Source organism: Euleptes europaea, chromosome 5, assembly GCF_029931775.1.
Source record: "Euleptes europaea isolate rEulEur1 chromosome 5, rEulEur1.hap1, whole genome shotgun sequence".
NCBI lineage: Eukaryota > Metazoa > Chordata > Lepidosauria > Squamata > Sphaerodactylidae > Euleptes > Euleptes europaea.
In genome coordinates, this window is record NC_079316.1 from 55,411,062 (window position 1) to 55,555,240 (window position 144,179).

General features: G+C 42.8%; 3 protein-coding genes across 6 annotated transcripts in view; 1 reads left to right on the top strand and 2 right to left on the bottom strand.

Annotated features, from left to right (window-relative positions):
* Positions 1–2,737: 2,737 nt before the first annotated feature.
* NT5C2 (5'-nucleotidase, cytosolic II) lies at positions 2,738–69,695 on the bottom strand. Of its 3 annotated transcripts, XM_056849338.1 has the most exons (18): positions 45,085–45,155; positions 34,888–34,947; positions 22,836–22,953; positions 20,213–20,302; positions 20,031–20,126; positions 19,166–19,257; positions 18,938–18,995; positions 18,091–18,184; positions 16,045–16,098; positions 13,256–13,339; positions 11,177–11,218; positions 10,233–10,340; positions 8,463–8,529; positions 7,072–7,242; positions 6,469–6,520; positions 6,154–6,214; positions 4,765–4,941; positions 2,738–3,004 (listed from the first exon to the last, which is right to left on the bottom strand). In XM_056849338.1, the coding sequence occupies exons 5-18, from the start codon at positions 20,036–20,038 to the stop codon at positions 2,759–2,761; spliced, it is 1,314 nt and encodes a 437-aa protein (XP_056705316.1). In that variant the 5' UTR covers positions 20,039–20,126; positions 20,213–20,302; positions 22,836–22,953; positions 34,888–34,947; positions 45,085–45,155; the 3' UTR covers positions 2,738–2,758. The 3 variants fall into 3 exon arrangements, with proteins under 3 accessions (XP_056705316.1, XP_056705314.1, XP_056705315.1); XM_056849336.1 differs by lacking the exons at positions 20,213–20,302; positions 34,888–34,947 and adding an exon at positions 69,594–69,695 and having other exon boundaries at positions 45,085–45,158; XM_056849337.1 differs by lacking the exon at positions 20,213–20,302.
* Positions 69,696–103,955: 34,260 nt separating this feature from the next.
* INA (internexin neuronal intermediate filament protein alpha) lies at positions 103,956–113,214 on the top strand. The gene is made up of 3 exons (XM_056849905.1): positions 103,956–104,978; positions 111,025–111,149; positions 112,857–113,214. Exons 1-3 carry the CDS (start codon positions 103,956–103,958, stop codon positions 113,170–113,172), a joined length of 1,464 nt encoding a protein of 487 aa, XP_056705883.1. The 3' UTR covers positions 113,173–113,214.
* An 8,999-nt stretch (positions 113,215–122,213) lies between these two features.
* PCGF6 (polycomb group ring finger 6) overlaps positions 122,214–144,179 on the bottom strand; it is a 49,050-nt gene continuing 27,084 nt past the window's right edge. For both annotated transcript variants that reach the window (XM_056849811.1, XM_056849810.1), the window contains 7 exons: positions 143,599–143,654; positions 142,453–142,512; positions 140,821–140,929; positions 137,407–137,434; positions 131,738–131,836; positions 127,429–127,515; positions 122,214–122,311 (listed from right to left, as the gene is read on the bottom strand). In XM_056849811.1, the coding sequence (XP_056705789.1) occupies positions 122,255–122,311; positions 127,429–127,515; positions 131,738–131,836; positions 137,407–137,434; positions 140,821–140,929; positions 142,453–142,512; positions 143,599–143,654 (496 nt within the window). In that variant the 3' untranslated portion in view covers positions 122,214–122,254. The remainder of the gene's footprint in view (positions 122,312–127,428; positions 127,516–131,737; positions 131,837–137,406; positions 137,435–140,820; positions 140,930–142,452; positions 142,513–143,598; positions 143,655–144,179) is intronic.

A 144,179-nucleotide genomic window follows, 5' to 3' on the forward strand; every position in this document is an offset into this window, starting at 1 on the left:
CAACCCTTCTCAGTTCTCTCCCAGTACCAGCTCTTCTAACTCCCATTATTTTTTTTCATTTGTATTGTGCACACTAGCAGAGTTCACTTTTTTCTTTCTGGCAAAGAGGAAAGGAAGAGCTGCTCCCAAATGCCAGCGCGCACACTGTATTGCTCTGAGTTTTCAGTGGTCACTGCAATTCTCTGTTCCTTGTACACTTGATTAGTCTTTCCCTTTTACAGAATCCATTGTCAGCTAACAACCCCCCCCCCCATTATGAGGAGGAAAAAGTCAGAAACTGTATCAGGCAACTATTTGTCTTTTGTCCTTTGAACAGTAGAAATGCTTCTTTAAGTCACCACTTCCCCAAAATAAATTGAATTTCAGCTAATAACACTTTTGCTTGGGGGGGGGGGATTTCTTTTCACAAAATCTGTCCCTTTGACAAGATTTAAGCTAAACTTTTCCAATAAAGTACAAACTTTGACTTCAGCAGAGCAACAAGACAGGAAATTGCCTCCTCTGGTTATAAGGAGAATTCAGTTTGGAGAATAGTTGTACTGCCATGCTGGCCTTTTCAGAGGGGTGTATGTGAGGTGGGACTGTACTATTTGTTTGCAACAGGGGTCTCCAACCTTTTGGAGCCTGGGGGCACCTTTGGAATTCTGACAAAGGGTGGGAGAGGTGGAACCATAAAATACCTGCTGTCGTAGGTGGCCACTGCATAGCACTATATAAGAAAAATGAATATTAGAACACATCCATTTTAAAATACTCATTTCAGTTCCACCTCCAAGAAATCTAATTCTCTCCCCCTTCCCTGATCTCTTCAATCTGCTTTACAACTTTGGAGCGAAATACATCCATTAAATAGCCATACTATTAGAGTAAGAACTGCGTATCAGTTGTGTGTATACCACATGACAAATAAGCAAATTGTCACTCTTAAGTGACTTGTTTCCTTGACCCAGAAGTGTCCTCAACCGTCTGAAAGCTACTGCCTTGTAAGACATCATGACACCACTAGTGCCCCCCAATAGTTTATGCTCAGTCAGGCAACAAACCCCACGCAAGAACTGTTCCAATACAAACCTATTATCTATGGAAGACCCATCCACAAACATTTTCTCTACCTTAGCTACACATTTTGGGCTACTCTAGGAAGCAGCAATATTCTTACAAATGAGTGCCATTCAAATTCCCATTTTTCAAACTCATGAAACTGATATTCCAGCAGCTCTTGACTAACCTCAAGAATGGACTAGACCAGCTTAACCTCCATCCCCTAAAAACTATAATTATGAATGTTTCATCCCATTAATAAAGCCTCTCTCCTTGTATATATCCTTCATTAGCCACACATTACAATATAGTGATGGATGTACTCCTCTTCAACATCTTTTAGTGACCCATCATTGCACTTTGCTATGAAACCTCATGATTTATTAATTTGCAGATCTACCACAGCAGCATCAAGATTGTCCTGCCAATTTGCAGTTTAATGTACTTTAATAAGGGAAGAAAATTACAGTTAGCGGATTCAAACTAAAGATCAAATATCTTAAAATAGGGCATCTTTTTCTATCTTCTATACCTGAATGGCACAGTATGATATGGGATGAACTGCACCCCAGGAAACAGTATATACTGCCTGCTTGCACAAAGATGGAAGCAGGCTCTCCTTGCAGTACAGGATAATCCAGAGGAAACATGTGCCTTTTAACCTAACAGACTGAACTCGTGGACGAGATAACATACCAGGCTCTGAGACCCACGTATAAACAAGACAAATGTTGAGGGCCTTCAATTACTCTCATTCTTGGAATGGAGGTAAAAAGCGGCCCTAGCAAGGACATCCCAGAGAAAGCCACTGCTCCCTCTTTGTCCAGACTTCTGGACCCTGCATTTCCATTTGCTAGGATTCCACATCAGAGATTAGAGTGGCTGCCAGCTGACCTGTAGAAGCTTACAGGATATTCCTTCCAGTTCACAGCATTACAACAGTAAGGCCAGGAGAGGTGGTGCAGACAATTCTTTCCTCTCCATAAACGGTTTGGGGTTTTTTACAAGTGTAACATGTACTGCTGTTTAGGAGTCTCTTGCCAGAATACAAGCACATGGCATAAGGACCCATTTTGGAAGGTCCTAGAACACATGCACCACATGCCAGAGATGGAGATAATATAAGCTTTGAAATCTCAGCAGGCAAACTAGCTATATAACAATAAAAAGTATTTAGCATGATAGCTTTTTAAAACCACCAAATACAGAAAAAGACCAGAAGCAGAACCCCACTATAATGAGGTTAGAGAATAAACCATTTCAAAAACCAAGTTGTGCTTGACAGGGGTGGAGTCAGCCCTGGAATTACTGCCTTTCCCATGCATCCGGTATTAGGATACATCTTTGTCCTAAGATTGAGGATCAAAAGGTACCAGCTCCTGTGATGAACTGATACTGGAATCCTGGGGGTCCTGCAGGACCCACAGCAGCCTCACTGCAATAAATGCAAACCATCCCCTAGGAGGCAGTTTTAACTAAATGCGCCAGTAGAAGGGGCAGAACACACAGGCATCCCCATGTTCTACAGGTAGAGCAGTGCCACCTGTGTCTGGTCCTACCTTCTCCAGTACAAATTTGTGGACATCTGGAATACATCTGCTGATTAGTGTTAATTTTGTTACCATCCCTAACCCTAATCACAGGCCTCTGAAGTGGGAGTCTGTTCCTGTCAATCACTGCTCCAGCCATACTGTGTGGTGTTGTCCAAATGTCTTCCCTATTCTTCCTCCTCTTCCTCTTCCTCCTCCTCCTCTTCATCATCATCCTCATCGTGGCAATGTGTGATCTCTTGGGGAGCTTGAGGGAAGAGATTAGGAGGTTTGATCTCACTAACAGATCGGGTCAACTGGTGCCGTTTGTCAGAATCTTTGAAATCCCCTGAAGTGCGGTTGCGAGTGGCCATTGGTGATTCTGTCTCGTTGATGTCCACATGAGTGTGCTCCACAGTTGACTCATGTGGCATCTGCAGAGAGAGGCAAGGGGAAGTATATAATGATTAGTGAACTGAATTGGTGGTTTTGACATTTGCAGATGCCAGCCATCATGCGTGATAGTTACCCCTTCTGCTAAGCCAATAGCCTACAGAAGCTTCTTCATCTCAAACCACTCCATATGGCCTGGACTAATAAAACTCAGGATGCAAGGAAAGGAAGACCAAACTACTAACAGATTACATGCTGGAGCTTTTCATGCAGGACAAACTGGCCCATCACTGCCAGTAGTCAGAAAACAAAATCAATTAGTATCATAGAAGGTGGCACTGATATTGGCCTTGAACAGTCTAATGATGGGGGTATGTCTAATCAACCCCACTCTCCCCGCACTACTAAAAAAAAAGAAAACCTTTATCTGATCATATTGAATCCACGTGACTGCTAGTAGGTCTTGGCATGCCATGGAAATAATTTAAGAAAGGGACTGTGGGCCTGGTTAAGATGGAAGGACTGTGGGCCTGGTTAAGAGGGAAGGGCAGGAATGGGCCACCTGTCTTCCGCAGTCAGCTCTTTAAAATTAAGATTTAATCACCTCCCCCAAGCCTATGCCTTCCACCACACAAAAAGAATTAATATTCCTCAGGATTTAGAAATAATTGCCTCTACTACCCTCCTGATCCTGCTCACACCAACCAATTTTCCAATCTATACATTTGCAAGATGTGCCCCACGACACGGATTTAAAAAATCCAACAAAGGGTCTGCACACAGCTAGGATAGAAGTTTCTGTAGCATGGGGAAATCCAAGGTTTTCATACAATAAGATGATTAAAATGATACAGAGCCTCCACACAGTACAAGTGATTCGCACATGCAAAATAAATAAATTCAGGAGGATTCCATGCAATAATGTGCTAGTGATGGACACCAGGAACAGGTGTGATGCTAGATAGAGCCAGCTGCTGTTCATGCCCCCCCTCCATGCCAGCTTCTCCTCACATTTTGCCACACCAGCAGGCATACAAGGAGAAGGAAGACTGGGTGGGTGAGCAGCCAAAGAGAAACAACCAGCCTAGTAGGCGGGCAACTCAGCTGCAACAAGAGAATGGAAAGGGGTGTCACATAGAGGAAGGGAGAGAAAGTGGGACCAGCGTGAAGGGAGGCAGTGGAGGATTTCCCCTCCTTTAGGAGTTCTCCTCTTGCATCTTCGTAGTATGCAAGATACCATGTCAACTGCCACATTATTATTGGAAAAATACTTATGCTGCTGCTTCTACATACAAAGCAGCTCACAAAAATATAAAATACATTAAAAAGCATAACCACCATAGAGTAATCAGAACCCAAACAAATAAAGACATAGCCCCCAAACACCCAATGCTCATAAAAAAAAAACTATTCTAGTTATGCTCACTGGTATCAAAAGAGCTCAATCACCAGGGCTAGCCTCCAATGGCCCACTGAAATAAAAAGCTTTACACCATTTTCTTTCAGATGGCAAGCAATCCTGTACAAGAAGAAGCAGTCCTTCAACCATATTGGCCCGAGGTCATTAAGGACTTTTAAGGGGTGATGACTCTCTCTAATGTTGTCTATCACATAGAATATTCACCTGTTAGGTTGGGGAATGCCCATTAACTCTGGCTTCTTTGAACACTTCTAACTTATGGTTATCGAATGCATGGAGGGTCTGCTTCATGGATCTGGATGGATGGCTTGTTCAGGGTTCAGGCATATCAAATGGGGTTACTATCAATCTAGAGTACGGTTCCATTAATTTTGGACTCACCAGTACATGGGCAGCTCTGAAGAGATAACTGAAGGGGTAATATAGGAGGTTGATGAAAGATGCTGCATAAAGGTCTGCGTAGCGCATCACCTGACTGGCAAACAGCGTCTGTCGGGAGCCGCTCCGGAAAAGGCTTCCCATCATTCCATAGCACATGTCCATATCATGAGTCACTTTCTACAATCAGAGGGCAAAAGTTAGAGGCATATGCCTTGATTTAGCAATTCCCTGAGTGAGTGAGAACTCCCTTTTCTGCAAGGGCTTCCCCCACAGACTTCAATGAAGCAGCAGCTCCATCAACAAGACCTACTGAGAAACAGGAGCAGCTAGGTCAGGTGGAGCAACTCAGGCTGCTCCTGGCAACACAGGTCTATCATCCATCTAGGATCCTAGCCCCAAGTTAGGCTATATTTATTTGCTTTATTTATATCCCGCCTTTCTCCCCAGTGGGGACCCAGAGTGGCTTACATCATTCTCCTCGCCTCCACTTTATCATCACAACAACCTGGCAAAGTAGGTTAGGCTGAGCTTGTGTGACTGGCCCAAGGTCACCCAGCCAAGCTTCCATGGCAGAGTGGGGGATTCGAACCTGGGTTTCCCAAATCCTAGTTCAACACTTTAACCACTATACCACACTGGCTCTATCCTGTGCTGCAGGAGTGACAAGGTAAGGTTTAACCCATTCTGTGTATGGTGGTATATGTATTCTGAATTAGGGTTTCCATTACAGCCAGTGTACAGTTGACAGAATGGGGGACGTGGCCTTCTGGTTTCATTTGCAAGCAGTCTCATTCGGTAATAACTGAAACTTCCTAATAGTTTTCAAGGGCTGGCCCACATAAAACGCTTTGGAGTTACAGAAGCACGGCCAGACCAGTCTAACCTAGGAGGGGAGCTAATTTCTGCTCCAAATGCAATTGAAAGAATGCAGTCTTGCAATGGTAGTTATTTGACCTTCTAACAATAGTAGCAGCTGTAGCCTGGGGAACTAATGGAAAAATTAGGCTATGAGTGACATCTTCCACTGGGGGGTTCTACTAGACAGCAGGATCTGGAATACAACTGCTATCGCTATGGTAAACTGCCTTTTAGCATAGTTAGGATCCACTCGCTGCATGTAAAGAAGCAGGCTCTCGTCTACACTTGCTTATGCCAAAATGACATGTTGTTAGCCTCTAAATTATCACAAAAATCCAGTTTATTTTAGCAATAACTGCAGAAACCATTTCCATACACTGAGGTTCCCCACATATATAATAAAATGCTACAAAATATTAACACTTTTCCTTAGAACTTTAGCAAAACTACTTCTGAGGTAAAGTATCCTGCAGCAGTGTCATGGTAAAGGAATCTAGCAAGGGGCAAAAAAAAAATTCCGTCCATCAGTACCTTAATACGCCTCTGGATGGAACTGATGTCAGGGCGCTCATTGCTGCTACTGTCCAAATGTCTAAGTGAAACAGAAAAAATTAATTACTGTTGAGCATACTGAAGAGAAATGCCAGATGGCTTGAGAGAGGAAACACCTCTTTAGAAAGGCTACTTGTATGGGCAGTCACTAGGTTAGACCCAAAGATGTGGTTCTCTCCTACCACACCCACCCTTTTCCCTTTTGACAGGGTACAGCTGCTCATAAGACAACAAGAATCCAACCCTTAGCTGGATCACTGGGTTACATTCTGGGGAAAACATTCAAATACTTACTTGTATAGCTCTGCTAAGAAGATGTCTAGACTCTGAAGCTCTTCAAAAAGGGCTGGATGACAAAAGTAATAGCACACCATTACAATGGAAATCAACTAAGGCATCGAGAGAGATGCATATCCCTCTGCTGTTGGTTTATGAAGCAATTCTGCACAGTATATCTCAGTAAAACTAATTCGACAACTAAAATAATAGAACTGCTGATAAAGACTTTCATTGCCACTTTATGAGTGGTGGTAGCAGCCATAAAGCAAAAAAGCTATTTCTATTCCATAGCAGAAAAACAAGCCAGCCTTTTATAAATTGTTGGGGGAGGCTAGTAGATCTAGGACTTTGGATTGGGATAAGTAGCCTGAGTGACATACGTCAGCAATAGCAGTAACATGATTGGCAGAAGGCGTTTATGGAACCCAAAATACTACCTCAGCTCAAAGAAAAGAAAAATGTACAATAATCTGTAGCAGTCCCACCAGCTTAGATCTGTCAAAAGACTCTCTTCATCTCTTAAAGTATACAATTAACCAACAGGAAAGCAAGTGTTTTCCCAGCTGGCCTACATCAATTGCTAGTGAGAGTCTGGGATCGAGACAGCTCATTACTTACAGCTTTTGTCTGTCCAGACATGAAGCTCCTGTGCCAGTTCTGGAATCACTAGGAAGGTCCTCCAACCCTGACGTTTCTTGGACTTCAGAATATCTCCAAAGATGTGATCTCCAATGTATAAAATGTCTTTGCCTTTGGCCCCCAGAAGATCACAGATCGTATCAGAGGAGCCTGAGAGGGAAGAAGGAAGGTAGAATCAATAACTGTAAGTAAGAAAAGGCATCTCCCACCAGACTATTACAGCAATGTTACTGTAATGCAAATTAAGTTTTAATGTAAAGAGAAATAGAAATTTTGTAAAAGCTTCCACTCTTAGCATGCTCTGGCAGTTCTGCTTCCTAAACAGAGGGACTACAGATGCAGCGCTGCTTTAAAACAATTTTGCACACTCAGATAATCTAGTACAACACACACACATACTCTGACCTCATAAGTTGCTACAATACATACATGTAAAGGACAAGTACAACGCATGGCATGTTCTACTGAGTGCCACACTCCAACACAAAAGAGTCTCATTTGAGAGCTCATCTGTGGTTCTCTCAAAGATACCATGTACCTTGAATGATCTCTGCAGACTAGAATGGAGTCCCTGGGGTTACACCCAGCACAAGAGTTGTCATTCAGAAGAGCAAAGCTCCCATTTACAGATAAATGTGAAAATCTTCAAAAGTTGTGGGGGGGTTAAATTGCCCCCAAACAGATGAGTGCATAGACAATGTAACCCTACTATGAACAGGTAGGGGAGAAGCCAACTGAACGGAGCTGCTGAAGACCTCAGTGCTGACACCAGCCCCGTCGCTACCTCTCCTCTGCAATCAGGCAGGAGACAAGGGGTGAGAGCTGCTTCTGCTCTCCTCCCCCCCCCCCCCGCTGCCAGTCCTGCCACTGTTGTCTCTCTTCTGCAAGCAGGAGAGGAGAAGGAGTTGAACCTCCACTGCTGAGGCAGTAGCACTCCAGCCAGGCAGGGAGGAGTGGGAACTACCACTATTCACCCCCTCTACTACTGCCGCCAACCCTGCCCTCTCCTCTGCAAGCAAGCAGCAGAAGCCACTGCCAGAGGTAAAAACAGTTCATTCATTGTATTGCCTTACTGGGGGATAGCCATAGGACATCATAAAGAGCTCCTGCGCTTTAAAAGTGACCATTACACCACCGAGACTGCAAACTCAGAAGACCTGAGGTATGCTAAGAGTAGTTACTGTACCCTGGCAAACTATGCTAGAAAAAAATGTCTCCACCGAGATACATCTAATAAATTTTTTTGAAGATGGAGCTCTTTCCTCCCACAGAAAATCTTCAGAAAATAAAAAGCCCAAGCGAAAGAGATAAAAGGCCTAAAATCTTTGTCCCACTCATGATAAGAACCAAAATTCTTATTTCCACTTTACCCCCAGAGTAGACAATGCCATGCTGCAGGGGACCAGTGTAGGTACCAATCTTCAGCTTGCCAGTAACCTGCAGAAAAAGAGACACTAATTTCAGTGAAAACCTAGATTCCTCCTGCTCAAACACCTGATACAAAATTACTTTTATTTGATAAAACAGGGACCAGTAGAAAAACTTGGCTCACATGCAAAATCACGCCGTGATATGAGGGTTTGCTTTACTATATCATCTTGGGCTTCCACACAAGGTTGATCTCCCTTTCACTGGCAACAGAGCCGCCACAGTTTTTCTCCATGCTTTCTCCTTCTGTGTGCCATTTCTCTCCCCTTCCCCGGCCAGGGTCTTAACCAGGTTTTTTTAATTATTATTAGAAGTAGGTGTATTGGTATAGTGTTGTAATCAATTCAGTGTGATGTAAGTGCTGTGAGAATACTGAGAGATTAGAATATATTAAATTTAAAATAAAATGCAAGAGCAGTTAAGCTGCTCTGGCAAGAGCACATTCTCTACAGCCCCCTTGCAAAGCATCCGATGTTACAGAGGCCAGCACAAACCTATGCATCCATAGTTACCGGAAAAGTGGTGGTAGTTGCCTGGCCAACAATCTGGTGTTAGATGACTCTGCCCACTTGCCAGGCTTTAGATTAGAATTTAGTTGAAGGAGAAAAAATTACTGATACCACAGCTTCAGCTAAATTCATAGGAGTCAGGCTCCCAATGAAGCACATTCCCAAATCACTAAAATATTGGGAGCAATCCTAAGCAGGCCTACTTGGAAGTCAGTCCCATTTTATTCAATACTGCTTACTCTCAGGAAAGTGTTCTTAGGATTGCAGCCATTATCAGGCACTGTGGCTTATGTTGCATCCCCAGTGAAATAACCAGCTGAGCAGCAGGAGTAACAGAACTGATCTAAATGCAATGCTGTTTTCTTAGGTTGTAATGGCAATATTGTTGCTGTCCTTAATTTAGTTCCTTTCAGAGCATTCAGTTGAAATACTTAATGCTGTAGTTTTAATTTGAATTTCAATCAAGTAACCCAAAGCTATCTACAAACATATCTAGATCAAAGTAGTCGATGAATATAAAAAAATATAGAATTCAACATTCATGCTTTATTTATCTAGATATTTATGTCCCACTTTTCTCTCCAATGGGACTCAACATGGTTTATAACATTGCTCTCCCTTCCTCCATTTATCCTTGCAGCAACAGTGGTAGAACAGTTCCACTGACCTGAGGGCACTGCTCTGTCCTGTCCTCTGAGATATCTAGGCACCAGTGGCTGTCTGAGTCTCCACCTGACACCATGCCATTCTCCAAGCTTTCCTGACCCTTGGAGGGGTTCTCTCCCCCTCTTTCGGTACCATTATCACCAGCTGGCTCTTGTAGGAATTACCTGCTGAGAGAACCAGTGCTCCTGGCTTCCCTCCCTTGGGTTGTCGAACTCTATGGCATTCTACCCTACTGAGGTCACTTCCCTCCCCAAACCTTGCCCTCCCAAGTCTCCACCCCCAAATCTCAAGGAATTTTCCAACTTGGAGCTGGCAACTCTAAGGGGAACTGATCTCTGTTATTGGGAGATCTGCTGTGATTCCAGGAGATCTCCATGCCCTACCTGGAGGCTGTCAACCCTGGAAGGAGACAAAGAAGCTGAAAAAGGGAAAAGGCTACGGGGGCTTTCTGAAAAAGAGGAAATTGTGGGGAAGGGGGCAATGAAGTCTGTCCCTGCAAGTCTTTGCTGGTCTCCACTTGTTCCACATAATACTCACAGTGTCCACCTGCCTCAAGACTGTACCTTCCCCAAAGAAGAGAGGCTTGCGTGCATCCACAAGGATGAGGTCAAAGTATGACTGCCAGGGCCGATGAGAGCTGCCAGGCTGCAAAAGATCAAACAGAATCATCCCTCATTTTACCCTCAAGTCATACACATTTTATAATGATTGCTGATGAGTTTACTTTGGTATTGGCTAAGTCCAGTACTGCGGCACAGCACAGTAATCACATAGCCATCACAAGAAAGGTGGATGTCAATTACTGAGCCATCAACTTGCCACGCAAGGCACCATATAGCAGATCTACCTTACCTATATTTGCCAGAACTGACAACAAACATTCGACAAATATTCCTGGGGGGGGAGGTGTCAGTGGGGCCTCATGAATAGTATGTAGAGCAAAGTGGGGATTTGCAGGAGGAGAGGCAATCTGGCAGAAACTGCTCCCTCCGGTGTCAGAAGTACCCTTCTGCTGCCAGAAATAGATAGTAAGATGAATGAATCCCTCTGAGTAGACGGCAGTAAGATCTCAGGAGTTCTTATTTCTTATTGGGGGATCAGTCCAGTGATCCTTTAGAACCTGCTATACCAGGCATTCAAAAACAGACTTTAATTACTACTCATACGGTTTACTGAATTATTGTATAATTTTAAGTGTTTGTGTTTTATTGAATTATTTTATTATTTTAGATGTTTTTAACTGTTCAAATGTTTTAATGTGTGCCGCCCTGGAGACCCTGAATGGGTGGAAAGGTGGCATAAAATGTTTTAAATAAGTATCACCAGTTCTGCAATAACAATCCTAAAGCAGCTGAGATCATATCTCAGTCTGCATTTTGCAAACTAAATTAATTAGCATGCTTATCCTCCCTAGGAAAGATATGTATGCAGCTAAAGCATATATTACTAAAACAGTACTAATCAACAACTCTATCACCCACCTTTGGTCCATGTGGAAAATCCATCAGGTAAGTCATTATTTTCTGAAAGGCAAATTAAAGATGGTATTTTATATTACAGGTATCTACAGCTTTCAAGACAGATTTCTCAAATTCCACCACGTTATCGATAGAACAATGCTTTCTGAATAGAGCAGCCACCCCATGAATTAAATATGAACAGAAACTTTACAACAGACTTCAAATAGGAAAATCTAGAATAGACTCTATGTGTCTATCAACAATGATCTATCAACACCCTGTATTACTACTATAATGTTAGCCAAAGGATTTCAGTCTCACAGGGTAAAGCAGAACCAAAATAAAACAAGGTCCAGTGGCACCTTAAACACTAACAGCATTTATTTCAATATGAGCTCTCATGAGTCACAGCCCACTGTCAGATAGATATGTTATGGGAAAAATACTGGGAAATCTTACAGGGGAAGGCTGGGGGTGTGAATTCCATTGGCTTGTCTGAATTACACTGAGTCTTTCAAGCATAAATCTCAATGTAAATGGAAAAGGGAAGAGCTGATATAGAAAGGGTATGTGTGAGCCCCACCATAATTCAACAGAATTACGGTAACTGGTAAGTATAGTGGATGGTAAGGGGTTTGAACAGATAAGCAAATAGTTTAAGTGAAAATTAACTAATATTGGTAAAAAGGTTATAGTCTGATAAAACATGTTAAGAACAGCCATTCAAATTTTCCCCAAAGTAGGGCTTATAGAGCTAAAGGAGACTGCAGTGACTGAGGAAATCCAAGTCTTTTAAAGCCAGGATGACATGTAGTGTTTAATTTTGCACTGCGTTCCAATTCAGCACGTTCACACTGTATATTCTTTTTAAAGGTTTATTTTTGTGGAACAGTAACTTTCAGGTCTGTAGTAGTGTGTCCAGGGAGATTAAAATGTGACCTTACCAGTTTCTGAATGTTGTGACTTCTTATTATCCAGTTTGCGTTGATTGATTCCCACATGTTTGTCCAGTGTAGACAGTATAAGCCGATCATTGTTAGCACGTAAGGACATATATTAAACTGGATGACGCAACTGATGTTATTAAGTATCATAACAGTGTTGCCCACGTCTATATAGGGACAGGCTTTGAGGAACCCTCATGCAAATGACTGTGAGATATCCTAGTTTAGTTGTTTATAACTTTTGAATCAGGGAGTGCAGCAGAAGAGGAAAGGTTTTAACCTTTAAAGCCTTACACGGTCTGGGTCCCTCGTATCTTTGGGACCACCTCTCTTGGTATACCCCCCGAAGAGCACTACGCTCTGCTGATAATTCTCTGTTTGTGGTCCCCGGCCCAAGGAGTGTGCAGCTGTCCTTGCCAGGGCCTTTTCGGCCCTGGCTCCGGCCTGGTGGAATGCTCTGCCTAGTAACATCAGGGCCCTGCGGGACCTGAAAGAGTTCTGCAGGGCTTGTAAGACAGCGCTATTCTGCCAGGCCTATGGTTGAGGACAGCCGCAGGTGAGATTCAGTGCTGGCCTCCCTACTCCCCTTCCCCCCCTCCATCTACAATCAACTTATTGGGGGGGTACCCAACCTGGTTTTAATAATAATTAATAATAATTAAATTAATAATAATTAAATTAATAATAATTAAAACCAGGTTGGGTACCCCCCCATTTATGGTTGGCATCATCTGTGACAGTGGGCACTTTATATATATGGCGGCCATCGTTTTATAATTAATAGAATAGTTTTAATGGTTTTATATGTTTTATAGTTATATTGTAAAATTTTAATGTTGTTACCCACCCTGAGCCCGGCCTTGGCTGGGGGACGGCGGACTAGAAGTATGGAAATAAATAAATATAAGGTTGAGCATTATTCTGGAAAATTCATTCTGATAGTTTGAGAGCTACTGAATTTTGTGATATATTAAAGAATGACTTTATAACTCTTTTCAAATGTTTGGAAACTAAGCGACAAATGAGTTGTCAGGCAGAAACACTGTTAAATTAGGATTTAGGAGCCACACACTCTTGGTCTCAAGGTGTTATATTCCTCAATCTAATCTCCTAAAATAAAGTTCAAAGCAGGTGTCCATATTTTAATAACACTTACATCAGTGTATTTATAATCACTGTTGGTGGCAAGGAATGCTTTTCCCACCTCACTCATGCGACTCAACAGAAGAGGTAGCTTCCCCTACAACAAAAAAGATTCAAATAAAATTGATTCATCAACCAGCCACTACAATTATAAAGTTCCTCTTACCTTTGGGAGCCTTTCACATCACCCAGCTGAGGTAACAATGAGTACCCTGCAGTTCTGAATCATGTCAAATGATGACTGCAGCATGATTAATATCCTTTTTGAATTGCTGCATGTCTCAACCAAAAACAACTAAATTTCATGGCCCAGTTGTTCTGAGCAACATGCATATATAGCACTATGGCTGTATCAGGAAGGGCATGCTTACTGTTAAATATCAGGAATATTGTAAATGGGGAAGGAGGGAGAGAAAGAAAGGCTCCCAAGCTAATCAATGATGTACAGATCAACTTAAAGAGTCCATGCACCACCAATCACCTCTGAAAAGAATGGGCAGCAGATCCAGCCTCTCCAGAGGCCAACCAATATTTCCTATTGGAAGTAGATTTAGCCTTCAGACTCCAAAGGCCAGGTATACTGCCCATAGAATAATGTTTGCAACTTGTCAGGAAAGCCTACAGGAAAGTGATCTTCAGACCATTTACAGCCCTGCTGGGGATCCAGGGAAACGCTCAACACTGGCAGTGGTCCTGCAGCCACATTCCAGCCAGAACAGGGGGTGGACCATCGCGGCACCTGCCAAGCTTGTCAAAGTCCCATGAGGCTTGGCTACCCCATGGGATTCCCTTGCCAAGCTTTATGAGACTTAGAGGTACTAGACTCAGCTGCAGCCCACTCCCCATTCTCTCACTGTTCCACAGGGCAGGATCAGCCTTAAAAGGCCTGGCCTGGAAAAGGCCCCAGGGCCACCGGCAGGGTGCAACATGGCTCCAGAGCCCCCAGAGGAGCCATAAGCAGCACAGGGGAAGGCACTCCGCCGACAGGTAAGTCCAAACCCGGGGCCCATTATGGACATGTTCCTATGTGCAGAAGCCTGGCCTTCAGAGTCCAAAGGCCAGGTCTACTTCCCATTGGAAATAATGGGCAGTAGGACTGGCTTCTGGACTCCAGGTCTACTGCCCTTTATTTAGAGTCCCCTCAGCTTGTTGTAGTCATGCCTGGCCTTTAAACTTGTATTATTTACAGTCCCCTCAACTTTAAAGAACCATTATTTTCAATGGGATAGAGCTGGCATCCTCACTGAAAAGAATAGTCCTTTAAAGTTTTAAGCAGGGGTGTCAAACATAAGGCCCAGGGTACGGATCCGGCCCCTTAAGAGCTCTTATTCGGCCCGCAAGCCAGCCGGGGCAGCCGCTACCCCTGCTCCCAAGATATCAATTATCACAGACGGCTAAATAAAAGAAAATATTGTAAGAGTATTATTATTTTAAGCATGTTTGTATTTTAAGTAAAGAATTAAGTAAAAAATATCATTAAAAATAAAGTAAAAAATAATGTCATTAATTGGCTTTGCCTGTGTCTTCTATAGTTTCTATCTCCAGTACCTGGTATTAAATTTTATGGTACACATGGCCTGGCCCAACCAAGTGACATTTATGTCATGTCTGGCCCTTGTACAAAATAAGTTTGACACCCCTGGTTTAAAGGGCAGATATGCTGCTAACCAACTAGGGAGCACTCCATCCTTCCCAGCCATTCCTGCCTCCGCAACAGGATTCCTGATGCCTATCACCACTCTCAATAATATCAGCACTGGAAAGTGTCAGGGACAGAATGGTAGTGGCTATTGCCTACCTGATGCCTGAAATATCAGGCATCTTACAGGGTCAACAGTATCCAGCTGCCCACCCCTATATAGAATCACTGATTCAGTGCACCACCAAGGGCATCTCTATTGTGTGTAAGCCTACAACCTGTTCAGCTCCAGATAAGAGGCTGCTGCCTTTGTGATGCTAAATGCTCTGAATGGCTCACTAGACAGGCTCCAGAAAGGTCTTATGTCAGAATTGTGACTCTGTGTTAAGTTCCTATCAGACTAGCCCTTATTTCCAAGAGAATTTTTCAAAACAGATATGTCAAAATACATTTTATAATGTGTAATCTTATGACTTTAACAGGCTGCAGGCAACAAGGGCTCCTTAATGCCTAATTATAGAACAAAATGACACTGATTTTCACTTAGCATGGGATAGCCTAATTCTCTGATAACAGAAGGCTCATTATGTGTTTGTACTACATCAGAAGGACCACCCCATACAGAAGGAAAGCACAGTTTTAACTTTGTGTGTGTGTGTTAAGTGCCATCAAGCCATTTCTGACTCATGGCAACCCTGTGAATCAATGTCTTCCAAAATGTCCTATCATTAACAGCCTTGCTCAGCTCCTGCAAACTGAACTTTATACCTCTCAGGATACCAAGGGTTGAAAGGTAGTTTGAAATTTCCCCCATATCTTTGTTTTGATGTTGTTGTGCCTCTCACCATTAGCTTTTGTGTTTGGGAACATTTTGGAGATAAGGCATGAGTCTTTTTATGAAGTGGAGGCCCTAAATAGAGCGGAGATAAGGAAATAGAAGGAGGAAATGCTAAAGCCAAACTATTCCCTATCAACAAAGGAAAGAGATGCTAAAGCCAACAATATAATCTTTTAGTGCCAGATAAAATTCTCCTGGTTTTGGTTTGTTTTTTTGTGAATGAGAAGGCGCAGAACATTCTGTCCTGCTTCTGTAATTTTAAGCAGTAGAACGGTGTCTTCATTAAAATTGCTTATTTCATTAAGCAGAGGATCTGCACACTCACATCTTTCACCACATACTTTGCTAGATTCTCAACTGTCTTCTCCTTGAGAGATCCCTGAAACAAGACGGGAAAACTTCATGAGAACACAGAAGTTATAACATAGAAGATATCTTACTCAGGTTTTGTATTAGTATCAGTTCCCATGCTGTCATCATTCTGTAAAGAGATGTATCAGTGAATGAGCAACACTAGAGACGGAAAGTTATTTCATTTCACATATTGGAAGACTAGCTCCAGATAGACTCATCATGGGGGAGGAGATCCCAGTCATAATGGATATGAAGATGAACATGGGCCAGGGTGCCATTCATGGGGCAGAACTCTGTATTTTCTGGGGTAAATTTAACAAACAGTAAATTGGGATACCTACAGTCAACCAGAACACTGAGTAGAAGGCAGTATAAAAGTCGGTAAGATGTAGGTAAAATACACTGCAAATACCGATAAGTGGTACAGAGAAATCAGTAGTATATAAATTCATGTTGGTCAAGTGCTATTGTTCCCTGATCTAAAACTTCCAGTCACCATGCTACTAAAACAAAAGCCATGCAAAACTTTTCATTAAGGCAAAGCAAAATACGAGTCAGTGTGCAAACTTCTGTGTTCTTCAAAACTCCACATCAGTATGGATGTTAAAGAAGGAAGGTGGATCTTTTAGGCCATGTTGTTAAGGGTGAGCAGGGAGAGCTTTCCCAAGTTCATCTTAAGGCAGCAACATTGGTGCTGATAATTATGTACCTCACACTTCCATAGAATGTGCCTGCCAGTTCTGTTACTATCCCCACATGAAATGTTCCCCACCTTGCTGGCCCCATGCAGTGATGAGACAGAACTGCCTTGCCTCAGAGACTCTCATCTCACATTACCTAGAATATTCTCCCACCATATCAAACAAGAAAATGGGATGGGGGAAAACGATAGGGATGTGACCTAAAAAATAAATGGTATTTTTAAATTCGGATTTCAGGAAGGGCAAAAATACCAGTACTCAGGGGTACTTAGTCCCCCAATACTATTTTGGGTTCAGGGGTTTTTGAGTTCCTATAGGGACTTTTTGGGCGGAGAGGGGCTGGAGTGGCTATTTTTCAACCAAATGACATCCAAATTGTAAGGGACCTAGTGCTGCATGTCTACCAAAGACCCTCTAACTTTCAAGCAAATTGGACCAAGGGATCCAATTTTACAGCAGGAGGAGGAGAAGGAGAAGAGTTGGTTTTTATATGGTGACTTTCTCTACCACATAAGAATCAAACCAGCTTACAATCACCTTCCCTTCCCCTCCCCACAACGGACACCCTGTGAGGAAGGGGGGCTGAGAGCTCTAAGAGAGCTGTGACTAGCCCAAGGTCACCCAGCTGGCTTCATGTGTAGGAGTGGGGAAACTGACCTGGTTCACCAGATTAGAGTCTGCCACTCCAAACCACCACTCTTAACCACTACACCCAGCCATCCTACTTGTCTCAACTGTTTCCTATGGGGGGGGGGGAGGAATTCACAGAAGCCAATAACCAAACATACAAGGGCAAACACTGGTCAAAAGCCTCCAGTGCAAACAGAAGAACAAGACCTCCATTACCAACATAAATCCAGAGAATCTTACCAGAACCACATGCCAATGTGACAAGTCCAACATAACATAAGGTATCTGAAGAAATGAGCTGTGACTCACAAAAGCTCATACCCTGCCAGAAATCTGGTTAGTCTTTAAGGTGCTACTGGACTCTTGCTCTTTTCTACTATAACATAATATAAATATATAAGAAGTGAAAGCCTTGGCACATACTTTTCTGAAGGATCATAGTTGCACTGTCCAAACATTAAAGTATGGAGCTGTAACATAGGGAAGCAGGGTGGAGGGAAGGCTTGAAACCATCTCTTCAACACTCTGCTTCTTGCCCATCATATGGCCCTTAGCTAGTATTTAATATTTACCCACTGGGTGGCAAAGCAAATTTCATATGATGACATCTTCATTCAGAAGTTAGAAAGAGGTTTAGCAATGCTAATGGACAATGAAGGAGTCCCCAAAAGAAAGGCTCAAGTCACCTTATAATGAACCCAATCCACAGCATCTCTCACATCCTGGAACATACTCCTGAAGGACATGAAGAGGTCTCCATCTTTAAACCCTGTTTCACAGCTAGGAAAGAAAGGAACAAAATACATATTATACAGTAAAACAGAATCCAGAAAACAGTAAAACAGAATCCAGTCCCAAGAGTTTAAGAGGCATCAGAACTCCTGCAGAACTGGAATTGGCAACACTGTAACTAGCTGTAAAACCCACTAGGTTTTATTGCCATGGAAGCCAGATGGAAGCTCATGTATCTACCACTTCACAGCTCATTGATAGTAGCATCCAACTACAAATCAGCCATGTTCGCATACTTAAAGGACCATACTTCACACAATGCTGCACACATTTAATCTGGGCTGAGTCATGGAGCTGTGGTAGATACTTCTTATATTCTACCGTTTCCCTGATCACACACATCCCTCTGCAACTTTAAGAGGGAGGAGGAACAAACAAAGTTTCCCAACTTGGAAAACAATTTTGGGTGTTTTTTTTAAAAAAAAAACACTAGCACTGCAACCTTGACTCATATCCTTCTCCTCTGCATGGCCGCTTCTTTGGGCCAATTTATATGTACAAAATTCCAGTCACAGAACTCCAATGTCACGTCCAGCTGAACCTCAGTGATTATTTACTTTAAATAATAAAACCCTCAAAAATCCTCTAATGATTAAATTGCAAGGCCTACCAACACAAACAATCCCTTCAATTCACTCCAAAGAGACATTTACATAAAATTTCAGCAAAAAAAGTGTATTGATCTCTGAATACATATAAAATAGATATGACATAGCATCTTAGATCTCATAACACACTCACCTTGCATATCTGTCACAATTAGTAAAAAAATCAATCAGACAAGCCAACAAGTAGGTTTCTGCAAGAAAGGAAAGCCAAATAAAGGCAACATTAATCATTAAGTGAAGGAGAGGTTTACACTGTTATTAGAAACCAAAGGGGCATTCCTAACTTTGATGTTTAACAGTGACGTACTAAATGATTATTGGCATGGCACAACATTTGCCCTCCACCCCCTCAGGGTCTTACCTGGTAGGTTGAACAGAGTGTTTAGAATATAAAACCTGTCAGTATCATCCCTCTGGATGAATTTGTTAGGATACTGCTCTCGGATCTCTGGCCTAAAAAACATAAAGGGCAAGGGACAATGGTACTTAAAAGATGTCAGTGAGATCACAATGATTTCTTTACACTTCTTTGGCAACTCGTATCAGAGGCCAAAAAGACAATAAGCAAGCTCAGCCTATAAAAACACTGTTGTTAGAAGTGGGACTTTGAGACAACATCAGGACTTATTCTGTGATATACATTCCTTTCAGATAAAGCTATGTATACAAAAGTTAAGCAACATAGAGTAAATTACTTCTTTCCGTTCTTACTTGTGCTCCCTCCTGAATCTTAACACAAGAACCAGAGTAATAAAACATAAACCTGTATTTTGACTAGCTTGCAATTCATTAATTAAATGGTAGCACTGTTATTTTAATATTTTCTTAAAAAGATACACTCGGCAACATTTAAAATTGTAACTAAATATTTCCAGCGTTAGCATATGTAAGATCGCATCATCATACAGTTATAGACAGAATACTGAACTGGGTAGGTAAAAATATGGAGCCAGCATACTTGTTCTTTAGAAAGGCATACAAATTATGACCAGGCAAATTAAAATGCATGGATATTTCTCTCACATTCTCTTGAGTTCCTCTAACAGGGTTTCCAAAATTCAGCAGGATATACTGGAAGGTAACAAGCTATAGCAAAGCTTGGGCACCTTGTGAATTTGGAAGAGGCAATGCTGTGCTCAGACAAATACTGAACTTGATTAACAACTGAATGCTACATATATTTATCCTGAAATAAGTTCCATAACACCTACATTTGTAGTACTTACCCTCTCATGAAGTTAAAGCCATGTGCACATACTAAGATGTTCCCATAGGCATCAACTTTCAACAGGTTTCCATAAAGGGAATCAAACACCAGACCTCTATCAAAGAAATGCAAGGAATGATGTAAGAATTTTATACCAAGCAGTGACAAACAGCAAGACTTTAAAAGATTGGAATGGCATACCTGAGCCAGTTCTATCATGTTCTGTCCAAACTAGAATCTGACCCTAAGGAGGACACTTTGCTGACAGAGTCCCATTGAACTTTTGTTTAGCTGCAGAGGAAAAAATAGTCTGCATTGCCTGGTTTAAAAGTACAATTGATCTGTTCTCTTATATTTAGCTCATTTATCTTAACAGGTAGGCTGGTTTGCACATTCAGTAGGACACTTACATAGCTTTCAAAACCCAAAACTTAAGCACTCCCACCTAGCCCAGTCACTAATTAACTTCAAGAATATTTCCTCAGATATTCTTCACCATAATTAGATTAACACAGACATCCTTTTAAAGCTAAGCACTAGCAAACATTCCTCCTAACTGCTTACAATGATGCTGGAGAATGACTGAAATAATTTATGCAAAGCACTTTGAAAACATTGAAATGCTAATATCACTACTGTTGCGAACTAAACCCCTCTGAACAAATCTAGAGATTTAACTGTCATTGATCTGCCCAGTGGTTTTCTAGAGGAGCTCCGATAAACAGAAAGGGCTGAATTAGTTGTGACAGCAGCAAGAACTGATCCAGTCACTTGGGCCATTTATGCATGGGAGGCTTTGCCTTGGATTTGCCGCTTTCTAGATGTACATTTTCCCCCTCTGAATTCTCAAAACTCCAAAATAAGCCCCAATGCAGAGTTTTGAGAATTCGGATGGGGAAAATGTGCACCTAGAAAGTGGAAAATCCAAGGCAAAACCTCCCATGCACAAATGGCCATAGAATGTGGTTTTAAAAGCAAAAGGGGACGTTCAAGTGAGAAGTAAAAATCTTCCCCAACCTGCAGAAGCTTCTTTTCCTGAACTCTTCCCTGTGCTCTGGTACTAGAAGTCATCTTAGCTAGGTGAAAAATACTTGGGGAGAGGGGGACTGCAGGAAGGCCTGGCATCCCTGACTAGCAAATCACTTTTGTTACTAACTGGAACTCCCCTTTCCTTGTGATAAGGGCTGCTACCATGTCTAGTTTGGCTCAAGTAATCATCATGCCACTGAGTAAAAAATATGGCTTATGAAGCATGATTATTGGGCACTTCCTTAGAAATAACTCACCATGTCACTTTCTTCCCTTTCTCCCCACAATGTGTAGGCTTTTTTTTCACTTACCCATGATGCAACAGTCACATAGTGTGCTTCCTCACCCGCACTCCACATCATTGGCTTCCACTGGTGGGAGAGGATGGGGAACCACATGACATGAAGAGTTCACATCATGGCAAGTAAAACAACATGTAATCGGGAAAGAGGTGAAAATATTACACAGGGAGGCAGTTTTGAGCAGCCATCCTATTCCTACCGTAACTTGTAGCATAGCCTTAAATGTGAGAGACTGAGAAGGAGGTAGCCAAAACAAGTAAACTAGACTCCACTATATTCTCTTCTCCCTCTTTTGTGGTTGGCTTTGCCTCCTGTGCCAGTTATTTTGTGGCAACTATTTTATGGCTGCACCCACTATACTGTGTCAGAAGTCCAAAAGTGCCCACAAGATCAGAAAGGCTGGGGGACCCCTGATCAAGTCAGTCAAGACAAAGAAAAATCTAAATACATTTACTACAGGCTAAACAGATCTGGATTGACTGTGCCAAGATCTTACAGCTTGATACCAAGGGAAGACTTATAGGGCCCAGAATTTGGGCTGACACATGGATCACCATATGTACCGCCTGAATGCAGGTAAAGCATCATGAGATTGGAACACAAGCTTTTCATACTTGCTCAAATTTCACTTTGCCACAAACTTTCAGAAGTCTTTGCAGTGGCATGGTAAAACATAAGTACATACTAGGGGACGCACCAAAATTTGGGCACAAGGCATTCATCCAACTGCCCCTCTGTTTGTTCCCTTCATTACCCACTGATTAAGGCCTGATCTACATACTTGTTTTTGAAATGTTACATAATGCACTGTGAAGATTCTGCCATCTCCTTTTAACATGGGGAGCCATTCTCTGTGATAACTTTTAAAAAACAGAAAAATCACTGTGTGAATTTTAGGACACCTAAAAAATAAACATATGAAGTGGGCCTACAGAAAGGTTTTAATTTTTTCACCATCTTTCCATGAATCGTTTTTAGTTCCTTTCAGCTTTTGCTAAAATGTATCACCCTGTTTCAGCAATGACTGTTGTAAACACTGATCAGAGTGTAAAAGAAACGTGGAAGAACCAAGCACACAGTGAAGCTTCCAATGGCCTTTTTGAAACAAGCATCCCTTGCTCCCTCTCACTGGCAGTCTTTAAGCAGCAGCTGGACAAACACTTCTGTCCACATTTTTTTGGCCTTCAAATAATTTCAAGAAAGATTTTAAGCACCCTTGTATTAGATTAAACATCTTCATTAAGTAACTTAGAATGTGGGCAAACCCATTACATGGTTTTATAATTCTTAGGTTTTCCAGCTACTCAAGTCACATTTCAATAGATCTTTCAAGACCCATCACCAATACATATTTCAGTAGATCTTTCAAGACCCATCACCTGCCTGGCACAAGCCAAATTGCTTACATATAAAACTGCGTAACATGAAGCTAAAACTATGCCATTAAAACAGTACAGAGCAAACAAGCCCTTGAGGAGGTTACAGCCATTTACCTGGTTGGGAATGCAGGATCATAGACAAAACTGAGAAGCTCTTGAGGATATCCAATTGAAACTAATCGCTCAACTGTCAAGTCAAACCCAAGGGATTCATATTCTGGAGATTTATACACTGTGACAACAGGAGAAAATTCAAGTTATTTTAGAAAATACAAAAACCTTTGCTTCACGTTTCCTAAACTGTAAGACTTTGGTAGCTATTGTGATTGTAATGTTTCATCAGAATGGAAGCACAGTTCATATTTCAGCAGCAGAAGGCATCCAATGAAATATTAGCTACTTCATTAGCTAACAGAATGTTAGCTATTGCCCCAGGGGAAATATATTCCGAGCAGCACTATCACCCTCACCTCATTTCACTTCTACATATTAAAAGACAGACAGACCTACTGGTCCTGCTAAAATCAAAGTACAATTCTAAAATCTATTTAGGCATTCCATGGAGGTGTTTAAAGGGACAATGGTTTAGTCCGCCTTCCCAGCTGCCAGGTTGCCAAGTAACATATTAATGAAAACTACAGCAAAATATTTAAGTTGTCTTGAAGGGCTCTTACTCTGTGCAAAGATAACAGAGATGTGAAAGCCCAGGAAAAATATATAAAATTCAGGGGGAGGGGGAACCAGGGGTATTTTCCTTTTTAAAAAACCCAAAACCTTTTGAGGGTTTTCCCCCTTATTCTCCCAAAGGAAAAATTGGGAAACTTTGGGGAGTACTTAAAAAACCCTATGAAATATTTTTATTTGGAAATTAGTGAAATGCTTTTTATGATGTGTTAGTCACTCAAAATGTATAAAATAAAAGCCTGAGGCCTAGTCCTTCAGTTTTTCCAACGGAAATTTGGAAGAGCACTGAAAAAATTCCTATTGTTGTGCCCAGGTAATCATGGCCTGCACCGTTCAGATGTACACGGGAATAGACACGAAAGCCCCAACCCCCCTCCCTTCTCTCTGTGCCTGTGAATAAAGATTTCATTCATAAATGTATCGAAGGGTGCGCAGGCGCAGTAGAAGCTAAATTAGGTAATGATGACAGAAAATCGGACGTTCTCAATTGTATCTTTATTGAGTTGGAATGCTGAAAGTCTGTAAAGATGCTTGCTTTAGCTCCGCCCGTGTGGCATTGTCTCGACTGCTAGTCTTGATTTTGTCCACCCAGCTGTACTTTTTTTTGATCAAATAAATGAGCTGTAAATTCATCCAACCTCCTCTCAATTGTCTTTCATTGGACTCTATAGACAATTTTGGGTCACAACACTATGAATATTTTTTCTTTTGAAATTAATGAACCTTGCTAACCTTGAGGGCAGCAGTTTGCAGCTTTCTCTCACTTTAGTATTGGATGTATTTGCAATTTTGCTTGTAGAAAACTAAGCATTTATGCCTTTAAAGTACATAAATATGCCAATTAATACAATTTTATATGCTAACTCAATTATAAATTGTGCATTTTATGTTGTTAAAGCAGAAAATTTGGGTTCTGTTTGTTAGAAAAGTTAGAATTGTATATATTTCTATTTTTTTAAAAAAAGAAAAAATTTCTTCCTCCTCAAGACTTCGATATTTCTGGAAATTTTATCTGTAAAAGAGAAAACACTGAATAGATAATTAATCTCTTCTTTAACCTACTACCTGTTCTCCTACTCTCAATCAAGAATGGGGAACCAAAAGGAGGGAAAGAGGAAATAGTGTGGGGAGGCGATAAAGGGGAAAGTGAAGTGCCCCCACAAGTCTTTGCAGGTTCCCCACAGCACAACTGGGCCAAGCTCAGCCAGCACTGCCCAACTTTAGACAGAATTTCCTGAGGCGAGGCAGCTAGGGGAACAGAAGGAGGTAAAAATGAAGACAAGAGGATAGATAAAGGTAGGCTGACTGGTGGGTGGGAAGGAGAGAAAGAAGCAGGAAAAGGGAGAGAGTATGGTGGCTTTCAGGGAAGGGAAAGATGAAATAATGAGGGGGAAATGAGATTCCCCTCACTTGCCCTTGCAGGTCCCCCACTTGTATATCTAATTCTCAACATGGCCCCATCTGCGGACACTTAAATCTGAGCAGCAGGGCCATCGAGGGGGGGATCTTTCCACAAACTTGGGAAAAATCCCAGGTTTGCAAAAAGTCCAAAAACTTTTTATAACTGAAGGGGGGTTCAGTTACCCCCAAACGGAATAAGGTTGTTTGCACTTATACAGACAATACATTTCTGTTAGCACAGAGTGGTAACCACTGTCATGTGAGTTATGACGGTGGTGGTGAGGTGGGCAGATGAGTGGGAGCTGCCACCCCCCACCGCTGTATGATCCATGGAGGGCCAGCAATGGAGGGAGGCTGGCAGATGAGCAGACAAAATTTGCAGCCCTGTGAGCTGCCAAGGGGGCAAGGCAGGTGAGGATGGAGCCATCACTGCCTCCCCACAGATGGATAGCGATGGAGACAAGCAGGAGAGAGAGCAGTTGCAGCTATATGAGCCACAGAGGCAGTAGTGATACAGGCTGGCGGGCAAGAGGAACAGAAGCTGGCAAGTAGGGAATTCCCCTCCACACCAGTTTTGTGGGACCATACTTGTGCATTAATATTACTTAAAGAACTCAAAAATCCAATTTCTGGGGCAGAAAAGAACAAATACAAAATCTAGCAACCATGTCCTAACATGAAATGAAAATAAGAACTCTGATGTAGCAACCCTGTGAAGACAAGGGGTAGAAACTTGAAATCCTCTAGTTCAGGGGTCTCCAATCTTTTGAGCCTGCAGGCACCACTGGAATTCAGACACAACATGGTAGGCACAGCCACAACATGGCTTCCACAGCTTAATTTTACTCACACAGTCAAGATCCTTGTACTGTGCGGTCAGCTGCTACCAAAGCAGTATTTCTAAAAGCCAATCAAATATCCATTGGCCAATCAGGAGCTTTACTGGGAAAAGCCCCACCTGTCCCTGCACACTTTGACGGGCACCAGGAAATGTGTTGGTGGGTGCCATGGCACCAGCGGGCACCACATTGGGGACCCGTGCTCTAGTACAAATATTAGGATGTCCACTGACTTCTGACTTTAATGTGATTGATGCCTGGTGACCTTTGGATTTGGTAGTTCTCACCTAGTGAAGCTATTTTACCCTTTTGCAATCACCAAGAAGTCTTTCAAGTTTTGACTGTTAATTTTCTTTATATCAGAAGAATCATTCATTATTTAATGGTTCTTCTTCATACAGGGAGGTTGACAGATACAGCCAAGATAATTGGGCTGTCTTTACATTGGGCCTTCATTTCTGTTGGCTTGTGCTCTCTCCAAGAGGTTGTATGTGACAAGGGGGCTGCCAGGGGGCTGCCAGACGTCACTGGATATTATGCTAAAGCAATAATTCACAAATGGATTCTCCTGTGTGGACAAGCCAATCTAGCTGGAAATGATGGCTACAATAAGGCAATATCCAATGATGTGTGGATGCATTCAAGTGGAGCCATAACTGAGTACCTTCCCTTTCAGGGTTAATTCAGAAATTACTTGTGCACATACACTCTAATGCAATAGGTCACAGGAGTAAGCATCCTAATAAGTGCACATAGAATCGACACACACTGTACAATCTGAAGTGAGACTATGCACACAGGTCTTGGTTCTCATTAAGGTTATATGCACAAGCCCAAGACACACAGAGAGAAGGTCTACCTGGGCAGTATGTAGATAGCCCAAATTCCACACATGTAACATAGTGATATAGTTGTTCACTATACTTATAACCATATATTACTGTATATGAAGTATTTTAAGCATTTAGGATAAGCACTAGAGAAATATCTGTCACTTTTAAATGCACATGTGATTCACTACAGTGCTTAAATGCATTTTTGAAACTGAAGGGCATTATTTCCATAACCAAGTAACAGTTATTTTTCCAAGGAATGAGACTTTCAAAAGTAAATCCATTCCAGGAAAGCTGCTTGACTTTTAAGGATTCAAGTATTTCAAGACTGATATCAGAATCTGCACAGAGAATAGCCAATTTCCATTTAAGAGATGCAAAATTCAAATTTTATTAATACGGTCAACTGACCAATCACATGCCAACACATCAAAATTTCCAGACTCAATAGTTTTGCACTGCAGAATCACAGACTGTCCATACACAGAAAGGTTTAAGATCAATAAAAGCAACCCCTAGTTAAAATTATAATCTTAAAATTGATAAAATTGTAAAATATTCTAACAATCATTCTCTAATAAAGTTCTGTGTATTTTAATAGCAATAGTGCAGAACTTGGCAGTTTGGAGCATAAGCTGAGGGTCCTCTCCTAATAGGAGCTTCTTTGCCAAAAGCTCAACTGACTCTTCAGGGAATTTACCAAGTAGGGGGGAAATAAGCCTTGATCTAACTTTGTGGTAGAATGTACAACATATCAGTGCATGTTTGATGGTTTCAATGTCCCTTGTTCCACACAGACATAACCTCACTGATCTAGGGAGCCAGTCTAGCAGTAGCATTTGATATGCAACGAGGCAAATGGAGGGCTGCTCTCAAGCATTTAGACTGAACCTGCTCCAGTGGGACAAAAGTAGATGAAGGTGGCCCAAGTAAAGTTCCATATGTCAGTTGTGCCAGTGTTTTCACTTGGTAAAGCTTAAGAGTGGCTAGAAAGTAATGCCCTCCCCTAGTTCTTAAAAATTTAATGATGTTTAAGGCAGATTTCTAGAACCAGAGGCTTGTAAGACTACTCCTAAGTATTTAAACTTGAGTACCTGGTCTATTTTGTGGCCATCAATGCTCCATGTTCGTACTTTAGGGCGCTTGCCAAAGGCCCTAGCTTTTGTCTTTGAGAAATTAATGTCTAGTTGTTCAACAGACAATATTGCGATAGCTTCTGCATGGCTCTTTTAAGGCTCCCCGGGATCCTGGAAAGTACCGCATCATCAGCATAGAGTAAGACAGATATCGCGATGGGCTAGCTTTGGAGGGTGTAAAGCGGAGTCTTTTAAGCTGCTAACTAAGTTGTTGATGTAGTAATTAAACAGCTTAGAAGCCAGAATGCAGCCCTGCTTCACTCCTTTGTAGGTGTTTACTACTCTTGAAAGATGCCCTTGTCTGCTGCATCTGATTTGAAGGGTGGTGTCATTTAAGAGATGCATTTCAATTTGCTGCATGGAGCCTATATTACACATAAGCTTAAAAAAATCAGCGGTAGTTCTGCAGATTGCTATCTTTCATCTGACAAATAGCTTTGACCATTTTCAGTCCTATGAACTCAAAAGACCAGTGTGAGACTATTCTCCTAAATGGAATTTTTTGTGAAGAAATCTAACACCATACATTCAGATTTTGATATATCCAGTATTAAGTAAGCCACGATAAATAATGCAAAGCCTTTTAAAAAGAAATTATTTATTTATATCCTGCCTTTCTCCCCAATGGGAGCCTAAAGCAGCTTACACTGTTCTCTCCTGTTTTACCTTCACAACAACTCTGTGAGGTAGGTTAGGCTGAGTGTGCCCAAGGCCATCCAGCTAGCTTCCATGGCAGAGTGGTGATTTGAACACGGGTCTCCCAGATACTAGTCTGACACTCTTAACCACTATACCACACTGGCTTTGACACCTGGTTTTGACATAAATCAGAATTCTTCAAAAATACACCTTGGTATAAAATGGAATCTCAATTTTATACAAGCATGTTAAAACAAAGCCCTGCCCTCCACTTATAAGTTTGTAAAATCAAATTTTTGACCCATAATCAAATATGTTTTAGTTGGATCCAAAGGTGCCTGTGTAAGCTGAGAACACGCCTGCCCATGCTAGAGTTTGGGGTATGTGTGGAAGCAGTTCACAATTTCACACTTGAGATGCACCCCAATGCGCTGCATCCCATGTTGTTCATGTAGATCCTGTTCCCCTCAGAAGCAATTTTCCCAGTGACACTGAGGGTTGCAGAAGACAGGGGGAAGCAGGAAACAACCTTTCCACTGAGTATAGATCACAGATCTTAGGATCCAACTTGTGGTGTTTTAAAGATTGCCTTTCCATGTGAAAAGAACCATGAAAGAATCAACCTAGGCCAACTGGCTGGCTACTGAGTGAAACAGAATGCTGGACTAGATTGTTAATCTTGAAGGTACTAAAAGTGTACAACCAATTTTTGTGCACATAAACACATGCCTTTAATTTCTTCTTTTGGTGGTTTATGTTCTGTAAAAGAAAAAATCATCACTGTTCCATGGTCTTGCCATGAGTAGTATGGTAAAATCCATTCTGTATTCATATATTGATGAAGTCTCAACATTTCCATTTAAATTATTTTTCAAGTAAAGACAAATCAGGAGTGCATGTGCATTCAATATCATTAGCCTTTTCCAAGGAATATTTTCCTAAAATAAAAACAGTGACCACTTGCCTAGCCAGACACAGAGAAGGCAGACTGATAAGCAGTAGATGTGATGGGAGATCCCAGGAAAGAAAGACAGATGGTGTATGGAAACATCAGATTGTATACAGGTAGAGTATCCCTTATCTGGCAACCCATATCTGGACTGATCCAAAAGTCAGACCCTTCGAGCTGGCATGCAGGCAGATCCATGCTGCCTGCTTTCAATGTTTCCTGTCACCTAAAAAATAAGATACAGTGCACACTGCATCATAGGTAGAGACTGAAAGCCTGCCGTTGTTAGTTTGTTGTTGTTCTGGTTTAACAGCTGATACAGGTATTCTGGTGAGATAGTTACACCTTTGCTTCCTGCTGGGTCAATGTATACAAAAAAAAATTTAAATTACATTCAGAAATGTGTATATAAAACATAAATGAATTTGGGACCCATCCCCAAGATAGCTCATTACATATATGCAAAAATGCCAAAATATTCCAATATATGGAAAGATCTGAAATAATGACCACTTCTGGTCCCAAGCAGTCCGGATAAGGGATACTCAATCTGTAATGTCTATTTCTTGGACCATGTTTGAAATTGTAAATTATTTATTTTAAAATGCAAGCAATTGGGGGGGGGATTATATAACCAACCTCTGTTAAGGGATGAAAGTGGCAAATGTTTGCTTTGTTTTTATTTGCCTTTCCATAGAAGTAAAAAAGATCCATGTATGAAAAAAATCTCTTCAAAACCATCATCTTACATGCCAAAAACTTTTAATCAAATGTGGCACAAAATGGCTTAATTTTGAAGGAGGCCTTATTATGCTGTTGTGCTGTTTACATTATTGAAGTTTTCAGCATTTGCACAACATAACCCCCAATCTCCCTCTAAATCAAGTTATAAATAAAATGGATTCTGAAAAAAAAATCAAGCTCATTTAAAACTTAGACCTCAGGCTAAATTTTAGCCTGTCTCTGTCTCTCATTCTTTCAGCCCATGTTTTCTTCTTAGTTTGGGGGTGCAACAACAGAACATGGGACCAGGGATATATAAATCATAGAGTTGGAAGGGACCACCAGGGTCATCTAGTCCAACCCCCTGCCCAATGCAGGAATTTCACAACTACCTCCCACACACACACCAGTGACCCCTACTCCATTCCCAGAAGATGGCCAAGATGCCCTCCCTCTCATGAACTGCCTAAGTTCATAGAATCAGAAATGTTTAATAAGAATATTGTCGAAGGCTTTCACGGTCAGAGTTCATTGGTTCTTGTAGGTTATCCGGGTTGTGTGACCGTGGTCTTGGTATTTTCTTTCCTGACATTTCGCCAGCCACAGCTGCTGGCGAAATGTCAGGAAAGAATATACCAAGACCACGGTCACACAGCCCGGATAACCTACAAGAACCAGTTTAATAAGAACTTTGTGACATTTTGAAATTAATAACATGGAGATGCCACATGGAGAAATTGATGCAACAGCAACACAAATTTGGAAAACTATCTAAAAGAACAAAGAACAATGAAGTTACATGGAACTTAAGCTGTAAACTAACACAAAATGTCAGACTGTACAGTGTCTGATTTTAAAGTTACTGGTAAACTTGATGCTGGGGTTTAACAGGGATAAAGCAAGAAGTGACAACCACTAGGATTCGGCCTGTGGCTCCACAAAATGCCATCTTGTATGTCATCAAGGTAATCGCTTCAGTCCATCCTAAGACATCATGAAGCCTTATTAGAGGTCCCCCTCAGCTACTCAAGCGCTGCAGTTTGCTCATCATAAATATTTATGAATAAAGTGGGTTGAGAAATTTCCTGATTGTGAAGAAGGATCCACAATGTTGGGCAAATTTTCTACACCCTCACTGACGTAGCACTTGAGTAATTATTTGACAGCTAACATATAAATCTGAGCATTCACACACTAGAACAGGGATGGGGAACCTCAGGCCCGGGGGCCGTATGCGGCCCCCGAGGACATTTTTTGTTGCCCTCGGGAGCTCCGGGGCCCTGCCGCGGAGGCGCGGTGAAGGGCAGCCCTCCCAGAGGGAGGGGCCACGGCTTGCAGGGGCACGGCGGCGCGCTTTGGACCTCCTCTCGCCGACTGACGGCTGTTGCTCGGTGAGAGGAGGGGAAGGGACGCTTCCCCCAAGGCTGCCCCCTATAGCCGCAGCGTGCAGGAACGCTGGGGCACACTGTAAGCCCCTCTCGCTGCCTGTCGGCTGTTGAGCAGCGAGAGGGGGGGAAGAGGCCCGTGGCTCCCGGCGGCAGAGCATGAGCGCAGGAGCCGATTGGGCTTTGGGGGGCCTTTTGTGGACTCGGGGGGGGAGGGCACGGAGCCTGGGGCCAGGTCGTGTGGGGCCGGCGGGTGTGTGTGTGTGTGTGTGTGTGTGTGTGTGTGTGTGTGAAGGCTTTTTTCTCTCTCTCTTTCTCTGTCTCTTTCTTTGTCTGTCTCCCTCCGTCCTTTTCTTTCTCCCCCTCTTTCAATTTCTTTCTCCCTCCCTTTTCCTCTTTCTCTGTTTTCCTTCCTTCTTCCCTTGCCGATCGACCGTTGGCTGCGCCCCCCTGGTGCCTCGTTTGCTCGGGCCCACCGCTGGCTGCCCTCCCACCTGGAAGGGGGGAGGACTGGGGGAGCGGGGGCGCCCTCCAGGCCTTCTCTGCATGGCCTCCCCTGGGGTTGCCAACCTCCAGGTGGTGGCTGGAGACCTGGCAACCCTAGCCTCTCCCCCCCCCCACCGGGAGATCTACATCTGGTATGGCCCCCGAAAAATGTTATAAATGTGCAAATGGCCCTTGGCAGGAAAAAGGTTCCCCACCCCTGCACTAGAAGTTCAGTTCTGAGGAAGGAAATAAGTTATAGTAGGGGTCCCCAACACATAGAGCACGGGCGCAAGTGTGCCTGTGGATACCTTTTCTTGCGTCTGCCTTGCGGGCCCTGCAGTATCCTCTGCGTTGCACGCAGCCTTCCTTGGCTTTACCCATCTGAGGGCTCCGCGGCTACCATCGCTCTTTCAGCCTGCAAGCAGCGAAAGGATCAGCTGCACAGGTAGCCATGCACCCACCAGCTGGGGGCTCCTCTCCGCCTCCACAAGCCTATGTTGGCCTGCTCACCAATGCCTCTGGCCGCCTTGCCCCTTCTGTGGCGGGCAGAGCACTGTAGCCGGGCCAGGCAGGAGCCAGCTGGGCTCGCTGACCCCTCCCCCAAATGCAGCAGCAGTGGCAGCAGCAACACATGCAGCTGGGAAGGAGCCAGCTGCCGCCAGCCAGCAAAGAAAGCAAAGCAGAGGAGATGCCTCACCAGAGCCCTGTACAGACCCCGCATCTAAGAGGCAAGACAAGCTGAGGAGCAAGCCAGGGCTCTGCTGTGCGCAGGCCTTTGCCAGTTTTTTTTTTCCTGGCTCCCTCCTGAGCAACCTGCACCTGCTGTTCTGCACCCACTCCAGGAAGTGGTTGGCCGCAGGCCCCATAGTCTAGATGGAGCTGCGAAGGGGTGCCTCTCTGGAAAGGAACGGGAGTGCTGGCTGTTGGCCTGGCCTGCGCCACCAGTTGGGCATCTTCAGCTCCTTCTGGCAGGACTGCGCCAGGCCTGCCTTCTGCAGGCAAAACCAAAGCAACTCCTGCAAGGTAAGCCTCCATCCAACCACATTTTCAACTGACACATGAAAGGAAAACTGGGCTGCCCTTCTGTAACTGTTGTGGTCACCTATGCAGTCACATATGGGTTACTGTGCCTGGTTCGGCTTACTGCTGAGAGATTTGGAAGCCCAAACACTCTAGAGCAGGGGGCCCCACCAAAACTTTTCTGGTGCCTGCCAAGTGTTTTAAGGAAGTGGGTGGGGCCAGGTTGGGCTTTTCTACAGGAAGGCTTCTGGTTGACTATTGAAGATTTGATTGTTTGTGCAGATTTTTTATAATGTTATTTCGGCAGCAGCTGCCATGACAGCACAAGAATCTATACTGTATTACTAAAGTTAGGCTGTGGCAATAATGTTGTGGCTGGCTCCATTTCCTGTGGCAGCCATTTTGTTCCTGTGTTCACCATGCTCTGTCAGAATTCCAAAAAGGTGGGGGACCCCTGAGTTATAGACATGCAGAGAATCTGCAGACACTCTTGGGGGAGGGAAATCCCCCACTACTGGCTCCCAATTTCTCCCACCTTGCTTGCTCCATCATTTATTTCTCCATCCCCCCAACCATTGCCACTTTCTTCACCCAAGCATTGCCATTTTCTCCACTTCCACCCTTTGCCAGTCATGTTCTATCACCACTTCCTCGACCCCTATGCTACTTTCTCCACATACAGCTCAAGCCTCCTATTACCACTTTTTCCTCTCCTCTGCAACCACAGTACTAATTTGTATGTCACAAGATTCTGTTAGTATTCCCATTTTGTGTTTGTTTTTTAAATACCACCACCACAACCACCTTTTGGATTTTTCCTCAAGCCTGGGGTTCTCCTGAGTTTATACAACTAACTTCCCTGTCTTCTTCTACACTCACTGTGCAGGGTTTTTTTTGCTCTCCACTCTGAAACCAGGTGCAGAATTAGAAATATAGATGTTGCTCTCTGGTTACTGTGACAAGAGAAGTTTTCCTTTAATTAGACAACTGGGAATGGAGCTGGAATTTAGAGCTCATGTCCCTTTCTGACAACACTCTACACCACAGAGCACTCAACTCAGTCAAGATGAGTTACAAGCTCCTGACACCTTCTTGCAAGCTGTGGAAGTGCTTCTTTGGGTAATATGAGCTAGCCAGCAAGTAATGCATCCAAGACTAGCAGGGTGAACAACATTTGGGCACTGAAACAGCACCGTAATTAAAGGGCCTGTAACGTTCATATATGTACAAGTAAACTGTATTGTTCAGTGCTAATGAATCTTCAATTCTCAAACTACTCTGTTATTAGGAAACAATGCAATGCTGAAAGGCATCTCTGCAAACCCCATATTATGGGGATTAGACTATATTATCATTTTTTTAAAATAATTCAGCATCCAACCAGATGTTGCCATGCATAATCAGTATGTGCAGTAAGCCAAATAGCTGCAGAAATCAACCTTAACTTTATATGAAAACTCTTACTTTAACAGCAAACCACATCTTCAACCTGTTCTTCAAAAGACATCTTCCCAAGACATAACTGAGAGCATCAAGTACAAAGAAAAACTATCAACTTATTCCAAGGTATCTGGGGGTTTTGTTAAGAGAAGGCTTTTTTTTGGGGGGGCGGGTGTTGGTATAATTATAGTATGATGCCTTAGCAAACAGCCAAAGTTTGAAAACAGAAACCTGCTGTTAGCACTTATCTTGTTTTCTTATCAATCCCAATACAAAAATTACTTATTGCTACGGGTTCAAAAATACTTCAGCAGTGCAATCCTAAGTACTGTCACACCCTTCTAAATCCACTAAAGTCAATGGGTTTAGAAGGGTGTAACTCTGTTTAGGATTGTACTGTAACTTTCCAAATTGTATGGGCTTCCTTATGTAGCATACATGTCACAAGAGAAGCCAAACTGGAATTAACAGGAAGCTATGTAGTAAGATATGGAACACCCATGCACTCCAGTGTTACCTTTGCTGCCAAGACATGTACAGTAGTAATTTTATAGCCTTCCTGAAAAGAAAAGAAAAATATCTGCAGCCGCTCCAGCTAATGCAAAATGCTGCTGCCAAGATTTTAACTCACATGAGGCAGATGCAGATGCTGAGTGTCACTCCAGTCTTGAAGGAGTTACACTGGACTCCCCTGTCAAAAAGAAAGAATCAAACTGACTTTAAACTGAAACAGTGGTGTTGTGCTAACAACAGTGTGTGCATTTGCTGGAGCTACTGTGCAGAGAAAGACCAAAGACTGAACTATAAGCCATGTCTTCTTGGCATTTATATCTAGGCAAAATTTCATCTTCAAATCTACAAAACGCTCTGAGGTTAGTTCATCACGATTTCCGAATGGAACGTCTGCAAAAAAACTTCAGTCATTGTGTGTACATAAATACAAGAACTGAGAGCAATTACGTGGATTAAATTCTTTAAGGTACTCTTTGCTACAGTTTTATTAGAAGATTGGGGGTTCTCCCCCCATTAAAACCATTTTGGTAGGTACAGATAGGAAAGATATTAAAATAATGTAAAAGCAAGCATGGCAAGGTCCAGAGAGAAAAATCCCACACACTTACTACAAAATATATTTACAGAAATATTGTAACTTAAATCTAACGCAGCTAAATAAATTTGAAAATCAAACTTCATAAACTATACCAAATTGTTCCAAAACAATGGATATATGATAACTGTAATGGATACAGTGTCAACTAGGATGAGTTATAGAAAAGGTAGGATCTAATTTCCTCATGATGTTAGCATTCGGTCTAATGGAAGGACATCTGGGAATAACTGGCAACCTCAGGATGGTGCAAGAGGGTGAAGTGCATGTTCCTTTTTTCTCAAATTGACTCATCTCAAAATGCCTCTGCTCTTTAATCCTTCCCTATTTACAGATTAAAAGGGAACATATTAAATGTAGGAGCTGTTTAGATAAAACTTTAGAAGACTGACAATTCTAGGACTATGTGGTAGCATAGCCAAAGTATGGAAAGTGGCATCCACCATTGCTTAACCTTTGGCTTGCAATTTGCTTTAGCGCAGCCATACAAAAAAAAATCCACAAGAAGTTTGTGTTTATACTTTTGCAAAATATCGATATGCCACCCTCTGGTTTATTAAAGGTATATCAACAGCCAACCCCCCACCCCTCACAACTCTTTTCAGTTATAAAATCTTTCCTGCCTAGTCACTCATGCATTTCCAAGCTCCAGGGGACAATTGGCTGTATCAAAGGAAGCTCACCATCAGCCTGCCTAGAGCCAGCTATTTGGCTCCTTCCTTTCCAAACTGTTCCATCAGAACTGTCTACTGCAGTTGCCATTCCAACTGGTCATTATGAAACATGTTATCTAATAATTTCTTATATTCTTGACTTTGCTTGTTAATCTTGGAGAACAGGTGAGGTAGCAGAAGACTGGAGGCGGGCGAATGTTGTCCCCATCTTCAAGAAGGGGGAAAAGGAGGACTCGGATAACTACCGACCCATCAACTTGATATCCATACAGGGAATTTTTTGAACAAATCATCAAACAGTCAGTCCTTGAGCATTTAGAAAGGATGGATCTGATTACTAAGAGCCAGCACGGGCTTCTCAAGAACAAGTAATGTCAGACTAATCTTATCTCCTTTTTTGAGAAAGTTACTACTTTGCTGGATCAGGGGATTGCTGTAGACATAGTTTATCTTGCTTTCAGTAAGGCTTTCAATAAGGTTCCCCACAATATTCTTGTTGACAAATTGGGAAAATGTGATCTAGATCCTATTACTGAGGTGGATTTGTAACTGGCTGACAGATTGCACCCAAAGAGTGCTTGTAATGGTTCCTCATCCACTTGGAGAGGAGTGACTAGTGGAGTGCCTCAGGGATCTGTCCTGGGCCCTGTGTTGTTCAAAATCTTTATAAATGATTTGGATGAACGAATAGAGGGGATGCTTATTACATTTGCAGATGATACTAAATTGGGAAGGGTAGCAAATATGGTAGCAGAGCCAGGATACAGGATGATCTTGACAGGCTGGAGAATTGGGCTAAAACCAATAAAATGCGTTTCAACAGAGATAAATGTATAAAGTTCTGCATTCAGGTAGGAAAAATCAAATGCATAATTATAGGATGGGGGAGGCTTGTCTCAGCAGTAGTGTGTGCGAAAAGGATCTTGGGGTCTTAGTAGACCAAACACTGAACATGAGTCAGCAGTGTGATGCGTTAGTTAAAAGGGCAAATGTGATCTTGGGCTGTATAGTGTCCAGGTCTGATTCTATGACCTTAGGCAGATCATGAGAGGGGGGGCATCTTGGCCATCTTCTGGGCACGGAGTGTGCTTTACTCTGCTCTGGTTAGAACTCACCTACAGTACTGTGTTCAGTTTGGGGCACTGCAATTTAAGAAGGATGTAGACAAGCTGGACCATGTCCAGAGGAGGGCAACAAAGATGGTGAGGGGTCTGGAGACCAAGTCCTATGAAGAAAGGTTGAAGGAGCTGGGTATGTTTAGCCTGAAGAGGAGACGTCTGAGAGGGGATATGATAACCATCTTCAAGTACTTGAAGGGCTGTCATATAGAGGATGGTGCCAAGTTGTTTTCTGTTGCCCCAGAGGGACGGACCAGAACCAACGTGTTGAAATTAAATCAAAAGAGTTTCCATCTAGACATTAGGAAGAATTTTCTAACAGTTAGAGCGGCTCCTTAGTGGTACAGGCTTCCTCAGGAGGTGGTAAGCTTTCCTTCTCTGGAGGTTTTTAAGCAGAGGCTAGATGGCCATCTGTCAGCAATGCTGATTCTATGACCTTAAGCAATTCATGAGACGGAGGGCAACTTGGCCATCTTCTGGGCATGGAGTGTGGGTCGCTGCACTGTGCAGAGGATTGGACTAGATGACTGTAGTGGTCCCTTCCAACTATATGATTCTGTCTCTTCCTTTCCTCTGGCTTTTGTTTTTGTTATATATTTATATTGCACACAGTTATTTTGAATTGTTAACTTTTTAAAATTCAACAGGAGAAAATAAAACAAAGCTACGAGGTGAGTGTCTGTTTAAAACTGCTTAAGAAAGCTAAGTTTTTTCAAGATTCTTCAGATAAAAATGTAACTGTATTCTACAATGCTAGCATCAATACGCAGCCATAGCAAAATTCTTATGAAAATATAAATATACAACCAAAAAATGCAAACAATTACTATTTTCTTATTTTGCGTAAATGAAAAACATTTGTACCTAACTCAGAATCCATTCTGTGATATTTGCTAGAACTTTGATTTTTTGGCAGGAAACGGTTTGATGACAGAACAAATCTCATAGATAGGGAAACCTAGCTGTAGACCATGGAAGAGGAAGAAAGCTAGTTAAGAGACAAAGGCAATGCCTTTTATCATCTTATCCTTAGATATCATCCTATCCTCATCTTCAAATCTGTGAGGGCTAAAAATCTGAATTCTGTGCTAGACCCAAGTTCCAACACAGATTAAAAGCCCTGTACTGACATTTTAAAATCTAAAACAAACAAATTGGAAGGTTTTTTTTTTCAATCCCCAAAATGACAAAAGGAGCACGGGTACCTTTAAGAAATAAATGGCCCCAGTGGCCATTGGTAGGCAACCACCAACAGTATTGCGGCCATCAAGGCATGGTTTCTGTCAGTAAAAGGCAGGAGCAGGGCCCTCTATGGGTCTGGTTTGGCTTTGAAGGAGGACTCATTGGGGCTGGGCCCATCAGCCACCACCTGGTGACTGACTCACTACCACGACTTGCACATCTCATCCAGGCCCAGCTGCTTTCTACCGTTCAACAGCAGACACAACACAAAAGGCAGTGTGTAATAGTGGTTCGAGTTTCAGAATAGGATCTGGGAGACCCAGATACAATTTCCTGTTCTGCCATGGTACTCTGGGTGACCTTGAGCCAGTCATACATTCTTAGTCTATCCTACGTCATAGGGTTGTTTTGAGGATAAATGGAGGACAGGAGAATGATGAGAGCTGCTTTGGGTCCCCATTGTGGAGAAAGGTTGGGTATAACTGAAGTAAATAAATAATAAATATAGCTGAAGATTAGGGGGCACATAACTAGCTGGGTGGCTGGTGAAGGAGAAAAGGAAGCTTGGGGGGCTACCAGGAGGAAAGATGAAATAGTGTGGAGAAGTCATACAGGGGGAAAAGAAGTACCCCAAAGTCCTTGTAGGTTCCCCACTGCCCACAGCCAAGCCAGAACTGCACAACTCAGCCAGAGTTTTCCCAGGTGCAAGGTGAAGGGAAGGAGGGAAAGGTGAAGACTAGAGACCAGTTAAAGGTATGTTGGCTGGCGAGTGGAAAGGAGAGAAGGGGCAAGAAAAGGAAAGAGGAAAATGAAATGCCCTCCATGTGTAATGCATAATCTTTACCACCTAGAGTACAGGGATGATGAATTATTAAATATATGTGTACCCACTTTACAGCAGACACTCAGAGGTGAGGCTGGAGGGGATGGAGGAATGACCTTGCTGGCCTGCAGTACTGTTAGTCTACAATGTGAGCACTGGTCCTGAAAATGCAGTAAGTCATAATTATAAGATACCAACCATAGTTCTAGACTGATTTCTACAATGTACCTACACTTTAATATTCCAAGATAAGTCTTCATGCCAGGAAAAAGTACACACTATCTTTTGCACATTATACTAGTGCCATGGTCATTTAAAAAATACTTGGTATACTAATAAGGAAACTAGTAATCATGGCAATAGCCTTGATTTTTAATATCCTTCTGAAGCTGTAGCAATTCTCTTGAACAATATACTATTTTTGGATTTTCACTTGCATTTATTGCTCAACATAACCAAATACTTTCTTTAGAATCCATTTTCTCCTATAACAGTCCCTGAAGATCATAATTCTAAATGGGAAGCATGCTATGTTTCTATATTGCATGCCAATTTTTTTTTGTCTTTTTACTATTTAGAAAGTGTTAACGCATCATCACAAACCCAGCCCTACTGCATCAGTACAAGGACCGATCTATCTCCAGAACCTTGTTTTCAACAGTGGCCTGTCAGTTGCCTCTGGGAAGTTCTCAGGAACAGATGAATGTAACAGCCCTCCTCTATTTGTCCCCGGTATTGGGGGTTCCAAGGTATAGTGCCTATTAGCATGGAACTTCCAGTTAGCTAACTCAACTAACAGCAGTTGACCGATCTGTCTTCCATTAATCTCCTTTGAAGAAACATCAAAACCAGTGGCCATCACTGTGCCTTGTGACAGAGAAATCATCAAGCAGTAAGGCAAACAAACCGCTGCACAGAAAAGCCCACTTTCAAATGCCAATTAATAGTAGCAAAAGCAGTATAGCAAATAAGACTCAATAGCCATCAAATTACACTGATAAAATTCACAGGTATTAGATTAATTCAAATGTGCTATTTTCCAGCCAATGTTATTTACCACAGAATTCTTATTCTGCATAACAATTATCTTTCTAAGAGCTTGTGTTAAAAAATGAAAAACCTGTCTTTATATGTAAAGAATTGGCTGCTAGATGGCCAAAGATCTTTACAGTATTGCATATCCATATGAAAAATGTGGGAACTCCAGAGATGTTTCTGGCTGTCTGCAAAATTTTGGTCTCATACTACACTCTGGCCTTTTGTAAATTTGAATTATCAACCATTCTCTTCCACCCCCCTCTACAACTTTCTAGAAAGCCAGTAGGGAAAACTGATGTTAAAAATGGTCTTCATTTCAATCTGCTCCAATAACTACTCATTTGTAAAATGCAACAACACACATTCAGGTGTTTGTGCATATCTGCAAATAAACAAAATATATAACCCCAGAGATGGAGAAATTTGTGGATCATGCCATAGCCAAAACTTTAGTTCTATCTAATTTGGCCACAACTATATCAACCCTATTAATCCGGCATGATATCTCTATGGGGCATGGTCAAGGCCTGGATCAAGAGCATTTCCTAAAAGTCAGAGTCCAGTCCAATATTCTGTCTGAATCATTCCTTACTATTAGGGAACCATAATGCTCAACATTACCAGCATCGATTGCTTAGAGAAGAGGCATTTCTTAGTGTTACAGAATGATAATTTGTGCATGGAGTATGAATATCCCAGTAGGAGTCTGAGAAAGGTGTGTATATATTCTGTTGCAACCCAGTGACCAATTCAGACTTTCTTGTTTTAGAAGTGAACATTTCATGGAGCATGTAATCACAACTTTAATAGAGTATTTGTGGAGTCATGTTCATTTATTATTTTAGTGCCACAATAACTAGCATTTTTACAGTGATTCCAACAGAGCTTGCTTTCAAGAAAAACTGCAATTATAGCCCACATTATATTTATTTACATAATTTATAGTCCGTCTTTCTCACTGAGACCCAAGGTGGATCACACAGTGTAAGTCAATATAATCAACAGAATTGGACATCTAATAACCTATGCAATTGGGTTTGGATCGCAGAAATCTGAAACAGAGCTGAAAGCATAAGCATTTAAATTATACATTGAACAATGCAGAAATTACATGGTAGACATTACATACTATACACAGTAGTATAGTCCACAGTCCCTATCCCTTTTCCAAAAGGATCGCTTTGAATCATTTCATTACAGTACAGCCGTTACCTGTGTAAAAATGCCCTCCTGAATAATTCAGGAACAACTGCAGTTTATAGTTAAGGTTCAGGGCAGATGTGTTAATCAGCGTCCTCCACAAATAATTGGAAAAAAAATCAGTTTTTTTACATCAGACAAACATAATTTTGAGGCCAAAATGTTGAAAATTTTGGTGAATGTCTTTCCTGATATACTTTGGAAGAATGCAGTCATCCTTTAACATGAAAGAAGCATGGAGTTCTAAAACAGAAGTTCTCCAAGTATTTTAACCACTCTTTAAAGCCACACAGTCATGATATATAACTGCACTTCAACGGTACTAAAATCCCAATCCTTATATAATAATCTTATACAGAAGATAAATTATTGTGCATTTCTAGAATTATGCTCTTGTTCGCTAGTGAAACAGAGCAGAGAAAAACCAGGGACTAGTATGTCAACTATTATGGCAACTTAAGTAACATGTAATAATCTGCTAAATTTTACTCATTTCTGTGCTAGAGGAACAGAAGGTCAAGCTTGGTGAACCCAGAAACTGTTGCACATTTCCTACATATGACATACAGGACATTATAATTACTATCTCTGAATTTCATTACTTTATTCTGAATACCGTCACTGTATCCTAAACATAATTGCCTACAACAGCGGCCTTCAATATTTCCAGACATGGAACCAACCCTTAATCCCCAAGATGCAGCATCACCATCTTATCACTCCACTCAGCAGAGAAGTGGGAGGCAAGGTGCCTTTGCTCTCTACCCACACACAGAAACAGTAGGTCCTTCTGAAAAGCAACCAAAAAAATGGCAGCTCTATAGTGGCTCAACAGCCACAAAATGGGGTTCTGCATTGCATGAATTGAAGACCACTGGTATATAACTTTATTTCTTTATTTAAGACATTTATTGGCCACCTTTCTACCTTATAGGAACTTAAGGTGGCTTGCAATGTAAATAACAAAATACAATAATACATTAAAAACTCTCTAGCTAAAATCAACAATTTAAAATGGAAGGTAGGCAGAACTGATCATTATGCCATCATGAATAAAACTGTCTTCAGCTGCCTCCTAAAGACTGAAGGTGAGGGGGCCAGGTGCAACTCCTGGAGAAGTTGTTCCATAACTGTGAAACAACATACACCTTCTGGGACCAGCCTCCCAGACAAAACTTGAAGCAGCATAACATGGTGCCCCTTAGTCCCAGTGTCAAGAGGCAGTCCTCATAATAGAAAACAGAAAATAAATAATCACTGTTTAAATAATATTTGTTCACTGTTTCTCAGATCTGAGCTTCTGTTTAGACTGATCCAAAACATCCATATTACCATAAGGAACACAGTATATTAACCTGGATGGGAAAGTAATGTGTATCAGGACTGTGAATAGACATACACAAAATTGCAAGTAGCTTTGGAGGGTAGCCATGTTGATCTGCAGTAGAACAGCTAGATTCAAGTCCAGTAGCACTTTAGAAACCAACAAGATTTTCGGGGTATGAGCTTACAAGAGTCAAAGCTCCCTTTGTCAGAAACTGCAGTGTCACCCTGGTTCTGCACCAAGAAAAACTAAATACTTTCATGAGCAGTGCAAATTCATGCACAATTTATTCAGTAAAATGAACATTTAGATTTAAGGAGGAGCTGCAAAACTGAAACTGATAATAGAAACTAAGGGTCCAAGTAGCGATAAGGGAAATTAGGAGTTGGCCCATGAGATTGGTATAGAATTCTTTTGTTCCACTAAAATTGCTTCATCCCAAGGAAAAGTGATTAATTCAGAACTTACTCAAATATGACTCAACAGAAGTGTGCCAGTTCCTCTGATCTAGAATTCACTGAATCACACTAGACCCTGGTATGGAGCCTACCAGCATCCTCCCACTCCACAGCAGCCTAATGAGACTTTTTTCAACTTAAGTGGTTCTTCTGTAGGAAGTCTCTTTGCAAGAGGGTTACATTCACGCCACTATACAGCAAAGACCAAAAAGTTCTATTGGCATGGTTGTCCAAGGTTTTAGAAATGTGACTGGAGCCAACGTGTTTAGTGTTCTTTCATGGTAAATAGCTGTTTACACATGACAAAAATGAACAGCCATCAGTAAAAAAAAGTATGCATGGTGCAATTTTAGTGTCCGATATCATCTTCTAATTAAACTTTAAATGTATTTATTAAAATATTTATATCCCGCCTTTCTTCTTGGTTCAAGGCGGCTGAAAGAGACAATCTACAGTCACACATTCACAGTCTAAAAGAAGACATAACGCTCAAGAAAAGGAGACAGGAAATAGAAGTACAAGCAAATCATAGGGGAACGGACTGAGAGATGAGATTTGAAATGCCTCATGATGAGCATAATGATGGACAAAGCAATGTCCAGTAGTAAGCCAACTGAAAGATAAGGGCCAGGTAAAGACAAGGATCAGGCAGGAGAAAGGGATGAAAGCCCTAGCTTTAAAAAGAACTGTGTTCCTCTCAACAACTCTTGCTGACCATACCTTCTCTTAGGGCTGTGAGATCTGTCTCAATCTATTGCACTGTCTCTCTGTAGTGGTCTCCGTACTCTGGAACAGCCTTCCAGAAGGGGTTCAGGAAATCATCCCTAATGTCTTCCAGGAAGCTAGGCAGTGCAGTGCTATTTAGGAGAACTTTTGGGTGATGATATCATGGAATGTTTGGCCTATTGATTTCTGTATGTATGGGTCTTGTTCTAATTTGTTTTAAAATGTACAATTGACTGCTGCTCATATGACAGACTGGGTGTTTGTTTATATTTGAAGCCACCTTCATCTCCTTAGCATGGGGAAAAGATGGATATAAATATAATGATAAAAAACATGAAACAATTAGTGAAGAGAAAATGGGCATACCGTATATACTCCCCATTTTTGGGGAGAAATTAGGCACCTCGGCTTATACGCGGGTCGGCTTATACATGGGTATATACGGTAGATAAAACAAAAGAACAGGGAAAAGGCACAAAGGAAAAGACTTAACAGCAGCTTAAAGCGTGGACAGCACAATAGGACAGGGGAAGTCAGTGCAAGGAAGACTATAAAGTGGAATTCGATATCATCAAAATATGGGGGGTAATAAGGTAGATATCACTGTTGAGCAGACTGAGGTGTCATACTCAACAAGAGAATGGACCGATATCCTAGAGGTATTAAAAAGGACAGATCTTAGAGCTAAATAGATAACTATTTGAGAATGAAAAGAAAACCTAAGGGAGAAAATCAAGTCCACCACCTAAAATTAGAAATTATGGGAAGAAAAATATTGTAAAGAATTAGGAGAGAAAAAGAGTTATGCTTTTAATACCAGGTTTTGAGGGAATATACATGAAGATACCACATACATGTGTATATTTATATTACTCACACATGTGTAAGAGAAAGATTAAAGTGAACACAGCTTTACCAAAGTGACAACACAGCTGCCCCAACAGAAAGTTCATTGTGTCGTATAGCATAGTCTTGAGCACAGAATTTCCCATGTTTTAAAGAAAGCCAATCAGGAAAACTGCCCGTAACTCACTAGCTATAGCTTACCCAGCTCTCCATTCATTTAAAACAAAAGCTTCTGAGCCAAGTATCCGCTACCCTGAAGCTTCTTCGGCAGTGAGACAATGCCTCAGATAGGGCTTGATTATGAAAAATATGTATATTCGCACACACTCACCAGCTAATGTATAATCCATATCAAATCCAAAGCACTTTATTTTTTCCATGGCTAGACTTCTGTTCACAAAAACCCTGTGGAAAAAGTAAGAAATCCAAGAGTAAACATTTTTGTCATGAAATCTAATGGGAACAAAGGTATTCCTCATGCTGTTTTAAAAGTGGCCAAGAATTCCTAAGGAAGGGGTCCCCAATGTGGTGCCAGTAGGCACCATGGCATCCACCGACATCTTTTCTGGTGTCCGCCAAGTTTTTTTAGGAAGTGGGTGGGCCCAGGTAGGGCTTGGCTTTTGTTCAGCAAGGCTTTTGACTGGCTGTTGGAGATTTGTTGGCTGTGCCATTTTTTAAAAAAATTTGCTTTGGCAGCAGCTGCCATCACAGCACAAGAATCTTCACTGAGACTGAAAGTAAGCTGCAGCAATAATTTGTGGCTGGCTCTGCCTCCTGTGGCAGTAAATTTGTGGCAGCCACTTTTTTGCTGTGCCCACCATGCCGTTTCACAATTCCAAAGATGCCCGCAGGCTCAAAAAAGGTTGGGGACCCCTGTCCTAAGGTATAATGTCAAGGGATAAGATGATAAAGGAGACATGGGTGGCAGTCCTATGTATGCTTGGTTAAAAGCAAGTATTGCTTGATAAAGTGGACTTGCTTCTGAGTAAACATGCACAGATTTGGGATGTTGATCTTCTAACACAATAGCATCACACAATTCTAGCTGTTACCTGTATTAATTTTACCTACTCCATGACCAAACTGAGGCTTTCGTCACATTGTAGAAGACTCACTGGAAAAGGCAATAATGCTAGGAAATATATGTGTATTAAACATATGTGTGTTATATTTTATGACCGTTAGCTGCTCTGAGCCCGGTTTTGGCTGGGAAATAGAGCGGGATACAAGACCAATAAATAAATAAATGAATGAATAAATAAATAAAATTTGAAAGCAGCAGGAAAAGAGGAAGACCTAACGTGAGACAGATTGACTCAGTAAAGGAAGCCACAGCCCTCAGTTACTGACAGGACATCTTGGAGGTTATTAATTCATAAGGTTGCTGTAAGTCAGAAGCAACTTGACGGCACTTAACAGACACACCACTTCTTGTAATAAAAGCCACATAGGATACTACATAAGATCCTGTGGAAGTTGCTGGTGTAGACCCTCAAGAACATGCACAACAGTACAGGAGATCTGCGAAAAAAAGGAGGCAAAATTGTTTTCTCCTTCCACTGACTGAAAAAAAAGGAAGGAGGAGGTGATTTCACCCAGTTACCCCTGTTCACTATAACTCTCCCATACCATGGTATGTTTTGTTCACGAAGGTCCCCCAACTCTCAGATTTTTTTTTATTTAAGTACACTTTTATCCTGCTGTTCTGCTAAGGAGCTCAGGGCAGCCTACATGGTTCGTTCTCCTCCTACATTTAATCCTCAAAATATCCTTTAATAGTGTTTCATCATTTTACACATTATAGCATGTTAATTGTTACCAACATTATTTACATTTAATATTAAATATTCTGAAAATGTTGTCTACAATATACATAGGCCCCAACTGCAGATATTTAAATCTGTCAATCACAGCCAGGCAAAGAGAAGGGATAACCCCCTAGATTTGCAGAAAAATCTAAAAACCCAAAATGGAAGATCCTCCCCCAAAAGGAGCCTCTTTGCATTTGCGCAGAACCAATGCTACCTCCCCCACCATCGCTGCCTCTCAGCAGCATCTGAACCACTGAAGCAGTGATACTACAGGCAGCAGAGGAGGAGGAACCACCACTGCCGCCATCAGCCTTCCCTCTCCAAAGGTCCCGCCTCTCCACCAGTGCCATGGGAGGGGGGAGATGGAACCACCAACACCTCCAAGCCCCACCATTGCTGCCTCTCCAGAGGTGAGAGAGGAGTTGGCAGCAGCACAGTGGGCAAGGGGAGGAGGAACCACTACCTACCATAGTGCCAAAAGAAGAGCTGCCTCCCACTATGGGGCCTGCCCCCCATCTCCCACTGCAGGACCTCCCATATCCTACCAGCTGTAAGGGAAGAATGGCGACACTGCTGGAAGGTGGGATCCCAAGTAAGCGATTGGAAGGGAGAGAGTGACACTAGGCACAGGAGGGGGAGACTAAGATAAGAGGTGCAGGGAGAGAGGAGGAAGCAAAGGCAGGGGAACAGGATGGCTACTCCCAAAGGTTTCTTGTGAGTCCCCACTTGCCATTATCTACATATTGCCTTACATACAAATTCTCATATTAGTCTTTCATTTCACTCATTCCAAAGTGGGGGATCAGAGGAGTTTTTTCAGTGATCTGAACATTTTCCCAAGTTTTTTATTGGCTAAACTGTACAGAAAAAATCTCAAACTCATCCTATACATTTTGAGCAAGAAAAACCTCGTCTTAAAAGCATTTTAGTGATTTCAGAGAAAAGATTTCATATGAGGTTTTTTTAATCAATCCTCCCTCAAATTTCCCATTTCCCCCTTGGAAAAATATGTTTGGAGTAAGAAAACTTGTCTTAAAAAGCATTTCAAGAGCTCTAAATGAAAAAAAGTTCTTTTTTTCAGTGCTCCCCAAAATTTCCCAGGTTTTCCACTGGAAAGACTGAAAAAGTCCTCAGGCATTTTCAGGCTGTATATTTGAATGAGAAAAACCTTGTCTTAAAAAGCATTTTACTCTTTCCAAAAAATAAACTATTTTGAAGGAATGGTCCCCCTCCCCCGGTGTTTACCCGATTTTTCAATTGGAAAAATGAGACAGAGTTTTTTTATCTTATAAGTGAAATGTTTTAAGACAAGGGTTTGGTCATTCTAAAAGAGAAAATATTTAATAAAAATTTAAGTTCTCCTTAAATTTCCCAATTTTTCCATTGGAAAAATTGAATGTTTTAGATTTTTTTTCCCATTGGAAAAATTGAAAAAAAAGTCTAAAACATTTTCATGCTGTACATTTAACGAGAAAACCCTTGCCTTAAGAAGCATTTCACTAATTCTAACAAAGAAAATATTCCTTTCCCCCGTGCTCATCCAAGCTTCCCAATTTTTCCATCCTAAAAATTGAAAGTCATTGTAAGAGATGTAAAAAAAACCTTTCCCTGTTTTTCCCATCCCCCAGTTTGACATCTCTAACTCGAGGTTAGGCGTTAACTGCTCCTTAGATAGGTATTTGGTTTATACCACAAATGGTAATATAACTGTTCATAATTAACCTGGCACCCAAAAAATTAGACCAGTATTAATAAGTTGTTGAACAACATATAGTTGATTGTTAGCTGCCTTAGAGAAAGGAAAGAAAAGATACATATCTTTTAATAAACAAAATAAATGGTAAATCAACCATGGCAATATCACACCAACGCTATCAACACATATATAGCTGAAATTGTTTTAATGTTCTTGGGTTTACATATACTCAAAATATTCCAAGGCTGTGCATAGAATTTCATTAACACACACATGCATCAGATAAGGTCATTTCCACATCACAGCTGCTAGACCCAAACCCCAAGTCTTTCTTGATCTGAAGCTAGTCCCCCACTTGACAATATCAATAATGGAAAAACTCAGTCTTTCGTCATAATATACAACAACTAACAACCTGTCTAGCCTTCTTGCACTCCCTTGGTCACTTTTCAGTCAGTCTATGTTTCCTGGGTCTCAATTAGCTTGGACTTCTAAGAACTGCACAGCTCTCTGGCAACTTATCCCTATCTAATTTTCTGTTTCTAATTTATGGCCTTCACCTAATCTCACCTTCACCTCGCTCTCAACATCTAGATACAGCCAGCACACTGGATGTTGTCAGAAGAAGTTGGTTCTGTGGCTAAGGGCTGACCTCAAGCCTGTTCATGATAGAGAAAAACTAAGATACTGAATATCCACTAAATATTTTCAAGCCTGCCGTTCAGCACAGCCTTCTGTTAAACCTACAGAATACCACCAGTTTAAACACCACATCTCTGCATGATATCACAGCCCAAATGTTTCCTGCAGTTCCCTTCCCAAGGCAGGCAGTGCACCATTCAAGGAATATCATAAATTTCCCAGCAGCAGTGATTAAGGGGATAGTAGAAAATAAAACCTTTTCTCCTCCTCCTGTGCTCATATCTAACCAGCCCATTCAGTCCAGACCTCTGATGCAGTAATATAAGACGATATTAGCATTACATTAAAACTTAAATTTGTCCAAGTATTATAACAGATGTAAATGAACACATGAAAAATTTTTTTTGGAAAATACTCTTTAAAACACTGGCTGAATTTCAGGAAGTATATACACTGATGATGGTGTAGTTTATAACAATTGACACGCTATCATTAAAATGTTGACTTAAGCCGATAACAATAATAATTATTCGCTGATGAATGAAATAATCAATTGCACTTCTGGATACTGTCTTAAACAATATGAAAATGACAGAGCATACAACCATTACTATGCATAGTTACATTTCAAGATTTTGTCTGGATGCCCCAGACTGCTAACATAATATATTTACACAGGACTGCTAGAAGGAATATAGGTTGAGTTCTAAAACAAGCATACAAATATGTGCAAAAAAAGGGATAATTGGCAACTTCTTTTCTCAAAACCCCAGAAATCGTCTCTTAAACACAAGCCCGGAACAAACAAGCTAGTATCACTACAAGGCAATTTATAAAAGCAAACACTTCTACAGCAAAATTGTCAACATCCAAGGTCAAACATATTATATTCCTGCACTAGGAATCTTACCTCATCTCGCTCAAAGGTTCCTCTTGCAAAATTTGCAGCCATCCAAGTCACTGACATGCCTGATCACATTACCTAATGTCTTGAAGGCTCCCCACGCTCATATATACATCATTTTGTTTCAATCTGCTTTGACTTTAGAGCACTATGCCTAAAAACGAAACTGAAGATGCTGCATTTCCCCTTAAACAGTGCTAGAGAACACACATCTGTAGTTAATTTTACAAGTCACTGGATATCACTGTTCTATATAAATCCATTTGGCATAGAGTTTCTCTAGTCGTAGCATATTTTACCCTTAACTTTCCACACTGCTTTAGGAGTCACAGTTTCCTGGCAAGCTGCCTGCTTTTGCAAAGGAGCATGTAGAGTACAGGGGGAGGCAGAGAATGGGAATTAAAGATGACATCTTAACACTTACATAATAGTCAACTTCGTAGCATGTAGGCTGAAGACTGAACAAAAACAAATATCCTTGCAAATATTTCAAAATCTACTGAAGGTACATTCTGGGAATAAAGCAAAGGGAAAGAGGCATCAGTACCCACTATGCAAGCTTAAACAAACTATGTTGAATTACATGTGATACTAAAAGCAATGTCTGGCTCGAGTGCATCAATAAGAAGAACACATAATTTTCTTATGCCACTTCCACTAAATCTTCAATTATACAGTACCAAAAATTGGCCCAGTAATGGCACTATACACATTCGTGACATTTATTATTGGAAAGCCATGCATATTTCTAACAAAAGGTTTTGCTTTTGTCATCAAGTTTTTTGTCATCAAGGTTTTTTTTGTCATCAAGGTTTTTGCTTTTGGCATCCCCATAAGTTCTTCAAGGCAAAGGACATCTAGAGGGGATGTGCCATTGCCTATCACTGTGTAGTAACCCTATTAGTCCCTTGTGGTCTCCCATCCAAATACTAACCTGGGGCTACCCTGCTTAGCTTCCAAGATCTGACAAGATTGGGCTAGCCTGGGCTATCCAAGTTACAAGTAACTTAATTTTGGTGTTTAAATTTGTTCACTTCTGAGTTGAATCACAGTTCTATCATACAAAATCTCAACAGGCAATAAGAATTTTCACCAATTTAAAACACCCAGAAATTTCAGAATGCGCTAGGTAGTAAAGATTTGTAGGAAACAGTCACAGTTTTGATTAAGAAACTGGAGGGCTGGAGTAGCATTATGGTTAGAGTGTTAGACTAGGACTTAGGGCAACCAAGTTTGAATCCCTTCTCTTCCATGAAAGCTCACTGGGTGATCCTGGACCTGTCACAACCTCTCAATCTAAACTACCTCCCAAGGTTGTTGTTGCAAGGATAGAGTGGAGTAGGGGAGAACAATACAAAAAGCCACTTGGGGTCCCAATCAGGGAGAAAAATGGGATACAAATAAAAAATAAGTATAATTGAGTCCCCAGGAAAATTTCATTCCAGTTTTGATTAAGAGTAGTTGATTAGGGTCATTAAAGTTAAAATTCCAAAACAGCTGTCTTCCACAAAACACTTTGTTGTTAAAATGGTGCAAATCATAAAAAATGCAATAGCCTAAGAAGAATCAGTTGACTTAAAAGTTGCAGATACACAATACTCTGTTAAAATATGTACCACAGATCTCTAAAGCAGTGGTTCCCAACCTTTTTTTGACCAGGGACCACTAGGACTTTTTTGTTCGGTGCAGGGACCCCAAGGTTCAAAATAAAAATTCCGGGAATTTGAAAATAAACTTTAATCATAACTGTTAGTCAAACATTAAACTTAGAATTATATTTGAATATATATTTTATAATAGAGAACTTTTAATTGAAAATATTAATTTATTATGGGTTTATAACTTTGTTTCGCGGACCTTAATTTAGTTCTCGCGTACCCCTGGGGGTCCACGGACCCCTGGTTGGGAACCAGTGCTCTAAAGGGACAAGGTAATAAGCAAGTATTTGAAAAGATGCCTTTGGAAATCTTGAAAGAAAACATCAACTCAGCACTAGGAAGGTAAACAGACACAATCCTTTGTTCACTATAATGTTGATTTAAAATTATACCGAGTCTTAAAATACATGTGTGCACATACACATGCTCCTACTTCCCACTACAAGCTAAACATTGTAATAATTTTAGTCCCACCTAATTATATTTTTATCACATCTTTAGGCACCAAAATCATCCTTAGGAACACGGATAATGAGACATTTGAGATTTTTCCAGCTCTGGAATTCTGAACAGACTCTTAGAATAAGAATCAAAGGACTATAAAAATGTCAAAACAATATGCCAATATTATTTGATTCATTGTAAAAAACCTATAACAGATCCCATTCATTCTTGAAGTTCTCTCTCTAGTAAATTCACCAAGGGTATTTGGAATTTCATCTTTAAAACCATTTTCTCCTTAAACTGTTTCATTTCCCCCTCCCAAATCCTCTGTTAGGATTTTACAGAGTACAATTCTCATATATTTGCATGACCAAGGATCCAATGTAAACAACTATTTTAAGCAGTGTGTGATGCCTTGCAATATTTTCTTTGAACAAATATTAAATTGTTAAATTAGACAACATGAAAATCTTTCTTTTTCAACAGCAATTTAGCACAAAACATTATTGATACATTGCCAGAGAAAGGAGGCAAGAATGGAAAGAAGAGAAAACTAAGATTATTTGCACTTTTAAATGTAATTAATGTTGAATTGAAGTAAATGAGATTGCAAATGAGGCAACTGGACTGAATAACTAACCCTGAATTTTCAGCTTCCAGTGTCTGAAAAACTGTGTCTAAACTAAACTAACACCTGAAAACAGTGAGGTGGGGCAGAAAAATGACCAACGTTAGATGTGTCAAGGAAAATTCTACCTACCCCAAGACACACAGAAGAGAAAACCACTATTTAACTGGCTTTCCATCAATGATTAAACTGTACAGTTTTGCAAAAGGATCCTAATACAGCATTTATAGTTTCCCGTTTAATCTCCAAGAATAAAACTGCGTGCCTGGACAACAGAAAAATGATACTGAATAAGGATAACAAGCTCCTATATATACAGATGGTGCTATGGCGACCTAGCTTTTCAGTTCAGCTGCTTTTCACCATTTACTCATGAAATGCTTTGACTTTTGCAACAAACATAACTAAGCATTATTAAAAAGATTCAGTGTGTTGTCTTGTACAGTATAAAGGAAGTTCTCAAACACATCTTGAAAAACAGGAGGAGTTTATACACAAAGCAAGAGCCTTCTTCATGTTGTTTACTTTGAACCTCTGCAGCACTGTAAGCCTCAACATATTTGTAACTTTGCTGGACCATGAAATATGCAAGGATCACACAACTGAAGGAAATCTTTATTAACTCCCAACATGAAAGAGCAACAAGAGAATTACTACATTAGTAGGGTGGAACCTCAGTTTATGCAGATGCACATTCAAGCATGTAAAGGAGAAATTATACAAGATGTTGGAGACCCATGATTAACAGTGCCATCCTAAGAAGAGTTATACCCTTCTAAGTCCATTGAAACCAAGGAGAGGAAAACATTGGGAAAGGGTCAACCTTACAACACCCATGCAATGAAACCATTGCCCCTTGATCACAGATCTCTGATATCTTGTCTATATATTTATTTTTTTTAATTATTAGCCACCTTTCTTCCTCAAGGAGCTAAAAGTGGCTTACAGCACAGATAAAACACATTAAAATCAAAACCAAGATTTAAAATCACAACTCAAGACTACTAATAAACTTAACCAAATGCATTCCTAAATAAAACTATCCTCAAGTGCCTCCTAAAGATTGAAAGTGAGGTGGTCTGGCACACCTCCCTGGGGAGGTTGTTCCATAATCATGGGGCTGCCACTGAAAAGGCCCTCTTTTATGTACCCACAAAACGGGTTTCTTTGATTGATGGGACAATCAAGAAGGCCTCTCCCTGTTATCTTCATTCTCAGGTAGGAACATATAGGAGAAGACAGTGCTTCATATACCCTGGTCCCAAGCCATGTAGGGCTCTAAAGTTCAAAACCAACACCTTTTATTGGGCTTAGGAATTAATTGGTAGCCAATGTAATTGCTGTAATATCAGGATCACATGCTCCCAACAGCTGGTCATAGCCTGAATACAAAGCTATTACTCTTATAGATGCTGAACATAAAAAAGAAAATAATGGGTAGTATCCTACGACTACATTCTGCTAATAGCAAAGGCTGTCGTTGGCACGACTGATTCCTAATGCATCAATAAAAATCAATTGAAATATACCAAAATCAACAAATGGCTTCTAACATCCTATTAATAGAGTATAATTTAAATCACTCATTTTAATGAGGTAAAGTGTCAGCCCTTGGCCCACAGAACCAGAAACCACCACAAAGTCATATAGAGTCCAAACAGATGGTTTTTACTGATCAAATAGGCATACAGTGCAAACGAATAAAATGACAGCTCTGAGAGGCTCACTAGCTGGGAGATATTATAAGGCAGGCAAGGCGGGAGATTACACGCATGAATACAGTTTCCCAGGAGCTGAGTTCCCAGGCCTAGGTATGTGACCTTGGGGGGCAGACAATACAGCACAGAGACAGAGGCAATAACGAAACCGAGATAGCAGCCTGACATTCTGCTCCCCTCAAGGCCCCCTCCCAGTTCGCAAGGGGGCTGGCCTGTTCGGGTAAGCAATGTGAAAGGCGTCAACGAGGTCGGGGGCGGAAACATCCCGTGCGCGCACCCATTCGTCATAGGCAGGGGGGAAATGTTTCCAACGAACTAGATATTGCAGATTGCCATGGTGAATACGGGAGTCAAGGATCTTGGAGACTTCGAAGTGTTCTTCCCCCCCCACCATGATGGGTTGCGCAGGCGGTGGGTCCGGATGCCACCGTGGAGAAGCAACATGGGGTTTGAGGAGGCTTATGTGGAAAACAGGATGCACACGTCTCAAGGATTTGGGGAGAGCCAGTTCCACTGTGACAGGGTTTATGACCCGAGTAATGGGGAAAGGGCCAATGAATTTGGCGCTGAGCTTATGGCACGGTTGGGTGGAACGGAGATTTTTGGTGGAAAGGTAAACCAAAGCACCCACTTGCAGATCACCCCCGGGGGAGCGATGTTTGTCAGCTTGCGCTTTGTATTTACGTTTGGCCCGGTCGAGGTTGCTAACGAGCCAGGGCCAAGTGGTACGGAGGGCGTGTGCCCAGGAGGCAATGTCGGGGTTCCCCTCCCCCTCTACATCATCTGTAGGAGCGATGGGACTGAAATCTTGTCCATACACAGCAAAAAACGGGCTAAAACCTGTGGATTGATGCATGGCATTATTGTAGGCATATTCTGCTAAAGGTAACAGTTCCACCCAGTTATCCTGGTGGTAGTTAACATAACAACGCAAATAACATTCAAGTACAGCATTGACACGTTCAGTTTGACCATCAGTTTGAGGATGGTATGCACTAGACAATCCCTGTTCCACCCCCACCAACTTGAGGAAAGCTTTCCAAAACTTAGAAACGAAACCACTTCCGCGGTCACAAATTATTTTACGCGGAAACGAATGTAAACGAAAGATATGCGTCACGAAGAGGCGGGCCAGTTTCTGAGCAGAGGGGATCCCTGCGCATGGAATCAAATGTATTTGCTTAGAAAACAAATCAGTAACAACCCACAACACAGTTTTACCCCCACTGAGAGGGAGATCAGTCATGAAGTCCATAGCAATCACTTCCCAAGGTCTGCTGGGCGTTTCAAGAGGTTGTAGCAGTCCCGGGGGTTTGCCCTGCGATCGTTTCGCAGCGGCACAAACGGGACAGCTGCGGATGAAGGAGTCAATGTCGGAACGCATTCCCCCCCACCAGAACTGTCTGCGCAATAAGTGAAGGGTCTTCAGAAACCCAAAGTGCCCAGCTGTTTTGGCTCCATGAGCTAAATGTAAAACGTCTTTCCGGAGAGCTTTGGGTACATACAATTTTGAGTCTTTGTACCAGGACCCCCCTTGTTCCAAAACACCAGGAGGTAGGGTATGAGCGGAACGTTCTAAAAGGCACTGGTCCCGAAGGACAGTTAAAAAGGATTCGGAGATGGGGATTTTGGAGGGAGCCCCCCCGTCGGTCATGGAGATCTGAGAAACAGTTATAGGGCTAGTGCTTACGTGCGGCGGCGCGCAGACTGCAGGCGGCTGAGCGGTCGGAGGGGTAGGAGGGGCGGGAACTCCGGTCTGTTGCGGAGGCAGCTGGGCAGCCGGTTGGGCTGGCGGAGCTTGCGAGTTAGGGAAGGTGTGCTGATGCTGGGATCGGGTTTGCACAGCCAGCATAGGTAGGGCCCCACGTTGCATAGGGGTGAACAGAGAGTTGGTGGGTCTTTCGAGTTTTACCGGATATTGTGGTAAACGGGAGAGGGCATCCGCGAGAACGTTCTGCTTCCCAGGGACGTGCTTCAGGGTGAAACGGAACTGAGCAAAGAATTCCGCCCACCGTTGTTGTTTCGCCGATAGCTTATGGGACCCCGTGAGGGCAGCTAGATTTTTGTGATCGGTCCAAACTTCAAAGGGTACTTTAGACCCTTCCAAGAATTGCCGCCATAAAGTCAGTGCATGATGAACTGCAGAGGCCTCTTTCTCCCAGATGGGCCAGTTTAATTGAGCGTGCGCAAATTTTTTTGAAAAGTAAGCGCAAGGGTGAAGAAGACCGTCCGGTCCTTGCTGGAGGAGAGCCCCTCCCATGGCTACATCGGAAGCATCGACTTGCACAATGAACATTCGATTTGGGTCTGGGTGCCGTAGCACCGGCTCCGAAGTGAAGAGGCGTTTGAGGGCCAGAAAGGCGGCTTGGCATTGCTCAGTCCATAGGATTTTTGCGGAGGGCAAGGCAGCCGAGCTTACTTTTCCCTTAGTTTTCAGCAGGTCCGTAATGGGTAGAGCCACTTGGGCGAAGTTAGGGATGAATCCCCGATAGAAGTTTGCAAATCCCAGAAATTGCTGTACTTGCTTACGGTTGGTGGGGGGAGTCCAATCGAGAACGGCTTGGACCTTGGCGGGGTCCATGCGAAGACCTTGGTGGGAGATGATGTATCCCAAAAACGTGAGTTTGCTTTGGTGAAATTCACACTTAGCTAGTTTAGCGAACAGTTGATGGTTACGCAGACGTTGTAGAACTTCTCTGACCAGAGTCACATGCTCGTCCATAGTTTTCGAATAAATGAGAATGTCATCTAAGTAGACCACCACCCCACGATATAGAAGGTCATGTAGGATTTCATTGATGAGTTGCATGAAGACCCCCGGGGCCCCTTTTAATCCGAATGGCATTACAAGGAATTCATACATTCCGAAACAGCTAGAGAAGGCAGTGAGGTGTTCATCTCCTTCGCGGATACGGACTCGGTAGTAGGCTTCCACCAAGTCTAATTTAGAGAACACACGGCCTTCCTGTAATTGTCCCAAAATATCCGATATTAATGGGATAGGATAGGCGTTGGTCTGGGTAACCGCATTGAGCTTTCTGAAGTCAATGCATAGGCGAAGGTCGCCCTCTTTTTTCCGGACGAAAAACGCGGGGGCCGAGTTTGGGGCATTCGAAGGGCGAATGAACCCTCTGGCGAGGTTTTTGTCCAAAAAGTCCCGGAGGACAGTGCGCTCGGAAGCGCTCATAGGGTAAATCTTACTTTTGGTTAATGTGCAGTCCTTTACTACTTCAATCGCACAGTCTGAGGCCCGGTGGGGGGGTAAGGCATCACATTCCCTAAGGTCGAAGACATCTTCAAAGTCCCGGTATACAGCGGGTAGAGCTGGTGGTACTGGGGCAGTAGAGGTTAATGCTGGAACGGGCGGAAATGGCAGAGCAAAGTTTTGCCGATGCTGGTCGCAGGTGGGACTAGCGAAAGAGATAGTGTTTGTTTCCCAATCAATACTGGGACTATGTCCTTTAATCCAGTTAATTCCCAAGACCACTTCAAATCGGATAGGGGCTATAGTGAAGTCTATTTGTTCCCAGTGGGAACCAATTCCCATTGCCACCCCTATGGTGCGGTGATCAACTGGACCCCCCTGGAATTGGCTCCCGTCCATTTGAGCAAATTGGACGGGGGCGGGTAAAGCCTCTGAGTCGGCTCTGAGTGCAGCAAACGTGGCTTCACTTATGAGAGTGCGACAGCAACCGGAGTGAATTAATGCTTTGACGGGGATTTGTGGACCTCCGTTAAGTTGTTGTAAAACTGCATCCACGTAGACGGTGGAGTCCACTTCTTTGATTTTGGTAGGAGCATTCGGTTTGATAGGAAGATCCTGAGAGGTCTGTGGAGATGCTCCATTCACCACAGACCGGAGCCGTTTTTTGACAAGTCGAGGGGAGATTCCAGGTTTAAGGCTGGAGAAATCCAAGGGTTTTCCTCATCCGAAGAGGGAAAGCTGTCCCCCAATGGGGCACTTATAATCCGAGACCCGGCGGGGTCGTTGGAAGCAGGCAGGGAGGCTGGGTCCCCGGCATGGAGTGCAGAGGGTGTGGGCCTTCCCGGAGCTGCGCTGCGGGTGGCCGCGGTGCCTCTGCGTGGTGGACGACCTCGGGCGCGGGTTGTCGTGCTGGGACGAAATAATTCCTGGCGGCGTGGGCAAACGGCTGCAAAGTGGCCCATTTCTCCGCATGTAAGACAGGCATCCCTCTGAAATCGGGCTTCACGTTCCTGGAGCGGACGTGGGGGATTTCGTGGGACGAGCAGTGGTGCCTTGGGTTGAGGCTTTTGGGTACCCTTCTCCTTGTGTTTTTGACGGACGAGAGAAATGAAGCGGCGGCGGCTTTCCACTTCCTCGGCTAATAGGATCCAGCCTTCGAGGGTATCGGGATCGCCCCGCATGTAAGACCAGTTCAGAATGTCAGGATGCAAGGCTTCCCTGAAATGATGGATTAGGGTGGTCTCGGGCCAACCTACAATTTTACTTGCCAGTCGCTGAAATTCATCGGCAAATTCCCGAACTGTAGCAGAGCCTTGTTTTAATTGTAAGAGTTCCGTTTTGGCTCTTTCCCCCAGGAAGGGGTCCTCAAACCTCCTTCTCAGGGCAGTCATGAAGTTGTTGAGGGAACGAATCGCACGAGAGCGGGTGTCAAACTGGAGGACCATCCAGTCAGCCGCTTTGCCTGTCAGGAGGGAAGCTACGTACCGCACCCGGCTATCTTCCGTGGGGAAAAGTTGACCTTGTTCTCGCATATAACTGTCCACTTGATGCAAGAAACAAGGCAAAGTCTCAAGAGATCCGTCATACGTAGTCCTCAATTTGAGTTGCTTCCAAGGGCCGGGCGCGGGTTGACCCGGTTGCACAGGTGGTCCGGGCGGAGGAGCAACAGGAGCTCCAGGAGGTAAGGGTGGAGCAGGCACATTAGCGGGTGGTTGTACGGGTACCCCCTGACCCGGTATCGGAACGGGCTGTCTCTGAGCTATCAGGGTGTGTTGTAATTGCCTGTTCTCTTGAAGCATAAGTTCCATTACTTCCTGGAGTTGATCAACACGGTCGGAGAGCTCCCGATTCTGGGCTCGTAAAAGATGAACCTCCTCACTTGGGCCACCAGTAAGATGAGGCTTACTGGTTCGGAAGCTCGTGGCCCATTGAGAGCTATCCCCATATAAATCCTCGTCTTCAGACTCATCTGAGTCTCGACGTCGGTCAGCCAAACGGCGTGCGCGTTGGGTCGCACGCGACGGGACAAACGCCGGGGAAAAAGTTAGACCTGATAGTCCCAGTACATAGTCCTTGGGGCGCGTGTCCACGTTCGCCTGATTCCTAATCCTTGCTGCAGCCGCCCTGGCTGCTTCCGCCGCCTCTCTCTCTCTTGCGACCCTAGCCGCTTCGGCGGCTTGCTGATCCGCAAGAACTTTGGCGTTCTCAAGTCTTAGGGCAGCCTCTGCCGTAATGCGCGGCAAAAGTTCTGTCTCGAGGAGCAAGAGTATGGGGTCAGGTTCCCCGCCCAGCAGAGGTTGTACTCGAACCGCCAGTGCGGATGCCTCGGCTCCAAACGTCGGGGTCAAAACTTGAGCCAAGGTGGCTACCGGGGTGTCCTTTGTACATTCCACAAGGAGAAGAGCGGTGCTAATAGCGACTCGCTTGGCCTCAGCCTGGCAGCTGGCCGCATCCGGGATCAGGGAAAAACCCTCCGGCGGGGCTCCCGCCATGGTAGAAAGAGTTTGTCGAGAAATAAGATTATCCAAAAGTCCAGTTAATATTTGTAAATCCTCAGTCGCCAATCGGGCATCGTCCAGTAATTGATCCAAGTCCTGAAGATCTAAACGAGCATCAGTATCCTCCGATGTTAACATCCAGAGACGTCCTGTAAGAGATTGCCACTGCGCCTGTACCAGTCCCCTCAAGCGGCAAACCTCTCGGGTCGTCCGGAAAAGTTCAGCGATTAAGTCTTGTAACAGAGTAGGATCCTCTGAGAAGGGCTCTGAGAAGGGCTCCAGGATCACCTGGAGAGCTGCACAGCTCCCATCCAAGTGGCAGGCGAACCCCCCTGGGCTCCAGCCTGGCTAGGAGAACGGTGAAGATGAGGGAGAGCTGTCATAATGTCAGCCCTTGGCCCACAGAACCAGAAACCACCACAAAGTCATATAGAGTCCAAACAGATGGTTTTTACTGATCAAATAGGCATACAGTGCAAACGAATAAAATGACAGCTCTGAGAGGCTCACTAGCTGGGAGATATTATAAGGCAGGCAAGGCGGGAGATTACACGCATGAATACAGTTTCCCAGGAGCTGAGTTCCCAGGCCTAGGTATGTGACCTTGGGGGGCAGACAATACAGCACAGAGACAGAGGCAATAACGAAACCGAGATAGCAGCCTGACATTAAGCAACCATTTCCAAATTCATTGCAAGTCATTATGGTGTCCCAAGGTCTAAAATATTTCTACTGAGATAGTTGAAGTAAGAATGGACAGAGAATCAGCTCTCTCTCTTCATATTTTCAAGCATAATAACACAATTGTGATAATTTTGTACATTGAGTATTTACCTGAAAATATTCTTTTAGCTAGGTCTATAGCATTGGGGCAGTTCAAGTTATCTGAATTATAATAGAACAATGTCGAACAGATGGAAGCTACCCTTTGATAAGACATCCAAATTCTTGAACTACAACTTCCCTGAAGTGATTATTTTCAAAGACTGTGGTAACTTGAAATTAAAAATACAAATATGTACATTTTATAACCTATTGAAATCCCTAATTCTGGGATCAGCAATGTGAAGAGTAGATTATAAATGTGAATGACTACTTTTGAAATGCAAAAGCTATATTCTAGTTAAATTCTAGTTTTATTCTAGTTTTATCCATCAGTGTTTTCATGCTATGGATTCTCTTCCCAGGCAAAACAATTCCAGTAAATTTAAGTCTGTTCTGAACACATTTTTTCACTCTTCTGGCCATAACATGTTAGAAGTTCACAATAGTTCACTGAAAAATGTAACAAAACATAGAAAGATGTCTAAAATCAAGCTCAAGTAAGTACAGAGACAGTACTGGATTGGTAGTAGAGGCCTAACTTCCAGACCTTGTGCTAACCTTAAGGCAAAAATGCCTTTGAAAGCGGAGAAGAACTACATTATGGCTCACTTCATCTGTTATGTAAAAGATTCTCACAAAAGACCTAAATTTATACTGGAAAGACCAATTTTGCCCTACTACCATTAAGTATCACAACTCGTGAACTATCAAAATATAAAATAAAAAAGTAAATACCTGAGTTTTGTTTCTTGGCAGTTGCCAGAGAATTGAAAACCAACTTTTTCCATTGTATAACCTTTACTGGTAACAGCTGTTAGATATCAAGGAACTGTATGCAATAATCCAAAGGGTGAACAGAAGTAATCCCTCAGTGTTAAAAAATAGACATCACAGCAATTTGGTGTCTCATACTCAACCTCCTTCCTGTCTAACTACAATCACATTACATGACTGTACTCCTACAGAGGGACCAGCCTCACAATTATTCCCAGCCCAGATAAATCAACAAGAACAGCATAAAGGAGGAAGCATCCTGCTTTCTTACAATGAGGAACTTCCAAATAACTATGTATCATTTTTTTCAACTTTCAAAGATATGATATCAGTAACTGCTTATAAAATGTTACCAAATTAAAACATTACCAATGTTTCAGTAAGAAGGATGCTGTAATCCAGCCCTTTTGTTTACACCGTAGGCATTTCCTACAAATAGACTACAACAAGAAGATATAATAAGAAGCAGTTTTCATTAGCTATCAGTCCAATGCCTTCTACTTTGAATGATATGTTGGAACTATGGAGAAAAATCCCTTATATACTACAAATAAAACCTAACTATTGATCTCAGTTCTAAGAAACAATTTTTTTAAAGGGGACAGAGAGAATCTCCCTTGTTTGCCAACTCAGAGATTTCCAAAATAGGCAACCATTAATTTCTTCCAAACAATATATTAGCCAAGATTTAGCCAGTAAGCACTGTGCTGAGCAATTTGCTACAGCAATACAATTCTATCAAGAGCTTGAACTGTCAGTTCAGCACCTTTCAAAACATAAAGTACTCTTGCATATGCAGTTTAGGCACCTGATCAGACACTGAGTCAGCAATCACTAAACAGGTTAAATAAGTCTCAACAAGAGACTGCTGCCAAAATTTTACAACAATACCCATTCAGTGTGATATGACACAAAAGAGAATTCAATTCCAAATTTTAGTAATAAGAACTAGAGATATGAACACTCAAGTATGTAAAACTGAAAGTTACATAGCAATAAAACATGCCATAGATCCAATGTAACACTCAGATAAGAGTAATCATGAAACTGTTGGGTGAAAATGGAGAAACTGACAGAGGACAGAGAGAAAGCAGAAAGGCTCAGTGCCTGTTTTGCCTTAGTTTTTCCCCCCTGAAGAAGAGAACAGGCTCATCTAGAGATGGTAGTAGGCAAGGCTGCTGGTTGACATGGACAGAGAGGTTGTTGAGAGGCATCTGGTTACATTGGATGAGTACAAATTCCATGGGACAGATGGTGTGCTTAAAGAACTTTCTAGAGAGCTTGCAGAGCTGTTGTCTATCATCTTCAAGACCTCTTGGAGGATGGGAGATGTGCCACAAGACTGGAGGAAGGCAAATGTTACCTCAATCTTCAAAAAAAGGGAGGAGGGTTGACCCAGGAAACTACAGGCCAGTCAGTCTGACCTCTGTCCCAGAGAAGATACTGGAGCAGATTTTAAAGCGGTCAATCTAGAAGCATCTAATGGACAACTTGGTGATCCAGGGAAGTCAGCACGGTGTAGCCTAACCAATGCTGTGTACAGCAAATTGCAAGATGTCATAGTCCCCCTGTACACAGCATTGGTCAGGCTACACCTGGAGTACTGTGTGCAGTTCTGGAGGCCTCACTTCAAAAAGGATGTGGCCAGAATGGAGCGGGTGCAGAGAAGAGTGACGAGGATGAACAAGGATCTAGAGATCAAGCCCTACAAGCAAAGGCTGAGGGACTTGGAAATGTTCAGTCTGGAAAAGAGGAGGTTGGGGGGGAGGAACATGATTGCTTTCTTTAAGTTTCTGAAAGGCTCTCACTTAGAGGAAGGTAGAGGGCTGTTCCTGTTGGCAGCAGAGGATAGGATTTGCAATAATGGGTATAAATTACAGGCAGAAAGGTACCGGCTGTATATTAGGGGGAAAAGTTTGTACAGTAAGAGTAGTTCAGCGGTGGAATTTAACTTCCCCTCTCTGGCAGTGGCTGGATGAACACTTGTCAGGGATGCTTTAAGCAGATCCTTTATTGAACAGGGGTTTGGATTACATGGCCTGTATGGCCCCTTCCAACTCTATGATTCTGTGAGAGTGTCAGACTAGAGCTGGAGAGACTTCTGCCATAATGTTCACTGGCTGACCTTAAACCAGTCTCAGCCTAACCACTCTCAAAGTGTTTTTGTGAGTATAAAACAGAAGCCACTCTGAACTCCCTGAAAGAAGAGATAGATACAAATCTAATACATATCAGTTAAGTATTCATGGTTTTTAAGGTAAACAATTTTGTCTCAACTAAAGCATCTATATACAGCAGAAATACTGTAGAACAGGACAAACATATAAGAACCAGAAAGTGTATATAATCTGTTTCTAGTGGCTAAACTGAATATAATGGAGGAAGTACAGATTTCAAAATTTTATCAGATTCTGCAACACAATTTAATATTACCCCATGAGCCCCCCCCCCTTTTGAGTGTCCATCCTCACCCCTCTCTGCAATTGTGTTCTCTGCACTGGTTCCTCTCAGGCCTCAGAACCAGGGGTTGATGGGCCACTGGCCGTGGGTCCTTCCACTCCTCTCTTGGAGCAGCACTCGACTGTGTGGCATCGTGCTCATACCTTCCACCCTCACCTGCCCATGGAGCCCTCCTTTTATATCTCTCTTCTGGCTTTGTCCTACCTTCTCCACCCGTGAGAAGCCAATCACCCACCCCTCCTCATTAACCCAATTGTCCTTGACCTAGGTCTAGCCCTGCCATGGTTATTTCCTTTGGTCAGGCAGCTCACAATAATCAGTTGCTGGCCAGCTCCCAGGGATTCTCTAAACTGCCTGTTCCCTGGCACAGGCTGGTGACATCAGTTGACCCAACTTGTCCCCAGGGCTCATCGACTTCAGCCTCCTTTCCACCATGCCCTTGTGGTGCTGGTCTCTGCACTGCCAACTATGTTCCCAGTGACAGCGACACTGAGTCTGAGGCAGCTTGCCCCTGCTTCAGCAAGACCGGCACTGGTCTCACAGCCACCTCTCCTTTGCCCCACGGTTCCCTCCTGCCTTCTGATGGCTGCGGACCAGGTAAGTATCCCAGCTTTGGGGCCTAAGGGAGGGGTTGAGTTCAAGCTCAGGCTTGGGTCCAGACATATCCCTTATTAGTATTAGGCATGTTGTAGAGCTAAGACATGAAACAAGTCCCAGAATTCAGAAGCAGCTTGAAGAAAGACCCGAAGTAAAACCCAACATGTTCCAAAGCAAGAAGACTCTAACGACAGCAAGAATTTTAGATTCCCTAGAAGATAGGTAAAGATGTAAGGCCACCTAGCATATTCACAACACAGGTGAAATTTGAACCAGGTCTGTAATATAGGGATGACTCTGCAGAAGCAGGGACAGAACTAATTTGATAGAGAGATGAGGCAAAGTTCATAATATAGGGATTACTAGCAACCTTAACTATTTCCTCTTGGTCACCTGTTGATACAGTTTTAGACTGTGTCCAGTACCAACTGTCTCTTTCCCACAATAGCTAAGAACTATTCTTAGATTGTATTTACTTTCACATTCCCTTAATTTCCCCACTGTTTCTCCTAGTTAATGTCAAGCTTGACATTATTCACTTGCTTGGCCTTCTGTGGAAAGAGTAAAAATTACACCAGAAGACATAGGGAGCCCCATTTTCCTATCTTGCCTTAAAGAGCTACTAGCCAAGGCATCCAAACATACCAACAGCAAGTCAGAATGCCTATTTCTCTTTCTTCTTTTTTTGCCCTCCTCTTCCTAGAAGAGGGAAAGAAACAGTATCAGCTATACAGTGCCATCTAAGCAGAGTTACAATCTTCTATATCTATTGAAGTCAACAGGCTTTGAACCATGTGCCTCTGCTTAAGATAGCACTGATAATTTCTGTAACATAGTTCAGTCTTAATGGGACTGTTACATAGAGTCTGCACAAAATGAAGAGCTGGAAAGCACAAGTATTACTAAATATATATGTCCACCATGCCCCCAGAGACAAGGAGGAGGCACAGTTGGCAGGGGAGAGAAAAAAAAGTAGTCCAAGAAAAATATCAACATAACAGGATGGCTAGCCAAGAGCCTTGTAGAACGCGAAGACATTCAGACAAGTGTATTGGGTGTGGGAAACAAACACCCTGGACTTTTATTTGTAAGACTGCTTCATACTAATTCACATAGTTCACAAAATATTCTATTAACTCTCTTGCTAGTATGTGACCTTCAGTTCAGCTCTAATTTTTTTCACTTGCACCTAAGGAAAAGTTCTACAAAAACACTGTATTCCTTCCCCCACAATTTCCCCTTTCCCTTCCCTGGCAGCCGCCATAGCTCCCCTGTGGGGAGTCTTTTCCTGCTTCCTTTTCTCTTTCCCAACTTCCGCCAACCTATCTTTACTTGCCTCCTCATCTTCAGCTTTCTCTCAGTTATTACCCTTTACAGTCTCTCCCCAGGAACAGTCTGATTGGGCTGCATGACAGCTGGCACTGGGCAGGGCTGTATGGGGGCCAAGCCCAGTTGCATGGTGACTATCACTAGTCGGCCAAGGCAGGCCAGGTTGAATAGGTAGTGAGTTTCTGTTAATCACCATTAGGCCCATACCTGCTAGTCCCCCTAAATCAGGGGACATGACAGTGGGGGCAGCAGGCCTTTTCCAGGGCTCTTTTCTTCTTCCAGTCCACTCCTTCTCCCCTCCCTCCGCATCTCTGCTTTACAGAAACCAAGGCTTAGCAGAATTTGTATGGTTGTCTACCAACTCCAACAATAACTGAGAGTTCAGTGGGCATTCTTTTCTTAGACATGTTTTGTTTATGTTATGTGGATTAATACACCCCTGGTGTTTTAGGGGTTTTTTAGATTTCAGATTTTTCTGCAACCCTGGGACATCATGGTATAGTGGTTAAGAACCGCGGACTCTAATCTGCAGAACCAGATTTAATTCTCCACTCCTCCACATGCAGCCTGCTGGGTGACCTTGGGCCAGATACAGTAATCTCAGAACTCTCTCAGCTCACATGGAGACAGGCAATAGCAAACCACATCTGAACATCTCTTGCCAAGAAATCTCTACGTGTCGCCATAAATCAGCTCTGACTTGATGGCACACACCCACACTGGCACTTCCTTCAGGTTTGCACAGAAATTCCCCAGTCTGTCCCTAACTCCATTTTGCAGCTGATTCAATCATACCCTGCATGGCATGGTTCTGAAACATATACATTGACAAGCGGGGAACCAACCCACAAGGGCTTGCAGGGAGCATCTCATTTTCACCTTCCCTACTATTTCCACTTATCCTTCCCTGGCAGCCCCCATAGCCTCTCCCTTTTTCCTGCATCATTCTGCCCTTTCCACATACCAGACTACCTACCTTTAGCTGCCCTGACTTCAGCTTTCCCTCCTTCCCTATCCCTGGCACCAACTACTCAGAAAAACTAGGGCCCAGTCCCAGAAGTGCAGGGTCACCTTACTTTCTCCTGTACACCCACACACAGCATTTCCTCTTTCCCTTCTTCTGGCAACCCCCGTATATTTACCTCTCCCTGCTTTCTTCTCTTCTTCCCACCCACCCAAATGTTTTTCGCCCTCCCCCATCTTCAGTTATATTTATTAGTTATGTACTTCATTTATACCCCCTTTTCTCCACAATGACAGCCCAAAGCAGCTTACATCTTTCTCCTCCATTTTATCATCACAACCCAGTGAGGTAGGTTATGCTCAGAATGTGTCACTGGGCAAAAGTCACCAAACTAGCTTCCATGGCAAAGTAAAGACTGAAATATGGGTTTTTCAGATCCTAGTCTGACATGGTAACCACTGCTCTACACCAGCTTTTGTGACATGGTTCCTGTTGAACAGCAGCAAGTACCCAGACCTGGGTAATTCATCCAAATGGGGTGGTAAGCAAGTCTCCCAGTGGTTATTGATGGGACTGATCCCTGTAAGTCCTCCCTCAAAAGCCAAAATGTTCTTGGAAAGTGCCCTTCCCTTGCCTTTTACTGAGAGAAACCAAAGCTTGAGTTTGAAGGTTGGTGATGCTGATGGGATTGCCTAGAGACCCCATAACAGCTTTTGGGGAGGGGCTGTAGCTCAGTGGTAGAGCATCTGATTGGCATGCAGAAGGTCCCAGGTTCAATCCCGAGCATCTCCAGTTAAAGGGACTAGGCAAATAGGTGATATGAAAGACCTCACCCTGAGAAGCCACTGCCCATCTGAGTAGACAATACTGCCCAAGGGTCTGATTCAGTATAAGGCAGCTTCATGTGTATTATTTGGGGGGGTCAATTACCCTAAATTTTTATTATTATTTCAGATTTTTCTGCAAAACTGTGGCTTTTGTCAGGTTTGCAGAAAAATTACCTGTTCATGGCTCCAGTCTCTGGATTTAAGTACCAACATATTTTGACTGAGACTTAGATATATTGACTGTTGAGTTCCTTTTCTACTTTTTATCACAGCAAAAAAATAATTTCTGAACTAGCAATTCGGCCATTATGAGCCAACAAAAAGTTCCAAATAAAACAGTTTTTAACAATGAACAATAAATTACATATAGGTAAAGTACCAGTTATAACCTAAGGCCTAAACAACATGTGAAATACATCACATGTAGCAAAATCATAGCTTAGAATCAACTTGAAAAAAAGAGAAAGAAATTACCATTCCTGATCCTTTTACCTTCTTCCAACCTGGCACTAAGGACCAAACTAGACAAGATGGTGTCTATATGTGTCCTGGGTCGCCTTCCAGCCTGCCCGAGGACTCTGCCAGGAGCCCCCCCCCCCCGACGGGCCTCCCAGGGCCACACTCACCTCCAGTCCAGCGGAGGGCGAGGCGCGATGCGGCGGGTCCCGGCAGGAAACGGGACCGGGCAGGTGTCTTGGGGCCAGGAGGGCCGCGCAGAGTGGGGGAGTGGCAGCCTCAGGGGCCGGCGCCGGAGTGGAGGCCGCAGGCAAGCAAGGCGCCTCGGCCCAGCCAGCCGCATTGGCGGAGGGGCGGAGGGGCGGGGGTGGGGCGGGACACAGTGGTGTGGGGACGGGGGACCGCGACGCCGCTGGAGATCCCGGCGGATGGCGGCCCCTGCCTCAGGGGAGAGGCGAGCGGGGACACGACGGGCAATCACGGGCTAGGTTCAGCCGGGACCGCCGGGCGCAGGGCGAGCGCGGAGGAGCAACCTCCGTGCGCCCCGGCCCACTCTTCCACCGGGGAACAGGCGGGGCGGAGCCGGAAGTAGGCTGCCTCCTTATAAGGTGGGAGGGGGCAGGGGCGAGGTGAGATAAGGGGAGAGAGTGGAGGCCAATGAGGAGGGAGCCAGAGATGAGTGGGCAACAGTGGCTGGAGCAAGCTCTGCAGGCTGACACACTGGCTGACACGGCAGGCGAGGACAGCTCAGACTCGCCTGCTGAGTGGTCTGAGGCTGAGGAAACTCCTCCTGAGGGGACAGTGAGTGCCGCGGCCGGGGTGGAACCCAGGGACACGGTCCCACATTGTCACAATATGTCTGACATGGGGCCACCTCCATTTTAAAGCCTAACATGAGTGATATAAAAAATGGCCAAGAGCCCAAACCTGATCAGGCCCGCAGCATGGTGGGACAAGGCACTCTTGTACCTCCTTGCTCTTTTTCCGGTGCCAAAAAAGCTGCAGATGGGGGCCGTTTCAGCACTTGAAAAGGCACCAGGGGAAAATGATCAGGACAAGGCAACTGCGGCATTTTAAAAATCACCTTTGTTAGGCTGGCAGTGGCAACCCCACGTCAGACACTACAACATCTAGTTTCTCCCTATGAAATATAGCAATGGTAGTGACAGTGAACTCTCCACATACTGCAGTTGTAGAATAACAGACTGGACAAATGGAAAATAGTCTGACCATGGAGTTACGTGGTAAAAGCAAACACTGAGATGTGCGGGGGAAACAGCAGTAAAGGGTGTAAGGAGCTGTGGAAGGAAAAGCAGCAGCTGTTGACTCTCAGCCATGAGAAGAGGGGCTTTAGCTTCCCTACTGAAGTTTTGCAGGAGTGGCTTTACTACACAAAAGGCTTACCGGTGATATGCTTCCCGACGATACTTCTTCAGAGCATGCCCATCCATATTTGCAGGAAGATCTGCTGCATTTTGTAACCGATCACTCCATGAAGTTGTCATTTTAAAAAAAAAATGTTGCCAACTGTCACTTTACTCTGGAAGGGTAAATGAAGAGACCTAGTTAGCTTTCAATGCATGTTTCACAGAACTGTTGTATAACCATTTTCTGCTTTTAAAAATGCCTACAGTAATCAGGAAAACACCACAAAAGCCTTACAAAAACAATTAACTGTTATTAGTCAAACTAAATACTGATGAAAAAACTAGGTGTACCTATATACATGCATATTTGAAAGTGAAATGTTTTATATTTCAGTGTAATGTTGATAATTTATTCTGATAATTTCAGTCTGGAGCTGTGGGAACACGGAGGTTTTTTTCTGTGCTTCCCTTACCCTTATTTTCTTGCTCTAAATTTTGTAGTGGAAGTTAAAACCAAGAGCAACATTACTTAATTTGTTATTTCCTTGCTTTTTCCAGAACTTCATTTGCTTCAAATACACAAATGCTTCTTTTCACGTTATTGCCAAGGACACAGGCTATAAATAAGCTGGGCTGAACCCTGACATACTTTTGTAAGTCAGTGGGATAAGTATGTAACAGCACAGGCAACTCGCCAGCCAATCAAAATTATCAGCTACTAAATTTTATGGCACCTTTCTTAAATTACAAAAACCTATTTTTAAAGCTTAAGCATCTGTAAATATCCTCAAATATATATAGAAATTTATACACATGCTAGGTATGCTAGACATTTTAGAAACAACTTTGTGTGATTTGTTTTAATTACAGCCCTTCTAACGCTGTCATAGCCAACCATTTCTGAAGTTAAATAAAAATGTCACAGGACTTCAAAGTATACTATATACTGAGTTTTAAATCTCTGGCCCAAGCTAACTTGATGTGCAAGGAGGCACAAGCACGCACATACACAAACACAATGTGGATGTTGCACATATGGAGAAATAGTTTTTCTGTTTTGTTTAAAAGCTTCTCAGAACTAAACTGAGTTTACAAACTCAGTCAATTTCCATGGGACCTGACAGCTGAAATATGTGAGAGCGCTTGGGGACCTGACAGCTGAAATATGTGAGAGCGCTTGGGAGGAGTGGGTTGTCTGAGGTAGGGCGGGCAATTCTCTTTCATTGTTCATCCTACAGCTGGGACATTTTTGTAGCTCCTGTACACATTCTGCTTTCAGCTGACATGATTTCTGACACTGACCAGACTAGTTTACAATATTAGATGAGAACAAATGATAGGTGATGACCCTGCTTTTTCTAGTTCCTTCTTAGTGAGCTTCCAGAACACAAAACACAAAGTTTTAATAAACATAAAGAAGTTTCTACATTGCAAGAGTCTCACATCCAGAGTTAGTCCTAGAACATTCTCGTAAACACTATCTTCCTGAACTAAGCACTAAATTAATCCCACTTTCTATATATGGATTTTCTACACTGCTATAACTTCTTGGGATCAGCATTTCTAAAAGTTTAACTATAACACATCCACAGGGGAAGTGTTCCATCTCTCAGCTCACAGTAATAAATACAAAGCAAAGAGAATACAACCGGAGTTCAATGGCTAGGGATGTGCATATGGATATTTCCAGTCCAAATATATATCCAAAATATAACTTATTAGTGTTTTCAAAATGTATTTGAATGTCCAGATGCTATCTGGGATTTTTTGCGATACTGGGAAATGGGCCCTGAAAAATCCCAGAAATAACTGGAATTAACAGGGAATACTGGGAGTCAGGTCTTGGTATTGGCTTGCCAAGCTGGTTTGGCTCTGATTCTGCCATTTGAAATTGGTTTTGTTGGTCTTGTAACCAGGGTAGATTTGATTTAGATCAAATCGATTTAAATCACAATTTAAATCAGTCAGTAAAATTAAATTTAAATCATGGTTTTCTACATAAAGACTCATTCTTGCTGATATAATCTCATTTCTACATAAAGACTCATTTTTGCTGATATTTACAGTCAGATGAAGGTTTCATTTTTAGAATAACAACTTTTCAGATTAGTTTTACAGTTATATCAAAAATTACGGATTTGGTTATACTATTAGAAATATGTAGATAAATGATTATGAAATTATTGCGAGGTGAACTATCTCCAGTTTCAGTCTGGTCACCAAGCCTTGCATTTCTTTGTTGCAGTGTTTGCATTTTGCATGCATGCCTGCCTTATCCATAGGTAGAGGAACTTCATTAAAATATCCCCTAACTGCTTACTGAAATAGACAGCGTAAAGAATCAGAAATTTATATATATATAACCAAGGGTAGGGGAGTAGGAGTGCTGTAGTTCTGATATTTTATACCCCAAGTGCTAGCCAAGGAACTGAGAAGAGCCAGAGCCAAGATGCCCAATTTCAGCTTGCCGTTGAAATTGCACAGGTCATTAAACTAGCTTTATAAACATACATTCACAAGCTAGTTATCGGTCAAGATTGCAACTCCACTAAGTTTAAAGGCTACAACTATACCAAAAATTCAGTGTGATAGCTGGCAGTATCCTGCTTAAGTTAGAGAACCTATTGAGACACAGTCCTACACCCACACCCACCTTCCCTGAGTAATTTCAAAGTACCATTTAGCCAACACTGTGTAATAAAGCCATGGTATGGAATTAGCCCTTGTCCACAAGACCATACCTGTTGTAAGATCTACTTGAGATAAAGTATGTGAAGCATTTTGAACATTCTAAAAGGCTATATAAATGCTAATAGCAGCCTCCTTAGATGTCAGCCCAAAGCTCCACGATGTTCTGACCTTCTGATGCTCAATTACTGACACAGCAAAAGAAAAGAAAAAGCTTTTCTATAATCAGTGCTTGGGCTTCCAAATTAATGCCCCAAGAGCATTTGTTCCTTCTTGTTAAGATCACAGGTATAACCACTTAATAATGAAGTCAATAGGTACTGCCAGTAGTTCATGACAGGCAAGAAAGAGTATTTCAAAACCATTACTCCTGCAGGCCACAAATGGCTTATAAACTGCTATTATGAGATCTTACTTCATTAAATCTACTAGGAAAATTCATTGCGTAGAATTTTAACAAAAGTCTAAACCATGTTTCCACTATTTTCCCCTTTAATTAGGTAGAAACAGCACACTCCTTGTATTGTTCTGAAACATGTATTAGAACAGGGGTCCCCAACCTTTTCCAACCTGCAGGCACCGTTGGAATTTGAGAGGGGGTTGTGAGCACCATTTCAAAATGGCTGCCTCAGAAGACAAAGCAAAACCCCAAACAGTTGCCATTGGAAGCTGAGTCAAACACAATACCTCACTTTACAAAATAACCACAGAAGGGGAATAAAAAGAAGATACTCAGAGCAAGGGCAAGTAAGGATGAGCCAGTGCTCAGTTCCTATAGCCTTTTCTTAGAGGCCCAGAGTAATGCCAATCACCACCCTGGGGTCAGGAAAGAATGTTCCTCCAGGACAGATTGGCCCAGTGATCGTTGAGGTTTTCTGCCTTCCTCAGAGGTCACTGGGGGAGTGGAGGAGAGGTAGCTGTGAATTTCCTGCATTGTGCAGGGGGTAGGGCTAGATGACCCTTGGGGTCCCTTCCAGCTCTATGGTTTTTATGTTTCTAAATGAAGGAAAGCCTGAGGGGAAGAAAAGAGAGATAATAAAAAGAAATGAAGAAAATCTTGAGGTGACAGAGAGAAAGAGAAGGGGGAACAAAAAGAAGGAAAGCAACACTAAGCCCAAGTGCTTGCCTGTCCTCCTGATCCTCTAGTGACTGCAGCTGCTATTGCAACTCTTTCATTTGAATGAGGTCAGCCATCAATAAGCCCCTACCTTCCAATGGCTCCACCTACTTTCTGAAAAACGCAGCAGGTGCCAGGGGAAGGACTGGAGGGTGCCATGGTACGCACAGGCACCACACTGGGGAATTCTATATCAGAAGATCATATTTTATGGTTTCCCCAGTTTCATGCTATACAAATTCAAAATCAACTCACAGAGCTTAAGCTTTCATTATTTTTACATTTATGACTCTGATATTTAGTGTTATCTAGCTTTTTTATTTTATGCCAAAACAGCAGAAACAAAGAGGGACTACAGAATTGTTTCTTAACCATGGCGTCAAGACCCACAAAAAATATCTTGCTTCAAGACTAAAAAATAACATTTATATGTATCATTGCTTACAAGTTGAGAGCCTGTGAAAAATTATGATAGCACTGATGGGTTAAGATAAGCAATTCAGAAAGTCCCCCCCAATAGAGTGACAGTGAGAGACATTACAACTTCCTGTCTATCTAGTTCTGAATAAATATGAATGCTTGGTTAAAAAAGGAAAAAATTGGGGGGGGGGAGATCAGGTTTTTCCCATTTTTGCTGATGACTTCTCTCAGTTTTTCCAATGGAAAAATAGGGAAATTGAGGGGGACACTGAAAAAACCTCTATAAAATAACCTATGACATAATTTTTTTCCTCTGGAAATTAGTGCAATGTGCTAAAATCACATAGAGGTACAGCAGTTTACAGCTTTCTTGCATTAGTATTGGGTGTATTTGCAATTTTTCTTGTAGAAAACAAAGGCATTCATACTTTTAAATTCCATAAACATGCCAAGTAATACGATTTTATATGCCTATAAATGATCCATTTTATATTAACAGCAAAATAGGATTAGCTTTGATAGGAAAGAACTGCCAGTCAGGAAAATGGTACAGGGGAGGGAAGCTTAAACCCCTTCTCCCCATGGTTCCAACTAGAATTGGACATGTGCACCTGAAAATTAAGTTCCCAGTGGGGAACTGCAGGCACACATCTGATCAAAAGTCCTAGTGATGGCATGAGGACTTTATAATGTATAAACTGTGCCTAATTCTATTCTCTAAAACTACAAACTGTTAGGAACTTGGCTAGGATAATTTCCTCTCCCCCCCCCCATTTCTCCCTTTTTCATCTTTCTTGCAACTGTTCTCAACATTCCATGATGCCTGTAAACCAATAAATATTTTTGATGTTCATCTGCCTATTTTCCCATTTTAAAAAAATCACAAGGTGATACTGTTTTGCATATTTGGAGAATCCCTACCTTATTGTGGGTGGCTCCATTTTACTGTTCTACCAATAAGCACAGAATCATCAAGTTCACTGTTAGGAGGAGGGATGATGATTAACAGTATTTTAGATAATGATAATTAAGTAAATTAATATTAAATGAAAAATAAATGAAAATAACAGAAATAGGCTACTTGGATACAAGTTCTGAATTAATATTTTGTTTTATATAAGATAAAATTAACAATGCTAGGCATAATGCATACTGCTGTCATGTTCCTGGTCACTGCATTTAAATCTATTAAAATAACTGCTTTAAGACATTACAAAACAGCCCAATATGAGGTTTCCAGGGCTCCATTTGTGAACTAGAAGATCAACCCTGGCACAAGACAACGATCAAAGAGTAAGGCATAGTACCAAGTCCATTATCAATTGTTCTTCTATGCTTAGGTTCCTCCCTCTACCTTCACCACAGAATTGACACCTTACCTATCAGTTCCTTATTTTATATAACACACAAATCCTGAACACAATTCAGAGATAAATTTGTGACATGCAAACACGCCCAAATTCTGTGTTTAGTTCATCTACGGGTTTTTAAAAGCAAATTATTGAAAATTAAATTTTGCAGAGGCCGCTAATTTTCATATTTATTAAAGGAAATCAACAAACAAAGCTGATTTCTGAATTGGCAAAGTGCTATTTCTTTCAGTGCTTAGTATAATAAATCATACCAACTGCATAATACTCTAATCCTTGGGGAACCATGATGATTCACAGAGCAGAAAGCAGTGATAAAAGCATATCCTTCTTCTTCTACCTATTTTCAGCATGCATACAGACTGCAAAGTAGTGAGAGAGAACCAAAGTTCGGCTTCCTTCTTTTTGTCCTGCTCCCACCTGCCATAACATCTACCCTCCCAGAGGACCAAAGACTACCAATACTTTCAATGCAAACCTATTCAGAGTTACTCCATTCTATACACACTGGCCAGAAATGTATAAACTCAAACTGGATGTGTGTAATCTGGCAACTACTACTATTGGCCTCTAGACATTCAAGTTCTGCAGCAATGACCTACTGTCCAGTCCGCCTTTCTACTAATTCTACAGAGCTGTCAATAGAACTCTTGCAGATTCATAGATAAAAGATCATTGCTCCTGAGTTACAAACCTGTAAACAAACCTGTTCTGTTGCTCATCAAAGTAAACTCTGAAAGATAAGGTAAACCATGATCCATATGCTTGCAAAAGTATTAGAAAATTGGATGTCACCAATCTGAGTTTATACATTTCACAGTTTGGGATAAATATACGGTACTCTCACCTATTGGACCATCTGCCCTCACCTGGTTAGCCCAGGCTAGCCTGATTTCATCAGATCTCAGATGCTAAGCAGGGTCAACCTTGGCATAGTATTCGGATGGGAGACCTCCAAGGAATACCAGGGTCGTGATGTGGAAGCAAGCAATGACAAACCACCTCTGAATGACTCGTTCCTTGAAAACCCCACCAGGGGTCTCCGTAAGTCAGATGCGACTTGATGGCAAAAAAAAAAAATTGAACCCATCAAGAAGGTAGCCTCTTTGCTAAACTGCTGATATAGAACCAGGACATTTAGGTGTCATCAGCAGCAAGAAACATCAACTTATATTACAAATGTATCAGCAACAACTGGACCCGTTCTGCTCAAAGTGTTCGACGTTGCTTCCACACAGAGATTTAGCTCTAGTTTGGCACCCAAACAGGAGCAGTTTGGTTGTTTTTTTGAGTATCCATACAACATCACTACCAAATCATAGTTTTGAATTTTTCTGCTGCTTTGCTCTGATCACTCCCATACCTGGTTTGAAGCAATCTTTAAAGCAAGGGTCCCTGACATGGTGCCCACAAACACTCCACCATGCAGACTTATTTTCAATTTTTCCATCAGAAAAATTTGAATTTTTTTGTCAAGCTCTGGGAGAAAAACTTCTTTTGAAATATTTTCTCTTTGTGAATGAGTGGAACACTTTTTAAGACAAAACATGTAGTATGAATGTTTGTATATATAACAATTTACAGCATTAATATGAAATCCTCTCCTATGTGTGTGTGTGCGAGTGCGCGCACGCACTGGCTGTCAAGTCACAGCTGATTTATGGTGACCCCGTAGGGTATGCAAGGCAAGAAACATTCAGAGATCGTTTGCTATTGCTTGCCTCTGCATAACAACCCTGGTATTCCTTGGAGATCTCCCATCCAAATACTAACCAGGGCTGACCCTACCTAGCTTTCAAGAGCTGACCAGATCTGACTAGCCTGGGCTATCCATGTTAGGGTAATCCTTTATATATTGTAGTTAATTAAGTATATTCACAGTTCTGCTTGTAGAAAACTGAAGTATTCATACTTCTAAATCCTATAAATATGCCTGATAGCTCAAAAATACGCCAACTACATTATAAATTGTAAATTTTATGCTGTTAAGGAGGGAAAATAAGTTGAGGTTTGATAAAAATAAAATATATGTTATTTTACACCCCCCCCCATTTCTACTCCCCCTCCAACACCCCAGTTTTTCCTCATGGCCTCAAGATTTTCAGGAAGTTGATATCTCCAAGAAGAAGCATAAAAGAAGATATTAGTAAAGACTGGAGGCAGTAAACTCCAGAGATAACAACAGCACTCAAAGGGCTAAGGAGACAACAATCTCAGAACCTGTGGAACAGCAGCAGACCAGTCTTTCCTCACCCTAAAACGCAAAAGAATGAGGCAGGGAATATGTGTATGTGTGTATGTGTGTGGGGGGGCTTCAGTCAACTCTCCTGCTGTTTCATGTCTAGGCTAAAAACAAATACAGCAGATGTCTTTTTTGGAATGCACAAAGTTCAGATTCTAGAACATCAAAGAATTTAATCATTTGCAGTTCCAAGAATTCTAACATCATGAAAATACAAGACATTTTAAATCACTTGGCCAATGCATGCCTACTGCACCATTGTTGCATGTTACAACACAACACTCATGGCAGATGTTCACAAAAGCCTTAATACAAACACATACACTACTTTTCAGTTTGGCAGCCTTTCTGCTGTAGTTTATCAACTGCAGCCTGATATACAAGCAAGCCCCTGCCAAGGCCACCTCAGTTTAAATAAAGTGAGAAAAACATCAGCCTAATCCTTGTGCAAGGTTTGCCTCAAGCACCTGATATGCTGCCAGGCCAGCTGCCTTACTCTATATACCACCCTGTCACTCATCCTTCTCCAGCAGATTTCATGATTGTGCAATGAGGTGATGGGCAAAAGGAATCGTCAGTCAGCAATGCAAAATTCTGTTCAATTTTAGGGCAAAGGTCAAATGCACTGGATTTTTAAAGCCACCAGCCTAACAAGAAATGCATTACTACTGTTAAATCCTTAGTATGAAATAAAATTAACTTGCTACCCAAGTTCCAGCCTACAGCTGTCCATTTTGAAGGCATATGTCTATGCTGGAGTCTTAAAAACAGCCCTTGTGTGTCTTTTTCGTGGTATGTATTTATGTTCAGTTTCTTTCTGTCATTGAGTGACGCCCTTCAGGCTAACTGGCATGGTGACAACAGCTAGAAATGAGAGATCCACTTTGGGCATTACTCCAGATAGAGGGTAGATCCTCTCCTCTTGAAAGTTGAGGGGGGAAATCTTTGAAGTTGGCTCTTAAGTTGGTTCCAGTGATAGAAATTCCTTGTCAATCCTGTACCCCACATCCTCCCTGCCTACCTACTGAGAGGGGCAGATGTTGACATGAGAACTGCCTCCCATATAAGAAGAATGTGGGTACTGATTGAGTGTATAAATCACTGTTTTCTAGACTCACCTTGAAGATGTTCGATTGGGAGGCAATCTCCCCCCCACCCCGTTTCCTCTCTCATTACCATTGCAGCTGTCTTGCACAATCACCTTTTCAGGATTCAGGGAGAGCAAGCTCTTGTGGAGGCGTGGAAATTGTGGCCATTTATGCACGGGAGGTTTTGCCTTGGATTTGCCGCTCTCTAGATGCACATTTCCCCCCTATCCAAATTCTCAAAACTCAACAATAAGCCCCCCTGCAGAGTTCTGAGAATTCGGATGGGGAAAACGTGCATCTAGAGAGCGGCAAATCCAAGGCAAAATGCCCCACGCATAAACGGCCTGTCATTCTGCCCGCAGCCCCATTGCCCTTTCCCCACCCCCCTTCTCTCAATCAATATCTCATCTCTTCCCCGCCCCAAAAACTGCCAGAGGCACAGAGGAAAAGTTAAGCCAGAGTTGCCCAGCACTTTAGCAGCTGAGAGCGGGGCACGCTTGGCCGCCCGCCAGCCACCAGCAAGACCATTTCCCCCCTCAGCCCCGGGGTGGGGTTTCAATCACGACTCCTCTCGCGCCGCGAGAAAGCGCAGTGAAGCCAGGGCGGCGCCAGAGAGCCCTTTTCCCCTCGCCGGGGAAAAGAAGGGGGGCTGTCCCACAGCCCCCTAAGGGGGGGGACAGAATCACCCCCCCACGCCGGATTACTACTTATCTCCCGACGGGAGTGGGGGAAAGGTTCGCCTCACCAAGATTTCCCGCTTCGGTCACGCCAGCTCCCCTGTGAAGGCGCCGGTTCCCCCCCTCTTCTCCCCCTCAGGACACCGCTCACCTTTCCCGCGCGCGCCGCTCGCCCTCGCTCTCCCCGCCGGAGGAAACCGCACAACCCAACTGCCGCAGAGCGCTACCTCACGGGCGGCGCGCACGCGCAAGAGGCCGTTTCCCCCTCCTCCTCCTCCTCCTCCCCCCGCCCCGTTCTTTCGCCATCGCTCCGCCTCTCCTGTAAGGGGTTAGGAGAAATGTCCGAGCCTGCTGCAATGCCGCACAGGCAGTTTCGGAGGCTGTGTGACGGCTGTCCCGATCTTACACTGAAGAAGTTGAGCTCTGACTCCTGAAAGCTCATGGTGGAATAAATGTTGTTAGTCTTTAAGGTTCGACTGGATTTCTGTTTTATTTTGCTGTGTGTGTGTGTGTGTGTTAAGTGCCGTCAAGTCGCTTCCGACTCATGGCGACCCTATGAATGAAAGTCCTCCAAAATGTCCTTTCTTTGACAGCCTTGCTCAGATCTTGCAAATTGAGGGCTGTGGCTTCCTTTATTGAGTCAGTCCATCTCTTGTTGGGTCTTCCTCTTTTCCTGCTGCCCTCAACTTTTCCTAGCATGCTTGTCTTTTCCAGTGACTCTTGTCGTCTCATGATGTGAGACAGCCTCAGTTTAGTCACTTTAGCTTCTAGGGTCAGTTCAGGCTTGATTTGATCTAGAACCCACTGATTTGTTTTTTTGGCAGTCCCCGGTATCCGTAACACTCTCCTCCAACACCACATTTCAAAGGAATCTATTTTCTTCCTATCCGCTTTCTTCATTGTCCAGCTTTCACACCCATACATAGTAATAGGAAATACGATGGCATGAATTAATCTAGTCTACAACAGACTAGATTATTTTGCTACAACAGACTAAATACAGCCGTCCCCCTCTGGCATGTTACGCTGAAAGCTCAGGTCTACCGGCTTATTTTTATTCTTCGTTTATTATAAACGGGATGGCCGATCACAAAACACTAAAACTGGACAGAAATAACAACAAGCCGCCCTTCCCTAGCCAGGAAAGCTAACTGTGCTCATTCTAGTCTTTTGGAAGGGGTGTGCTCATTCAGACATCCTCTATCACCAGGGGTGGGGAACCTTTTTTCCGCCAAGGGCCATTTGGATATTTATAACATCATTCACGAGCCACACAAAATTATCAACTTAAAAATTAGCCGACCAATACGTTTCTCCATGGCCCGGGTGGGAAAGGGTTAACACAGTTTCTTGGGCAGACCTAGAAGCTCCATAGCTAAGACTCTTCTGCAAGGGGGGAAAAAGGTTCCTTTTCTCAGCAAAGCAAACTCACATCTGCCTTGAATAGAGGCTATTCCTGTCCGCGAGAGGGTGCAGATCACCAGTCTTAGATCCTTCTGAGCTAGAGATCTGCCAGGACCCACGAAGGGCCAGACCAAATGATTTCACGGGCCTTAAACGCCCCCCAGGCCTGACGTTTCCCACTCCTGCTCTATCTCAGTGGTTGACAACCTTTTTTCACTTGCGTATCTCTTGGCAGCCTATTTCCATAAATTGTACCCCTCATATTACCAAAATGTTTGTAATTAATATAGCTGCTGTTATTTCAAATGCCTTTTCCCACCATTATTCAATTATTATTATTATTTTTTGCTTGCCCCTAAATGTCCTGGTTAGTACCCTTTGGGGTATGTGTACCTACTCCAGATTGGGAACCATTGTTATCAAAAGGGTATCAGAGGCGAAAATTCACAAAATGCCTCTCAGTGCTAAAGCGCAAAGGGCAGGGTAAATACTCTTTTACCAGGGCCTGCCTGAGAGTTCAAGTGGATCCATACCACAACTGCAAATACATTCTCATTATCTGGTCAATGTATACAATTTCAGAAACAAAATAAGGCAGTCTGCTGCAGCAAAAATAAACAGGAATCTTGTGGCACTTTAAAGACTACCAACATTTCATTGCAGCATAAATTTTTATGGACAGGGGCAAAATAGTCATTTAATTGACAGGGAAAGTTCCGGGTAAGCCACAGCCCTGGAGGGCCGTTGGCAGCCAGGAGCAAGCACAGCCAAGCCCCAACAGCTCTGCTCTGAACTGACATGCAGCATTATGGGCATTGGCTCACCTCAGTGATGAAGGTAATAGATTAATGGCAGCTGCCTGCAAACTCTAGAAATACCGCTTAGGAATCACATCTCTGGATAGTTTATCAGGTAGATATTACTTAGGTAGGTTTTATCAGGTAGATACACTCCCTCGTTGGAATAACACAGCCTCAAGGAAAACACATCTCCTTTCACTATTCTTTGGGCATGTCTCCTTTAACTATTTCCTCCTGAACTGACACCATTAACTTATGAATGTTTTTCAAAGAACCTATCTGCAATTGCTGCCAAACCACTGCCTTGCATTCCAATATCTGCCCCATCCTTTTGAAGACCTAGTGCAATTGTGTTGCCAGTTGTTCACACAGGGACTAGCAAAAAGCTGCTTTGAGGCAAATGGTGCCTTTCTGCATTGCTTGTCCTGCATTTCCCACTTGCAGTGCCAGCATTATCTGCCCTGCTCTGAAGGAACCCTTTCAAAAAAATAAAAAGTAGAGCTCAGATACTTAAGAGGAGGGGAAATTTAAAGGGCAGCAGCTCACCTCTCCCTTCCCCAGCAAACAGCTGATTGATGGCAGAATTTTAACCTGCACTGCCACAGTGACATGTCCTGCAACAATATGGCTCCATCTCCCACCATTATTTTGCAACTGCCAGCCTTGGCCTTTTTGCTTAATTTTTAATATGCTTTAATCATTTAAAGTGTAAGTGCTACTAAAAAAATGAGTAAAGTTGCATGAGTAAAGTTCAAACGTATTTGCTTTGGATTGCTATGGTGGACACATATTGCGCCTTTTAGTTTCTGCCTTTTCCTTCTGGAAGATCATTGCTAGATTGTACATAGTGGAACCATAGCAATAGACCAGCTTCCAGCTGTTGAGCAATACCTCTGCAGAACTAAAGGTCTCAGTGTGGAAAGGCTGCACAGTACATACCTGTGGTCACAGCGTGTGGACTTACCTAATCGATTGCGGACTTTAAAAAAAAAAGTTATTTGATTAAGGTAGCTCAACCCACGAGACAAGCTGCAGTACATTCACGGTGACTATGCTCTTTTGTTTCTCTGATTTCTAAAAAGAGAACAGCAAAATTGCCTTTAACTTCCTCGAAAAGAATTGCGGGGGCATCCAACAGATTTTTTTAAAAGGTTGCGTGTCTGCATATTAATTTTTGTGTAGTTAATTTTTAAGCTTCAAAATTGAGGTCGCAGCTACAGGAGAAAAAAAACTGCAATTTGTACACCACCCCTACTCGTGAACTTAAAGGCTACAAGCCATGCGCAAGTGGGAGGAGAACGGTGTAGCGAATGAAAACGGCCAAGAAGGAAGTGGAGTTTGGGTCGGAGGACCGGGTTTTCCAACTGAGTCAGAGGCTCAGGGCTGTCTATTTTTTTGCAAGGCTTTTCCCCTAGTACGCTGTATTCTAGTGGGTACTGGGGGAAAAACGTTCAGGTTTGTGCAATCGCGTTGCAACCCTTCCGTTTGACAATATGACCAGCGGTTTCCATTACAGTTTTATCATATGTGAAAAAGTGAGTTTAACAAAGGTGGTACTTCTGTGAAGGTCTGCTTTTGAGATTTTTTTTTTTTTACATCCAAACTTAAGTTACGAAATTAAAGCATAATAATGGGGAAAGGAAATCTTGGAGCATATGAACAATCATTGTCAGTTGGTTCTTGTAGGTTATCCGGGCTGTGTAACCGTGGTCTTGGAATTTTCTTTCCTGACGTTTCGCCAGCAACTGTGGCAGGCATCTTCAGAGTAGTAACACTGAAGGACAGTGTCTCTCAGTGTCAAGGGTGTAGAAAGAGTAATATATAGTCAGAAAGGGGTTGGGTTTGAGCTGAGTATTGTCCTGCAAAAGTATTGTCCTGTAAGTATCAAGATAATGTGCTAATGAGGGTATGGTATGTTAATATGGAACCATTGTATCCTGAAGTGATCTGTTAATGTGTGTAATCCAAAACTAATCTGTATGGCTATTGTTGAATGTTGTCTTTGTCTGGAGGTTTTTCAGGGCAGGAAGCCAAGCCTTATTCATTCTTAAACTCTCCTCTTTTCTGTTAAAGTTGTGCTGATGTTTGTGAATTTCAATGGCTTCTCTGTGCAATCTGACAAAATAGTTGGTAGAATTGTCCAGTCTTTCAGTGTCTTGGAATAAGACCCTGTGTCCTGTTTGTGTCAGTCCATGTTCAGCCACTGCTGATTTCTCAGGTTGGCCAAGTCTGCAGTATCTTTCATGTTCTTTTATCCTTGTTTGTATGCTGCGTTTTGTGGTCCCGATGTAAACTTCTCCACAGCTGCAAGGTATACGATATACTCCTGCAGTTTACATCGGGACCACAAAACGCAGCATACAAACAAGGATAAAAGAACATGAAAGATACTGCAGACTTGGCCAACCTGAGAAATCAGCAGTGGCTGAACATGGACTGACACAAACAGGACACAGGGTCTTATTCCAAGACACTGAAAGACTGGACAATTCTACCAACTATTTTGTCAGATTGCACAGAGAAGCCATTGAAATTCACAAACATCAGCACAACTTTAACAGAAAAGAGGAGAGTTTAAGAATGAATAAGGCTTGGCTTCCTGCCCTGAAAAACCTCCAGACAAAGACAACATTCAACAATAGCCATACAGATTAGTTTTGGATTACACACATTAACAGATCACTTCAGGATACAATGGTTCCATATTAACATACCATACCCTCATTAGCACATTATCTTGATACTTACAGGACAATACTTTTGCAGGACAATACTCAGCTCAAACCCAACCCCTTTCTGACTATATATTACTCTTTCTACACCCTTGACACTGAGAGACACTGTCCTTCAGTGTTACTACTCTGAAGATGCCTGCCACAGTTGCTGGCGAAACGTCAGGAAAGAAAATTCCAAGACCACGGTTACACAGCCCGGATAACCTACAAGAACCAATGAACTCTGACCGTGAAAGCCTTCGACAATATTTTAATCATTGTCAGGGTTGCATAGAGCCCTGCTAGTAATAGAAGCCCCATACGCAAGATTCCTTCTGACCCCCATCACCTATGACCCAGATCCAGTGTGGGGTAGTGCTCAAGAATCTTGGGCTAGGATCTGGGAGACCCAGGTTTGAATCCCTACTCTGCCATTGTGGGCCTGAGCTAAGGGTTAATGAAAATAATAAGAGCAGCTTTCTTAAGTAGATGATAGGAGCTGTGGATTCACAAACTTCTGATGAGGTTGTAGGAGATAAGAAGTGTATCCTGGATTGTTTTATTAGCTTGCTGATGAGGTCGTTGCTTCAGCCAAGGCCAGAGTAAGAGGTGTTACTTCATTAGCATAGTAAATTGCCCACCCTAAAGGCAGAATCGCCTCCATTTTCTGATCATGGGTCGTATGGAAAAATGTTATGTGGGCTTAACATAGGGTTGCCAGGTCCTTCTTTGCCACTGGTGGGAGTCTTTTGGGGCAGAGCCTGAGGAGAGCGGGGTTTGGGGAGGGGAGGGACTTCAATGCCATAGACTCCAATTGCCAAAACGGCCATTTTCTCCAGGTAAACTACAGGTAAATCTCTATTGGCTGGAGATCAGTTGTAATAGGAGATCTCCAGCCACCATCTGGAGGTTGGCAACCCTAGCTTAACATGACTTCGTATGTCTGAGGTGGAGAGACTATAGTGTAAAGAGGAGGAGAACATGACGTTAGTAATGATTGACATCATGGCAAGTATATAAGCTTATGCTGGACTAAAAGTGGTTGCTTCACTTTGGACTGGAGCCTGCTATTCAGCTGAATAATAAATGTTTAAACCACCTCCTCCTTGGTGTGCTTATTGTGCCGGGACACCGAGGGATGAATCTGTTGGCTGAAAAACTGTCATCTGCCAACACCATGAAGCTTCCTGGATGACTTTGGGCCAGTCAGACTCTTCCATCCCAACTTATCTCACAGGGTTATTGTGAGGATAAAATGGAGGAGGGGACAACAATGTAAGCTGTTTTGGGCCCCCATTGGGGGGAAAGGTGGGGGTATAAAAAACACAAGTGTAAAATAAAAACAGATTACCAGTACAGCCCCTGGTTTGAACAAGGCCCCTGCCCCAGCTTTCAGCCACCCTTTACCATGTAGTCCAGGGGTCCCCAACATGGTACCCATGAGCACTATAGTACCAGCCATGGTACCATGTTTTTCTAGAACACAAGGAAGGGAATGGGAAGATAGCTTAGAGCTGCCCAGTGCCCTATGAAAGCAGAAGCTGTGGCAACTCCTTTCCTGCTTCATTTTCACCAGAAAACAAGGCAGAGCCAGTAGGCATAGTAATCATTATCTTTGCTCCAAGACATAGCATGGTACTAAGAGACAAATTACATGTTACGGTGGTTGCTAACACCATTTTATAGAAGAATTTGACCATTTAAAGAATGCTGCAAGGACCCGATCCTGGTAAAACCTTATTGATGCTTTGTCATTTGACTAATTCTGGAATGCTTTGAACGACTTGTTATGCCAATAAAGGTTTTGAATTTGGTAAAACCTGGGGGGGGTGTGGGGGGGAAGCAATCTTGTTTCCCTCCACCATGCCTTTTCAAATACTGAAATAGCAATGGGGGGCTGTTTCAGTTGCCAGGGGGGACAAGATTGCCTGCCCGCCCTGCGCTGCAGAACCAACCAGGATCAGGCCCACCCAGCATGTGGAATTTGCTGCCAGAAAATGTAGTGATGACCACAGGCATAGACTTCTTTAAAGGGGGATTCTTTAAAGGATGTCTATCAGTGGCTACTAGCCATAATGACTAAAAGTAACATCCACACTGAAAGGCAGTCAACCTCTGAATCCCAGTGCCAGGAGGTGATATCAAGGGAAGGCCTCGGCCTCTATGTCCCTTTGTTGGCTCTCTAGAGTAACTGGTTGGCCACTGTGTTATACAGGATGCTGAACTAGATGGTCTGATCCAGTAGGGCCTTTCTTATGTCCTTATGGACCACTGGTATGATCCAGGAGGACTTTTCTTATGTTTAAATGGTCAAATTCTTCTGTAAAATGGCTTTGACAGCCATAGAAGAAGAGTTGGTTTATATGCCAACTTTCTCTACCACTTAAGGGAGAATCAAACCAGCTTACAATCACCTTCCCTTCCCCTCCCCACAACAGACACCCTGTGAGGTAGGTCGGGCTGAGAGCATGTGACTAGCCCAAGGTCATCCAGCTGGCTTCGTGTGTAGGAGTGGGGAAACCAACCCGGTTCACCGGGTTAGCCTCCACCACTCGTGGAGGAGTGGGGAATCAAACCCGGTTCTCCAGTTCAGAGGCCCCGCTTAACCACTACACCAAGCTGGCTCCCATAGGTTGAACTTCTGGCTGCCATAATGTATAGCTTGGCCCTAAGGCACCTCCTATTACAACTCACTCTGTCCCATGTGGGCCAGATCAAACATGACACTGGAGTTCTGTGACTGGAATTCTAGATGAATTATTAGGTTCTGAAAAAGTAGCTAGGGAAGGACTATGCATTGGGGATGTTTAGCAGTGGAAAGTTATTAGCTGTACCATTGATCCTTTCCCCATCGATAATTCCTTCCACTCAGTTGAAGTTCCAGTAAGGAAAATGTAAAGGTACTTATATTGTGCCTATCCTTCGTCCCCCAAGCTTAAAACAGCCTGGGAAGGCACTTAAATTTTCCACTGGAGAAACGGAAAAACAGAGTTGCACTTACCTGTAACTGTTGTTCATCGAGTGGTCTTCTGTGCAGGCACGCATGGGACTGCGCTTGCGCAGGCCAGCCACAGAGAACTGACTAGAAAGCTTTTAGGAGCTTCAGAACGCCTGGAGCGCTCCCCCTCCCCTCCGTCCCAGCCCGAGAGCAACGGTCCGCCCAACGGTCAGTTGACGGAGGGAGGAGGGGCGCTCCCCCCTCAGTTCTCCCTTCGCCGCCGTGGAAGACTACCATAGCCACCAAGCAGTAGCCCACAGCGGGGAAAGGAGGGAGGGATGCGTGCCTGCACAGAAGACCACTCGATGAACAACAGTTACAGGTAAGTGCAACTCTGTTTTTCATCTTCGTGGCTTCTGTGCAGTCCCGCATGGGAGAATAGCAAGCTCACCTACCATGGAGGCGGGTGTGGGCTTGTCACCTAATTAAAAGACAACTCTCACAAACAGCTGTTTCCTCCCTGGAGACCACATCTACAGGGCAATGCCAGAGGTATGTGGATCGAAGGACCAGGTTGCCACTTCAGAGAAGCCTCAGAAATCTGTCATGGCAAGGAAAACAGCGAAAGAGACATGAGCCCTGTTGCAAAAGGCCTCCATATGGAGTGGACAGCATAGTTCAGCATTGCTATAAACACCATCGGGAAACAGTTTCCAAAGAAGCTGCTGGTTCAGATTTCCATGCACTAGACCAATAGGTTGTTTAGGTGCTGCATGGAACCTGAAGGACATGGTCCTTTATCCAAGATAAAAATAAACGCAATATGTACAAGATAAACGCAATATGTACAAGACTTATCAGTGTACATAATTTGCTTAGGCTAATTACAGCCCTAACACTGAAAAGTGTTCTTAATGGGAGATTCAGTGCTCCTGCCCAGAGTCAAAGTGGGCAGCCCTAGCAACCCCCGGAAAAAAATGGGAACCTGACCCATATTAAGATAGAAGTGTCACAGCAACTAGCAACTGGGTGAGGGATACTGTAAGAGGAATCAAGCATCCTCTTTTAGCTTTATATAGATTTCCCACCTTCTAGGGAAAAGAGGCCAAATGTATACCATATTGGTTTCGCATAACACAACTCCTTGTCAGATCCGACTTCGAATCTGAGGGAGATTATAAAATCTTCCAAGCCTATGCCATCCAGATTAAGTATTCTAAATAGAGCTGAATGACCCCATGGGTGAGACAGGCAGGAACCCAGATGGGTTACACATGAGAGGAAGCGTATTATGAGCCCTCGCTCCTTGACGCCAAGGTGACCATGTAAATTGACTTTGAGGTCGGTGGGAAGACACTTGTCACAGAGGGGATGAGTGTCTATACACCCATGGGGATATATGTATTCCCGCAGGAGCATCCCACGGAGAGGCTCAGGGAACATAAGGGGGGGGGGGACGGAACATGGCTGAGAAGCCTTCCCCACATGCTGGACAATGCTTCAGCCCAAGCTTGCTTACCCCACTAGCGACGGCGATGCCTGACGTCGAGGGAAGCGGGGGGGGGGGGAGCTGCAACGCTGAGATTCCTCCCCTTCTCCGAACAGATGCCACAGCAACAGACAGCTGGCATGGAGGCAAACTCGAACCCGCTCATCTCGGCATCGAGGAGGAATCGGTGTATGACGTCGACAAGAGCCAGGTGGCTGTTGTGTTGGTGCGTCAGAGGTGAGCCAACGTCGAGGCTTTTACACCCTGAGGAGTAGGTGTTCCCACCTCCTTGGAATTGCTCGACCTCGAGACCTCTCTCTGCACATCATGCACCTTACCTTACCTTACCTTAGGGGACCGATCCCCTAGTGCTGTAGACTAGCAGGCTTTCCACGGAACCTGTTGACGTCGAGACATCATCCATGCACGTCATGGGGTCCAGAGCCCCTAGCACCACAGTAAAACGGCTTTCCACGCAGCCTGTCGACTTCAAGGTCTCATCCATGCACATCGTAAGGGACGGAACACCGAGCCCCTAGTGCAACCATACAGTGGCTTTTCTCAGCCTGTCGACTTCAAGGTCTCATCCATGAACATCGTAAGGGATGGAACACCGAGCCCCTAGTGCAACCATCCAGTGGCTTTTCTCAGAGCCTGTCGACTTCGAGGTCTCATCTATGCACTTCATAGGGGACAGAACCCCTAGTGCTGCAGCATATCCAGTCCTTATCACAGCCTTTGGGTTGAGACCTCTTTCTACACACGTCGTGGAGATAACCTAAGCATTAGTAAAGCCGGATTTCCTCACAGACATTCGAACTGGAGCAACACAGCCTGAATGACTTGTAAAAATGAAAAAGAGACAAGATTAAAACAAGTATCTGAAACAAAACCGACCATTAATTAGTGGCATACTTATTCTGCATTTGGCAGAATTGTCAAAGAAAGTGATATTGGCAAAACAGACATCAAATGCTGAAAGAAAAGAATTTCTGAGGTAGAAGAAAAGACACAAGTCTCTCAAATAGAACAAGCATTATTAATTTGGACCATACTATTGTACATTTGGCAAATTTGTTAAATAAAGCCACATTGACGAAAAGAAATCAAATCCTGAAGAGAAGACCTTTCTAAGTGAAAGAACAGACATAAGTCTCTTATACAGAACACAATCATCATTATTTTGTGCTATAATCCTTTCATATTTGGCACATTTGGTACATCAAACCATATTGGCAAAAAGGAAATCAAATCCTGAAGAGAATTTTTTTTTCTGAAGTAAAAGAAAAAGCACAAATCTCTCAAACGTAACAACAGTCATTATTTTGTGCCATACTATTTCTACATTTGGCACAGTTGTTAAATAAGATTATATTGGCAAAAAAGAAATAAAATCCTGAAGAGAAATTTTCTCTGAGGTAACAGAAAAGACGCTCTGAAACAAAGCTAGTGCTCTCTCCACGGTGGCGAAGGGAGAACTGAGGGGGGAGCGCCCCTCCTCCCTCCGTCAACTGACCGTTGGGCGGACCGTTGCTCTCGGCCTGGGACGGAGGGGAGGGGGAGCGCTCCAGGCGTTCTGAAGCTCCTAAAAGCTTTCTAGTCAGTTCTCCGCGGCTGGCCTGCGCAAGCGCAGTCCCATGCGGGACTGCACAGAAGCCACGAAGATGAACAGGGGAACAATTAAAGCCCTCTTTCCTCATCACGAAAAGCCGCAATTCATACCAGCCTCTCCTCTCAGTTGCTTTTTAAGGGCTAAAATAACTCATCAAGTGTTCCAATAATGGAACTCCATGTTCCCTTGTAGTTTGGCTCACAAATAGCATACCTGTGGCTGAGCTGGGGCTCACATGATTTGAATGCTTCTCTATGCAAAGATTTTCCCTCCACACAGAGAGCTAGATGTCAGGGAGAAGAATTTTAGCCTTTCAGTGCAATCCTAAACAGAATTTCTAAGTTCAGTGAAGTCAGTGAGCAAAACGGAATAACTTGGCTCAGATTGGGAGCAATTAGTCTGGGTAAAGGGAAAAGCCCCAAACATGTACCAACTCATGGGATGTGAAGAGTCCTCTCTCTGTTTCCTCTCCACCCACAAAGTTACACACTCTAAGGCTAGAAAAAGAAAGTTCCATGTGTATCATCAAAACTCAGCCCTCTGTTTAAGAAGGCAGCAAAATAGCAGCTGTCCAGGGGCCTCTCCATAGTTAAGACTACAAAGGGGAATAAAAGAGTCACACTTGTGGTTATTATGCACACAGGGCAATGAAAGATGGACTTACCTGACTGTCTGGATGCAATATTTATTTGTTCCAGCTGACCAAAGCAATAGCCTGTTACAAACGTAAGCCATTTCCTCCCCTCTTAAATTATACATTTTATTGAGGGAAGCCAGTAATAATCAATTTTATTTTTCAAACATCAAGCATACAAACAACAAAGGCCTTATAAGTCTCAGCATCCAGTGTACACTATTATTTCAATAAATGTTTTTATTTCAGCCAACTTTCTGAGACCTATTTACCAGTTGTGTTATTCTATTTAATCTTTCCAGGCCCCATTTACTTAATGTCATAGTGTCAATTATAAAAAAAATCAATATTATCTGTACATGCAACATCATGGATTGTGCATGTGGCCATATTGGGGAGGGGGGCTCATTGGCAGGTGACATGTTTTGCATGCAGAAAGTCCAATTCCTGGCATCTCCACTAAGATAATCTCAGGTAGCAAGAATTGGGGAAAGCCATTCATTGTCCTCAGGCCCTGGACAGGTTCTATCAGAGAAAGCAGACAATACTGAGCTAGAGATGCTTCCACACAGGGACAGTTTTGTTCGTAGCTCTCATAGCTGCTGTGAATGCCGAGGCATTTGCAGTTGGGATGGAGCGTCCGCATATCAGGTGCCCCCCACACTTTCCTTGCCTCAGCTCCCTGTGGCTGCCAGTCCACCCTGCCACCAAAGTGCTTTAAAAATATTGGTACTTGCTAGATCACTTTAGCATAACAGTCTTTTGCCACAGTCTACCAGATCCCCTGAATTCCCAGCCTTCATTGTGAAAAAAATAAGTTGGGCTAGAGATTAAATTGTTTAAAAAATGAAATCTGGGAATTCCAGGGACCTAGTCAATTGTGGCAATAGATCCTTATAATGTTTTAGCTCTGTAGTGATCTATCAATTACTTGGTGGTTTTTTTTTTAAAGGCCAAAAAGCCCTCTGGTTATGCAGTGAGTGGAAAAAATGATAGCCACAAGTAGCCAAGGGAGGGAAATATCACTGTTGTGGGTAAGGTGCACCTTCCTGTCCAGACCACCTAATAATGTTCTTGGACTTCCCACATCCAGTCAAAAAGACTGGAGGAAAGCAGTTTGGGAAAGAGTGTACCAAGGATGACTGGAGCACAATATCATGATGTCCTGTGGATGCCCCCCCCCAAAAAAAACCTGCAGTTTGGTGGAGAAAACCTTCACTGTAGAAGCAGCCTAGATAGACCAATAGGCTGATGATATAAGGCAACATCATATGTTCATATGAGTGGATTTGTTGGAAGGTCTTTACATGCAATCATAAACCAGAACTCAGTATACACAACTACTTGTATCATATGATAGAAGCACTCACCAAGGATTAAAGGGGGCATTAAAGATCACTGCTGCCCTGACCTGGATGGCCCAGGCTAGCCTGATCTTGTCAGATCTCAGAAGCTAAGCAGGGTCAGCCCTGGTTAGTATTTGGATTGGAGACCACCAAGGAATATCAGGGTTGCTGTGCAGAGGAAGGCACTGGCAAACCATCTCTGTTAGTCTCTTGCCATGAAAACCCCAAAAAAGGGGTCGCCATAAGTCAGCTGCGACATGAAGGCACTTTACACACACACATAGATCACTGCTACTCCCAAGGGTTATTTCCAGTGAATGTTTGGTCATCCAACTCTCCTGAGATCTCTCAACAGATGCAAGACTGTAGTCAAAAAGGGCAAGAGTCCAGTAGCATCTTAAAGACTAACAAAAATATTTTCTGGTAGGGTATGAGCTTTCGTGAGCCACAGCTCACTTCTTCAGATACAGCTAGAATGACATTCTAGCTGTATCTGAAGAAGTGAGCTGTGGCTCACGAAAGCTCATACCCTACCAGAAAATATTTTTGTTAGTCTTTAAGGTGCTACTGGACTCTTGCCCTTTTTGACTACTGCAAACAGACTAACACGGCTACCCACTGTGAATTAGATGCAAGACTGGGCAGCTACCCAACCGTGGCAATATCTTCAAGCCTCTCTTTAAAACCCTGGGGAGAAAAAGAAGCCTGGTCTGACCAGTCTGAACCAGCAGCCAATGAAGTGCCTTCCAGAAGAAAATTAGATGGACAAGATTTACTGGTGTCCTGTGCATTGTGGATGGCAGGGTGCATTGTGGATGACAGGGGTGAGCATGAGTTCTACAAATCATTTGAATAACGTACAGATGCATACCTTGCCTGGTAACAATTTGTTTAATGAGTTGTAAGTTATCTCACATTTTAAGTATCTAAAAAAACAGACATAAAAATGGACTTTTACATGCTAAAACTAATCTGGATTCCAGGGGCACAGAGATACCATCATAGTCTTATATTCTAATAGCGAAGTTGGCCAAATCTGAGGATACTTAAATACAGAGACTGGAGCAGCAGTTTCGACAAACCTGAAAAACTGTCCTGGTTTACAAAAAAAATCTGAAATCTTAAAAAAAATACATTTGTTTAAAAAAAAAACACCACCAAAATGGTAAATGGAGTGCCTGTAGCTTGAAGCAATGGATACCCTCAGTGGTTGTTGTTAAGCAACCACAGATTCCAGTCTTGGTGCTGTCAGCAACAGGCAGGGGGATGGGGCAGGGCCCTTTCCAGACCTATTTTAGCCTTTGAGGGAGGACTCATTGGGACCAGGCCTGACTAGGGTTGCCAGTTCCAGGTTGGGAAATTCCTGGAGATGTTGTGGTGGAGTCTGAGGAGGGCAGGGTTTGGGGAGGGGAAAGGCCTCAGCCAAATATAATGCGATAAGAGTCCACTCTCCAAAGCAGTCATTTTCTCCAGGGGGACAGATCTCTCATCTGGAGTTCAGTTGTAATTCTGGGAGATCTCCAGCTCCCACCTGGAGGTGGGCAACCCTAGGCCTGGCAGCAACCTCTGGGTGACTTGATCCCACCTGACTTGCATGACTCAACTAGGCCTGGCTGCTTGCTCCTCTTCAACAGCAGCCACCCTATGAAAGCCAGTGTGGTATAGCAGTTAGAGCTTCAGAGTAGGGTCTGGGAGATCCAGGTTCAAATCCCCATCTTTCTGTGGAAGCTCACTGGGTGATTTTGGGCCAGTCATATATTTTCAACCTAGCAGATAAAATTGTTGTGCGGATAAAAATGAGAGGAGACTAATGTAAGCTGCTTTGGTCCCCACTGTGGAGAAAGGTAGAGTATAAATGAAGTAAATAAATAATAAATATAGCTGAAAATGGAAGGCAGATAAAAGGTAAGTTGGTGAATGGCTTAGGAGAGAATGAGGAAGGAAAAGGGGAGAGGATATAGGGGTTGCCAGGGGGAGGGAAAGAGGAAATAGCATGGCGAGAGCTACAGCGGAAAATGAGGTGCCACCCCACAAGTTCTTGAGGGTTCCCTACCAGGCAAGCAGACCTGGCCCAATGGCCAGTACAACAGTTTTCCTGACCAGAGGCTGCCTGGGGGGGGGGGGGCTTAAGACGGGCAGATAAAGGTAGGTTAGCTCTAGGAGAACTGATCTCTGTCATCTGTAGATCAGTTGTAATTCTAGGTGATCTCCAGCCCTCACCTAGAGGTTGGCAACCCTAATTCTCCTAGGGCAGATGACTGCTTTGGAGTCCCCTAAGAGGTCCCTCCCCCTCTGAGGTCTCTCCCCTCCTCAAACCCCATCCTCCCCAGGCTCTACCTCCAAGTCTCCAGGAATTTCCTAACCTGGCATTGGCAATTCCAAAGCAAACTGATCTCTGAAGTTGGGGGATCTGTTGTGATTCCAGGAAATTTTCAGGCCCCAGCTGGAGGTTGGCAACCCTAGAAGGAAAGAATGAAACAGGAAAAGGGGAGGGGGGGGCTTTCAGGAAAGTGAAAGAGGAAATAGTGGGGGAACAGAAATGAGATGCCTCCTTTGCGGGTTCCTGCTTGACATTATATAATATATTGGGGGGGTTTGTCAGCAAGTGGGCAATCTAATTTAGGAAATGCCAGTTTATATCAACATCATATGTTGTTATATCAACATCATATGTTGTTTGTCCAAACTAAGTCTTTTCTCCTTGACTCCCCCACCCCCATGGTGGTAGCTAAAATGTAGCCTGGCCTTTCTGACACTGCCAAGTCTACGTGGATTAACTCTGCAATACTAGTAAATGTGTCAGCTCACACATGTTGGCCACCTAGTTAAAGATCACACCTTTAATTTAAGCAGAAGAGTGCTAAAACCAGATTTGCATCTGTTGCACACAAGCTTTGCAAACCACTCAGAAGTAAGTACCATTTTATTCATGGGGTGGGGGTTACTCCCAGTGAAGTGTTATGAGGATTCCAGCCTAAAGCACTGAAGCCGTTAAAAGAAACATGTAGCCAGAGCCCTAGTTTAGTAGAAGGTGTTGAAAACTGCATGAGGTGCATGTAGACCATTTGCTTCGTAGGGTGCTAAGAGAAAGCTTCCCCTTTTCATTAGGAAGCCAGATAGCAAGTGGAGCCAGAAGAATTATGGTCTGAATGGCTTTACCAAGCCCCAGACACAAGTGGTCTGAGTGCAACGGAGAGCACAAATCTTTTGAATAGGTTTTCCATCATTAATCAGTTTTGCTGGCAGATTAATTGCTTCTGTAAGATAATGGCATGTGTTTATTTTTAAGCTATTTTGGTTCTGGTGTATTAGGGATATTCCAGTTTGCTTTCTGGTTTTGCAACAGCTGTCAAGGGGGAGGGACACATTGGATCAAGGTTACAGTGCTTAGTTAGGGGTACCCACACTGTTATTGCCTTTCCCCCCACCCCAGCAGCTTTGGGGTCTATGTCTGTATATGATCTAAAGAGCCCTGGGAGACAAGATTAACGTACCCTAACTCAGTCACAGTCCAATATTCCCCTCCTTCAAAGCTGCTTCAAAGTCTTTGAAAAACAGATCTTCCATTTAATATGTTCTTTGGCCCTAACAGCCCATTCCTGACCCTTAAGGACGAAAGTCTTTATGAGGCCTGGAAGGGGTTGCGTCAGCATTCAGGCCCTCTGCGCTGGTGCCCGTGCCACTTATGCCACCCAGGGTGGCACCAATGCTGGCAGGGGGACCCAAACGCTATCCTCCCAGCACTGCTTTGGCAGCACTGGCATCCTGATGGAGCACTTTTGTGTGCAATCCTCCCAGAGCATTCCCAGGGTGTTTCTGGGGCATTGCGGCACTGGGCCAGGGGAGGAGCCACCTTTAGGGGCCTCCTAGGCCCTTTTGGCCCAGGAACGCCCCCTTTCCCTTTTGTGGAGATACGCCACCTTTTCTGGAGATACACCACCTTTTGAGGGGGCGTATCCCCATGCAACCCTATGGAGTGGTTGCACGGGTTTTCCGGGGAAGGGAAGGTTTCGGCCTCGGTTGGGGGGGGGGGAACCTACTTTGGAGGCAGCATGGTTGCACTGCTTCCAGTCACCAGTGCAGCCCTCCACCTGAGGAATGGGCTGTTAACATCATAAGTAACGATGTGGTCTTTCTTTCTAACCATTAATGTTGGCTTTTATTTTTGAAATTGCATGTTATCAGCAAAATATTGAGGTAATATGCAAGCGTCTTTCCATTAAATCAAGTAAATAACCATTTGGCTAAAAGGAAGGTGATTTTCGGCTAGATATTCCTTAACCAAATGACAGCCCTATTTGTAAATGTTTATTTAGCACACTGGTCCAACTTTTAGGTTGGTACGTACAAGTATGTTGCTCGCTAACCTAGAAAGCATGTACTAAAAGTGTCACCATCAAGACAGAAAATTTGAAAGCAACATAATGAGAGGAGTAGGAAAGGAGGGCTGAGTTTCTTTTAAAAACTGCACGGAAAAAGGGAGCCAACGTAGTGTAATTGGTAGGAGTGCCAGATTTGTACTGAAGAGACTTGGACTTAAGCCTCCACTTGTATTTCCTGGGTGGTTTGGGGCCAGTAAGTCTTTTCTAGCCTAACTTACCTCACAGATGTATTTTACGGATAAAATGGGGTTGGGAAAAGAACCCTGTATTCCCCGGTGGTCAGGCTTCAGATATATACTAGAGCTTTGGGTACCACCAGCTGGAGCCATTTGCAAAAAGTCTTCTCCCAGGAGGTGGAACCAATCATAATTCACAATTAGCAGCTTCATTGCATATATAATATACTGGATATCTGCCTGTACAAATACAAAATCACATCTGAATTATTACACATCATAGATCCCAAAATCACACCCTAAAATGCTACACACATTGCTGGTTATAAGCAGCCAATTTATACTCCCAATTTATAGGTGAGTAACATCAAAGTTCAGAGATAAATGTTTATCCCTTATTTGCAATTTTTAAACAGCAGCAGTTTGAGGAAACATTCTTATTTATGGCTTTGCCAAGGGGAAGCTATTATTGTGTGACCAACTAGTCTGGTTGCCATAGTATTGGGTGACCCGAATGAAGCGAGGAAAAGCAGCGGGTCCAGATCTGATTCCCTTGGAGCTTTTTCTAGTAAACCCTGAATGGTGGGCTGCTTGTTTGGCCCCCTTCTTCTCGGATATTAACCAAACAGCAATCATTCCGGAGATTTGGAGGACAGCTATAATCGTGCCAATCCACAAAAGCGGTGATGCCAGCAACCCTGGGAATTACAGGCCGATTAGTTTTATTGCCATCCCATGTAAGATCTACTCTGTACTCCTCTTGGAGAGGCTACAGGTTTGGCTTGACGAAGAGGCCTATCTCCACCCTGAACAGTGTGGTTTCCGTCGAGGTACCTCTACCACAGACCATTGTCTGACCCTCCTTCAGTTGGTATTTAAGTATTCGAGTCGCCCGAGGGGATGTTTATATGCGGCCTTTATGGACCTAAGGGCTGCATTTGATTCTATCTCCCGACATAGACTTTGGAAGAAAATGATGAACACCAGTATAGACCGCAGACTCCTGGTTTTGATTATGGCCCTTTACTCTACAACAACTGCCTCAGTGCGGGTCGATCCCAGTGGTACACTGACAGATTCTTTCCCAGTTCAAAAGGGGGTAAGACAGGGATGCCTGCTTACTCCCTCTCTGTTTAACATCTTTATCAACGACTTGGTTCCGCATATCAAAGAGGGAGCAAAACACCCACCCACCCCCGTATCTGGCCGGTCAGCCCATACCACTTTTATTATATGCGGACAATGCGGTTTTGTTGGCGACATCAGAAGTGGGGCTGAGGTCCACTATCAATGTCTTCTTGGAATATTTTGATCAAGAAGTACTCACTGTGAATTACGCCAAGTCAAAGGTGCTTCGCTTTTCTGCCACCAAGAGAAGAGGCTCCCAGTTTTTCAAGGTCAAAAACAGACAACTCGAATGGGTTTCCACCTTCCGCTACTTGGGCATTGTCTTCAGTTACAACCTATCTTGGTCTGCCCATCTGGACCATGTGAAGAAGACAGCAAGATCCACCACTATAATGGTAGAGAGGTTTTTTCGAACCAAGGGGGCCAAGCACATCCCGTGTGCCATTGATGACTTTAACGCAAAGGTGGTTTTCCAGATTCTGTATGGAGCAGACATTTGGATTTCCAGCGTGGATGAGAAGCTAGACTGCCTTCTGAACAATTTTCTCAGAATTACTGGAACTCCGAGGTGTGTTGCTGGGCCTGCCCTCCGTATGGAATTGGCCCAACCCTCGCTTGAGGTGCGTGCGTGAAGGAGAGCAATTAAGCTTGGGTTTAAGTTGCCGGACGACAATCTCCCGTCCCAGGCGGGGTTTCTCCATCTTACTCTTAAGGACCTGGCCCCCAACCCCTGGCTGAATCTGTTAGCGGAAAAACTAAAAGTACTGGGACTCCCAATCTCTGCTCCCTCTGACAACCTGGTTCCATCTCATTTAGTGGCAATCTGGAAGAGATTGAAGGAGTTAGATTGGGCCAGTTCGGTTGGGAGGGCCAGACGTACTTGCTCCGGTCTGGTCTTGGGACTCCCCCCACCAGAGAAGCTTCCAGAGTTCCACTCTACGGTTTCAATCTTCTCACATCGTTGGGCTCTCCTTTTAGCTCATTTAAATGCCTTTCCATCCATGGTCATGTTGGGCAGATATACCGGGATACCTTTTCCGGACCATCTCTGCCCATGTAACACGGGCGAAATTGAAACGTTGGACCATTTGATGCTCCACTGTCCTCGATGGTCTCAAGATAGAGATGCTCTTATTGCTCCAATCCTCACCAGCTTGAACCTCCCTCTACATGCCTGGGTGTTGCCTTTTTTGCTTGGCGACTCAACTAATGGTGCAGCCACATCGAATGTTGCCCGCTTTTTGGCCAGAGTGGCTGCTCTTAAGAAGAAAGAACTCTCAACGCCTACCTCTGGCAACTTTTAGTCAGTTCACTCCACCCCCAGTTTATTTTAGTTAGGAATTTTACCTGTTGGGCTGATGCCTAATTTTTAGCATTGTTAACTTAAGATTGTATTATACTATGTATTATGCTTCCCATTCTCCCTCGTCTTCCCCTCCCTTCCTTTCTTCCTCCCTTGGTCCAAGACTGCGGTCATAGACCTAATAATAAATTATATTAGTATTGGGTGACCAAACCTTACAAGGATGGGTATTTTCTGGATGGAAGAGACCAGACTCATCCTGAAACCTAAATATAATCCAGGGAACAGTGGCCAATGAGGGATCCCTGTGGCTTTTGAGTCAGGAGCTTTAAGAGGTCTATTATTGCCCATTTTGGTATCTACAAGTAGATTGTGATCTACCCCTACATTACTCTTGAGCTCTTTGAAAGAAGAGCAGGCTAAAAATCCAAATCTCTTCCTTGTATGGGAAAAAAAAGAAAGAAGAGAGGGACAGACATAAAAACATGGATCCTATGTTAAAAGAGTTGTTGGGCCTGACTTTTTAAAATACAATTGTATAAATTCTAAAAGCACCTGAGAAGGTATGAAACCAACATCATCACTGTGTTACCCTGTGTATTATCTTAATCCAGCTATGTTTTAGGAATTTTGAGTTTCCTACAATGGAATGTCTTGAGGTTTCCACCAACCCAGGGGAAGAGAGAGGTTAACTCCTTCTATATTTTTTTAAAAACAAATAAGTGCTAGGAACCGGCATGATACAGTGGCTAACAATGTAGATGATGCTCTAGAGAGCAGAGTGAGTAAAAGACTGGTCACTGACCTGAGGAGTTTACAGTATAAATTGTTAAAATGAGGAAGACAGTAAAAGAAATGGAGGAATGGGAGAAGATAAGGTAAGGTTAGTTAAGGGAAATAAGGGATGAACACTAGCCAAAGCCATGCAAGAACCAGATTCACATTGTCATGCACAAAGGTAATTGGGTGGTTGGGGCAAATCACTCTGTGTAACCCTTGGCCTCTGGCCTGCAAGGCTTGTCCCCTATGCCCTTCAACATCTACATGAAACTGCTGGGTGAGGTAACCTGCACTCTAGTCTTGGCCAATCTATACTGGTTCTCAGTCTGTTTCTGGGCCCAATTAAAGGAGCTGGTGTTAACCTTTAAAGCCCTATATAACTTTGGCTTGGGATCAACATACCTGAAGGACTGCCTTTACCACCCTACTTGACCACTGAGGTTATCTTCTGAGGCCCTGCTTTGGGTGCCCTTAGCTGGTTTCCTCACCCAGCAGTTTCATGTAGATGTTGAAGGGCATAGGGGACAAGCCTTGCAGGCCAGAGGCCAAGGGTTACACAGAGTGATTTGCCCCAACCACCCAATTACCTTTGTGCATGACAATGTGAATCTGGTTCTTGCATGGCTTTGGCTAGTGTTCATCCCTTATGAGGATAAAATGGAGGAAAAGAGAAACAGGTAAGCTACTTCGGGTCCCCATGGGCGAGGAAAGGCAGGGTAGAAATGAAGTGAATAAATAAAAACTAAGCAAATTCCATACACTTTTAGCTTATGCAGGAGGTGCAAAGGGCTTTGGCTTTTATAAACTAGGGAGGCTGAAGCAAACTTTTGAAGTGTACAGTCTTTTATTTGCACGGGAAGGATTTATTCCCTTTAATTTTGCACAGGAGTACTGAGGATGGTTACAGTCTGAAAGATTACCATGTACAAGCTTGTTTCAACACATTAGCAAAAACCAGTATCTCGTAGAAATCTAGTCAATGAAGAAAAATGATAAAATTATCTAAATTGTACATTTCACCCAAATGTTTCCTCCCATTACCATGTTCTAGACAGAGCCTTACAGCTAAGTAGCCCTAGCTTTGTGTTGACCTGGCCATGGCCCTACAGTTGCCACCCTCATGCACCTTCACTGCCACTGCTCTCAAATATCAATACAATAATGAAATAAAATATTCTTATTCACAAGATTTATACCCCATCTTTAGGCTCTCATCAGGGCCATCAAGGCAGCTAGTAGATTAAAGACACACATAATAAAATTACACCGTAAAAACCATTAAAACCAACAAACTCGCCCACAAATTATTAAAATAATTAAAACCAAAGCTAAAATACACATACAAAAACATAGGTCAGAAAGGATCACCGAAAGAACACCAAAACAAACAAAAAAGTCATCTCCCACTGGTGGGCAACATAAGGGGGCAAACAAGTCTCTTTGGAGAGAGAGTTTGAGTGCCATGATTGAGAAGACCTTCTCCTAGGTTACTACCTGCCCAATCTCAGAAGGCAAGGGCATCCAAAGCAGGGCCTCAGAAGATAACCTCAGTGGTCAAGTAGGGTGGTAAAGGCAGTCCTTCAGGTATGTTGATCCCAAGGCCAAGTTATATAGGGCTTTAAAGGTTAACACCAGCTCCTTTAATTGGGCCCAGAAACAGACTGAGAACCAGTATAGATTGGCCAAGACTAGAGTGCACATATGACCACATATGTGTTTATTCTGACAAGGTGCACCAGGCAGTGACTATAGAGTACTTGCAGTCAGAGCCAGGGAATCCATAGCCCTTTGAACAATTAAAAATAATCTAGAAGGAGGGCAAAACCTCAGAGCTGGAAGACCTACAATCATATCTACAAAAACTCTGGAGTCCAAAGCACATAATTTCTGGCTCAGAGATAGGGGACTAGGACAGAGGCAGAAGCAGGAAGGAAATCAGGTATCCCCAAAGAACCTGAAGAACTATTCCAGACAGTAGGCAACTAAGTGATTTAAAGTAAATCAAGGTATCCTAGCAGGAAGCCTTGCATTCCATCTGAATATCAACAGGAAGGGGGCTGTGAGTGCCAGCTGGGAGCATGCATAGGGCATCATCATCTACATGCTAAGACAACAGCTTTAATCTCAGCCTATTGAGGACTAGATTTTGTCTCAGGTATATAGCCCCATAAAGATCAGCCTCCATGGAGGAGTGGTTTGCCAGGATCTCTGAGTATATTATTTAAGTTCTAAATTAAAACAATTATATATTTCTTCATGAACACAAACAATAATGCAAACCAGTGTGGGTTACTGGTTGGAGTGTGAAAGTAGGACCTGTAAATCCTGGCTGAAAATTCCCATTCACCCATAAAGCTCATTAGGTGACCTTGGGCCAGTCACTTTTTCTCAGCGGCACACCTGGTTCTCAGTGTTGTTGTTTTGAGGATTTAATGAGGGAGAACCAGGTGTGCTGTTCTGAGTTCCTAGGAGGAAGGGCAGGATAAAAAAAATGTACCAGATAGATTCAAAGTGGATGGTTCACATTGCATAGAGGTGATGTATCATCAGAGGGGCTATGGCTCAGTGTAGATTATTGGTGTGGAATGCAGAAGATCCCAAGTTCAATCCACATGGTCTGCAGTTAAAGGGGTCAGGTGGTGGGTGATGTGAAAGATCTCGACCTAAGACCCTCAAAAGCAGCTGCCACTATGAGTAGACCATACTGATCCTGATAGGCCAAAAGGTCTGATTCAATGTAAGGTAGCTTCATGTGCTCAGTCCTAGATGCAGTTAATTTTATCTTGGCGTGCCTCTCGCTTTTCTTTGTTGATACTGTCTTTTGAAAAGAACTGTGGCTATTTTGGTTCAGACGATACAGAACACAGGCACTTCCAAATAATCGATATGTCTCTGTGTTTGCCTGCTTCCCCTGTTAAGATCAATATGGCACTCCTGATTAAACGAATTGTAAAAGCCGCAGCCCACATTTTGACTCAGCTGGGATTGTTCTAAGGAATCAGCTTCTGAAATAATTTTATTTCTGGATGTGATGCAGGATGCAAATGCAAACCTGCTGGAGAATAGCAGCAATGTTTCTAAGGTGAATTTGTTTTTCTCCAGCCACCGCCTCCCTCTCCACTCGGCAACCCTAGTCATTTTCCATTTCTATTTACTTGTGGATGACCACCTTCTTCTGTCTTCCTGACCTTATTATGAAAACTTACCTGATATATTGATTGAATTACAGACTCTCCCCCTGAAAGAAGAGAAGGGGGAAAAAAACCCTAGCGCTGAACCTGAAGAGAACTGCCCTTGTGGTTCAGGGAGAGCTAACAATGTTGGGAAAACAATCAAGGTGTTTTCGGAGAGGACAAGGGTTGTTTGGCTGTATTCCCTGACCACAGAACCGTCTCTGTCCCTGAAACGAACAATGCCGACCTTCTATGGCCGTCGGAGGGAACGGCTGACATCAGCACTGCGGCAAAATGGACAGCTCCGCCCGCGCTTCCCCTAGTCATGCGGTGGGGAAAGCGGAGCGGACGGCCGATCCAGGAAAGATGCGCCAGGCTCACACCCATCCTTTCCTCTGGCGTGCGCCCGAAACCCTTTGAGCTGGCAACGCTAGCCGTCCGCCAGCCCGACCCGGCTCTCTTCGCTCAGCCGCCGACGCGGCAGACCCCCACCTCCGTGGTTCCGCAGAGCGCCCCGCCACCGTTCCCACCGGGGATCTCTTCCTTCGCTTCACTTCGCCGGGCCTGCCTCCCGGGAACCCCTCGGTCCAGCCAGCTTCCCCATTGGCCGTCCCTAGCTCTCCCGATCTCCCCTCTGCCGGGCTCTTAAGGAGGCCCCCCCAACCTCCCCTCCCAAGCCCCTCTCCTCCTGCGTCCCGAGACGGCAGACTCAGTCAAAACAATAGCAATAAGAGGAAGAAAGGTCAACCGGGGGCCGGTATTGCCGCCATTGCCGGCACTCCCCGCCCTCCCGCCGATTCCCCCTCCCTCTCGACCGCGCCCCGAGAGCGCCGGCGCCCCCGCCTTTCTGCAGACGCGGGCCCGCCTCCCCCTATAAAAGGGCGGGCGGCGCAGGGAGGCGCCCCACAGCCGTCCAGGATGAATTTCGGCTCGGACCCCCACTACCTGGCCTCGTCCTACCGGAAGATCTTCGGCGAGGCGCCGCGCTTCTCGTCCCGCGCGGGCAGCTCGGCGGTGAGCAGCGGCGGCGGCGGCAGCTACCGCTCGCTCTCGGCGTCGCGCAGCAGCCATGCGGCCTCGTACCGGCTGGCGCCGGCGGAGAGCCTCGACCTGAGCCAGGCGGCGGCGCTGGGCGGCGAGTTCCGCGTGAGCCGCACGAGCGAGAAGGAGCAGCTGCAGGGCCTCAACGACCGCTTCGCCGGCTACATCGAGAAGGTGCGCCAGCTGGAGCAGCACAACCGCCTGCTGGAGGCCGAGCTGGGCGCGCTGCGGCAGCGCCACGCCGAGCCCAGCCGCCTGGCCGAGCTCTGCGAGGGCGAGCGGCGCGAGCTGCGCGCCCGCCTCGACGACAGCGAGGCGGCGCGGGAGCGGCTGGCGCTGGAGCGCGAGCGGCTGGCCGAGGAGGCGCAGCGCCTGCGCGCGCGCTGCGAGGAGGAGGCGGCCGGGCGGGCCGAGGCGGAGCAGGCCCTGCGCGCCCAGCAGCGCGAGGCGGACGGCGCCGGCCTGGCGCGCCTGGCGCTCGAGAAGAAGGTGGAGGCGCTGCTGGACGAGCTGGCCTTCGTGCGCCAGGCGCACGCCGAGGAGCTGGCCGAGCTGAGCGCCGCGCTGCAGGCGCCGCCGCCGCCCGCCGAGCCCGAGCCCGGCGCCAGGGCCGACCTGACGGCGGCGCTCAAGGAGCTGCGCGCGCAGTACGAGGGGCTGGCCGCCAAGAACCTGCAGGCGGCCGACGAGTGGTACCGCGCCAAGGTCGCCAACCTCAGCCAGCAGGCGGCGCGCAGCAGCGAGGCCGTCCGCGCCAGCCGCGAGGAGGTGGGCGAGTACCGCCGCCAGCTGCAGGCCCGCACCCTCGAGGCGGAGAGCCTGCGCGGCGCCAACGAGGCCCTCGAGCGGCAGCTGCGCGACGGCGAGGAGCGCCACCACGCCGACGCCCTCGCCTTCCAGGTCAGGCCGGCGGCAGGGGCGGGGGGGGCGGAGCCGCAATGCCGTAGAGCCCAATGGCCAAAGCGGCCGTTCGCTCCGGGTGAACTGATCGCTATCGCCTGGAGGCCAGTTGTCATTAGCGGGAGAGCTCCAGTTCGTATACGGCCGCCTATGGCCTCCGAATAGTGGTCCAAAGGCAAAGGGGGGCGCCAGCAGCGAAGGAGGGGCGAGAGACTGTCGGGGGTACACGTGGGGGAAAGAGGCTGAGTGAGGTCCGTCGGTAGGGTTGCCAACCTCCAGGTACTAGATCAAACAAGAGCATCACTATGCCTGTACCTAGTAGGTTTGGAAATCAGCACAAAGTACAAAATTGTTATTAGTGATTAGGGCAAATTACAACAAGTGTTCTACAACAACAACAAATACGATCCTACTATGATACCTATATACAGAATTCTCTCAATGTCAACCACACAGGTGTACACATATTCTCGATGCTATAGATGCAAATATGCAATTTTTATGGTGAGGTTGAAAAGTCCAATTCAAGTAGGATATCCAATGAATGGTATCATCCAAAAAGAATGAGCTGGGATTATATCTTTTTGGATTATACCATTCATTGGATATCCTACTTGAATTGGACTTGTCAACCTCACCATAAAGAAAAATTGCATATTTGCATCTGTAACATCGAGAATATGTGTACACCTGTGTGGTTGACATTGAGAGAATTTTGTATATATGTATCATAGTAGGATTGTATTTGTTGTTGTTGTAGAACACTTGTTGTAATTTTTCCTAATCACTAATAATAATTTTGTACTTTGACTGTGCTGATTTCCAAACTTACTAGGTACAGGCATAATGATGCTCTTATTTGTTTAATCTAGTACCTGGAGGTTGGCAACCCTACCGACGGACCTCACTTAGCCTCTTTCTCCCACGTGTCCCCCCGACAGTCTCTCGCCCCTCCTTAGCTGCTGGCACCCCCCTTTGCCTTTGGACCACTATTCGGAGGCCATAGGCGGCTATATATGGCCCAGCAGGCTGACCCAGCCTTTTGCAGGGCCCCAATGGTTCCTTGCAGCACCCATTTGCTGGCCATTGGAACTCCTCTTCTTGGTGGCATCTTACAAGATGGTAACCCTTCACCAGGGAACTTGTAGTTGCCCTGCCCCAATCCTTCTCAGAGGTCCATAGAGGAACTGGGACATTTCCAGCTTTTAAGCCCCTAACCTTAATCATAGGAGCCCCATGGTGCAGAGTGGTAAGCTGCAGTACTGCAGCCCAAGCTCTGCTCACGACCTGAGTTCGATCCCAACGGAAGTCAGTTTCAGGTAGCTGGCTCAAGGTTGACTCAGCCTTCCATCCTTCTGAGGTGGGTAAAATGAGTACCCAGCTTGCTGGGGGTAAAGAGAAGATGACTGGGGAAGGCACTGGCAAACCACCCCGTAAACCAGTGGTTCCCAAACTTTTCGGGCCACTGCTCCCTTGGTTCCACAAGCTCAACCCCAGCGCCCCCTACCCTATCCAACAACACAGTTGAAGGGCCCACCTCTAGCACCCCCTGCTGCCCCCTTGCCTCTTAGTGCCCCCCTAGGTAATCCCACCGCCCCCTAGGGGGTGGTACTGCCCACTTTGGGAACCACTGCCATAAACAAAGTCTGCCTAGTAAACGTCGGGATGCGATGTCACCACATGGGTCAGGAATGACCCGATGCTTGCACAGGGGACCTTTACCCTTAATATTGATTTTTAAAAATGATGATGGGGAAAGCAATATAAGGTATCAGAATGGGACATGATTTCTCTATGCTGTGAGTGAGTCTCACATTTTGGTCTGATGGGGATGTGCATAAAAACAAGTTGTGAAACTTAACAAATGCCAAAAATAAATAAACAAACAAGTGTCTAATTCTGAGACCAAGGCTGAATGGCCCTCTTAACCCCCTCCCATTGGCCCTGCCTGGGGTGTCATGGGCTTTTTACATGGCAGGCAATATCTGGGTAGTCCTATCCTTTTGGGTTTCCTCCCATGCCATTTTAGCATTATTGAAGTCTGGATTCTATTCTCCAGTTCATTTCCTGTTCCTCTAAGCTCTCCTTTGGCTTATTTTGCCCCCCCACCCCAATACAACATGATAATTTGCATGCATTCATGTATCTTCTTGCTTCATGCATCAAAACTGACTTTGGAAATGTTACCACTTTTTCATGGGCGTGAAATGCATGCATAACGGTAGCAGGAAGTTGTGTAGTACTGTGATTCAATTATGAAGGTTTTTATAGTCTTTCTTAGACCAGTATGTATTCAGCATCAGAAGCTAAACAAATTATAAACAAATGTATAAAAGGAAAATAAAAGGGCCATACCAGTCCCAGGATATAAAAAATAAGACCAAGGTCAATGGTGCAAAATAAAGTAAAAATATATTTTATTACTCAGTTAAAAAAAACAAAAAACTTTCTATAGGTTTCACCAAGGGGAATCTGTTAGTCTTGTAGTGATTCTCCAAAAAGCGTATAAGATCAGTAGCTAAAAGGCAGCTAATAAAGGTTGGAGACTTTTGCCACTATCCATGGTACTGAAAAGTATCGAAACCTGGCTGGGAACTTGTATTTGTTTATTCTAAAAACCCTCTATTATTTAAACTTGTGCTTTCAAATTCTCAGACCCTTTAAACATACAAAGTTGTTGCACTGTTTGAAAGAAGAACTATTATGTCTTTTTTTTAAAGCTGTTTGTTTTGAAAGGCCATGTCAGCTGCACATTAGAATTCTTTAAAGCAGTAGCAGAAGCATTTTCTTAGGACCTAATTCTCTATAAAGAAGATGAAGAAGAGTTGGTTTTTATACCCCACTTTTCTCTACTGTAAGGAATTTCAAAACGGCTTACAATTGCCTCCCCCACCCCCAACAGGCACCTTGTGAGGTAGGTAGGACTGAGAGAGTTCGGAGAAAACTGTGACAAGCCCGAGGGCACCCAGCAGGCTTCATGGGGAGGAGTGGGGAATCAAACTTGGTTCTCCATATTAGAGTCTGCTGCTCTTAACTACTAACTACACCACGCTGGCTCTCTGCACACTGAAGTCAATAAAGGGCAATGTAAAGCTTGACCAGCCCTGACCTGGATGGCCCAGGCTAGTCTGATCTCGTCCGATCTCAGAAGCTGAGCAGGGTCAGCCCTGGTTAGTATTTGGATGGGAGACCACCAAGGAATACCAGGGTTGCTGTGCAGCGGAAGGCACTGGCAAACCACCTCTGTTAGTCTCTTGCCTTGAAAACCCCATAAGGGGTCGCTATAAGTCGACTGCGACTTGACGGCACTTTACACACAAAGCTTGACCAATACATTAAAGAAGCTTTAGATCCAATCAGAGACATAAATTTAATTGGCTTGAACCTTTAATATATTTGATACAAAGATGTCTTTTAGACATAACTTTAGGTGCATGGGAGTAATTGTTCCTCCAGTGGATCCCATATGGCTGGGACTATGTCTGAATTACACCACTGGGGAGGCTGATTGTGAAGGATCCACCCACTCAGTAGCCCCCAACTGCATGGAGTCTGCTCAGTGTATCATGGTTGGCAGAATGCTTGTAGGAACTGAAATAGTGTTCTTGCACAGGAAAGCTAATTTGAGAGAAATTCTGCCTGGTTTATTACAGCAAAGTGATTGAAACAAAGGTTTTTAGACAGCATCCAAATAGGACTTCACATTGGAAATTTCTTTAGCTTTCCTTGAATTTCTCAGGATCATTTGAATTAGTACGGCCCCAGGTATGGTTGGACTGCACATGATTCAGCAACCTTGCTGAACAGTGTCTCAGTGGGAGATCTCCTGGGAACCCTGGCTGTACTGCCTTTCCATAATGGAAATGGAAAAAATATAATTACAGTAATGTAAATCACAAATAGTAATCCCTACAATATATTATTTCCTACTACAGACCAGCCCTGACCTGGATGGCCCAGGCTAGCCTGATCTCATCAGATCTCAGAAGCTAAGCAGGATCAGCCCTGGTTAGTATTTGGATGGGAGACCACCAAGGAATACCAGGGTTGCTGTACGGAGGTTAGTCTCTTGCCATGAAAACCCCAAAAGGGGTCGCCATAAGTCGGCTGCGACTTGAAGGCACTTTATACACACACACACACACTTAAAGACCAAGATATATATTTTACATATTCATTATGAACGGTATTTTAACGTATAGTCAGTGCTTTCTTCTGGGTGCATTTATTTGTTTGTTCACCATGTACCCCACCTTTCTGGCTGAGACTCAAGGCAGATTACAAAATATTTTTAAAAATTCAACCAGACAGCATAGTATATCCAATAAACATTGCAGTAGGACTAGGATTACAGAATGATAAATAATGCAAACAAAAAACTGTTTAAGTCATTATGTACCATAATGCAGAAAAGGGATTACAATGGTAGAAGACAATGCAGTAAAAGCAAGGTGTCACATACAATAAATATTTGAATAGACGACAATCCTATTCACTCACAGAAGCCACCTTCTGAGATGTTCTGTTATGATACAATTCTAATCCCTTTATATTTTCCTAAATATTTCTGGTTATCACATTCTGTGATATGACAGATGTGTGGACGACCTTCCTTTGGCAGGTCATTCACAAGGTGGGAGCCACATCAGAGAATGCAAGTGTATGGGGCATTGCAAAAATAAAAAGGCGGCTCCTCCCCCAGCCTGGGACAGGAACGCCTCCCGGGACTCTGGCGCAGCCTTTGACGGTGTTCAGATGCCGCCAGAAGGCCCCGTTGGCATCCCAGGGTAGTGCTGCCGCAGCAGCATCCACAACCGTTGTCTGGGCCTTCCAGCCAGTAACGTCAGTGTAGGGGGCCCGGACGCCGGCACGGCACCTTCCTGGCCTCTTAAGGGCTTTCGCCCTTAGATCTCAGGAATGCACTGTTACAGCATGATTCTATGCATGTTTTTATCATGTCAGTGAACACAAAGGTCAGCATCCAGCTTGAGAATGGTTATTTGCATATGTAAAATGTCAGCATGTGTGTGCTATCCCCCCACTGGTGGCTTTAGTCAATTATATCCATCTGAATGTAGACAAGGCGTGTGCCTCTTTGTTTTTCTTACTGGATTTATCAGAAGCCTTTGATACTGTGGGCCATGGTATCTTGCAGGCAGAAGTAGGGATTAAGGGATGTGCTTTAGATTGGTTTAAATCATCCCTTATGGACAACACTCAAGGGGTTGCTGTTGGGTCACCAGTTGTCATAAGTGTGGGACTTGTCCTGTAGGGTTCCATCTTATCCTCCATGCTATTTCATCTCTGTGTAAAGTCCTTAGGAGAAATCATTTGTAGTTTTTATTGTCACTACGCTGATGACACCCAGCTGCATATTTCATTACCCAATTTGCCTGGTGATGCTAACTGCTATAGTTAAACGGCTAAGAGTGAACAAGTTCCTATGACCTTCCTTTGGCAGGTCATTCCCAAGGTGAACAAGAGTGAACAAGAACCTATGAGGGGTGCACAGATTTTTAACACTGAGCCCGAAACCTCCTTTGGAGGCAGCGCAGCCGCTTTGCTTCCAAAAACCAGTGCAGGCATTCCTCTCAGGAATGCACTGTAAGATTGTTAAATATTATTTTATTAGATTTATAGCCCGCCCTCCCCAGCAGAAGCATACAAGTATGCTGGACATAACTAGGTTTTGGATCATAAATATAAACATGCTGAGAATACCCCATTCCTGATCTCCATAGAAAAAAAATGCAACCTTTTGTCATTGAATAAACAAATAGACAGGCTTCTAAATAACTCAAATACATTGTACTTCTTTTGTATGGAACATATTGTTAAAAATTAAAGATGCCTGAATAGCAATCATGGTTTATTTTTGCAATCTCACTTACCATAAGTTGAAGTTGTTTGGCTCCAGTTTGCTATAGTGAGCTAACACATTCCTGTTTTCTTCTTGCTTACAGTAAAAAGCAGAAAAAGAAACTACTAATTAGCACCTCTTGGTTTGAAACCTTGTTACTTTTAACACAAGTTCTTTGAATTGCAGGACACAATCAGCCAGCTGGAAAGTGATCTGAGAGAAACTAAGAGTGAAATGGCTCGGCATCTGAGGGAATACCAAGACTTGCTCAATGTTAAGATGGCTTTGGATATAGAGATAGCCGCATACAGGTAAGGTAACACTAACGATTAGAGCTCCGCCATCATCGGCAACTTCAGCTGCAGGAAATCAAATAAAGCTGTAGTGGCCTTGGAGTTTGGTGGGAACCAGTTTGACTCTGCCTTTTAGAATACTTTGCTACTCTTTTACAAAATGTTGGCTGCATGCTCTTTGTGTCTTCTTAGACGGGATGATAGACAGCTGTATAGGTCCACAGTGTAACTTTACTGTATTCTTAAATTGCAACTGAAGTGAAGGGTTGCTTACGCAATCAATCTGGGCTTTGAATAGCTGGGGCAGGTATTTGGAACAGTTGTGTTGGAATGAGCAGAAGGACTAAGGGATAGTAACAGTTTGCAATTTGTTTACTTGATGGGCAGATGATAAATTTAACAGCTGGGTTAAACATTTAATGCAGTGGTTCCCAACCTTTTTTTGACCAGGGACCACTAGGACTTTTTTGTTCGGTGCAGGGACCCCAAGGTTCAAAATAAAAATTCCGAGAATTTGAAAACAAACTTTAATCATAACTGTTAGTTAAACATTAAACTTAGAATAATATTTGAATATATATTTTTATAATAGAGAACTTTTAATTTAAAATATTAATTTATTATGGGTTTATAACTTTGTTTTACGGACCTTAATTTAGTTCTCGCGGACCCCTGGGGGTCCACGGACCCCCGGTTGGGAACCAGTGATTTAATACAACCTTGTACTGCTGTAACTTTAAAACTACTGTACTGCTGTAGATTTCAATTTATGAACAGCAGAACTGACAAAAGTATTGCATCAATCATGACTCTTGCTGCCAAGTAAGGCATCCACCGAGCATCCAGCTTCTGTAATTACTATAGGTTGACTGGATCTGCAAACAAAACAAAACCCTAGCCCCAGTAGGGCCACCTGCACCCCCTACTTTGAAACTGATTCTTCATGATCCCTGATAGTCCAGTTGTATCTTCAAGATGGATACTGGCTTTAATGTATCTTAGGCTCTTTGGTTCTGGTCCTGTTGCCACATACCATGTTATATATTCTAACAAATTGTCTCTCATAGTTCCATCTAGCAGCTGTTGTGAATTATTAATCCAGGAAAGATAATTACAAGGTATTCATTCACCGAATAAATATCAGCTTTCTTTCTTATATACAGTTCACATCTCAATCTTTGGGGGCATTTTAAAACCTAAGATGAGGCTTCTGATTCAATTGTGACTGCAATGCAGCACAACCTTGTTTATCAGAATGTCCTATCACTAGGTAATTGCTCATAAATTCAGATAACTCAACAGTTAGAGAAACTCAAGTATTCTGTGCACTAGGACCTTGCACCTGGTAATATGAGCTAAGAGCTAGGTAAACATGGATAATCAGGACATGAGAGGTAAATGAAGTTTCAGTTTGGAGATAAGGGTTTAATCTATACCGTGCAATTAAAGTCTTCTGCCATAGACAAGTGTCTTTTAAAATGGGTAAGTACATCAGATGCATTTTCTCCCAAACCCTAGTCAGATGAAGCATATATTAACTGTAGCAATGTGAAGTAGGGATCCTTCATGCCCTTTAATTAATTTCTAGCTTCTAACAATGTTAAGTTTAGGTTCGCTTTTGATCTGAATTCACATAATGATTGGCCCTTGACGGACCTATCTTTTTTACAATTTGCTTCATCTTGGTTGTCATAATAATAATTTCTTCTTCTATGGTGTTTACAGGAAACTGCTGGAAGGTGAGGAGACTCGTTTTAGCACCTCAAGCATCAGCATCTCATCTCTAAACCCTCTTTCCAATCCAAGCTATTCCTTTCAGCCCCGGCTCTACAGTTCATCTGTGACCAGCAGCTCCAAAATATCCCCCACTCTTTCTTTTAAGAAAGAGGAGAAAGAAGAGGCTACTAAGTTGGCCTCAAAAATCTCGTCAAGTCAGGTAGGGGAAGCCTTTGCTGAAATGATCGAGGAGACCATAACATCCACTAAGAAAACAGAGCGAACAAACCTGGAGGAGGGGAGCATTGCAAACCAAAAAATCTAACTCTCTTAGCCTTGAGGATAATTACACTTTAAGGGGGAACAATATAGCTTAAAATTTTAAATTGCCTATACCTGAATCAAGGTGCTCACAAACAAGTAGCATTCTAATCTTTCACACCACTAGACTAGTTCATGAGCAAAGAAACAAAGGAATCAGTCAAAGTTAAGCTGGAAATACTGTACTAAGCTTAACTAGCCAGTTACATAGTAATATGGTAGCCAGGTTTCTAAATTAAGCAAGAAGGGAAATTCCGAAGAAGCAGCTAAGAAGGAAGGATAAAACCTCTGCAGATTTGAAGACTGGTATGTCTCAGATATGCCTGTATATTTTTACTTAACCCTGAATCTGCTATCCAAGGCAAAAAGAAACAGTGACATTGTAGATCTCCATCCATCTGTAAAAGGTAAAAATGTATGTCCATGCTGCAAGCTTACTTCACATCAAGGTAGAGGGGATTTAACCCTATAACTTCTGCTCAAGTTCCTTACACGAAACCAGGCTTTCTGCACTGTTGTTGTTGATGTAAGTGAAAAAAGCCAGTTTTCTTAAACAAAACATTTCTTCTTTTACAACCACTAGTAACAGGGAGCCCCATTTTGATTAGTAAAATTGAATGTGGCTTGAAGGGTTAAATCTCTTCTTCCTTCCCCAGATGGTCCCAGTCTGAATCACTGCTGTATACACATGAAATTTTTACAGACTCATGGGAAATCACGTCCTTCATCACATCTGGCTTTGGCTCCTAATCTCAGCTGAAATACGAACACAGCTGCTTAGGGGTAGGACGTGCAATACCCCCAAAATTATACCTCATCAATGAGGTGCAGATTTCTCCTGAACCTCTGAAAGCTGGAAACTCATGAACATGGCTGCGTGTTCTCTGTTCTTTTACAAAGAAGCACAGTGCATTTAGGAATGCTAGGTGGAAGCTACTGCCTTAAAAGGGGGTGAGCTTGTTTAGGAAGATGAGTACTATGCCCCGCAATAAGTACTTGCCACACTGATGTATAATAAAGTGTAGTGTCCTGTGATGACTAGCACATTGTGAAGAGGCACTTGTGTATATCTTGGGGTTACTCACAACTGTTAGAAACAAGCTGAGCATGGTTTATTCTTTTAAAAAGTCTATATGGTGAAAGATGGTCTAAGTTATCCTAATCTATTAATAGGTGCATGTCCAGTCAACTTCTGTGATAACAGTGAGCCTCTGTTCAGTTTCACTTTGTGCCATACTAGTAATTAAAAAAAGTATCATTGCTTATAATCAAAAGTGCCAGGTACTAAAAAATAATTAAATACATTTGCTGTAACTAGTTTCTACATCTTAGCCTTAGACTTGTGTAAGGCTAAAAGGGAAAAAAAGACCAGCTTTCTTTTGTTCTTTAGAAGCACATAGTTCTAATGGTGTTTCAAAAGTTGGGATACTTGCAGCTTCCTACAGCCACAATGTAAAGCTACAGATAGCCTTGCTTTTGATTTGCCAATAGAAAAGGAGTGTAGATTTATGCCAGCTGCTTATTTCTCTATTATGGAAAGCAACAGGGTATCTACGTGCGGTACTGAGACAAGTTGTGTTAGTAAACACACCTGTTTAGGAATTTGTCCTTAACATGTTTTCTTACATTTACTCACTGCCACATGGTAACCACACAATGGTAGTGACTGATTTAGCTCTGAATAGGTTAGGAGGAGCACATTTGTTTGGCCTTGCTGGCCAGAAAAAAAAATAAACAAAAAAACCACTTTGGTTTGGTAAATAAGCAACAATAGGTGTAGTAGACTATGGAATTCTGACCTTTCCAACACTTTGGCAAATAGAACTCACTTTTTTGCCACAAACATCACAACACTCTAACCACAGGGAGGGAAAGATTCACACCTACCATTTCCCCCCAAAGAAAGCAAGAAGTCTGGTAAGGCTGAATCTTACTTTCCATCTGTATCTGCTGTCAGTATACATCTCCAGTCTACCACTCAAACGTGCCAAGTTTTATATAGCATTTACTGTTGTAGATTTTCTTTCAATGCCTTAAGATTGCCAGCATTTGTGTGTTGTGATATATATGCATTGATGCATCCTTCCATTATAAAGTTTGATAACACAAAGCCATCTTGTTCTATCAGTCTTACTGCAATAGTTCCTTGAACCGAGAAGTGTGTGCTCACATTCTTTCCTCCTCTTCTGTAAGGCACAAATAAATAAAAGATGACATGAATTTAACCAGCCTGTTTGACCTTTGAAATTTTGCTTCCAAGCTTTCATCATTCTTAAAATGAATTTTATGCAATTCACACAAATCAGTATATTGTCGAAGGCTTTCACGGTCAGAGTTCATTGGTTCTTGTAGGTTATCCGGGCTGTGTGACCGTGGTCTTGGTATTTTCTTTCCTGACACATTAACAGATCACTTTAGGATACAATGGTTCCATATTAACATACCACACCCTCATTAGCACATTATCTTGATTCTTACAGGACAATGATTAGCACATTACCTTTGATACTTTTTGCAGGACAATGATTCAGCTCAAACCCACCCCCTTTCTGACTATATATTACTCTTCCTACACACTTAACACTAAGAGACACTGTCCTTCAGTGTTACTCCTCTGAAAATGCCTGCCACAGCTGCTGGCGAAATGTCAGGAAAGAAAATACCAAGACCACGGTCACACAGCCCGGATAACCTACAAGAACACAAATCAGTGTTCACACATCAGCCTTGGCTAGGACCAGTCACTATGACTGACAAAGGAATAAAGAAGCAAAGACTGAAGTGTTTATACAGACTGCATGTGAGATTCTTACGTTCATACCCTCCAGCTGCACATTTTAATAAATGAAGACGGGGAAGTACAAGTTTTATGTTTAGACGTAAAATATGGGATTTTAAACAATTTGGAATATTTTGGCAGGCACTGAACTGATACATAGAGAAAGGGGTCTGAGAAGTTGCCTCCCCCCCTTCTCTGGTTCCATCAGTTGCTGGTACCTTCCCTTCTTATGAAGCAAAATAAGTCTTGGGTGCTCCATCAGAGCAAAGGCGAATCTATTTTGTATTCTCAATTTTATCCTCCCACCCCATGGTTATTTCAGTTCTGTTTAACTGTTTACCTCCCCCCCTTCTCTGGTTCCATCAGTTGCTGGTACCTTCCCTTCTTATGAAGCAAAATAAGTCTTGGGTGCTCCATCAGAGCAAAGGCGAATCTATTTTGTTTTCTCAATTTTATCCTCCCACCCCATGGTTATTTCAGTTCTGTTTACCTGCTGCCGTGGCACACTATAGGAGTAGGAATATTTTGCTGGCTTTTCTTCTCCTACATGTATTAACCCTATTATACAGAAATTAAAGTAATATAATCTCAACATCCTTGACCCTGTAACTTACCATTGTAATAAAATGCTACTTTATGTAGTTAAAATATTTGTATCGTGCCTTTTGATCCCTCAGTCTGCAAGGGGGCTGCTGTTGCTAGTCCTGATTAAAATATCACTATATCTAATAGTCACCCTGATGTAGATAGCTTAGGCTAGCCTGATCTTGTCAGATCTCAGCAGCTATGCAGGGTCAACCCTGGCAAATATTTCAATGGGAGACCTCCAAGGAATACTTGGGGCATGACGTGAAGGCAGGCAATGGCAAACCACCCCCCAACGTATCTTGCCTTGAAAACCCTATGGAGTTGCCACAAATCAGCTGTAACTTGACAGCAAAAAATATATATTAATAGTCGACTGGTTCACCCTCATGTAGATGAAAGCAGCTAAACCAGATTGCCCAAAGACAAGGTAGCGCGCTCTACATACTCATGAATTTCCCTGAGTATGTGGAAAGAGTAAGACTGTATATTAACTAAAAGAAGAAAAAAAAAGAAAAACTTCAAAAAGCAGCCAGCTGAGAATTAAATATACTCCATTAGGGACAACGTTTTAAGAGTAGTGTAAAAGAAAATGACGTAGAGAAAATTAGCTTGCTTAAAGCCTGAGAGCTTAGATAATCCTGGTGGGGTGAGATTTGGGGAACTGAATTTCTAAGCTGCCCTCCCCCTTCCTTGTGGCCACATAGCTTGCATTTACCAAACTGCCATGGTACGTGCTATCATTTACTAATAAATAAGGGAAACGAGGGCGTTTCATTATTGACCAAAGGCAGTTGGCCTTGAACGTGTATTACTAATGTGAGTCACTAGGGTGTATTACTTTGTGACTCTCACCCTCATCAAGGCTGTGTTGCCGTTCTGCTGTGTCCTTTCACACAGCAGAGGAACTACGAGACCTCAGATTGAAGAAGTGAGGGGTTGCATCACTTGATTCCTCCTCCATTCTGCTTACCTGATCAGGGATACTCCATCCTCCCAGAGTAGCTGCAGAGTGTCTTTAACCAGGCCACCCTTCCAATCCCCTCTCAGGGCTGGCCCTTCCTCTCCACCCTTTCATCCAACCAGGAAGCATCCTGGAGCCCTTTCTCAGCTGCAGCCTGCTCCTGGGTTGGTCCCTTCATCCAGGCAGGGCTTGACAATATGATGGGCTCCACCTGGCTGCCAAATTTGACACTTGCGTCTGTAGCCCCACCCATTTCAGGTATGTCCTGGCCAGGCTAGCATGGCTGCCAGTTGTATACAGCTTGCCTCAGCCAAGGTAAGTTGCGACTGCAAGTCCAAGGTGGATCCCATTGCCAGGCACCCTTAGTGTTAAACTAGGGAGACCAAAAGTTCAAATCTCCACACTAAGCCATGAAATTCGCTGGGTGACCTCGGGCTAGTTACTTTCAGCCTAACCTACCTCCCATGGCTTTTGGAGGGAAAAACCGTGTACACTATCTCATACTCACTGAAGAAAGGGCAGGATAAAAATAGCGTTTCTCAACATTTCTCAATGGTATCCAAAATATACATGTAATGGATAAATACCAAGAAACAACAATGATTTGCTAAGTGTACAATTTTAATTGTTAAGTTAGAAACATGTTTGTTTCTTATTTGATATTAACTTGTTCACACTCACCAATAAATGTGTTTGAAATACGAGGATCCAAGCTGAACCAAGCTTGTGTGCTGTTGGCAGTCCAGTTGTCTGGCAGTTGAGATTTTGTAATTGGCATAGATTAGTATAGAGTTAGAAATGCTTTATAAAGCAAGGTTTCTTCTTTTGGAACCAAGAAAGGCTGCTTAAGCTATTTTGTTACTCTCAAATGCTTATTGCACCTTAATGATGGCTGTGCACCATAAAACACGGTATCTGTGCTTTTCCTCTTTACACAGATAATATTAGAGTAGCCAGTGTACCATCTTTCCTTCAGAGTTTCATCCAAACCAAGGCTCCAACAACTGATGGAAAATTAAATAAGCTGGGCAATAAAGCCGTTTTGCTGAAACAAGGAACTGCTGCAATCAGTACTGGCTCTTCAACAACACTGAAAGCACTGACTTTTCTGAAAGGTGCATAAAGGGCTGTAGACAGAATCTGGTATAAGCAAATAACACATTGAAAGATGATCATGCTGTGCTCTGCTAACTGGGCACTTGGGAGTCTTGGAACAGGAACTGCCTTGTTTTCCTATTGTTCTGCCCCAGCCTGTGACTAAGAAGATCATTTGTCTTTCTATTAAAAAAAAAAACAGAAGCATAATATACCTGTGCTCTAACAGAAACAATTCTATAAAAGTAAATCAATAGTTTGAGGAATATATGATCTTCAAGAGAAACAGCCATTTAAGGCCCAAGGTCAGACTTTAAAACACAACTTCATACCACTTTGGTGACCCTGGTAGTTGACCTCCATTGGGAGAAAAACACAGGGCAAGTACGACCCTCTTGTTGATCCTGGACACCGTGGCAATTTTCATTTCCAGTGACACTGCTATCCTTCTGGATCACCTGTCTTAAATAGTAGAGGCGTCATTTACTTTTTCCTGTTGGGCATATTCCAGAAAGAGGTGCTGGGTGACTGTTATCTGCACCATAACCTCTTAGTTTGGGGATCCTATAGGGAAATGTTGGTACAGACAGTGGAGATTTGGGGTGAGATATTAACAACTGAAAGTGAGATATTAACAATTGAAAGATCTTCCAACTGTTTCTCCTTTTCATCAAATTATTTATGTGATGAAGGATTCAGATTCAACCAAGTGCAATGCAGCACAATCTGGTGATATATGCTGGTAAGCTTTTGCTATACAGCCCTTACCACCATGACCTTGTTTGAAAACTGGCACGAATTCAGATGGTGTCAGCACCATTTTCCACACATTTGTTATTCTTCCCCAGTATCAGCTGTAAAAACAGAGCATAGATGTGTAAAAAAAAAAAAAAATCTACAGCACTCAATTCTAAACTAATTTACTTAAGGGAGGGACTCAGTTTCAAAAAGAAACAACTGGTTTCCAAATACATGCACAGGCAATATAAATTTATGCATGTTTATCCCAAACTATGTGCAATGTAGTTCAATTGTATTTATTCCCTAGTTAGAGTGTTTAGGATCACAACCAAAACAATGCAGCTTTGAAAAAATAGTATCTCCACCCTAGCAATCTGACTGATGCATTAGAAGCTTCGCAAGCATCTTACGCCATGACATCTGTGATCTGAAGCAGTCTGGAGGGACTTTTGTCTCCTGCCATAGACAAAAAGGTTTCCAGTTTCTTCATTCCTTATTCGAACACCATAGCCTGGTTATCATAGATTGACAAACTTACTTATTCATTTTGTATTACTGTTGACATTGAGTCTGGTTTTGACCAAATGAAAAATCTGTTAATAAAAGTATCTTTTGCAGTGTGTCACTCTGCTTATTTATTCTGTCTTGAAGAATATCCAGCCATATCTTAGGCCAGAGCTTTGCAATATGTACGGTAGTTATGATGGCTTGCTTTTCTTAGGGGTTTAAAAATAATTAAGGAATTTTCTTATTTGACAATAAAGCTATACAGAAGAAATGTGCGCACTCATCCACTCCCGGCAATATTATCTCCCCCAACCATAAAATCATAATATTGGTCAGGTAAAGTTAATATGGGGGGGGGGAGAGAAGTTACACAAGATTACTGAGTCATTCTGCAGATGTTTAAAGATTTATATCTCTGCAGCATCTCATTGGCTTCCTTTTATAAAGGCAGCCATAACAATACAGAGCTGAGTAGTTAAGAGAAAACAAGAGGTCAGAGCTTCACCATAATACATTCATGCTATAAATGTGCATAATAGGAAGAATGGAGATGTATTTCCTATCCTCATCCAGTAATTCTTTCACACATTTATTATCTGATGGTCAAGCTACAATCCTAGCTTGTTTCCTAGTGTCACAATATTTAAAGACACTGGACTAGATCCAGTGATTTCCCCCCTACTCTGACAAAAGACCAGCAGAAGAGAATACCGTAACTGGATCCAATCAATTTTTGCTTCTCTGAACTTTTTTTTTTTTTTTAGCAATCTGTTCCTCAAATTATTATTTTTTGCTTGTCTTACTATTAACTTATATTTTTATGCTGGCGTTCATGCCCCTTTTAATTTTCCTAATTTGGGCATGATATCAACTTTTTAAAGAGAACCATCTTGTCTGTCAGTGTTAGAATACTGAAATCCAACACAAATTTTAAAATGTACAAAATCACGTTTTCCATTTTTATTACTGCTTTTTATACATCTTCAAAACAAACAGAAAATTTTGACCATAAAATAAGCATTTAGAAAAACCTTCCCACTTCAAAATTTATTGTAGCAAAATTCAAATTGTAGAGGCATTTTCCTAAGCACAAAAATCTTGATTCAAAAGCTTGCTATTTTAAAAAATCATGATGGACCTAGTGTCTTTATGCACACAGAGCAGCAATTCTATCTCTAACAGAAAAGAATACTGAAGCAGAAGAATGGATAATTAGTTAAATGATACCTTTTGTATCAGTAAAGCACATACTCTATCCATTGTTCTGCATAGTCTCAGGCGCTCATCTTTCATCTGCGGTGATAGTATAAGCCATTTACAACAATGTTCTTCGAAATCCTAGTGACTAAATCAGTCTTGTTGGGGGTGTTATAAGAAATAAACAAAATCAAATGTTCAGTTATGTTGCCCTTCAAGACACTGTCTCCTTTGTCCTTCACACAGAGTGCTGTCTGAAGTTTTTAAGTTTGGAAGAGGTCACAACTCATTACTGTGCCACCAACTGAGGCTCCAAAACAGCAGCTGAAGGAAACTGAGGAATAAGCACCAGAAAAGGATGGAACATGTGGAGTAAGAGGACAGAGGCTGTGAAAAGGCAGGACAAATGTGAATGAGGCTGGAAGCCAGGAACAGAAGCACACTCGCTGAGAAGTATGACGGGACTGGGCAAGGGTTCTGGGAATCCATCTTCTGGATTATAACAAAGGCTGCATGCGGACTTCAGTAGGAATAGAACCAAGAGCTGAAATGGTTTCCAGAAAGGAACTCACAGCTAGCTCTACATAAAAATTCACACTGGGTAAAGAACTTGGTGCCTAATTAGCAGGTGTCTAATTCCTTTCACACTCTGTTTCACTGCTTTGACGTTGCATAGCTTGATGCTATTCCTGATGGACAATGTGAGATACAATGCTTAAAATGGATAAAGGGTGGTTGTTTCCCATTTCTTTTAAAGATTCATCTGAAAGGTTTCCCACACGATTTCTACACAAACCAGTACGCAGAGTTTCATCAAGAAGGATGTATATGAGACACTGAAGATAATCCCTGAGAACACCATTGCCATTGTATATTTAAGGACTTTCAGGTACAGCCTTGCCTGAAATCCTGGGAATAAGTAGTGACCTTGTAGGGCCACAAAACAGCAATTAAAATGAATGGATGTGCTTGCTTCGCAGTGGGTGTGCTCTTCCTGAGCTAGCTGGGTTCTGATGACAGAAAGTACCACAGTCTCTCTCATTACTTACTGGCACACCATTTGTTTTCCATGCTGATTTAAGTTATATACTAATTCACGTGCATAGAGCAAGCGGAGAGGCATGTTTTTCTGATAAGTTGTCCTTCTTTGGGGTACTTCAGGACTGATATGATTGATCTTCTTCAAAGCTCTTTGACTTCTGAGATTTACACAATCTTTTAAAGTGCAGAATCTCTGCTAAGAATCAGACCATAGTGCAGCACAAGTAAGCCATCCTAGAAAATGAAAAAGAAATCACACTGTTACAAGAGTGTTGTGGTAGGAAGGAGAAAATGGTGTCTTTCCTCACTGGGAAACTCCCTCAGACCAAGAGTTCCCTGGAACGTACCCTGGTAACCAGCTGCCGCTGCTCAGTACCTCCTGAGAACATCTAGACTGACCCACTGAGAAGTCAGTCTTCCAGCACAGTACTAGAGCAGTAACAAAATAACTTATAGCCAACCTGGTAGCACCCATACAGTGTAGCACATGGGGAAGAGGTTAAGAGAAATAAGAAAATTAAGAGAACTATCCAAGAGAAATAGATTGTACTAAGTGAAGGGGGAAAAAAAGCTTTATAAAAAGAATGGATTCAAAAAGGGGTGGGAAAAGGGCAAAACAAAATACAGGGAAAAGCACACAGCAACAACAGCTCAAAGTTAGTCAAATGAAAAGCAATACAATTGAACTAACTAAGCTAAATACATATTACCTACGCTGTACCAGGTTCCTCAGAGCATGTGCAGAGTTCCTTGTAGCAACAAGCGGTTGAAGAGGGTGTTAAATCCTACCCAATCTCCTGTGGACCCAGTTTCCACTGAAGACTGAATACAAAGGAAAATCCAAAATGTCCAGATATTTATGCTAAATGGAATTGGATCTAAGCCAACCTCCTTTCTAAGAACGACAAGCGGATTTCTCCAAGCCCACACAAATCCCCATCTTTGATGTCAGAGGTTAATTTTACCAGTCAGAGCCATACACAATATAGTCTCACCTCCATCAAGCACCTGGAAATGGCTCTGAACCTCCATGACAAATAGATGGTTTGGTCCAAACCGGACCGTCCTTTGTCCAAAAGGGATTAGGTCTGCCAGGATGGCCCAATGTAGCTCATTTGTAATGAAATCTCTAGGAGGTCCAAGATCCCAGACACTCTAGGTGGCACTCTTGAGCCTTAGCAAGTTTTAGGATTTCTGTCATGAAGGGTCTCTTCCCCGTTTCATAAAAAGCCACTCTTTGACTGTAAACACACAGCCCCTCCAAGCACTGACAGAACACATGGAGAGGAAGAGCAAGCATGAGTGTGCTGGCCCCACCCCTTGCTCCTGCATGAGCACTGGGTTGTGAGTACAGTGCCTACACAAGGAGGAAGTGTCTGTGCATATCCTCCCCACGATTGGCAGTGTTTAGAATGCAGTGTCCCTGATCACTGAGAGGGAGCATATGGCAGATGCCATATGCTCACAGATGCCATATGCTCACACGAGGTAGGCAACCCAGTAACTGGGTGGAGGCAGGGCCAGTGCACTCATGCCCACTGTCTCTCCCCATACGTTCAGCCAATGCATGGAGGAATAGTGTGTAGATGAGTATTGTTGTGAACCACAGAAAGCAGGATCTCCCAGTTTCCCCTGCAATGCGAGAAGCATGTACCATCAGTAAGAACACTGCTTGCAGAGTACTAGGCAACAGCGGTGGAAATCACATCTGAACAGACTACTAGATTGTATTGTTCCATTAGTTTAAAAAGAGGATTACTGACAAAGGTAGAAGGAAACTAAAAGCAAAAATACATGATCTGTTGCAAGGCTGAGAAATCAAGTGTCTAAATACTCCTTCATGTGAAAAAAATCCATACCAAGCTAACATTTTAGGAAGGAGATTCTAGTCCGGCCTTTGCCCCCAAATGCTGCTTTTGCATGCAAGTTTTTTTAAAAAAAATAATAATGAAAAAATGGATCCTTTACCCGCAATCTGAACTGTCACAGCCAATCAACAGCTAGCAGGAGCCCCACATCATGTATTTTGTCCCTTTCACCTAAGCAGAAGCCATCTTTTGTGTTAAAGGTTTCTCAATGGTCAATCCCATGTCACCCCCTCGCTAGTTAAAATAATAATCAAGGATGGAACATCTATGATGCCAGTAGGGCAGATCCAAAAGCAAAATAATAATTTTTTTAAAAAAATTCTGAGAATACATTTTAAAAATCCAATAAATAAAATGCTGATAGTTTAATTCATCTGTGCCTTTTTAGTAGCCACTTCATCTTTCCCCCTCAATTATTCTACTGTATTTGCAAGAGGATTTCCTTTCCAGCTTTCCAAAGCAGTTGAAGCACTGCTTTGTTCTCAAAAAAAGCAACTGTGTTTGGTGCAGCTTGTTGCAGGATTAGCTTTTACTGGCATGATTTTTTAAACTATGATTAACTAACTAGACCAGCTCCATAGTCCAAGGAGTAGTGAAATGACATAACTAGATGAGATGCTGGAGATCCACGATCAGATTTCCAGAGGTCTTTCATTTTCTTTAAAAGCATCTGGGTTTGGGGGGTAGGAAGGGCCATTTTTATCAGTTTAACACTTCCCTCACCAATGCTCCTTCTAAGATAAATACCCCCCACACACACACACACAGCTAATAGCCTCAGTTGTTGTGGTTGTTGGAAAGATCCACAGCTAGCCACAAATTATTGCTTAACAGTCAGGAGGGTCTGTTATTTTTTAACATTTTTTGAGACTGCAAATTACATTTCATACCGACAATAGATCTAGGATGCATATAGTTAAGAGCATTTCTGCACTGGAACAGGGTACTTTTAGAAGCCGTCTGTTTACACGGAGCTTTGATGTAGACTCAAGATGCTACCATTATGATATAGTGAAATCACCAATTATAAACTATATTTTAACTCTTTAAACCATTTTGTTAAGCTTCATGATTTGTGTTAATTGCATCAACCAGAATTTTATACTACTGCCCTAATCCAGCAAGGACTGTGTGTGAAAATACACTTGTGCCTGCAGACTGCCTATTTCAAAACTGAGCCAGGGCTCCGAATAATGCTGCTAGAGTTGGTGCACTGAGCTTCAAGCAGATTATCAGTAATGTAAGCTTTAATTCTAGCCTCATACCCTCCCTATCCTGACCCAACAAACATGGGAAGAGAGGACTGTCCAAGCTGATAGTGCTGAACACATGTTCAGCAAGACTGATCCTTGTCCACGGCACCGTGTATTCAATCTGCTGTATCAAGATGTTATGGATCATGGAATATACACGAAAGCTATTAGAGCCAGTGCATTCCTCCCCTCTCCTAAACCCAATGTGACACCTGTGAATTAATGAATTTCTGCATAAAGTATCTGGAATTAGGTAACTAGATTCAAGTCCAGTAACACCTTAGAGGCCAACAAAATTTCAGGGAATAAACTTACCTGGTGATAGTAGCTTATACCTCAAAAATCTTGTTATTTTATAAGGCACTACTGGCCTTGAATCTAGCTGTCCTACTGCAGGCCAACATGGCCGCCCTCTGAAACTGAAATTACTGGTGAGCAGTGCAGTGGCCAAGTATGTGGATGGTGCCAAATCATTAATTATGATGAAAACCAAGGCATATTGTGAAACGCTCCAGAAGGATCTCTCTCAAATGGGTGAGTGGGGAATAATGTGGCAAAAAATGTCCAATGTAGGTAAGTGTAAGATTATATACCCTGCACCCCAAAATCCTAACTTTAAATATAGGCTGATGGGTCTGAGCTGGTCCAGGCTGACAGGAAAAGAGATATGGGCACTGTATTGGATAGCTTGACGAAAATATCAACTCAAGTGCGTTGTAGCAGTGAAAAAGGCAAATTCCATGTTGGGGATTATTAGAGGGCAACTCAAGTGATTAAAGGGTTGAAAATATGGTCCTAGGAGGAAAATATTGGGGGCTTTTCAATTAAAAAAAAATAAAGGGGCATGATATAGTTTTATAAAGTTATCCATAGGTGGCAAAAGTGTTACGGAGAGAATTTCTTCTCCCTCTGTCTTAATAACTAGAGTTCAGGGTCACCCAGTGAAGTTGGTGGGCAACAGATATAGGAAGCTCAAAAGGAAGTATGTCATTACTAGTAATCTCTTTACTAGGGAGGGACTGCGACTCAGTGGTAGAGCCTCTCCTTGGCACGCAGAAGGCCCCAGGTTCAATCCCCGGCATCTCCAGTTAAAGGGACTAGGCAAGTAGGTGATGTGAAAGACCTCTGCCTGAGACCCTGGAAAGCCGCTGCCAGTCAGAGTAGACAATACTGACTTTGATGGACCAAGAGTCTGATTCAGTATAAGGCAACTTCATGTGTTCATAACAAATAATTAAATTGTGGAACTCACTGACAGAGAACATAGTGATAACCACTCACAGAAATGGTTTTTAGACAGATTCATGGGGGATAAGTTCATTAGTGGCTACTAGCCATACAGGCTTATGGCCAGATTCAGAGGCAGGAAACCCCTGAATACCAATGGCAGGACAGGAAGCAACACTGGGGAGGAGAAATTTGCTGCCTACTGTGAAGCAGGATGCTGGACTAGATAGAATACTGGTCTGATCCAGCAGGGTTCTTCTTTTGTCATTACAATTGAAACAGACCATTGTCAGTAGGATTACGTTAACATAATGTAAGCAGAGTTAAATTGTCTATTTACAGCATTTTTGTAGCTTTATCGTTATAAACATTTAACACTAAATAAAAATACAATCTGGGCTTAGTGCCTTCTTTTCTTCTTAGAAAGGGTATTGGGGATAACCAATACCCATTTGTACAGCCTAGCATGTTTAAATTCTTAGTATTCAGGTGTGTGCACAAAAATACTGACAATTCTAGTATATTTTGCAATCTTTTCCAGATACAACTGTGAAGTGTAAAAATATGATTGAAATATAAGGAAGAATGAGAGACTGAGAAGCTAGCATTCTAATGAATTTGGAACGCAGCCAAAGCAAGTACAGATTTATGTTTAGAATACCAGTGCATGGCTCTTAGCAATTGTTACCATGCTATAAAGTGGTGGACTGAGAGATTAGCATTAAATTTAATTAGCGTTTTTATTGCAGTGGCTATTCCAGCTTGACTCAAACTGAGTCGAATTCTAAGGACAACACTAAACCAAAACCTTAAAAAAAAAAAAACAGGAGAACCACACAAAAGTATTAACTGTCACTGTGAAACTTCCCTAGCAGCATACAGGATACTGTTATGCAAGGTAGCCAGCTACAAAAGTGTTACTAGTAGACTTTAAAAAAAAAAAAAAAAAAAGACACTTTCTGTAAAAGACTTATCCTTTCTCATGGCCTTAGCATCAATTTACCTGCACAGCACTCTCTCCCAGAGCTCGTCGGATTTCCCTTAAAGTCTGGTAGTGTTCCAGCAGATGATCTCCACATATTATATCTACCTACAAATAAAAAAAACAAAGGAGGAGGGTTCAAAGTATGTCTCGACATGCAACAAGCTAGATTGCCAAATTCTTCCTCAATTACCATGATTAAGGAGGGTATACATACGTTGTTCATCCACTCCCACCAAGTTCTTTCCAGAGTTGTCAAGTATACGCCAGAGCAGAATAAATCCTTTTGAAAAGGCATGCCCTTCCCTTACATTCCATAATACCTATCATTTGTTTTAATGGTAGATATCCATTTCTAGTTTATTAACCTTAATGACAAATACATGCTTATATGTGTGCCTAAATCGGCAGAGTCATGCTTTGGTTTAAAAGTGATCAGTTTATACTTGCCTGGTATATGGGAAGACAGATATTTTGTAAAATGCATGTTCTAAGCAAATATACTTTCAGTACTGGTGGGGTTAAAATTGTTAACATGGGCAGCTGTCTCAGTCCAAGTAACATCTTAATTAAATAATATAACAGTAATCAGCTCTGGAGAGCCAATTCTCTGTTCACGCTATTTGCAATCTGTGTATCATCTGACACTAACAAATCCCAAAGGCACCTATTATTGGCAACTGTTTGGATGCCTCTTTAGAACCTACAGAGAACCACACTCAGCCTTTATGCAAAACTACATGTAGCTATTGCATAAGATTACATAAGCCGTCAGAATTACTAGCAAATTAAGTTCAAGTGGTGAAACTGAAAAATAGAGGATCATCAGTTAATGTCCTTTGCTGCAGCAAAGCTATCCTGGGCCTACAGCTCTGAAAGATTAGTATCTAGATAAGATATATGTACTCTACTATCAGAGAACCTCCTCCATACTGAACTATTTGCTGGAGACCCTCTGTGCACAAATCCCTTGAACAATGAAGCTTGTTACTTGTTGTGTGTGAGGAGGGGACCCTGTTTCTTTCTTCTTCGTATTTTTGTGTCTCTAAACATATAGCCTAGACCTGGGTTGCCCCTTTCATAGGTTTTATGGGTCAACACAGGAAGGCCTGCCATTGGTATCAGATACAAGATCCCCAGAGTTTTCTTGTACTTTTTGGCTGTTTTTAAAAAACTGCTTAAGAAGCAAATTGAAATACTATTGCTGTCTGCTAAGATATCTGGTATAGCGTGCCTCCTGCTGGTCAGAGTGGATGATTACCCAGCATAGAATGACAACAGAGAATTGGGAGTATCATGGATGTAGATAAAAGGGAAATGAAAAGCTAGTAAAGGTAAGGCACAGCACAATATCCATACACAATTAACACTAAAGTTGTGCTTATTTCTACTTATCTCTCAACAATCCCCCTTTATTTAAATAATTTTGCTAAATCACAAGAACACATTATAATGATTTTAAATGATGGCAAACTATAATGATGGCAAATTAGCATCTTATTGAAACAATAAAAACACATATTTTATGTACATTTTGAAATGACTACCTAGCTCATTTCTTATCCATAGTCACTAAACACATTACATGAAACTATAGTTACCATTATTTTCTGTATAAATGGCATTTTTCTGGTATTGCAGTGTTAAGAATATCATGAGGATTTAACCAAGAGGGAGAACCTGTTGTAACTTAATTGAAAAGAATCAGCATATGAAATAATGCTGATATCCCAGCTTGTGAATACTACAGACAAAGCATAATCAATCTGCTGTAAACAGTTCTAAGAGAAACACATGGAAGATTTGAAATTTCAGGAGGCTTCATAAAAATATGAACTCCACTGATGCAGGTTTAGAATTAAGATATTAACTGTTTCAGTAGCTTTAAATAAATGATTTCAAAGCTGCTTTCTCTTCCATCTCTTCGAAGAGCTTGGAATGTTAAACACCTAATTCTTCTGCATCACTGCCAATTCTTGAAGCTTCAATACCAACTGTAAAGATAGGATTCAGACGATGCAGATATAATCCAATGGGACACAAGAAAATACAGTGTGGTGTAGTGGTTAAGGTGTCGGACTAGGACCTGGGAAACCCAGGTTCAAATCCCCACTCAAACTACTGATGCTTGCTGGGTGACCTTGGGCCAGTCACACAATCTCAGCCCTGACCCTGGCTAGTATTTGGATGGGAGCCATCCAAGGAATACCAGGGTCATGATGCAGAGGGACGCAATGGCAAATCGCGGGCAACCACCTCATCATGTCTCTTGCCTTGGCAAATCACCTCATCATGTCTCTTGCCTTTGCAAACCCTACTTGGTCACCATAAGTCAGCTGTGACTTTACAGCCCCCCCAAAAAATTTTTTAGTGATTGCATCTACTAATCACTGTGACATAAAGGAATGCATGACAGATTGGAATTGTGAATCCCATCAGCCAACTGTGCAGTAAATCTGTTTTAGATTTACAAATTAACTAATCAGTGCTAAAAGCTAATGGGGTTGGCAACCATACACATATAATGAGACCAATCTTTTATAGAAAATAGAAGTTCATGGTATTTCTGAGGACAGTCCCCAGTGAATGTACTAAAACCTATGTAACCATTTTAATTACCTTCCATAACTGGCTGCATGCAAAAATTACTTTCCTAAACATCAGAAGAACATGTAGAATGATGGCTTTTACTTGAATAAAGGGGGAGGAACCACTGAAATGAGTAATGGGACTTTAAAAAGTCAGCAACTGTAAGGTACAAGGGACCTGTGAGGAGACCTGTGAAAAGCCAACTGAAAGGTTAAGAGCAGAAAGCTACATGAGCTAATCATCCAGTTTAATGGACAGAACCTTTCCTTATACATCGTTGTCACTGTGCCTTTATCACACATCACAAATTCTATTTGGCCTAAGCATGCTGAAATTGGCAGCTGTATCCCATGCTGCTTCTGATTATCTCTCCAAAGCCATCTTTATTTAGAATTCATGCTTTCAGAAATATGTATTTGACGCAGGAACACTTCTTTAAGGTGTATTAGCACATATAAAGCAGCTGGGTACTTTCATATGCTATCATTCTAACCTAACAAGCCAACCCAACAGCTCAAGGCTAATTTAAAAATCTGTAAACAATGGGCAACATAAAGACTGGGATGGAAGGAAAACAGGACGGGCTCTACATTTTTGAAAATGAATTCACCTACAACTATCACCTGGATACCATCCTATCCCGTACTGTGTGTCACAATATCCAAGTAGGGCCAGCCTGTATTGGAACACCTTGAGGATGATTTTAAATGTGAAGGAAGAGACAATAATTATGAGGCTCTCATTATCAGACTACAACTGTAAAGCAAAACTCCATAGGAATGTAAGATAAAGCAAATTCATAATGACTTTGACAAGTTATCTATTAAAATTAAGTATTCCAGATACATTTAATTGTAATTGGAGCAAAACAAATTGTGTAAACTCCAGTATCTCTAGAATCATAGTCAACAGAAAAGTTCCCATTATGTATATTTAAGATTTCCATTGCGGTTGTGAACCAATGATGCAGGCATAAAAATAATTATTACCTTAGTTGCCAAGATCAGGACTTTAAGCCATCAATAAAAGCAACAAACATACTGTCAGCTTATAGTAACTGAGTAAAGAAAGGGCTCTCTAGAGTCATGTCCCAGCAAATAACTTGGCTTCAATCCTAGTTAAGCTGGGACTCCTTAAGAGCATACCTCTACCTGGGAAATGAATGCAAGATCATTTTTATTTCAAGGTAGGATGGTGGCACAGTAGGTTTTTTAAGTGAATTGCATGCTTTCCACTGATTACAGTTCACTCTGCTTCCTGATGTATCAGAGAAAGAAGCATCTGTAAAGAGACATCATGCAGCGCAAGAAACATAAGCAGTATTTCGTAAAATATTGCCTCCCCAAACCTCCCTTTCATCCCTGAAGTTTTAATGGGTAAAAACTGAACACAGCTCTGGTAAAAATCTGAAATTATAAAAAGATTCAGATCATATTCTCTTATCACCACTTTCAAGCTCTTATAACCCACCATGGTTTGTCCTCTCAATTTTCTTTTCTTGTTTTAGTCTAGTCTATTCTGCCCTCTCTGCCAGGTGCCTCATTGCACATTCATGTACAGAACAACAAGTTTGACTTTTCCAAGGTACTTAATGCCTTCTGAAAAGTACTTCATGAATAACTGTGTAACCTCATTCACCTGCACGCTACTAGAAGGCAGTTTTTTTTTTTACAAATGGTGTGGAGGGGGGAGCATAAGGGTGTCAGACCACGGCATGGTGCAAACAACTACCATATCATACCTGACAGCCAGGATCAAGATCCATTTTTCTTCGGAGGAATTTCTCAACATGTCCAATTGTTGCCTCTCCTGAAACCCGTACAAACTTCTTTTCCAGCGGCTGTTTGAAAGTGGGCAGCAAATTTTATGCTGTTAGGTTACTTAATGAAGAAGATTTTTTAACAGTATTTTAAGACTCTACTCCACTTTTATTAAAAAAAACATACTCAGTAATATGATAACAATGACCACTAAGGATGAAAACAACAGTCAAAATACATAGAGCTGTACTCAGTCCTCTATCTTGCACAATAAAATCAGCTTAAGTGGCTCACAGACTGCACAGCTCTGTTATCCCCACCCCCTACTACTATGATCCTTCTGAACACATATTTGGAAATTATGGCAATGGGAAATACCTCCTGCAAAGGCCTGTGTATGTCTACATCTATTAATGCTATAATTTCAAGTAGTTGCTCCATACAATCCTGCAAATAATGCATGTGGCCTGACAGGGCTTCGATACCTAATTTTTTTCCAGTGATGAAAGCTTGTCAAAAATCTAGGATTCAAAAAGGGGATTAAAATTAGCCTATGATTTAAAACAAAGTAAATTACTATTTTGAATGTCGTAATAGATCATTTTAAACAATTTACAACTGAAAAGGAGATTTAACTTTCAACTATGTAACGACTGAAAATGCAACCACAATACTGGCATTTGAGCCTTACCCGTGCAGGCTTTTAAAAACTGATTCTCTTTGGTGCAAAACTGAGTATTTCTTTATGAATCATTTTTGAGATTATATTATAATAGATTTTTATACACAAATTTTAATAAACATTCACATACACTATTGTAAAAAAATTACATTTTTACATTTACATTTTCCTTTACATTTTTAAAATTCTCTACATAAGATTCTTTGAACCGTTCTGAAATGGTGGATTTTTTTTTTCATATATTGAATTGTATTACTACAATCAATATTTGTTTATCCTCAAATAATTGATCCAGGGCTTCTTAAAATGTGCACTCAGACACAAAATGTGCAGTTCAAAACGTTTGTGCCGTTCAAAAACCAAAGGTTTGCAAAAGTTGTATGATGTTAGCTGATACATAAAGTACTGATAACAACATGAAAGGTAAAGGGAGAAGCCTAGGCTCCTCTAGAAATGCAGACCCTGATCAATTGTACCCATTTCTTCTCCCCCTACCAAATATAATTCCCACAGATGCCACTGGCTACTCTCCACTGAGCATTCACCAATGTTTTAAAAATGAAGATCATTCAAGAACACAGGAACCTCTTTCTTGATAAGGTACATGAAGTCATCGAAGTTATGATAAGGACAGTGATGCCAACAAAATATGTGTACGTGCACAAAAAATACGCACAGGTGTGCTGTAGCAGCGTACACTATGCACATGAATTACATTTGCATATCTTTGTACAACTGCACACTTTCCTTTTAAGAAGGCTTTACTTAGTGATGGCAGAGCTCAGTTGAATGAAGATTCTGGAATGAGGCACTGGCAACTAACAATACACATGAGGAGGGTTGGAGAAAAATCAAGAGCTTTTAACACTACTCAAAAATGTTTCTCATCAGTTACCTAAGGTTGCAGTCTGATCAGAAGATGAAAGGCAATCATGTCTGGACTGCCACAGCAATTCCGCTCTACAGATGTTTTGCAGTATTCAGTTTGGGTGTTACAGTTTTGCACAGTGTAATTCTAAGCAAACTTAAAGGTAAAGGTCCCCTGTGCAAGCACCAGGTCATTCCTGACCCATGGGGTGACGTCACATCCCGACGTTTCCAAGGCAGACTTTGTTTGCGGGGTGGTTTGCCAGTGCCTTCCCAAACTTACACCCTTCTAAATCCACTGACGTCACCTGGCTTAGTAAGGGGTAACTCTCCTTGGGATTGCACTTATAAACATACATATTCTTCTCTGCCAATGTGAAAGAAACATCTGGCTAGAGTGAAGATCATGGGATGCAGGGAAAAGAAGAAAGGTGAGCACATTTGTACTCATCAAACTACATTCCTCTTTTGACATCAACTCTATATGGCTCCAAGCCTTCAGCTATTTCTGAAACCCAACATATCACATAGACAGAATTAAAAATGAAAAGAAACCCTATTTCTTTCTACAAAACCAAATGGTTGCATACAGTTCTAGAAAATATAATGGGCATAACACAGATTAAATGCTAAGGTCACATACTAAAATGGACATATTTGTTATCAACTGAAGAAACCTTAAAATCATCCTCGTTTTTTTAAATATAAAGTTAGCTCAGTATTGTCTGTTTTGACTAGCTCTCCAGGATCTTAGGCAGTGAACGGTCCTTCCAAACCCTGCTGCCCAAGAGTCTTTATCTGGAGATGCTAGGAACCAGAGATCACCTGCATGCAAAACTTGTGCTCTGTCACTGAACCATGGCCCCTTTGCAAGGGTAGAATTTCTACTATCTTGTCCGAATGAAAGATCAGTTAATATGGTGGGGCACTATAATTTCTTACTGCATTACCGGTAAATACCTTGAAAACATCCCATTTTCTCCAAGATTTTGCTAAATAATGAAGTGAGAGTATCAACACAATCCTAATTTCAGTTGAGAAGAAAATAGGAAAAAAAGCTTGTCAAGTAAAACTTCCCACTAAAACTACACCGAGTCAGCATGTACAAAATAGTTTTATTATCTTCATGTAGGGGACTGTTTTTGTTTGTGTATTCTGCCTTTAAGGTACCTGAATCATTCACATAGCTTGTCCCGGGGCGGGGGCCTCCCAGAGCCGCCCGGGACGATCCCAGCTTTCTCCAACCCCCGCGGGGGGGGGGGCAACACTCACCCGCGGCGGAAAGAGGGATGCAGGCAGGGAGAGCCACCCCAATGACGGCAGGCAAGGCGGCCGCACCTCAGCTCTGTTCTCTCCCCTAGGCCACCTCGAAGACGCCACGGACGGACGTCCAGCAGCCGCGCCAGCCGCGGCAGAGCCAGAGCGCACACCCACGCCCCGGCCCGCTCAACAGCTGACAGGCGGGCGGGCGCGGGCGGGGCAAGAGCGAGCGGGCCGTCGGCTGCAGGGGCAGCCATGTGACCCCCTTGCAGCCCTTATATGGGCATATCCGGGGCGGGACTTGGGGAGGAAGGGGCGGGGCCTCTCTGGCCTGGAGGGAATATAAGGCCAGAGAGGAGCCCAGGCCGGGGAGGAGTGGTAGCGCGTGGTTGCAGGGGCTGAGCTGACCCGAAGCAACCTGGCTGCCTCTGAGGGGGAGACAAGCTCCGATTCCCCCTCGGATTGGTCTGAGGCCGAGGAGGCTCCTCCGGCCCGACCTTCCTCCAGGGCAGAGACCCCAAAAACGACGGCGGCGACCGGGGAGCGCGACATAGCTGCTGGGCTATGTATGTATGATGCATAGCTGCATGCAACCTTTTTTTTTAAAAATGGAAGAAGTAGCAACAGGATGCTCAAGCCCTGAGAAGACAGCTTGTGAGATTTGTTTCTTGCTCATGGCTTTTATCCAGAGAGAGGAAAAGATTCTACATATTTTCCCCAGCAAGGAAAAAAAGCAACCCAGGGGAACAATTTTGAATAAACAAGTGACAGGAAGAGAGAAGGCCAACCTCTCTGCCAGCCTGCACTCTACTACTTTCACTTAAGATAACAGCTTTCTATGGTAACTTCATATTTAAAACAACAGCAGACAATCCCAACACTGGTGCAAAGTTACACAACATCATATTATATGTAGGGTTGCCCTCAGATGTATTTCAGTTGCAATGTTAGGGAAGAGAAACTAAGCTATTTTGAGACAGAATGCTCCAATTGTGTGTTTAGAAGTATGCAAATAAGTACTTGTATCAATTGCTTTACAAATTTCACATTATTAATTTCAGATGGCAAGTCATATTTTGGGTCGTGCCTATGAGCTTTTCAATAAAAATTTAATCCTTGGACAAATCCACAGAGGAAAGACAGTCTAAGATTGCTAAGCAAACTTCATAGTCATGGGATAAGAGGACAAGTCCTCTTATGGATTGAGAGCTGGCTGAAAAATAGGAAGCAGAGAGTAGGAATCAATGGTCAGTTCTCACAATGGCGGGATGTGAGCAGTGGGATGCCTCAGGGATCTGTGTTGGGACAGGTGCTTTTCAACCTGTTCATCAATGACCTGGAGTTGAGATTAAACAGTGAAGTAGCCAAGTTTGCAGATGACACCAAATTATTTAGGGTGGTTAAAACAAAATCGGACTGTGAAGAGCTCCAGAAGGATCTCTACATACTGGAAGAATGGGCATTAAACTGGCAAATGAGATTCAATGTGAGTAAGTGTAAAGTGATGCTTATTGGGGCAAAAAATCCCAACTTCACATATACACTGATGGGATCTGTGCTGGCAGTGACAGTCTAAGAAAGGGATCTTGGGGTGGTAGTGGATAGCTCAATGAAGATGTCAGCCCAGTGTGCAGCTGCTGTAAAAAAGGCAAATTCCATGCGGGCCATAATTAGACGAGGTATAGAGAATAAAACTGCTGATATCTTACTGCCCTTGTACAAATCTATGGTGAGACCACACTTGGAATACTGTGTACAGTTCTGGTCACCACACCTAAAAAAGGATATTACAGAGCTTGAGAAGGTGCAGAAAAGAGCAACCAAAATGATTAGGGGACTAGAGCAACTGTCCCAATGGCGAGCAGTTAAGACGCTTAGGGCTGTTTAGCTAGGAAAGAAGGCGGCTAAGGGGAGACATGGTAAAATTATGCATGGTTTAGAGAGAGTGGACAGGGAGAAATTTTTCTCCCTCTCCCATAATACTAGAACACGGGGTCATCTGCTGAAGCTGGAGGGTGAACGATTCAAAACAGATAAAAGGAAGTATTTTTTCACACAATGCATAGTTAAATTGTGGAACTCCCTGCCCCAGGATGTGGTGATGGCTGCCAGCTTGGAGGGCTTTAAGAGGGGAGTGGACATATTCATGGAGGAAAGGGGTATTCATGGCTATTAGTTAGAATGGATACTAGTCATGCTGCATACCTATTCTCTCTAATATCAGAGGAGCATGCCTATTGTATTGGGTGCGGTAGAACACAGGCAGGATGGTGCTGCTGCAGTCGTCTTGTTTGTGGCTTCCTGGAGGCACCTGGTTGGCCACTGTGTGAACAGACTGCTGGACTTGATGGGCCTTGGTCTGATCCAGCAGGGCCTTTCTTATGTTCTTAGTTGCTCATTCCTTGAAGAACTAAAAACTCCTGTGAGGCTTTTCTGTCTCAAACTAAACATGGCTTTCCTACCTTTATAAACACAGTTTCCATTCTGTAAGGAAGCATTTAGAAACATGGGGCTGAATCCAAAGGTCTTTTCCCACCCACATAAAGTACTTTTGCCAAAGGAATGGAACTTTCCTGCTTACTCCCTCCCACTGCAACCCAACTAGCTCCTTGAAATGCTACTCCTGAGGGACAGAGACCGTGTGTGAAGGCAATATGGGGGTCTGATAGCAGTAAGAAACTGACAAAAATGCTCTCATCATTCTGTCGGTGAAAGAACAACTTTTGGAATCAACCCAATGCATATTACAAGATAATAACTTGTTTTCAAAGTGCTAACACTTTAACTATGCATATAATTAAAAGTGAAATTTAGGTAAATAAATTTTAGTAACATCCATACCTTAAAATTCCCTGAGAGATCATTAGCTCTGAAAGAAAAAAAAGAATTAACATAATCAATATCTCTTCCACTGCATGTGTTTTCATGCTTGAACTGCTAAAACAACACAATGCCATTTCTGCTTTCATATACATAATTTGCTCACCAGCACCTCAGATCGTGCTTGGGAGAAAACTGGCAGCTGGTATATTTGTAAGAATACCATTGTTATACGCTATAAGTCCAGCTTCTCACAGAGACAAACAGCAAACCCAAAACCAATTGTGGTTTTGGATGGATATCTTTAAAGACCATCCCAAACAAACCACAGTAACTGATCCAAGAAGTTATCAAAGCACAGACAGTAAGAATTTTAACTCATCTTCTAGGAAGGGGTAAAATCAGTGAATTGGATGAGGGGGGAAAAGAGTTTGTTGCAAGTGTATCACCCTAGCATTAATACAGAAGTCCCACTTCTAGGGGAAGCAGGCCTCTAATCATTATCATTTTGTTCAGATAAACTATCATTTTGTTAATTTTCATCCAGCCTGTTACAGCATTTAAGTACTGCTTCACAGCCACAACAGCTGTTCTTGCTCAGTTGAGAACTATAATGGGTCTCATTAGCATACTGATGACACCCATCTCATGATTGGGATGATCTCATCCAGCAGTTTCAAGTAAATTTTAAACTAGTGACAGAAAATATGCAAAACAGTCTTGAGAGAAATTGTGAGAGACTTATCTTTAAAAAGCAAATGACTTATAGTGTAATAGAAAAGCAGTAGCTACTAGATCCTAACAGTGCAATACCTAAGAGTTTCACCATACAGATCAGTGGGCTTTAGAAGGGTATAACTCTGTTTAGGATTAGATAGTAAACATATTGCATTACATTTAGGGAAACTCTTCATTACAAAAATAGCTGCTTTTATATTGTCATAAGAACGTATATTTTCATTACAGTGTAATATAAACTGATCATCTTAGTTTAGGTGGCAACACTAAATATCAGATAAAGTAGTCGGTTCCACTCCTGCAGAACTAGATTTGCAGTTTAAAGCATTACAACCATGAACTCTGTATAATAGGGTCTTTCACTGGTGGAAGAAAATCTTGAACCGGCAGCAGGCTCCTTGCACTGAAGGAAAGCATTGCCAAGGACAAAACCGATCCTTCCCGTTATCCTTCAGTCAGCTCACCATTCTTCTGGACAAGAAATCAGACTATTAAGCTTCAGTATACCTTTTGACTCTTAAGGGGGGGTAATCTTCAAAATATAAACACCCAGACAACCTTAATTGGTTTAAAATGTTGAGGCTGGTTTGGTTTTGACATAAACTCTTTCTACAGAATCCCATGTAAAATCATGGAACAGCTCAGTTCTGAATTTGTTAGACTGTGATTTATAAAAAACAGTTAATTTCAGCTCAATGGCTGGCAGAAAATTAACTGAACAGAGTACAAATCTCTCCTAAGTTAATCAAAAGCATGACTACTAAATTTATTCCTAAGCAAGATTCCCCATAGCACAAACAGTTTATCTTAAAAACCTCTGAATACATTATGCCTCACAAGGGACTCGTTGTTTATTTTCTAACACCAGGTTTGTCTAATTTTAAAGCTTCAACATTTTCATGGATGTTCTGGATCAATAAACAGTGGTCACCTTTCCAGCTTCCTCTTCACAGCTAACCTACTGATGCCATCAAGCAAGAATATAATAATTTTTTTAGAAGTTTTGTGTTGCAATAAATGTATTACTTGAAAGGAACACTGTATCAAGTCTAAATATATCAATTTGTCTTGTAATTGTACTATCAACCTGATAAGATGTTCTCATAAGCAGTGATTACCTTCAGTTCCTGTCCTAAGATTAATGGAACTATGCTGAACAGTTGCCCATATAACTATTTCTCTATATAGGCAAGCAAACGTTTGTTGCAAAGTTTAAAGCATAACATGACTTTCTCATGACACAGGTAAACTGATGAGCTGGGCATACAAATATCTGCTTCAAAATTCCAATTCAAAAGATGTGCAGTATTTGAAGCTGGCTTAGTGGGCCCCTGTGTTCATGCAGGAAGGAACCTGGGACCTTCTGCAAGCGGGTGGGTGCCTTTGTGTGTGTGCGGGGTGGGGAGGAACGGGAAGGAACCTGGGACCTTTTGCAAGCCGGTGCGTGCCTTTGTGTTTGCGGGGGGGAGGGGGAGAGAATCGGGAAGAAACCTGGGATCTTCTGCAAGCTGGTGCGTGCCTGTGTGTGTGTGTGTGCGCGTGGGGGGAGGGGGGGAGCCAGGAAGGAACCTGGGACCTTCTGCAAGCAAGTGCGTGCCTGTGTGTATGCGCGCACGGGGGGGAAGGGGGGAACCGGGAAGGAACCTGGGACCTTTTGCAAGCGGGTGCATGCCTGTGTGTGTGTGTGCGCGGGGGGGGGGGGGGGGAGAAGCCGGGAAGGAACCCCTATCTGGTTAATTGCTCTTATGATATTGTATCAGGAAACAAGTAAAACTGTAGCACAAATAACAGGGAATGAACATTTCAACAAGATGAGTGAAAGTCAAACAAATGTATATATTTGAAATCTGTGCCTCATACTTTATGAGAACTAGACAGACTCAGGCCCCAGCAAGATTCTAGTTAGGGTATATGTAGGCTGGCATAGTGGACAAAGTGATGGTATCTAGGCTCAAATCCCCAATCAGTAAAAAAGCTCCCTAAGCTCTTGCTAAGTCACTGTATCTCAGCCTAATGTACTACACAAGTTTACCACACAGTGGGATAATCCAGTGCTCACCTTTCTGACCTCCTTGAAGGAAAGGTGAGATAGTAACATGAATAATATTTTTAATTGTCTTAAGAATTTAACAAGGCATAAACAATTATGTGATTACAGTTCCATAAAGATCCTTATTGTTCCATCACAACTGACAATTTCCAGAAAATAGAAATGAAAAGAGCAATTTCAGTTTTAGCAAACTAGTATTTTTAGAATGCCTACTCATGCACTGGTTAATTAAATAGTATGGTTCTCTTATTTTACAGAAAGAATCTTTACATACACTCTTTGTAAGATGTAATCTGAGCTGTAGTGCATAATACAGTAAGTTGGGATCTGGCTTCCTAAGAATTAATTCTTATTTCCCAAATAAGACAGCAGAGAAAAGAGACAGTTTCAAAATAAGCAAAACAATGTTTGCTCATAATTCCATAACTGCAGAATCTCTTCCCTACCGAAATTCTTTTTTCTGAAAACAAAGGGCAATTTCAGGTGCTGATTTTTCCTACACAAAAGCATTTTCATGAATAAAATGTATAAACGTTTGGAGAAGATGCAAGTATAATGACTATACAAGACCTTTTTCAGTACCACTACATGTGCTTGGATCTCCTCGTTGCCATGGTTCGCAGGAAATAAAGTTTTGTTTCGCTCACCCAATAAATTCCAGGAGCAGAGACATGTCAAGTTCTGGGGGGATACGGAATACTGAGCCTACAACTTTGCGAGATCTCCCCCTGGCTACAGCAACTGGCTGTGGCACAGCTAAAGATAGAAAACGAGGGGGGAAACAGAAAGCAAAGAATCTATGAATCACAGTGTGAAGCAACAGGTTGCATAGTGCCATAACATAATTCAAGAATGCATAACCCAAATTACTCAAAGTCACTTTTTAAAGAGGGCTGCACTGCTATATTTACTATGGGAAATTCCTGTTTGTTACGAATTTAAGCCAATTCTCTCTCCCTCTGCCTTCATTCTTCTCATTCCACAGCTGCTCTCTAGCTTTCCAAGGCATGGATTCAGGGACCCCAACCGTTCCCTATCCTATAGAGAAGAAAGTAGGGTGAAGAAACCGTCTTCCCCCTAGGTCTTCTAAGTCATGCTGGGCTTTTGAGCACACAGACTCCTGCTCCAAAGGTCAGTGCAGGAGTGAACAGGGCATGATAAGCACCATACGCCAGGAAAAAACATCTTCACTTGGCATCTAAAACTCAAAAAAGTAGGGAGAACGTTCTACAGGTGGCACTGCCATAGAAAAGCCCTGAAACTTATAGCTCTGCTGTTGTCATGTAGAATTTCAATCACAGAGCATAATGAAGGCAAAGTGAAAACAGATACTGGGACTCCACTAACCAGAGTTCCTAGCTTTAAAAAAAAGTTATTAGCAAGTACATGGAGGCCAGATTCTGACAGTAGCTTGCAGCGCAAGGAGAATGGTTTTTTAAAGATTTCTCACCTGTAATGTTTTCCCTACCTGAATCAGAACCCAGAAGCTGCTGTTTGCCCCACTGGAGAAACCTATAGTACATGTAGCCGTATGGTTGCTCCCCAGGAGGATCATTTTGGGTCAGAAAAATGGCATGGTGGGAAAATGGCACCCCACCCCTTCATGCATCTGATAAGTACATTTTAAAAAGCCTGGGGTGCCAGTCATGGAAGTCCCAGCATCTTGTCTGGTTTGATCCCAAGCAGTGGTACTTTGCCAGTGGCTTAAAGGAATTAACCAATAAATTAGAACCCTGACCCCGAAGACCTTATCATGATAAATGGGCCTTTCTGTTCTGAAGCACTTCTATTAAAAAGGCTCCCACATTGCTTCAATATGGAGGAAGAGAAAATAGCTGCTTTTATACATATGAACAAAGTCACCAACCAAGACATTTCTCTTATCAGCAATGCCAACTATTCATTTCTTTTGCTGACAGCAACCCTCACAAAATGCTCTGTGCTTTTATAGCACCTTTAATCAAATAATATTTGAGTTAATTAAGCTTAATAGCATTCCTGCGTGGCAGAGGAATATATTTTTTACCTGAGAAACAGTTAGAAAAACCTTAATCAGCCACAAGAAGTATTACAGTCTGCCCTGACAATCATCAATAGTTCTGCTAATTACCACAGCAACTACATTACCCAACAGAAGCAGAAACAACTATCATGCCCTCCACACAAACATATCTGTGGCATCCAGCTAAGTAGACTGTAGTTAGAATGGTAAGCTTTGTGATCCACTGGTCAGAAATTGCATGGCAATTTTTAAAAATAAGATAAGAGCTGCTACTTACCAGGTTTGGGTATTTCTAGACCTCTCTCCCTGTAGAAATCATGCATTTGCTTTTTCTCTCCTAAAATATACAATGTTTGGTTTTGCTCAATGTAGTAAATGCCATATATACAGACATTTAGTGACAGGTTTGAAACACATACTGGGTTGGAATCAACATATCACAAGTGCCCTCCTGAAACTCTGCACTCAAGGGTCAAGAGACCCCCAGGAATAGCACCTTGTGCAATGCGGGAATTTGCAAGGGAGGGGGAATCAGTAAAAAAACAACCTTATGTTTCATCAGTATAAGTCCCTTTCCTATAGTGGAAAAAAGGTTTGGAATCAATCGTGTTTACTTGCTTTTATCAATCACTATTGCCACTGATGCATCTTAAAAATTTAAGAGAATACTTCAGCTTTATAAGTGTTTAACCACATAACAGTTCAGCATTGACCTTGCAATTCACTGCTTTGTGCTCTTATATTTTGTCTGTTTTAGTCCCACTGGCTTTGATTAAAGCATTCAAATTGTAATTGTGAGCACACTGTTGTGCATGACAGCGGTAATATCTGTCAATAAATTCAATAAGAACAAAATAACTATGGAAATGGATCCAGAACTGAAATGTAACCTTAAACAGGGATGTATATATTCCACACTGAGGAAACCTAGACTTTGTGCTCCACAGATGTTATATACATACATATTTATGTGAATATTTTTTCATAATGGACTCAACTTCTGAAATTAATTATTTTCAGACCTTCCCTGTTTTGGCAAGGAAGAGAAGGAATGGTTACAGAGGCTATGGGGACTGCAAAGACAGTGATCACTAAATGATGGGGTGGGAGAGGAAAAGAAGGGTGGAGAGAAATATATGGAGCTGTGTGGGTCAACAAATCTGTACTTTTCGACCATCAGGATCAAGACCCTTATGTCATCTGGGATTTCTCCAGCCACTTCTCACAGATTTTCAGACCTTCTCTCTACAACCATAAGATCTACAAAATTGTTTTCATTTACTGTGAAATAAAAGATTCTCAGATTGTTGTAGTCTGTGCCATATAATAGAGTTTGGGCTTCTGGAGCAACCTTACAGACATGCCTTCTCTAGTTAAGCATATCTTCAGTCTAACCATAATAAGCTCAAACAAGAAGACTTACTTTCCTCCAAGTTGACAACTAATTTATATACTATGTCTTGCAACTGTCGATCCAGCCTATAGGAGTAAGAACAAAAATTAATCATTGAATATAGGTCACATACTGTGAAGTTAAATTAGTGAAGTATGGCCACAAGATGCAAAGAATTAGAAACTACTTTCAAATATAACAACAGATTGCTGGGTAAGATACCCTGTTCTTTCCAACCAGGACATACGGGCCAACTTCTGGGGTGTATGTAGATTCTAGCCAACAGGTCATAACTTCAAAAGCAACTTCATTTTCAAGACTTTACCAACTGTGAATTGACACCTAGATGAACGTTGTACCAGGGACAACTCTCAAATGAGGGAATTTCAAGGATAATGGAGCAAATAGCTGTCTGCAGATCTTTTATGACAAAAGGAATTGATAATTTTTGTGCGAGCTGCTAGACTTATTTTGTGAGAAGCAAATGTTTCCCCCATTTGTGTAGTTTGTTTGAAATATTCTGTCAGTTCTAATACTCAAACTAGCACAAGGACATTATTTTAAAATCATTTTTTTCTTTACAGGCAAACTAAATAATAAACGACAAATCA

Coding starts and splice junctions, on each gene's coding strand:
- NT5C2 (XM_056849336.1), bottom strand. CDS start 69,694: ATGACAACTTCATGGAGTGATCGGTTACAAAATGCAGCAGATCTTCCT. Junction 18,185..18,937: donor AATTGTGACAGATATGCAAG/GTGAGTGTGTTA, acceptor TTTCTTTCCTAG/CTGTGAAACAGGGTTTAAAG. Junction 3,005..4,764: donor TCAGAGCTGCCCATGTACTG/GTGAGTCCAAAA, acceptor CTCTCTCTGCAG/ATGCCACATGAGTCAACTGT.
- INA (XM_056849905.1), top strand. CDS start 103,956: ATGAATTTCGGCTCGGACCCCCACTACCTGGCCTCGTCCTACCGGAAG. Junction 104,979..111,024: donor CCGACGCCCTCGCCTTCCAG/GTCAGGCCGGCG, acceptor TTTGAATTGCAG/GACACAATCAGCCAGCTGGA. Junction 111,150..112,856: donor ATAGAGATAGCCGCATACAG/GTAAGGTAACAC, acceptor TGGTGTTTACAG/GAAACTGCTGGAAGGTGAGG.